Raw genomic sequence first — 144,179 nt, forward strand, 5'->3', positions numbered from 1 at the left:
AGTGATATGGGGCGATAACTGGACAAGGAAGATGGGTCAAGTGAAGCCTTATTGAGGATAGGTGTAATAGTAGCATGTTTAAAAGCAGAGGGGAAGACACCAGAGTTTAGTGATAGATTGAATAGATGAGTTAGGGCTGGGATAAACACTGTGGTGAGGTTAGGGATGAGGTGGGATGGGATTGGGTCAAGTGCACAGGTGGTCAGATTAGATTTGGAGAGTAGAGTGGAGAGTTTTTCTTCTGTAATGGTGGAGAAGCGGGTTTTGGGAGAAGAGAACTGAGCAGTTGTGTAGAGGGTCTGTGGGGACTGTGTAGTAAAGCTTTCTCTGATGTGGACTATCTTTTGTTTGAAATATTTGGCAAAGTCCTCAGCTGAGAAGAGAGGACAGGGTGGGGGCGCTGGGGGACGGAGAGGGGAGTTAAAAGTGCTAAAAAGTTGTTTAGGGCTGTGTGACAGGAAAGATATGAGGGATGAGAAGTAGGCCTGTTTTGCATCAGCGAGTGAGGATTTGAATATGAGAAGGGATTGCTTGTATGCAGTGAAATGATCTTTAGAATGGTCTATTTCCAGAAAAGTCAATAAACATTGATATATGGGGGTAAATGTATTGTATTGTATATATATCCAGCATGGCATTAATTAAACCCCTAAAAAATAATTTGTAATGGTATACGTTAAAATGATCCCTAAAGGATCCACTTGATCAAAGCTATTAGATATACAAACAAAAAAATTAATTAAATAAAGTGACCAAAAGACCACATCCAGAGAAGATTTTACACTGGGGTATGGGGGAAATACTGTCCCTAGATCTACCCCTATCCTAAAAACCCTTAGCCCAGGGAGGGCTCCTGATGGTGGAGACCCCCTGTCCGCGTACCTATACTGCTAGCCCTTCCTGCTCCCTAAAGGGGTGTAACTGTTATCCCAGGTAAAAGATTAGGATATTAAATGTATCAACTATATGAATAGGCTGGATGGGAATTGAAAGAATAAGAAACACAAACAGTGGTACAGACAAACACAGAAATACACGAACATACACTTAATCAGTGTTGATATTATAATCATACACCTAAGAGGTTGACATTGTAGTCAAACACCTCACTTGCCTCGACGCGTTTCACCCACGTGTAATTGTGGGATCATCAGGAGGTGTAATTATATATTAAATCTATGCAAGCCTTTGTATGTGACTAAAGAGGTGCCAATATAGGGCTGGGTCACATAAAGGGGGTGCTCAAAGATATGTGCCGGCTGAGAAGTCTAGACGCACAAGTGAAATAGACGCTCTACCAGGGGTTAAAACAGGAGGATATATTCATATCAATGATACTTATGCCTGTTTAGGACTCCATCCAGTATAGATACTGTTATCCACATCTACATCCACATCCTGTATAAGGCAGGAAACAATTATACACCAAAGTCAATTTCAATGTATAAGCATCTAGATACAGTCATGTGAAAAAATTAGGACACCCTTTGAAAGCATGTGGTTTTTTGTAACATTTTTAATAAAAGGTTATTTCATCTCCGTTTCAACAATACAGAGAGATTAAAGTAATCCAACTAAACAAAGAAAACTGAAGAAAAGTCTTTTCAAGATCTTCTGTAAATGTCATTCTACAAAAATGCCTATTCTAACTGAGGAAAAAGATAGGACACCCTTGCCCCTAATAGCGAGTGTTACCTCCTTTGGCTGAAATAACTGCAGTGAGACGGTTCTTGTAGCCATCTACCAGTCTTCGACATCGGTCTGAGGAAATTTTACCCCACTCCTCAATGCAGAACTTTTTCAGCTGTGAGATGTTTGAGGGGTTTCTTGCACGTACAGCCCTTTTCAAGTCACCCCACAGCATCTCAATGGGATTCAAATCTGGACTTTGACTTGGCCATTCCAGGACTCTCCATTTCTTCTTTTTCAGCCAATCTTTGGTTGATTTACTAGTATGTTTTGGGTCATTGTCATGTTGCATGGTCCAGTTCCGCTTCAGCTTTAATTTTCTAACTGATGGTCTCACATGTTCTTCAAGCACCTTCTGATACACAGTAGAATTCATCGTGGATTCTATGATGGTGAGCTGACCAGGTCCTGCTGCAGCAAAGCAGCCCCAAACCATGACACTTCCACCTCCATGCTTCACAGTTGGTATGAGGTTCTTTTCTTGGAATGCTGTGTTTGGTTTACGCCAAACATGTCCTCTGCTGTTGTGTCCAAATAATTCAATTTTGGACTCATCTGTCCAAAGAACATTATTCCAGAAGTCCTGGTCTTTGTCAACTTTATATCTGGCAAATGTCAGTCTGGCCTCGATGTTTCTCTTGGAAAGCAAAGGTTTCCTCCTTGCACACCTCCCATGCAAGTTAAACTTGTACAGTCTCTTTCTGATTGTAGAGGCATGTACTTCTACATCAACAGTAGCCAGAGCCTGCTGTAGTTCTCGAGATGACACTTTAGGGTTTTTGGAGACCTCTTTTAGCATCTTGCGGTCTGCTCTTGGGGTGAACTTGCTGGGGCGACCAGTCCTGGGCATGTTGGCAGTTGTTTTGAAAGCCCTCCACTTGTAGACTATCTTCCGGACAGTGGAATGGCTGATTTCAAAATCTTTTGAGATCTTTTTAAATCCCTTCCCAGACTCATAGGCTGCTACAATCTTTTTTCTGAAGTCCTCTGACAGCTCTTTTGCTCTCACCATGGTGCTCACTCTCACTTCAACAGTCAGGAGCACACCAAACTAAATGTCTGAGGTTTAAATAGGGCAAGCCTCATTCAACATGCAGAGTAACGATCTACTAATTATGTGCACCTGGTGTGATATACCTGTGTGAGATCTGAGCCAATTTAAGAGGGAATACATGTGAGGGTGTCCTATCTTTTTCCTCAGTTAGAATAGGCATTTTTGTAGAATGACATTTACAGAAGATCTTGAAAAGACTTTTCTTCAGTTTTCTTTGTTTAGTTGGATTACTTTAATCTCTCTGTATTGTTGAAACGGAGATGAAATAACCTTTTATTAAAAATGTTACAAAAAACCACATGCTTTCAAAGGGTGTCCTAATTTTTTCACATGACTGTATAAATGAAATCACTGGTAAGTGTAAACTCACGGTTTAGTAGATATAGTTGACCATAGTTAATTCTTTGTTAGTCCCCTGCCATGATAGCTGACAGAGCATACACTAAAAATAAGGTGCATCATTAGTTGTAAGCATTGATGCTGGTGCTCACTAAGCACATGGAATTCAAGAGACCTCTGACTACAGGGATGCCATACTTACATGGTGGAGTCTCCTCTAGAATCAATGTCCCCCAGGTAGGTGATTTGTTCACTGGTGCGCCGGCTGTATTTAAAAGAACCGCCGCATCACGTCACTGATGGTTAATTCGATACAAGCCCAGCTCCATTTCCTGCTATTGGAACGCATATGCGTTCCAACTGCTGGAAATGCTCATTCCTATGGGCTGGGTTGTACGATCTCAACCAGCGCCGCCTTTCTGAGTGTTGGAACGCACATGCGTTCCAAAGAGCGACTTCCGGTCTTCCGGTCTTGCGACCTCCCTCCCTACAGTTCCTGTATATGCGTTCATGCATGATGCGGTGCGCTCCGTATGCTAATTTCCTCCCTGATAGCTGTTACCAGGCCAGACCCAAATCCTGTTCAAACATATGAACCTTTAGTTTGACAGGGTTATGATAGAACTTGGCAGGCATGGGGTGCTGTTTTGTGCTGTAATTCACACAGTCATGGCCATAATTTACATATGATCATGGCCATAATATATGATCCCCCAGTGTATGGGTATTACCACCATGTGTCAGGGTAGGTGCATACATTGGGCACCGAAATCATACAATGCCCTACATTTACTGTAGCGAGGTATCTATATATATGATTATAGAGTTCGTGATGCAGAGGCTTAAAAGTACACATTCCGGCGTATAGCACGATTAATTTTGATGTATACATCCTTAGAAGGGTAACCAGAGTGCGTGGTTACCTATGGACAGTGATCCGATATTGCGTCACTAATGTCCAATTTGATATATATTTTTTTCATGCTTTACGCATGTGGTCTAATCTTCAGTACATTTCTTAAATCACATGATGCTTGGCTTATAAAAAGCGGAAATAGGGATATCACGGACACAGTCATACTTCATAGAAAACAGGTAAATGTCAGCCTTTCGTTGATACCAGTAGGTGCCTGAGATCGAAATCTGTGTATCCACACACATTCCTTCTGCAGGATTTTTTTTGTCCCAGTTCCCACCTCTAGGTGAAGGTGGTATAAGCTCCAGAACGGAGAATTTTAAACAGAGAGGGTCCCCTCCATGTACGTCATTAATATGGGAAGCTACTGGAGTAACTTTTTTGTTGATGACATCATTAACATGTTCGCAGACTCTCCTACGTAGCTCCCTTATCGTCTTCCCTATAAAATCTTTAGGGCAGGGGCATTGGCAGATATAAATAGCCCCTTTACTGCGACAGCTGCAGAAGTCCCTGATATCAAATGTCTGTCCGGTGGCACTACATGTTATGATTTTGGCTGTGGATATATATTGGCAGGCTTTACAGGTACCGCATTTAAACATCCGAGGGGTTTACGGTCCAACCAAGTGCCCTCCCTGATAGGGGGAGCGTAAGGGCTATGTACCAGACGGTCTTTAATGCTCTTGCCCCGTCTGTAACAGACACTTGGTCTTTCAGTTAGGATATCCGACAGATCCTGGTCCATCCGTAAAATGGGCCAGTATCTATCGAGTACCCTTATCACCTCTTGATTGGCAGAGTCGTAGGTAGAAACGATACGGGGTGGTTGTGCTGTATCTGCGTTTCTCGGTTTTGGGACCAGTAGTTTAGTGCGATCCTGTGATACTGCATGTTTAAATGCTAGGTTCAAGGGTTTCTGTGGATAACCTCTTTCTTTGAACCTGGATTGTAATTTCCTTGCTTCATTAAAGAAAGCTTGATTGTCCGAGCAATTCCTCCGTGCACGGAGATATTGTCCCCTTGGTATCCCTCGTTTGAGGGGAACCGGGTGGTGACTATCCCAGTGCAGGAGGGAATTGGTGGCGGTCGTCTTTCTAAACATATTTGCAGTTAACCTGTCACCTTCAATTGTGACACGCACATCCAGGAAGGCAATTGATTTTGGGTCAATCTCTGACGTAAAATGAAGGCCCACATTGTTCACATTGATATCAGTGATAAACCTACTGAAATCGTCCGATCCACCCCTCCAGACCAGAAACACGTCATCGATGTACCGTGTCCAGACCAGTATCTTGTCTGTCCACCACATGCTCTGGTCTGGAAAGATATGGGTGTCCTCCCACCAGCCCAGGAAGAGATTGGCATATGAGGGGGCACAGGGACTCCCCATTGCCGTCCCCCTGAGCTGGTGGAAGAACCGCCCATTAAATAGAAAATAGTTATGGGTCAAAACGAACTCAAGAAGCCTGAGTACAAAGGCATTATGTTCCCTGCAGAATGTCCCCCTAGTTGCTAAGAAGTATTCAACGGCGTGGAGCCCTCTATCATGAGGTATAGAACTGTAAAGGGACTCCACGTCGATACTGGCAAGGAGGCATCCCTGGTCCAAATTGATGGTGTCAATTTTATTAAGAAAGTCCATCGTGTCCCTAGTATATGCCGGTAGGGACACGACGAACTGACTTAGGACACGGTCAATATAAATTCCACTGTTTTGAGTAAGTGAATCGACCCCTGAAATAATTGGTCTACCTTTTAATGGATTCGTGCCTTTATGGACTTTGGGGAGCCCGTAAAAGGTCGCTGTACATGGGAACATTGGGAGGAGGAAGTCATATTCCGAAGGTGATATTACTTTTTTGCGGATACCTTCGTCCAGTATATTTTTTAATTCTGCCTTAAAATGGATGGTGGGGTTAGATGTTAAAGTTCCATATCCCCCTCTATCCTTGAGCAAATCCATACACATCTGCACGTACAGGGGCTGGTCCAGGATCACCAGATTTCCCCCTTTATCGGAGGGCTTTATGATGATGGATTTGTCCCATTCCAGCGACTGCAGTGCAGACATTTCCACCCGTGATAGATTGTATTTCCTGGGCCGCATGTTCTCGAGTTTCTCTAGATCCGATAATACCATCTGTAGGAGCGTCTATTTCACTTGTGCGTCTAGACTTCTCAGCCGGCACATATCTTTGAGCACCCCCTTTATGTGACCCAGCCCTATATTGGCACCTCTTTAGTCACATACAAAGGCTTGCATAGATTTAATATATAATTACACCTCCTGATGATCCCACAATTACACGTGGGTGAAACGCATCGAGGCAAGTGAGGTGTTTGACTACAATGTCAACCTCTTAGGTGTATGATTATAATATCAACACTGATTAAGTGTATGTTCGTGTATTTCTGTGTTTGTCTGTACCACTGTTTGTGTTTCTTATTCTTTCAATTCCCATCCAGCCTATTCATATAGTTGATACATTTAATATCCTAATCTTTTACCTGGGATAACAGTCCACGTACTCTGTTACACCCCTTTAGGGAGCAGGAAGGGCTAGCAGTATAGGTACGCGGACAGGGGGTCTCCACCATCAGGAGCCCTCCCTGGGCTAAGGGTTTTTAGGATAGGGGTAGATCTAGGGACAGTATTTCCCCCATACCCCAGTGTAAAATCTTCTCTGGATGTGGTCTTTTGGTCACTTTATTTAATTAATTTTTTTGTTTGTATATCTAATAGCTTTGATCAAGTGGATCCTTTAGGGATCATTTTAACGTATACCATTAAAATTATTTTTTAGGGGTTAGATCTTTAGAATGGGATTTCTTCCATCGCCGCTCAGCAGCCCTGGAAGCTTGTCTGAGTTTTTTGGTCAGGTTGGTGTGCTAGGGTTGTCTGTTGATTTTCCGGATTTTGTTGTGTGTGAGGGGGGGCAACAGTGTCCAGAGCTGTACTTATTGTATTGATACAGTCCTAACCTCAGTATCTGAGGAAAGGGATTTAGGGGTCATTATTTCAGAAGACTTAAAGCTAGGCAGACAATGCTAGCAGAATGCTTGGGTGTATAGGGAGAGACATTACCAGTAGAAAGAGGGAGGTGGTCATGCCGCTCTACAGAGCACTAGTGAGACCTAATTTGGAGTATTGTGCGCAGTACTGGAGACCATATCTCCAGAAGGATATTGATACTTTGGAGAGAGTTCAGAGAAGAGCTACTAAACTAGTACATGGATTGCAGGATAAAACTTACCAGGAAAGATTAAAGGACCTTAACATGTATAGCTTGGAAGAAAGACGAGACAGAGGGGATATGATAGAACCGTTTAAATACATAAAGGGAATCAACACGGTAAAAGAGGAGAGAATATTTAAAGGAAGAAAAACTGCTACAAGAGGACATAGTTTTAAATTAGAGGGTCAAAGGTTTAAAAGTAATATTAGGAAGTATTACTTTACTGAGAGAGTAGTGGATGCATGGAATAGCCTTCCTGCAGAAGTGGTAGCTGCAAATACAGTGAAGAAGTTTAAGCATGCATAGGACAGGCATAAGGCCATCCTTCATATAAGATAGGGCCAGGGGCTTTTCATAGTATTCAATATTTTGGGCAGACTAGATGGGCCAAATGGTTCTTATCTGCCGACACATTCTATGTTTCTATGGAATAGAATAGAATCTTTTTTAAAAATTCAGCGAACCGTCCAAATCAAATTTTTTCAAAGTTCGCTCATCTCTAGTTATTACTTATTCGAACGTTGTTACTTATGGGAGAATTAAGGTGGGCTCTGCTTCTACTGGGGGTAATATAGGGAGAATTATTACTACTGGTGGGCTTTATTACTACCAGGTGACATGGGGAGTATGAATAGTATAGGCACAATGGGGGACATTATTACTATTAAGGGCGTTCTAGAAAAGATTTATTACTGTTGGTGGAATTTTGGGAGCACTATTGCTGTGGGGCCACCCTGGCACAGTATTGGGGGTGGCAGGAGGAGGTGCTCAGAAAGTGGGAGGATGCTGTAAAAGTGGGAAACTAAGATGTCTGTGTGGTAAACTGCCGAGACAAGACATGGCTGTAAGAAGCCATAATGGCGGTCTTGTCTGAATAGAGAAGAGGAAAGAGAACCTCTACATCACAACGTCACTTAATGTAAGAAGTGTGTAGTGCTGTATTCTCCTGTATGTCTGCTAGCACTGAATATAATGTATAATGTAATGGTCATCCACCATGGGTCCTAATGTGAGTAGTCTAATTTTGACAGAAAGATTAGTGCTGCATGTTGCTCTGTTTGTAAAATCTGAAGGAACTGCTGACGGAGCCTATAATAGCAGTTTGAGAATGGGCTATCCTTGAGGGTACACAGTTCGAACTTCTTCTCACTAGGGGAAACTTGACATGAAAAGGTTGAAAACCACTGGTATAGGGGATCTGTCAGCTCTCTTGTGTGGCGTATTATAGAGGATCTGTCGCCTCTCCGGTGCGGTGTAGTATAGAGGATCTGTCAGTTCTTCTGTGTGGTGTAGTGTAGAGGATCAGCCCGAGGGCATTACTACAATGAACGGGCCACAGTGGGCATTATTACTGTGAAGAGGACACAATGGGGATTTCTACTATGGAGGGGGCACAGAGGAAAGCTACCCCCCTTCCCCAGGAAAGCTACGCGACAAAGCATCCGCCTTGATGTTCTTAATCCCAGGGCAATAGGTGACAACTAAAATAAATCTGGTAAAAAAAATGACCATCTGGCCTGCCTTGGGTTCAGACGTTTAGTTGACTCCAGGTAAGCCAGATTTCTGTGATCCGTAATCTGATGAATCGCTCCTTCCAACCAACGATGCAACTCTTCAAAAGAAAAAGCTAACTTAATGGCCAGCAAATCTCTATTACCCACGTCATGATTCCCCTCTGCAGCCGAGAGTTTCTTCGAGAAGAAAGCACATGGCCGCTATTTACTAGGTTAAGAACCCTGTGACAAAACTCTTCCTACCCCTACCTCGGATGCGTCAACTTCCACAATGAATTATTGTGACACATCAGGTTGCATCAGTATAGGAGTAGAAGCAAAACACTCCTTCACTGCAGAAAAGGCTTGTAATGCCAAATCAGACCAGACTAAGACATCAGAACCTTTCTTAGTCATGTCCGTCAAAGGTTTGACCACAGTCGGTTATTTCAAAATAAATTTACGGTAGTAGTTGGTGAATCACAAAAATCGTATAAACGCTTTCAGATTTTCGGGTTGATCCCAGTCCAACACAGCACGGAACTTTTCAGGATCTATACGAAAACCTGAAGATTAGAGTAGGTGACCCAGGAATTGCACTTCCATAACTGCAAATACACTTCTCCATCTTAGCGTACAATTTATTTTCTCTTAGGATCTTTAACACTTGTCTCACGTGATCCTGATGCATCTCCATGTCATGAGAATAAATTAGAATATCATCCAGATACACCACCACAAACCTGCCCACCAGATGATGAAAGATGTCATTGATGAAAAACCGCAGCGGCATTGGTTAACCCAAAAGGCATGACCGTATTCTCAAAATGACCTTAAGGGGTATTAAAGGCCGTCTTACATTCGTCCCCCTCCTTGATCCTTACCAGAGTATATGCCCCCCTTAAATCCAATTTAGAGAACACCTTGGCACCAGCAATCTGATCGAACAAATCCGGGATCAAAGGAAGGGGGTAAGGATCACAGACAGTAATGCGATTAAGCTCACGGAAGACCAACCATGGCCTAAGAGTTACGTCCTTTTTTTAACAAAGAAAAATCCTGCAGCCACTGGGGATTTGAATTGTCTAATAGGACCTTTTGCCAAACTCTCTGTGATATATTCTCGCATGGCAGCTCTTTTGGGTTTAGAAAAATTATACAACCGAGACTTGGACAACTTAGCTCCGGGAATAGGATTGATAGGGCAATCATACTCCTGATGTGGAGGTAACTCCTGGTCTCCACTCAGAGAATACATCAGAAAAATCACAAATAAATGAAGGTACAACTTTAGTGGTTGCAACAGAAAGTGTGCTAAGACAGTTGCCTATGCATTAATCTTTACAATTAAGAATCTGTCTCGCTTGCCAATCGATGGTAGGATTATGTTTGCTTAACCATGGTAGCCCTAGCATTAAGGGAGCAGGCAGACCCTCTAGCACAAAACACGAAATGGATTCTAGATGAAAATCACCCACTTTTAAACGGATGTCCTGCACCATTTGTGACAAACATTTGTGTGAGTGGAGCGGAATCAATTGCAAACACCAAAATATTTTGTCTAATGCACTTGTTGTCAACCCATGCATACCGATGAACTGACCATCAACTAGGTTAACCCTGGTCAATAAACACTTCAATTCCCACAGTTTTGGAACCTAGCGCCACCTTGGCAGACAGGAGAAATTGGGTACTAACGGTAAATGACAAAAGTAAATTCTCAGATTCCCCACCCACACCACCAAGAGTGAGATAAGAATTAAACATTTTTCTTTTGTTTTCACCTTGAAGTTGAACATAAGGGCATATGTTAACAAAATGTCCCCTTTTTCCACAGAAAAAGGAGAGTCCCTTCTTAAGCCTAAAGTTCTTATCACCAGGTCCAGGTGTAGCTCCCCCCAACTGCATTGGCTCTTCTCTGAACATGAACTCAAGTGTCTCTTTACCCAAAGTGTCAGAGGAGGCCGCCGCCTTATATGATAGCACATCCTGAGAGTGAGGAACCTTAGATCTCTCCCTCAGGCATCTATCAATACATAAAGCAAGGGACATAGCCGCTTCCAATGACTCAAGATATTTGTGAAACGCAAACGCGCCCTTCAGGCTTTCGGATAACCCTTGACAGAATCGACTACGGAGAGCTGGATCATTCCACTCTGTAGCCCATCTCCTAAATTCAGAGCAATAGCTCTACACAGAATGCTCTCCCTGCCGTAAGCCACGCAACTTGGTCTCCGCCAGGAAGATACGATCTGGGTCATCGTAAATGAGACCTAGAGTTCTGAAATTCCTCTACCGACTGGAGGGACTGTGATCCGGTCGTCAACGAAAAAGCCCAAGCGTCAAGTAACAAAATGATTATACCTACTCTTTGACTCTCGTCCCCAGAAGAGTTAGGATGTAGTTTAAAATATAATTTGCACAACTCTCTGAACCGAATAAAATTGTCACTTCCCCTGGAAAATCAATCTGGTAGAGCGGCCTTAGGTTCAGGACAGGCCTGGTTCCCGCTGCCAGAACCAGCTGCCTGTGGTCTCTGGAACTGTGAGACAGTCATGCTGAGGTCAGCTACCTCCAAAGACAGCCCCTGCAGTTGTTCGACCAGTGCAGACATAGTATCCATCAGTGCAATGACACAAAAAAATGGCGGTTTTTCGGCGGTTGATAAGGTCACAATATAGGTGGAGGGGAGGTACATAGAATGACAACAAAGGGAAAATGACCAGAAACTAGGCCCAACGGCTAGGGAAAAGGTCACCACCTAGGAAACCCTAAACCTAGCCCTGACTCCTGTCAGTATGAATAGATCCTGAAAGTGGGAATATTCATATACCGGAAACCTAGGCTCTAGTAACCTTGAATATCCCTAGGAGAAGTGACAGGGTCTGAGACCACTGGTTCCTTCCCAGATGAATGAACCAGTGTCTCCCTGAGGCCTAGTAAACAACGAGCAAATGGGAACAACAAAATACAAAGTGATGTACACTTATCTTCAATAGAAAATGGATGAGCAGCAACTCAGCAGAGGACAACACACCAGCTCTTCCAACTCCAGGCAGATATCAACCACATGGTATGAAGTGTGAGTTCAGACTAAATAGAGGAGCAGTAATGACCACAAGCTACACCTGACACAAGAGGTGTGGTCATTACTAACAACAACACTGCAACAAGTGAAAACAGATAGGCTGTCAGATAACCTAGCGTGCAGCCAGTCTCTCAGATCTTCTAACTTCTGTCACAGGAGGGACCGTGACAATTACTAGCACAGTGGACATTACTACTATTAAGGGGACACAATGGGCATTATTACTGTGAAGGGGGCACAGTGGGCATTATTACTATAAAAGGGGCACAATGAGGATTATTACTATGAAGGGGACACAATGGGGATTATTACTATGAATGAGGCACAATGGGGATTAATACTGTGAAGGGGGCACAAAGAGGGCTTTACAACTGTGAAAGGGGCACAGAGAGGGCATAACTACTGTGAGGGGCGCACATCTGTACAAAACTACTGTGAAGGTTGTACAATGAGGGCATTACTACTGTGAGTGGATACAATCTTTTTTAAGTATTAGGGGGGGTGCCAGAGAAAGGACCAGCCCCGGGTGCCAAACACCCTAGGCACGCCAGTGGAGAGATACTAGGTGCATGCGCGTGGGACGCGCACATCACACTCAACTTCAGGTGGCAGAGTAGGAAGGAAGGAGAGCGCTCCTTCCTTCCATCTGTGATGCTGGACAGCCATTGCCACCAATAAAAAGCCGTGTAGTATAGGGGATTTGTCAGCTCTCCTGTGTGGTGTAGTATAGGGGATCTGTTTCTCTCTCCTTTGCAGTGTACAGTTGTGGCCAAAAGTTTTGAGAATTACATAAATATTGAAAATTGCTGCTTACGTTTTTATAATAGCAATTTTCATATACTCCAGAATGTTATGAAGAGTGATCAGATGAATTGCATAGTCTGTCTTGCATGAAACTGGTCCTTGGTGCAAAAAAGGTTGGGGACCACTGTATAGAGGATCTGTCTACTCTGCTGTTTGATGTATTATAGAGGATCTGTTGGCTCTCCTGTGTGGTGTAGTATAAAGGATCTGCTGGCTCTCCTGTGTGGTGTAGTATAGAGGATGTTGGCTCTCCTGTGTCGTGTAGTATAGAGGATCTGTCGACTCTCATGTGTCGTGTAGGACCTGCTGAGATCATTTCAGTAATCGTCTTGTTAACTCAGGTGAGAATGTTGACGAGCACAAGGCTGGAGATCATTATGTCAAGCTGATTGGGTTAAAATGGCAGACTTGACCTGCTAAAAGGAGGGTGATGCTTGAAATCATTGTTCTTCCATTGTTAACCATGGTGACCTGCAAAGAAATGCGTGCAGCCACCATTGCGTTGCATAAAAATGGCTTCACGGGCAAGGATATTGTGGCTACTAAGATTGCACCTCAATCAACAATTTATAGGATCAACAAGAACTTCAAGGAAAGAGGTTCAATTCTTGTTAAGAAGGCTTCAGGGCGTCCAAGAAAGTCCAGCAAGCGCCAGGATCGTCTCCTAAAGAGGATTCAGCTGCGGGATCGGAGTGCCACCAGTGCAGAGCTTGCTCAGGAATGGCAGCAGGCAGATGTGAGCGCATCTGCACGCACAGTGAGGCGAAGACTTTTGGAAGATGGCCTGGTGTCAAGAAGGGCAGCAAAGAAGCCACTTCTCTCCAAAAAAGACATCAGGGACAGATTGATCTTCTGCAGAAAATATGGTGAATGGACTGCTGAGGACTGGGGCAAAGTCATATTCTCTGATGAAGCCTCTTTCCGATTGTTTGGGGCATCAGGAAAAAGGCTTGTCTGGAGAAGAAAAGGTGAGCGCTACCATCAGTCCTGTGTCATGCCAACAGTAAAGCATCCTGAGACCGATCATTGACATTTTGGGTCCATGGCCTGGAAACTCCCCAGATCTTAATCCCATTGGGATGGACAGACAAAAACCCCACTAATTCTGACAAACTCCAAGAAGTGATTATGAAAGAATGGGTTGCTATCAGTCAGGAATTGGCCCAGAAGTTGATTGGGAGCATGCCCAGTCAAATTGCAGAGGTCCTGAAAAAGAAGGGCCAACACTGCAAATACTGACTCTTTGCATAAATGTCATGTAATTGTCGATAAAAGCCTTTGAAACGTATGAAGTGCGTGTAATTATATTTCACTACATCACAGAAACAACTGAAACAAAGATCTAAAAGCAGTTTAGCAGCAAACTTTGTGAAAACTAATATTTGTGTCATTCTCAAAACTTTTGTCCATGACTGTACTATAGAGAACACTGTGGAGGGGGGCACTGCAGTAGCAATCACAGGCATGCTATGTTAAACCTGCCACAGCATGCTTTTATGTGATGCATGTATATATGATCGTGATTCTGCACCACGAGCCTTCAACAATTTATGCCGCAGCTTTCCCCTGACACCAGAGTTTGGTTGGGGCTGCAATGCAATCTTGGTCACAGGGTGAATTGCAAGTTGCCACAACCGTGACCCTAGAATAGGTAAAATTCCAACAGTGCAGTTTCTTTTCTTACAAACCTGGGGCCGCATTTGTGGCAACTTCTGAGCCGCAGTGTGACCCCATTTAGTTCAATGGCTGCAGTGTAGCCACTGTTGGTCATGCTTTGTATGCCCAGCCTTAGGTGGCCAATACAATACCTCAGTTGCTGGCTCGGTCTCCAGCACACTATCCCACTTATCTCCGTGGAGAACACTTTTGTCTGTATTTTGTGCTGAAAATACAAAATGCATTTAGATTTTATATATATATATATATATATATATATATATATATATATATATATATATGTATATATATATACACACATACATATATATGAGATATATATATATATTTTTTTTATCTACTGTATTTGATTTTAAATTATTATTGTTATCATTGTCTAGCTTAAAGATATTGTGCGACTGGAAAAATGTTTTAAAAAAATAATAATAAAGTGGCTGAGCGGTCACACTTCTGTGTTGAGGGAGTCTGAAGGATTGGTGACTATATAACTTTTTTTTAAGCTATTCTGACCCTTAAAAAAAAATGCCAGACAACCCGTTTAAGTCGTACCTTGTACGTGTAGCTCAACTTATGAAGCACGCTGTGTCTCTTGCCTGACATACACTACTCACAAAAAGTTAGGGATGTTTTGCTTGTGGGTGAAATTTCAGGATGAACGTAAAAAGCACTCTAACTGTTACAGGTGAACTTAATGTGACCTTCTCTAAACTTTTGAATGCACATGTCCAACCGTTTAATGTTTCAGTACTTTTTGCACAACTTGCTGTTCTCTAACAAGGAGCTTAACAGCAAAATACACTACAGGTGTTTGATCCATGAATTGCCCAATACATTTCCTGGTTCAATTAGAATTGGTATTTAAACAGTCCTCCTTATGATGCTGTTCACATTTTGACATCATAAGACCAATACGATACCTAACAATGAACAGTAACTCGCCATTGCGAGGCTTCAAGCAGGATGTTCTCAGACGGAAGTGGCCACTGGGCTTAGAGTGTCATCAGCAGGTTGTATCAGAGATAGAGAGAGACAGGAAGCGTCACAGAAAGGCAAAGAAGTGGACATTCTTTGGCCACATCCCACACTGATGACCGCTTCATTGTGAACAATGCCCTGGGAAACCAGATGATGAATGCTACACAACTCCAGGTATATTTAAGGAAGGTGAGAGGCACCCAAGTGTCGCGACAGACTATTTGAAACCATTTACATCAGCGTGGTCTGCGTGCTAGATGACCTGCAAGGCTACCTTACCACACAGGCACAGGCGTCATCTTGCATGGACCAGGGAACGTCTACGCTGGACGAGGGACCAGTGGGCCTCAGTGCTGTTCACTGATGAAAGTTGATTCACATGAGCAGAAATTATGGCCAATGAGACATCAAGGAGAGTGCTATGCATCAGCCACAGACGAGCCTTTGGTGGCGGTGTTACAGTGTGAGCAGGTGTCTAATCAATACAGAACTGCCCTACACTTTGTGAATGGTACAGTGACAGGCCCATACTACTTGAATAACATCATTAATCCAGTAATTGTGCCTCTACATGAACAACACAGGCCTAATTTCATCTTCATGGACGACAATGCGCCAGCTCATCGAGGTCGCATCATTAGGGAACGGCTGCTGGAGACTGGGGTAACCTCCAATGGAGTGGCCTGCACTTTCTCCAGATCTGAATCCCATTGAAAACCTATGGGATCAGCTGAGTCGCCGTGTATAGGCTCATAATTCTGTACCCCAGAACCTCAATGACCTGAGGGCCGCCCTTTAAGAAGAGAGGGATGCCATGCCTCAGATAATAAGTCGACTTGTGAACAGCATGAGACATCATTGTCAAGCTGTAATTAATGCTCAAGGCCACAGGACAAATTACTGAGACACTGACATTTTTTGTGGGGGTATACCCAGCACTGGTGTTGGCTTTTGTTTCAATAATTTGTTTGAAATAAGGAAATCTCCATTGTTGCTTCTATGTAAATGAACTACTTTCATGATAGAACATCACTGTAGTGTGTAGTTTTTTACGGTTTCCATAAACTTCATCCAAAAGCCAAATATCCCTAACTTTTTGTGAGTAGTGTATATTACTGTCTGCAGGAGATGCTTGCTAGCACAATCAGTGTACACCTAAGGCCTCATGCACATGACTGTATGTTTGTTACACAGCCAATCCTGTGGTTTGTATGCAGATCCATTCATTTCACCACGTGCAGTCTGCATCCATTTGTACGTGCTGCAGTCCCACAAAAAAATAAAATAAAAATAATGTGCAGACAAGGATAGGACATTCTTATCGAACGGAAAAAGAAAATGGTGGCATGCACATGGACAGGATCTGCGGTTTGTGGAGCACAAAACATACGTTGTGTGGATGAAGCCTAAGGCTCACCTGCAAATCTCTTATGCAGGTCAGTCTGTAGTCATCCACTAGCTGGCCCCCTGTAAGGCTACTTTCACATATGCGTTTTGGTTTCAAGTTTTGAGATCTGGCTGAGGATCTCAAAATCTGACCAAATTGATTACACATCAAGATGCATCTGTTCTATTAGAATGCGGTTGTGTGAAATTGAACCAGAACCAACCGTAACCGTCACTAAATAAATTTAAAGTCAATGGGTAACGGATGTTTTTTTTTTAGGATCCTAAAAAAAAAAAACTGATCCTGCACCATTGACTTGCATTGTTTTTAGTGATGGATGCGTTTTGTTCAGTTTCGATGACTGGACACAAAGTGGTGTCCGGTCACAAAGCCGAATGCTGACGGAACAGAAGAAGACATCCTGATGTACCTTGGCCCAGTTCTGCCGTATCTCAAAACCAGAATGCCAAAACGCATATGTGAAAGTAGCCCAAGGCTACATGCGGAAAAACTGCAGTGTAATACAGTACTGGAATAGATTACACAATTGTCACGTGCCCTTAGCTTTTTTTCCATGCAGAAATTGACCTGCTGTGCGTATGTAGAAAATCCTCAGCATGTCAATTCGTTGTGCAATTTTTAATTTTTTTTTGTGCGGATTTTAACGGAAGGCTGATATCTGCGGCAAAACTGCATAAAATCCGCACCACAAAAGGCAAGTAACACATATGGTATTTGGTGCAGAAACACACAGAAATGCAAAAAACAACAGATTTTTTTATTTTATTTTGAAATCAGCACTTGTGTGCAGGTACCTTTGGGGCGCCTTCACACGCTGCGGCTTTTGTTGCAGAAATTTCTGCTACTGAAAATCAGTTCCATTCACTTGAATGGGGTGGCGAGCATATGGATCTCCGCAAGCCCAAATCAGGGGAATTTCAGTCGCGGAAATTTCTGCAACAAAAGCCGCAGCGTGAGAGTGCACTCCATGGGTACCTGCGAGGAAAAACCCCCCAAAAAAACACAGCGTAATGCAGTACTAGCAAAATTTATGAAATTTCACAAATCTCTGGTACACTTAGATTTTTTTTCCTTCGTGTGGATTTATAAATCCACAGCATGACAATTGTTTGGGTGATTTTTGGTGCCAATTCCACCCTTTTTAATGAAAGGGCAAGATCTGTGTAAAATCCGCATGAAAAACCACAGACTTTCTGTTCTGAAATCTGCACTTGTGTGAACGGCCCCTAATACTCCTCTTCCTGCTAGACTGCAGGTGTTGAATGCATTATGTAACATCATCTATAAAAATAGTTAATTTTTCCATTAAAAGCTCCAAGTGCAAAATCATTCAGTAAAAGACAACCATAGACATCTCTGGTTTCGGCCATGAGTTGCTAGTGGTGCAGCCATGGAGACAGTAGTGTATTTTATCAATTATTCATAAATCTGTGATATGTTCATTATTGAGAGCACCAGGTCTTCTGCAGTATCCTGTTGCTTCTGCCAGTTCTCCGTTGTCAGGTCATAAATCAGATCTCCAGACTCCTGCTTCATGGAGCCTCATTTTCTTCATTATATGTACTTTTTTAAATCATCAGATCCCTGATGTAATGGAAATGGTCTCTCCATGCACTGCTGAGCTCCTGCTCAAACACAGCAGCCCGTCTTGCAAAGCTGAGCTGCACCGTAAGACACGGGGGAGGGAGCGAGCAGCACCTTGATCCTTTGCAGAGACCGAGGGTAGATTGCAGATTACTATACACTCTAAATGACACAGTGCAGTATTACTGATTGTAGCAGGTAACTTTCATCTGCGTCAAGTGTATACTGGCTGCCAGGATCATAAAAACTGTGACTTATAGAAAATTATGGGGATCACACACTTCTACGCCTATCCAGTTGTAAAACTTAAGACACCACAGTGCATAACCATCCAGAAAGTAGAAAAGTTCTAAAGAAATCCAGAACATATTTCAGTCAATATCTATTCGAAAATGAATAAATGTGTCCCACTGCACCTCTCACCATCTGTGATGTAATGATGTGTCCTCAATGTATGAGGTAGAGGCCCATGATTAAATACTGTGTCATCCATGTATGAGGTAGAGGTCTGCGCCTCCCACGACCTGTGATATCATCATGTGCTATCCGGGCAGTGCGCCTCTCACATCCTGTGATGTAATAATACTTTCTTCATGTATAAGGTACAGGCCGACGCCTCTCACGCCCTGTGATATAATGTGCTATCCATGTATGAGGAACAGAGTCGCGCCTCTTATGTCCTGAAATTTTATAATGTGTCATCCATGTATGAGGTACAGACTTGCAACTCTTGTGTCCTTTGATGGCAGGCAAGTTACTGTACAACACTGGTACTTGGGCATTTCTGCAAGTGTCACTTGGAGGCTTTAGAATGTGCTGGAGGTAGATCAAGGTTGGTGCCAGGAATGACAAATTCTCCTTTTCCATCAATGAGAGGGTCCCACTGGTTAAAATCTTTCTGGATCCCTAAGTGATAAAAAATAAAAATAAAAATCTGAACTTATCAGGGACCAGAGTATTAGATCTAAGGGGATTAAGGCTTCACATTTCACATTTGCCTTGAGGCTGTGTCACAAGTTGCATCATAATCTACAGGAATAATAGTGCCGCACTATTATGGAGCCTCAGTGACTCCCTCCCCTGTTGTTCTGGCACTCACCTAGATGCCGCTGTAGGAAGGCTAATGTAACGTTAATAATGATGTCCATCCCCACGTACGGATCAATCTCTCCTTTCAGCTTGAATATTTTCCCAATCAGGTAACCGGTCAGAAAGGTGAAGTCTGGGAAGCTCTGGTGGACGCTGCCCCTACACAGACAAGCAATTTTAGATAAAGCCAAAAAAGGAGCTCACCATTGACAAAAATAATTAGTAACATAGCTTTTAATGGGGTTATCCAATGAAAGGGTCACCAATGAGCTTTCCAAAAAGTTTTAATGTCATAGCAACATATGAAAGGTTTTGATCGGTGAGGATCTGCTGAGATTTCCCCCGATCGCTAGAACGAAGAGGCACTTAGGAACAGAGATGGGCCATAAACTCCTCTTGGGACCGGCTTCTGCAGCGAGGACAGCGCGCTATGTGAACACTACTCTCTCCTCATTTGGCATTCAGACCCCCATCAATCAAAACCTTTAATATATCACTATGACAGATCAAAAGGTTTTTGGAAAGCTCAGTAACACTAATAATTTTTGTCGAAAGTCTTGAAATATGTGGGCTAGGAATACCTTCAGAGCAAATTTTTTATGATTACATTTTAGTGATTTTGGGCTAAAAAATAAATAAATCACTTTTTAAAATTGGTCTTTATTAAAAATGTTCTCCAGTTTCTGAGTAACAGGGGTAAAAATCTGCCTATTTGCAAGCGGACACTGTGTTCTTTGAATCGTATCTTATGGCTCGTGTAGCTCTCATCTCTGATCTCAAACACTTATTTAAGCCATATTCTTATCAATTTGATAAGAATTCAGCTAAAATGAATGTTTTTGAGGTCAGGAGATCAAAGAAGTGCTATACGTGAGCAGTCAGATATGGGATAAAAAATAGAAAGTGTCAGCTTGCAAACAGACATTTTTAACCCCTGTATCTTAGAAATAGCAGAACATTTTTAATGAAGACCAAGTGAAAAAACAATTTTTTTGCCCAAAATGAGTAAAATGCAATACAAAATACTCCAAAGCTTTTAAGTAGTTTTCAGTTTTTGTAAAACTGAACCCCTTTCTTCTTTGTTTGCTTCTATCAATCTGTGCACCCAGGGGAGTCCTCTGGACTGAATCATTCTCTATTCCCTCTGGCAACTAACAATATATTTCCCCCTTATGTTCCCTGCTGAAGAAATCTTCTGTTAGGTCTCATGCAATTTGTGGTCCCCAGTGCGCGGGCAGCATCTGTGCGGTTGGCGCAGACGGATCCAGACCCATTCAACTATTATTTTGCAGTGCAGAGGCACGGAGAGAAGCCCCACGGAAGCACTCTGAAGTGCTTCTGTGGGGTTCCGTGCCTCTGTTACGCACCGGACCTTTTCAAGTGAATGGGTCCGCATCCTTGATGCGGGGTGCGCACGGCCTGTGCACGCATATTGTGGACCCGCTGTTTGTGGGCCGCAATATGGGCATGGCCGGGCAACGACCGTAAGCATGAGCTTTTATACTGCATTGCTACTGCACAGGGTCCACTCCTTCCTGCCAAGCAGCTCAGTCACAACTCCATCCAACTCACCATGAACATGCTTGCGAAAAGGAACTGGGATCCTTGTATTAGTGATTGGTGCAAGCCCCAGTGACAATATGATGCTTTAACTAATGGCCTTGATAATCTGCAATGTGTACATTAAACTAGTACCAGTATACACTTACTTGATGGTGATCATCTTCCTCTCCACGCTAGTGGAATTCATCTTCTTCATGAGTAGAATGTTATCCACCCACTGGAATTTCTCAGAGTTCACAAATATAACGGGCTGATGAACAGTAGAAAATAACTCCTCTCTCAGAGAGTACATCCAGGCATCCAGTGCAACACCACACCTAACACAAACACACACCACATTGTGATTTCACCTATGATGAGCTTTCAATATGGTTATACTACCCCCCCCCCTACTGAAAAATAATATAGCTACTGTAATTCTGCCTGCTATGTATAAGGATATACAGTAGCTACTTTAATACTACCTCCCATGTACAAGAATATAACTACTATAATACTGCTCCCATGTACAAGAATATAACTACTATAGGGGGCGGAGCCGAGCCACGCTGCTGAATGGCCGCACGAGCTTGAGCTCCTCCAGCAATCCGGCTCATTTGCCCTATATAAGCCTATAATTTGCTTGATTATGGGGAAACCTGGCAAGGAAAAGAACAGAGGAAGCTCAGAGTCTACCCCACAGCGCTCCAGACAGCCTGAGATGGAGAAGTTTCTTAGGAAAACGCCGAGGTTCACAGCGCAGAAAGGCCCTGACATGGCGGCGTCTGTTGCACATGACTCCGATGCAGGAGAATTATCAGATGCAGGCAGCGGCTCCGATACCTCGGTTAGAAGGCCTAGAGATCCACCTCTCTCAGAGCGGACCCTGCGACGGGTCCTTGAATCGGCCCTCTCGCCCCTGAAACAAGATCTGTCTGATATTAAGGACGACATGAAGCATTTGGGGCAGAGAGTGGTAGCGCTGGAGGCTACTCAGGAGGCCATTATGACCTATGAAGGTGAAGTGTCGGAGGTACTGGCGTCTCATAAGGCCTTAATAAACGATGCCTTCCTGAAGTTGGAAGATCAAGAAAACCGCAGCCGCCGGCGCAATGTCCGCATCCGCGGCCTACCTGAGTCGTTTGCAGCGGAGGCCTTACCGACAGTAGCGCGGGAATTGTTCTCCAAACTGCTCGGTCCTGACAGAGCGGCGGGAATCGTGGTGGAACGCATACACAGGGCACTGCGCCCCAGGCCTAAACCGCAAGAACCGCCACGAGATGTGATATGTGGCTTACTGAGTTATGTTGATACCGCTGCCATCCTTAAAAGTCAAAGAGAAGCAGAGGTACTGGAGCACGAAAATACCCCGATCCAGATGTTCCAGGACATTGCACCATCTACTTTGGCCAAGCGGCGTCTATTCAGGCCTCTCCTGGACATACTAAGGAAAACCTCGACCCCATTCCGCTGGCTGTACCCTTTTGGGCTGGCGATCTCCAGGAATGGTAAGCAACTTACCGTGCGCTCCCCTGCTGACCTGGAATCTGTCTGGCGATCCCTGGATGTTCCTCCGATGGAAATCCCCTCGTGGTTACCGGCGGATCAAGATGGCGCCCTTCCCACACCACCTCGTGTGACCGCTTGGCAAACAGCGTCTGCGGGCAAATCGGATCGTTCGGGCCGCAGCAGGATGGATAGAGCTCCTACCTGATCAGAGGTGTTTGTATGCATTTCATGCTATTGTTTTTTACCGCCCCAGGAAAGGAGATGACTGTCGCTTGCCTCCATGTATATGGGTTGTCTATGGCGGACTTGGCCTTTCCACGTTTTCTACGTTTTCTACATCTTAGACGTTTTTTATGTCTTAATGTTAAATTTTTTCGGCCTATCTCATGTTTGGGCTTAATGCTCTCTTAAGCTATATATGGGGGTCTGGGCCGCTTTATTGCTGTTACTGGACGCTTCCTTTAGGTCGACGTATTCTGTTCCTCATTGCAGGGTAATGTCCGGATAGATTAAGATGCTGGACGCATTTTTTGTTTTTGGTCTCTTTTGATTAGACCATAGGTACTTTTCTTGCCCCCTAACCAGTCCAACCCTGTCTTGGCTGGTGATAAGTAAAGTACCAACCCCTTCTCGGACAGGGGATTTGTCTGAGATAGTCACTTGTCAACTTGACATGTTTAATGTTCTTTTATTAATTTTTTGTTCTTTTCTGTTACTTCCACCCTCCTTCCCCCCTCCTGCTCATGTCATCTGTCTACCTTTCCGTATTTCCATGGTCGTATTGTGCCTTTATTCATCTGAATGTATGCAGTAATGTCCTCTATAGTGGTCGCTTCACTAAATGCACATGGGCTGAACGAGCCTTGCAAAAGGTCTCAAATACTATCTCTCCTTCTGAAAGATAAGGTCTCTGTGGCTTTTTTGCAAGAGACCCACTTTAGAACGGGAAAAGTTCCTGGTCTTCCCCCTAAGAAATTTGTTCAGTGGTTTCACAGCACTCATGATTCTGCCAGTAGGGGGGTTAGTATAGCTGTGCATAAAGGTCTCCCCTTTAAACACACGGCTATCTCAGCAGACTCTGAGGGCAGGTACATTTTTGTACGGGGTTTATTGGGTGAGTCCCCAGTAACCTTTGCCAATGTGTACGCTCCCAATAAAGGCCAAATACCATGGCTCGTTCAGACCCTTGCTGTGCTGTCCTCCTTCTCGGAGGGGTTACTGGTTTTGGGGGGTGACTTCAACGTCGCCCTGGAGCCTGCGGTGGACACCTCGGCGGGTAGACCCTCTGTATCTTACAGGCTCTTGAAAAGGCTGAAGATCTCTTTAAGGAAACTGAAAGTATTAGATGTATGGCGGGCCCTGAACCCCAGTGGCCGAGATTATACATTTTACTCACATGCTAAACTTTCTTTCCACAGATTGGATTATATTTTCCTGTCTAGTTCGCATATTCGTAATGTCTCTGGAGCCCGGATAGGTAATATAACATTATCTGATCATGCCCCGGTTATTGTTAGCTTCTCCCTGTCCGGACCACAGAGAAAGGAGCGCTTATGGCGTCTCAATGACACCCTGATCTCAGATCCAAGTCACGCCGGTAAACTTAAAGCATCTATATCTGAATTTTTCGCGCTTAATGACACCCCAGATTCACCACCGTCCCCTTCCATACTATGGGAATCCCATAAGGTAGTCCTGAGGGGGGAACTTATTGCTTTAGGCGCTTTTGTGAAAAAACAAAGGACACAAGCCCTGGATGCCTTATTGGCGACCATAGCTCGTCTAGAATCCTCTCATAAGGAGTCGCGAGCTATAAGCACCCTAGCGGAGCTAACTGAAGCCAGAACAAAATTAAAGAATTTACTGAATGTTACCTCTGCTAAGCTAGTCCTACGTTCCCGTTTCAAAGCTTATGCTCACGGGGATAGAGGAAACAGACTGATGTCGGCAATTGCCAAGAAGCAGCGTTCTGACTCCTTTGTTTCCTCTATTAAAGACTCTAAAGGCAAAATACATAAATCCACTCCAGAAGTTGCCAAGGCATTTAGCGCCTTTTATGAGGCCTTATATAATTTACCACCCCCTGATGGGACCACGCCTGGTGACTTATCTGTGGCCACCGACAAATTTTTGCACTCTCTGGACCTTCCCTCCATACCCTCATCTAAAGCTTCTCTCCTGACTAAGCCCATTTCTGATTCAGAGGTCCGCAAGGTGCTTATGTCTATTCCGTCAGGTAAAAGCCCTGGCCCTGATGGATTTTCCATTGTATATTACAAATCCTTTCATGATGTTTTAATCCCACGTTTCAGGAATTTGTGCAACTATCTTCTGACAGGGGGTGCTCTTGCTCCTCATTCCTTAATGGCGCACATTACTGTTCTCCATAAGGAAAACAAGGATCCAACTTGCTGCAGTAATTATAGACCGATATCGTTGCTTAATAATGATGTGAAGTGGTGGGCAAAGATTCTGGCTTCCAGGCTTCAAGATATTCTCCCTGACATTATACATGAGGAACAAGTGGGCTTTGTCCGTGGCAGACAGGGGTCGGAAAATACAGTGCGGCTTTTACATCTTGTGAATTGGGCCAAGAGATCCTCTAAACCTTTGGTCCTGGTAAGCACAGATGCAGAGAAGGCCTTCGACAGGGTCAGTTGGCTCTTTATGTCGCGGACCCTGGCGAAGTTTGGCCTCCCGGACCAGTTTATTAATGCTGTTAACACCTTATATTCGGCCCCCTCTGCCAGGGTCAAAGTCAATGGAGCATTATCACCACCATTTCACATCACCAACGGGACGAGACAGGGGTGCCCCCTTTCCCCAGCGCTTTTTGTGCTGGTGATGGAAACCCTGTTGTGTAAAATCAGATCAGACCCTGTCATTAAGGGCCTTCAGGTGGGCTCACAAACCCATGTTACTGCAGCATTTGCGGACGACTTACTGATTATGGCCTCTAACCCTGCAGAAGCCTTGCCCAAATTGTTGAATACCTTTGAGGATTTTGGGTTTGTATCCAATTTTAAAATAAATTATGGGAAGTCTATGGCACTAAACATCTCTTGTCCCCAATCTGTAGTCAATATTCTTAAACGCACCACCCCATTTGCCTGGGCCTCCAGAGACATTACGTTCTTGGGAACACATATTTCGGCCAACATTCAGGATCTGGCATCCCTTAACTATGCCCCACTCCTGCAAGGGGTTCGCACCCAGCTACAGAATCTGAAACTCCCTTTTGTTTCATGGATAGGGAGAAAGAATTATCTGAAAACTTTCATCCTCCCCAAATTCCTTTACTTGCTGCAAGCCATTCCTATATGGTTGCCAAACTCATACTTTTCAGAGGTCCGCCGAGTGTTCACGCGCTTTCTCTGGAATGGCAGGTCACCACGTATAGCCTACTCTGTCCTTACAAGGGATAGGAAGTTTGGAGGCTTTGGGATGCCTGATGTAAAGTCATACTATACTGCTGTTCAGTTGTGTAGATGTGTAGTTGCCTTGACCCGCAAATCTAGCTCCCTTTGCTCACGTCTCGAATCTGTACTACTCACCAACCAAGATCAGCTTACTCTATGGGGTGTTAGGCCCTTCTCAGCCAATCACTACGCCTCCTCCCCGGTGTGGAAGGGAATGCTAGTAGAATGGTCTAAAATGGTCCACTCCAAGCAGTTTACCTTCCCCAATCCGTATATGCCTCTCAAATTGCTGCAGAGCTATATTCACCCTTCTGTGCTAAACCCCTCTGGGATTTGGTCCAGGCTCGCTGGCTTGTCCCTGCGGGATGTCCTTCTCCCAGACGGCAGTTTACATTGGGATTTAATAATGGACCGTCCCGAAATTAAGACAGCTTCCTTTTTCCATTTGGCAGACTTTAAAAGGGATATCAAGTCATGCGCTAGACCCCTCGTTGGCAACAGCTCCCCTTCTTGGCTCGAGAAGAAGGTCTTAGCTCCTAAGCTTCCCTCTAGACCACTGTCCCTGATGTACAAGGAATTGCTTTCTTCCTTACCTCCGGAGTTGGCTTATGTGACTTCATGGGAACGAGAGCTTTCGGTGACTCTGACGGAGCCGGAGAGGGCCTTTGTTCTGGCTCACTCTCATGGTTTTAGTCGTTGTGTGAGAGTTCAGGAGAATTCATTTAAACTTCTAAGTAGATGGTATAAGACTCCTGAATTCTTACACAAACTTAACCCCGAGGTTTCTGAAGTGTGCTGGAGGTGTGGCATAGAAATTGGCTCATTATCACACATCTGGTGGCTATGCCATAAGATCCAGCCGTTCTGGAAATTGATGGAATCAGTGATTAATAGGGTTTGCAAGACCAGAGTCGTCTTAGACGCCAAACTTATCCTAATGTGGTGCCCAAATGACACGCTCACCCCCGCCAAGAATAACCTCCCTACAATGCTGATTACAGCAGCTAGGTTACTGGTCCCCTTTTTGTGGAAAAATGATTCTCCTCCAGATCTCAATATGTGGACGGAAAAGGTAGATCAAATCTACCGCTTTGAAGAACTGGCGCATTGGGAAACAAACTCACGCCACTGCTTCCTGAAACTATGGTCTCCGTGGAAATCACATAGGAATTTCGCATGATAGGGCAGGAATCCTCCCCTCCCCTGGTTCTCTTTCCTTTCCTATCCTTGTGTACCTCCCCCCCCCCCCCCTCTTTTCTTTTCTTTTCTTTAATTGTTTATTTCTGATGCAGATGATAATCGCTGGAAATGTTTACATATGACTTGTATGATGGATAACTATGGTGACTCTTATTGTTGTGATTCTGCTGTCATGTGTGGGCATGTAGCCTTGTTTTCTTACCACAATAAAAAGAAATATGGTTAAGAATATAACTACTATAATACTGCTCCTATGTACAAGAATATAACTACTATAATACTGCCTCCTATGTACAAGAATATAACTATTATAATACTGCCTCCTATGTACAAGAATATACCTACTATAATACTGCTCCTATATACAAGAATATATCTACTATAATACTGCCTCCTATGTACAATAATATAACTATTATAATACTGATCCTATGTACAAGAATATAACTACTATACTACTGCTCTTACGTACAATAATATAACTAACATAATACTGCTCCTAAGTAGAAGAAGTATAACTACTATAATACTGCCTCCTATGTACAAGAATATAACTACTATAATACTGCCTCCTATGTACAAGAATATAACTACTATAATACTGCCTCCTATGTACAAGAATATAACTACTATAATACTGCCTCCTATGTACAAGAATATAACTACTATAATACTGCCTCCTATGTACAAGAATATAACTGCTATAACACTGCCTCCTATGTACAAGAATATAACTACTATAATACTGCTCCTATGTACAGGAATATAACTACTATAATACTGTTCCTATGTACAAGAATATAACTGCTATAATACTGCTCCTATGTACAAGAATATAACTACTATAATACTGCCTCCTATGTAGAAGACTATAACTGATGTTATTAGTTTGACAGGAATAATTACTCCGCCACAGATGTAATTCATCCTCCTCTTTACATAAATACCTACCTAAACCGTGAGTCTCTACCAAGAGCTTTGATTGCTGTTGCTGCACCAAAAGAATGTCCCGCCACTGCTACTTTTTGAACATCAATAGAATCCTTAAAAGATAAATGTTAATAGAATATAAAATATCAATAATAGAAAAGCATTAATTGATACCTAGAGAAAAATATGTTCAGTGCAGGCAAAAGTTGTAAGAATGACACAAATTTTTTGTTTGCGGCTTTGGTCTGTCAGATGTTTCTATACTGAAGGACAATTGTAAGCATTTCATGAGTTAAACTTGATGAATGTCAATTATAGTTATGTAAAGACTCAATATTTCCAGTGTTAACCCTTCTTTTTCAGGACTTCTGTAGTTGGTCGAGCTGCTGGATATCATCTTCTGGACCAAGTTCTGACTGATTTAAACCCATTCATGCTTGGAGTTTATCACGATTTCTGTGTTATTGTTGTCCACCTTCTTTTTGAGGATTGACCACAGGATCTGCAGAGTTTCCTGGTTATGGACCCAAAAATTCAATGTTTTGTTCACAGAGCCACTTAATTATCACTTCTGCCTTGCCATCATAATGGAAAAAGCTTTGTTCATCACCAGATTGCTCCTGGATGGTTGGGAGAAGTTGCTCATCCAAGTGAGTACAGCAGCATTTGACCATTTCTGGGGGGACGGAGCCAGCAAGCCATGGTGTGTGTAGGTCGTCTCCACCAGAGCTCCTCACCGCTAGCCCAGCTTTATCAGCTTTATTCAGCAGACAGAGAACTCACGATGGGGAAAACTCTCAGAGACAGAGATGGGGCGACAGGGAACACCCTGAAGACGAAAAAGACACAGGGGGACATGAATAAATTCCTTAACAGAAGATCCTCCTCGCACCCTGAGAGCGGCAAGATTGCGCGCGAGGCGCGAACTAACTCTGAATGGGAAGGCGCCGATTCAGATGTCGACAGCTCAGACGCTGAAGCTTACAATAGAGGTGAGACAGACTCTCTCCCTCTCACCCGAAGCTTCCTGCAACAATCGCTAGCCCAGGCCCTTACCCTGGTTATTAAAGGACTTTCTGACATTAAAGCCGAGTTCCACCAACTTGGTCACCGGGTCGAACACCTGGAAGAAAGTCACGATCTCCTAGTCCAGCATGAAGCCAGAGTACAAAAATCACCTGGCCGCTATGTCTAAAATGATTAATGCAGGCTATGTGCACCTGGAAGACCAGGAGAATAGAGGGCGGAGGAAAAATGTTCGCCTGCGAGGAATACCTGAGACGGTGCCGGTGGAAGACCTGCAGGACACAGTGCGCCGCCTATTTGCCCTTCTGGTGGGAGAAGACCAGGCTGCCGCCATTGTCATCGATACAAGAATATAACTACTATAATACTGCTCCTATGTACAAGAATATAACTACTATAATACTTCTCCTATGTACAAGAATATAACTACTATAATACTGCTCCTATGTACAAGAATATAACTACTATAATACTGCCTCCATGTACAAGAATATAACTACTATAATACTGCTCCTATGTACAAGAATATAACTACTATAATACTGCCTCCATGTACAAGAATATAACTACTATAATACTGCTCCTATGTACAATAATATAACTATTATAATACTGATCCTATGTACAATAATATAACTATTATAATACTGATCCTATGCTTCCTGGAAGACCTGCAGGACACAGTGCGCCGCCTATTTGCCCTTCTGGTGGGAGAAGACCAGGCTGCCGCCATTGTCATCGAGAGGGCCCATGGAGCTCTTAGGCCTAAACCCGCTGCGGAAGATCCACCCAGAGACGTTGTGTGTGCCTTAATGAACTTTTTGGACACTGCTGCCATCCTGAAAGCGGCTAGAGAGAAGGGTGATGTCACTCTAGATGGGCACAAAGTGCTCCTGTTTCAAGATCTGGCAGCGAGTACGCTGGCCAAGCGCAGGAACCTACGTCCGTTAACCTCGATGCTGAGGGACAAGAAACTACCGGTCCGATGGCTGTTCCCTTTCGGCTTAAGCACCGTAATCAGGGGGAAGCAGTTCACTGTGAGACTCCCGGAGGACTTACCGCCTGTTTGGGAGGCCATGGGAACAGATGCTCTGTACATTCAGTCTTGGCTCCTCTGCAGCCCAATACTGGACCTCCCAAGCCTGCCACAGCCGGAGAGTTGGCGCAGAAAAAGAGATCCCCGAAGAAGAGGGTCCCTTGAATCGTTATCTTCAGAGGCCTTGGAAGTGAACTTTGATGTGGGACTCTGACGATCGCCGCCATTGAGACCGCTGCCGCATCTTCCTCTTGCAGGACTCGCGTTCTACATAGCCCCTGCCTGTTTCCTTCTTCACGGAACTCTCCCCTCTCTTCTCTCCTCTGCTGTTATCCTGCCCTCCACTCCTGTTCCTACCTATCCCCCCCCTTATCCCCTTCTGAAGGTAGCTCATAAAAACTGGCCAACCCGGGCTAAGTTGGAGCCTCGGGTGGTCGTCCAAAAGGTGGCGATGTTGAGCGCCTATCCCATGATTTGTGCCTTCACTCTGTATAGTTTAACTATGTCTGCTATCTGCATTCTTTGGGCTTAGTGTGTGAGACCTGGTATTCGGGCACTTCCACACTAACTTCCCCCTACCGAGGTCTGAGACCTCTTAGGTAAATCTTACAGTTTTAGTATTTACTTCAAGAATCCTATCTATTGCAATGTTTATACTCCGTTTTATATTTGTTGCCCTGTGTCACCCTCTGACTACTTTCCCAGCTCAACTGCTCAGACCCCCACACTATCGTCATGTCTGACTTAAAGATTGTGTCGGTCAATGTGAATGGCATGAATACCCCGCAAAAAAGAAGCCAAATTTACCACCTGCTCAGGAAGGAGATGTCACGGAAGGTGTACAGGAAACTAGAAGACACAAAATGAAGATCCGACTGACTGGATCCAAAACTAAGAAACAAAAAGGAGAGCCCTGCATGAGACCTGGCTCTCTCCCTAACTGCTCAGCCTATGCTAAAATCCCAATGGTAGATGATCGCATATCCACGTACCTCGACTGTATAACACCTGAACACCCTATAATAGTGAGGGGACACGACCACCGGCTCCCTACACTTGATACGGAGGGAGTCAGGGTCACCTGGGATCCAGCAAACAGGAAAACACAAATGAACGAACAAAACTTATCTGTAGAAGACTCAGAAGTAGGATCAGCATGCACACACTCCAGGAAGTAATATAAACCGCAAAGTGATGCAGTATGGGAAGGGATTTAAAGGGATGCAATCAGTGCAACTACATGACAGCTGAGAGAGGCTAACGAGATGAGAGAATGAAAGCAAAACAAAAGGAACCTCAAGAAGGAGGTTCTGAAGGACATCTGTCAGAGCTTCTCAGATGTCTGGTGGTGACAGGAGAGTGCCGATTTAGTGCTACTGCAGGAGAACCACTTTAGACACTTGCACATACCTAGGGTAGTGAGCAAACATTACCCTGTGTGGCATCACGCCTCGTACTCCTCAGCAGCCAGAGGGGTTTCCATAGGTCTGGGGCAGAATATACCCTTCACTATGACGTCTAAATTAGCTGATCCTGATGGACGTTATCTATTTCTGAAAGGCAGTGTGGCGAACTCAATGTTCACTCTGGTAAATTTGTACGCACCAAATAGTGGGCAGATCCCCTGGTTGCTCCGCATGCTGGGGATACTAAGAACCTTCAGAGAGGGACACCTCATCATAGGGGGAGACCTCAATCTCACACTAGATTCATCCAAGGACTCAACTGCTATAGGCCAACCTCCCTCTAAGAGACAACTGAGAAGACTTCTCACCTTCACAGACTTAGGGGTCTCAGATGTCTTGCGCCTTCTCCACCCTGAAGAAAAGGACTACACCTTCCACTCACGGGCGCACAATACATATCAATGCCTGGACTATTTACTCTTAACAAACCAATTGCTGTCTTCAGTAACGGAGGCCAGTATTGGGAACATAGTCATATCTGACCATGCACCAGTGAGTGTGAAGGTGAGGTTTCAGGCAATCCCACCGAAGTCCTGGGTATAGAGATTGAACGAGACACTTTTAGAGGACGAATCACACAGACGAGCTGTAGAGCAGTGCCTTAGAAACTATTTTAGAGAAAATGACAGATCTCGCCAGCAAGACAACTCTCTGGGAGGCCCATAAGGTAGTTGTTAGAGGGAAGCTTATAAGTTGGGGTACCAAGGTCAAGAGAAATAGGCAGAAACAGTTAGACTCCCTCCTCCAGCAGATCTCCACACTCGAGACTCTGCACAGGAGAGCGAGATCAGGTGAGGTTTTGGAGTCGCTAAAACGGCTGAGACAACAGGTTACAGACCTACTAAACGTACGGGCTGCTAGAGCCCTAAAGAACCTGCGTTTTAAACAATATCTACATGGGAATAGGGGATCCAAACTGGTCTCTAACCTTCTAAAGGGACAAAGGAACAAATCCTTTATCCAAGCCATTAAATCAACACCCCAGCGATAGCACAAGAGTTTTGCTCCTTCTATTCGACTTTGTATAACCTCCCGGCACCCTCCACTAGCCAGCAGCTTGACGATCGCATAACGGAGTTCCTAGGCTCCATTAACATTCCGAGCCTAACCACGGAAGATATAAGCAGGTTACTTCTGCCATTTACGGTAGAAGAAGTAGACCAAGTCCTCTCTTCTATTCCTTCCGGTAAGAGTCCAGGGCCTGATGGGTTCCCAATGTCCTATTACAAAAAATTCTGTGACATCCTAATACCTCACTTTGCTGATGTGTGTAATCACCTCCTCAAGCTTGGTTCTCTGTCCCCGCAAGCCCAGAAAGCACATATAACAATTATCCACAAAGATGGAAAAGATAAAGAGGTCTGTGGAAGTTACAGACCGATATCTGATTGGGAGAGAGAACTACACCTCACGCTGATGACAATAGCAAAAAATGGATCCAAAAGTGTTCACACGGTTTCTCCAAATGTATAAAAATACAAGAAAACTCTGTAAAGGTGGCGTTTAGATGGTATAGAACCCCCGAGTACCTTTATAAAATAAATCTGCTCCCCACAGACCTTTGTTGGAGATGTAATGCCGCCACTGGGTCCATCTCTCACATCTGGTGGTTCTGTTCGGCCATTCGCCAATTTTAGGAAGGGGTAGAGCACACTATAAACAAGATCTGTGCCATGACTCTGAGACTCACAGCCCAGTTAGTTCTACTCTGGCTGCCCACTCCAAATTTTCGTCCAGTGAAGAACAATCTAACCACCCACTTACTTATGGCTGCAAAACTCCTAATTCCCCTGAAATGGAGATCAGCTGATCCACTGACCATGGATATGTGGCATGACAGGGTTCACCAGATGTGTCAAATGGAGGAACGGATAGGATGGACATACCACAGTAGAGACCGCTGGAAAATATCTTTGATCTCCTAGACCTCCCTTCACCCCCCCCCATGTTCATACTTAGGGGTACATTGGCTATGGATCGTCCACTCAACGATCCAGAGGACGTGAATAGTTATGATCTAATTATTATTCTTGAACGGATTGTAGCTAACAATTTAGGATGACACAACACTAGGGCTGTTAGTTTTGGTTTATTGTTTATCCTTCTCCTTTTATTTTAATTTGTATTTTATTTCTGTACTTTATGCCTGTTCTGTAAGGTCATTCACCTGCTGGGCCCCTTGGTCCTAGATGAGTGATTTTCTCATCCTAGCCTGTATTGTTAGGCTGTGCCTTCGAAGATATTTGCCTTGATTTATTTACGATGTGACGCACTTAACATTGTAACTGTGCATTTAACTATGATCTCTGTCTGTCTAATAAAAAGAGATTTCAAACATTTGGCCATTTCTGGCAAACTTTAAAACTTCGTACAACCTCTTTAATGGTCTAAAAATCAACAACATAACATGGTTGCCACTCCCAAGAGACATAACATGCTCCTATTTGATACCCACCTTTAATAACAACCAGTTGAAGTTGGATGGCAATGCGTTATTGACTGGTTTTCCAGCATTGATGTCTAGCAGGAGGTCCAAGGCTTGTAAACATTCATGTGTTCGTTTCTGGACCTACAAGAGAAAACACAGGAGCATTTCTAAGGGTACTTTCACACTTGCATTAAACTTTTCTGGTATTGAGTTCCATCCTAGGGGCTCAATACCGGAAAAAAAGGATCATTTTTATCATAATGCATTCTGAATGGAAAGCAATACGTTCAGTATGCATCAGGATGTCTTCAGTTCAGTCATTGTACGTTTTTTGGACAGAGAAAATACCGCAGCATGCTGCAGTATTTTCTCAGTCCAAAATTCCAGAACACTTGCCGGAATGCCAGCATTATTTTCCATTGAAATGCATTAATGCTGGATCCGGCCCCAAGTGGTTTCGGAAAAACGGATCTGGTTTTGCGGTCTGCGCATGTGCAGACCTTTAAAAATGTGAAAATGATAAATACCGGATCCTTTTTTCCGGATGACAAGCGGAGAGACAGATCCGGTATTGCAATGCATTTGTGAGACGGATCCGGATCAGTCTACAAATGGTATCCGTTTGCATGCAGATTGCCTGATCCGGCAGGCAGTTCTGGCAACGGAGCTGCCTGCTGGAATCCAACAACGCAAGTGTGAAAGTACCCCAATTCCAGTCAACACAGTGATGAACAGAACACATGTACACGTGACTTACAAAGAACAGTTTTTTATACACTGGTCTTAGTCAAAACTGCCTTGGAGTAAGATGTGACAAATGAAGGGGAACAGGCCTCAAAATTAATGCCACATCCTTTGTTTGTGCGGCCAGAAATTCAAACCTAGCTTTGTGCTATAACGTGTGACAAATTTGTTGGCCCGTGGGAGGCCGAGCATGGTGGGAATTGTAGTTTTACAACAACTGGAGAGCCGCAGGTTGGCCATCCCTGGCATACATGGTGATCATGCTTTTTCCTGCCAGGGTCTTACTACCATATTTGAAGGGTCATGTCAGTGCCACACACACACACAACTTGTAAAAGGGGCATTCCCATCTTGGATATTGGGGGCATATCGCTAGGATATGCCCCTAATGTCTGATAGATGGGGGTCCCACCTATACTTAGAACGGAGCCCGCAAAGTGCAGGAGGACGCACCACGCATGTGTGTCCGCCCTCAATTAATTTCCATGGGACTGCCGAAAACAGCTGAGAGATATGCCAATGTCCAAGATGGGAATACCCCTTTAAAACCGTGTGGTTATAGGGGTTTTCTGCAATTCATATACGGATGACCTATCCTCAGGATGGTTCCTCAGTATCTGATTGGCAGGGGTGCTGGTAATCGGATGCCCACCATTCAGCTGTGGCAATCTGGTGATCGCTGCGCCCTTTTCTTGGCCAGTGATGTCACGTTCATTGGTCACAGGGCCAAGCACAGCCACTGCACAACGTATAAGCTCAAACAACTAATCAGCAGGGGTAACAGCCCCATGTAAAGGTGCTGCCAATCACCCGATAAACAAGCTCATTCACAGGTGATGGCATCTTACACAAGGCACCTAAAATCACTATGTCGTCCAGCACGTTGCGCTGTGTAAAGCTTTGCAAAAAACATGGAAAAGAAAAAAAAAGAAATAACACAAAAGGCATATAAACATGCCCAAAAGATAATGTGAATGATAATTGTGCTCCTGTACCTGCTCAAATCGGAGAGGAAACTCGTCTTCTCCCGCCGGTGGAGCCTTGTTGTAAATCCAGACCTCCTCCAAAGGTTCACGCGAGTCATCTTGCTCACTGCTGTCAGCGGAGGAGTGCTCCCGCAAGTAAAAGGTGGCAGACGCAGATTCATCTCTATCAAGACACCATGTAAGAGACGTCTTATACAGACACGTAAGTACTTTTCTACACTAGGCAAGAAGCACTTGGCAGTTTTACCTGTCGGCAGTGGGTACGCCTTAACCGGTGCAAACATACTAAGTGTCCATTCTAGTCTGTAGTTCTGGGTCCGCATTCATTCCGCAATTTTGCGTAATGGGTGCGGACCCATTCATTTCATTGGGGCCGCAAAAGATGCGGACAGCACACGGTAGTTCCTATGCTTGTCCGCAATCGTGGATAAGAATAGGCATTGGTAATCATAGGGCTGGCCATGTGCGGATCAAAACCCTTACGGATGTGTGAATGGACCCTTATACTAAGTGCTTTTTGCCAGGTTAAAGGGGTTATCCGACCCCCACCGCAAAATTAATTACCGCTAGGAATGTGTCTATAATAAAAAAACAAAACCTATAGAAAGTTGCTGTGTTCCAGTGCCAAAGAGCCTGTCCCTGCTGCATCCGATGCCCGGAGCACTAGAAATGTGGCATCCTGTCTGTGGTCACAAATACTATTGCAGAATACTATTGCAGACATTCTCTGGCCTCTGCAGTGCCGTGTCCCTGAGAGGCACATGACCTCGAATGGGACGTGACAATATTGGGGAATGGAAGCAGCAGGAAGGGGAACCTTTCTTCTGTAACAGAACGGCATTTCAAGAGGTGCGTGGCTTTTTCAGGACTTCACAGTACACTACACACATTACAGGCGGTAAGAAGTTTTTGGTTTAGGGGTCAGACAACTCCTTCAAACTAATATCTAAAAGATCAAAATGCTGTGTTAACTTGGGTGGATTTCCAGGAGAGGAGTCACTGGTCATATTAGTCATACATTAGGGAACCTATATAAACCGACCTACCATGGCCACATATATACAAATATTACTCCTACAATATGTCCAAACAATCATAAAATAACAATTCCTTTATTTCATCATCATATTAATATTAAAACCATAGAAACGCGTGCACATAAAGGTGGAATAAATACATAAGTGAGGGACCACTGGAAGAAGGCTAGCGATATTCCTATGCATATCAGAGCAGACAAAAATGTATATTGGCATATTAGCTCATCATTGTTCACAAAGAAGAAGTCATTCTAATGATGAAATGGTATAAATATATATCCAAAACTGTAAACTATGTGCAAACCTAAGATACCTCTGCCATACCAGTCTCCCTCAATTACCCAAATGGTTTTAATATTAACATGATGATAAAATAAATAAATTGTTATTTTATGATTGTTTGGACTCCGAGTGATCTGGGTACACGTGTAACAGTTATAGATTACAGTGCTCCAGACAAAAAAAAATACCTAGTAGCCATTGGCTCCTGAACTGAAAAATTTAGGAGCCAAATCAAATTTTTAGTCGCCAAATCGAAACCAAATCAAAATTTTGGTATCGTGACAACTCTACGCCGATCAGATCGGCGTAGGGTTGTTTTGATACCAAAATTTTGATTCGCTTTAGTCACCATAAAAAAGTATTGCGATACTCAATACCACGCAAAAAAAAACAAAAAACACTAACAATTTTTCCCCCCGCATTTTATGAAACATTCGGCCCATAATAGAACAGTCCTATCCTATTTTTTGCAATGACAAGGTGACTAAAAAATGGCAAATGCTCACCGCATAGGAGATATTTTTTAATAATTTAATAGTTTGGACAGCGCTATGTAATATGTTTATTTATTTATTGTTTATATATTTTATATATTTATAAAATTGGGAAAGGGGGGATTTAAACTTAATATTTTAGGGTACTTTCACACTAGCGTTTTTTCTATTCCGGCATAGAGTTCCGTCCTAGGGGCTCTATACCAGAAAAGAACTGATCAGGCATATCCCCATGCATTCTGAATGGAGAGCAATCTGTTCAGGATGCATCAGGATGTCTTCAGTTCAGTCATTTTGACTGATCAGGCAAAAGATAAAACCGCAGCATGCTACGGTTTTATCTCCGGCGAAAAAAAACGGAAGATTTGCCTGAATGCCGAATCCAGCATTTTTTCCCATAGGAATGTATTAGTGCCAGATCCGGCATTCAAAATACCGGAATGCACCCGCACTAAATCCGGACCCATTCACTTCTATGGGGCTGTGCACATGAGCAATGATTTTCACGCATCGCAGCATGCTCTATGTTGTGCGTTTTTCACGCAACGCAGGCCCCATAGAAGTTAATGGGGCTGCGTGAAAATCGCAAGCATCCGCAAGCAAGTGCGGATGCGGTGCGATTTTCACGCATGGTTGCTAGGATGAAAGTCTTTTCACTGTATTATTTTCCCTTATAACATGGTTATAAGTGAAAATAATAGCATTCTTTAAAACAGAATGCTTAGTAGAAGGTCAATATTATAAACATTGGTGGCGCAGTGCGCCCCCCCAACACCCCAGTATAATAAACATTGGTGGCGCAGTGCGCCCCACCCCCCAACACCCCAGTATAATAAACATTGGTGGCGCAGTGCGCCCCCCCAATATAATAAACATTGGTGGCGCAGTGCGCCCCCCCCCCAATATAATAAACATTGGTGGTGCAGTGGGCAGTGCCAATGAGGGTTAAAAAAAAATTAACTCACCTCCTCCAATTGATCGTCTCCTGTTCTTTCTTCAGGACCTGTCAAAGGACCTGTGGTGACATCACTGTGCTCATCACATGATACATCACATGATCCATCACCATGGTAATGGACCATGTGATGAGCTCAGTGACGTCACCACAGGTCCTGAAGAAAGAACAGGAGACCGGCAGCTACGCGATCAATTGGAGGAGGCGAGTTCATTTTTTAAAATTATTTTTTAACCCTCATTGGCACTTCCCACTGAGCCACCAATGTTTCTTATACTGGGGGGGGAAGGGGGGCAATGAAGAAAACTGACCTGTTAATACAAATACAGGAGGCGGGTGCCAGAATCAAATTGCCGGCACCCGACCTCTGTGACAGGGAGCTGCGATCAGCGGCAGTTAACCCCTCAGGTACCGCACCTGAAGGGTTAACTCAACTGCCGCTGATCGCAGCTCCCTGTCACAAAGGTCGGGTGCCGGCAATTTGATTCCGGCACCCGCCTCCTGTATTTGTATTAACAGGTCAGTTATCTTCATTGGTGGCGCAGTGGCCACAGCCCCTCCTCCCGTCTCTTCTTAATGGCGGAGGCGGCGGCAGCAGCACAGGGGGGAGGGAGAGCTCCTCCACTGCGCTGCTGAGAAGAACATCGGTGGTGGGGCAGAGAACTATCATCTCCTGTGCCCGCCGCTGTATTCAACGGCAGAGCTGCGGGTCTAGTCGCAAATGGCGACAAGACTAAAAAGTTTTGTCGCCATTTGTAAATTCGAAGTCGCATTGGCGACCATTTTGGTCGCCATCTGGAGCCCTGGATTAGGCCACATGCGCAGCCTGCTCTGACGATCCACTAATGTCATGTGGAAAATTGTTTTATAACCTGCAGCACATGTAGCTCTGAGGCCATGCAGCTATCACATATCTTAATTTTACCGCCATTTCATGCTGGCTCTGTTATGGGGGGAGTCGAGAAGGCTGGCTCTGTTATGGGGGGGAGTCGAGAAGGCTGGCTCTGTTATGGGGGGAGTAGAGAAGGCTTGTTACTGTTATTGCGGGGAGTGCAGAAAGCTTGCTCTGTTATGGGGGGAGTACAGAAGGCTGGCTCTGTTATGGGGGGAGTAGAGAAGGCTGGCTCTGTTATGGGGGGAGTCGAGAAGGCTTGCTCTGTTATGAGGAAGTACAGAAGGCTTGTTACTGTTATTGCGGGGAGTGCAGAAAGCTGGCTCTGCTATGAAAGACTGAAGATTTTTTGACATGTTGAAAAGTCTTCTGTTGTGGTTATTTCATTTTGCCATGGGAAGGATGCTGCGGTCGATGACGGCAGATACCATCTGACTGTGTCAGAGAAAGAGTAGCCTGTCAATGGCCTCCTTGGTATATGCGGAATATAACCCAGAAATATGATGGACTGCACACTGCATGGCGCAATATTTACCTGTGCTCCACTGCAGCAACTACAAATCCCTGAGAGGCCAACCCAATACAGAAGGCAGAATACAAGGTCCTGAAGATGAAGAAAAAAAAGTCACACAATGAAGAAGATAACACAATGCGAAGCCATGTACAACCAGATGAGACCTGCGATTTACCAACACACAGAGTATTACCATTAACTGTTCAGTGACATGACACTGATGGCCTAGGATATTGATATCATCAGAATCATGACCCCATGCTAGCCGGGAGGAGCAAACGTACTCATCTGAGGCCACCATCTACCATATATTACTAGCAGAAATGCTGGTGCAGGTATCAGATCTCAATCCAAATCGAGCAGCTTATGGGGTTTTGTAAAATGTGAATGGAAATCCATATTCACTGCATGATGCCGTCATGTCAGTCTCAGAGGAGAACCTCTGAGAGTCTTCATAAAGGTGGAGTGCATGATATGTTCCTTACCTGAAAGCTCCAAGGCCGTGGGAGAACACAACCAAAGGATACTTCTCTCCTGACTTGAAAGGTGCATTCAGCTTTGCAGGACACTTGACGGAACCTACATAAAAAATATAAGAAACAGGTCACCTGTAAGACGTTATTACAGATGTGTCAGCAAGATCAACCCTATCAAACAAAACAATACCTTTCTTGTGAAAATCAACTGCGGCGTTCCAAAGAGAAAAAAAAAAAAGACTTTCATTCTTTATGCAAATGAGGGATTTGGTGCACTAGGGGTGTGGTCTAGCTCCTCGGTGCACCACAGCTCCTCAGTTTTCCAGTGGCGGCCTTATTTACATTTTTTGGGGAACGCCACAACTGATTTTTACAAGACAGGTCTCATTTTAATCAGCAGGGTTGATCCCGCTAACACGCGCTCCTTCAAGTCCATACAATATCGTTACATATTAGCAAAACCCCTGACAGGCTGCAGTTCACATGTTAACTTCTGGGTGGTGAAAACCAGACATAAAGGATAGACAACTCAAGACAGAGTATCCCATGTTTTTTTGTGGTACCACTCATCTTGGGATTTGTTGAACCTAAAGCCAATTCTGTGGGAATTGTTTAAATATCTTTTAATACATTTTTAATAAAAAATTAAAAAGGAATAAAATTGTCTTTTTTGGCATGTGTAATACTTAGTTGGCTCCAGAATGGGAGATGCTCCTACAGAGTGGCTCTCCATTTTGGCTCACAGAGGGAGGTCCTGAATGGAGGAAACCCCAATCTATGTCATTCGTATACCTTCCTGGGGCACACAAACTGAGCTTATCCTCGTGAAACAACCTTTTTATAGTAAGCATGGCATAACACCAGAAAACCTCCTTAGAGTATAGCCCCACTTTGCAGCTATCCACACTGAAGTATTAGGAAACCCACCGTATAGCAATTTCCTCTTATGTTTGCATCAGTAAATGCCATAAGCTCTTCTTAAGCACTTGATGTTCTATTCAAATTGCTCAGAATGTAGGGTTAATGCAGAGGAACGACATCTGGAGGCTCCTGTTTTGTAACTGGCTGTCACGTAATACCACATGTCCAGCCGTCTGCAGCTTCCCTGGTGAGAGCAGTGGGCCAGAAGCCTGGACAGGGGCGATCCGGGGCAGCCTGTGTCAGAGAAGGGGCTGTCCATTTGGGTCAACTCCTTCAAATGAACCTTATAGAGAGGGTGCTCTGCCCAGCCAACCTGACCTCTATCTAACTCAAGCCTTCTATATACTGCATGGATGGTAATTTACCTGAACTTCCGCCATAGGCTGCATAAAAAGAATTGGCTGTTTGCACGGGGGTCTCTGGACCTGTCATAATCAGACTATAGGGGTCTACATGATGTGAGAGTGTTAGGACATTGCTATACAATGGATATCATAGTATTTAGTGAAGACCACAACTAGAAAGTGGGGCAATAAGACGTTCTGACCAGAAGCTGAAGAACCTTACCGAGATGATGACCGCCCTTTATTAAAACCTACCGAAATAATAACTGAGGATGAAATCCACTATAGTGCGGTTGAGCTTTAACGTGTCTGCCAGTCCCCGGTAGTACTCTCTCCTGGGGATCCAAGTGGCCTCTTCATACTCATCGCCGTCCACGCATGGGTAAAATAACCGGAGGAAGCTTCCCTGAAAACGAAGAGGCAGACGTTCAAAATAAGAATTGCCATTGCTACATCTGGTTATTACCTTTGTTGAAAAAGTGAATGGGCAGAACAGCTGTTCAGAGCGCTCTGCCCCTTCGGTTTTGCTCAGTTTTTGAGTGTGTGGACACAGGATGTTTTCATCCACGCACGGGGAGAAGCTGCAGCGGCATTGCGGGGACCAGGAGCGGCACAGGGAGCGGGATCCCGGGTAAGTATATTCAGTGTGAGGAGCCTGGCATACAGGGGTGCTTTTTTTAGGATTGGGTAACCCCTTTAAGGCTTCGCTCACATACAAACTTCCTCTAGCATTTTCCCCTAACCATAAAACTAAGGCCCCATTCACACATCCACAATTTTGTTCCGCGTTTTGCTTAACGGAATTGCGGACCCATTCATTTCTATATACAATGTGCTGCCCGGATACGGAATTGCGGACCCGCACTTCCGGGTCTGCAATTCCATTCCCGAAAAAAATTAAATAGAACATGTCCTATTTTTGACCGCAATTGCGGACAAGAATAGGCATATTCCAAAAGTGCCAGCGATGTGCGGTCCGCAAAACACGCCACGGACGTATGAAAGGAGCCTAATAGTGTTTCTTTGCATACAGCATGTGATTTTTACGTTGTTTCTTTAGTGACATTTTTATGATAATATGTTTGAATTGAATGGTGTTTTACTCTATAGAGAAAGAGATGAAATAAAAAAAGACTGAAAAACAAAACAAAACATTGCTTCAACATGCTGTTCGAAAAACATGCTTCTGTGCCCCTCATTACATGAACTTTCAGCCAACAGTGCTGAAAAGGTCTCAAAAACCTGTGTGTGAATGAATCCACCCTAAGGCCTCTTTCACACGACAGTATGTCCATTTCAGTGTTTTGCGGTCCGTTTTTCACGGATCCGTTGTTCCGTTTTTTGCTTCCGTTGTGGTTCCGTTTCCGTTCCGTTGTTCCGTTCCGTTTTTCCGTATGGCAAATACAGTATACAGTAATTTCATATAAAAAATTGGGCTGGGCATAACATTTTCAATAGATGGTTCCGCAAAAAACGGAACGGATACGGAAGACATACGGATGCATTTCCGTATGCATTCCGTTTTTTTGCGGACCCATAGACTTTAATGGAGCCACGGAACGTGATTTGCGGCCAAATATAGGACATGTTCTATCTTTAAACGGAACGGAAAAACGGAAATACGGAAACGGAATGCACACGGAGTACATTCCGTTTTTTTTGCGGAACCATTGAAATGAATGGTTCCGTATACGGACCGTATACGGACCGCAAAAAACGGCCCGCAAAACGGAAAAAAAAAACGGTCGTGTGAAAGAGGCCTAAGCGTTCCTTCACATATACTACTGTCCCTGGCGTTTTATTGGGTCCTAAAAACGCCCAGAAAAAAACATTGCTGACTTATTTAGCTTTGTTTGAAATGTTTTTTAGCTCTTTTTTTGCCCATATAGTGTATTGTGGTGCATGTGGTGTTTTTTTTTTGTATTCCTAGTGTTTTTCTTTTTTTAATAGGAAAGTATGTGCACACCTGTGATGTCACTTCCTCTGGAGAGTATGGGGGAAAAAAATATTGGAAAAATGTCATGCAAATAAAAACACACACTGCACATGCGTTTTTTTGAAGGTGTGAAATAACCCCTCCAATGATGGCAGGTCTGCATGGTCCAGACGGCTGGCACACCTGATCCAACCCCTGCCTGCCAGGTGAGTCACTGATGGGTGTGTAAAGATATGCAACATCACTAATATTTGTAGATGGAGCCCATGACCTGTTCTCATCTGCATCGCAGGCAGCGGCTGTAGTAATTCTTCACATCGCTCTCTTCCTCATCCCTCTCCTATCAGAAGTACATGATGTCACCTGATGATTCATCAGATTATGTAACTGAAACTGAAGGCCCCTATACGAATGCTCAATCCAGATACCTGTCCTCTGGAGAGGACACCCAATGGATGAGCAGTCACTCGTTCCTCATTGAAGCAGACACCTAAGTCATGGTTTTGGGCACCAGATCGTCCTGTGTAAACGGGCATCTACTGCCCTGAAACAATGATTCTCTATGGGGATGAGTACTGGTGATGGGACCATCACCATACAGAGGAGATGGCTGTTGCATGTCAATAAATGCAGCTTTCAACCTTGTTTGATGAGCGGGCAATTATCAGGAACGAATGGTTCGTTCCTTATAATAATCTGCAAAGTCGGCCCATGTAAATGGGCCTTTAGTTAACTACACCGACGGCTTGAACCAGTAAACCGTATGTGTAATAGCGTAGTGAAAATACAAAGATGCCCTTTAAATGAAGGTTTGCCTATAACACCCTTTAACCCTTTTGCTTGCTCCAGAGAAAAATACAGACTCTGCATCAAAAATTCAATTTTTTTTTAAATCTTCCCCATGGCCGCTTCTCTGTGTGCAGGTGGTAATAATTCATCCTAGGAAGAAAACAGGACACATCCACTGGAATAAAGAGGTTAGAACGAGTCCATTACCTGAATGGTGTGGTCGCTCATCAGGTCAGTACAGCCCACGGCATGGGGTCCTTTCCCTTGGGGCATCCCACAGAATTGGACACTGCTGTAACTCCCCATGGTCCGTGGTACCTTGTGCGTCAAAAAGTGGGTGGCTGGAGACTTTTGAGCCTGGAAAATAAATGATGGGATGCAATTTACCTACACCATGTCATTCCCATCGCACAGGTTTACAGCATGCTGGTGTACCTTCTATTCACTACAATGGGGTTTGCCTATGAATGCGCCACCGCGTCTCTGCTGGGCGCTAGAAATTGCCCCCCTCCTCATTCGAGGTCTCAGTTTTCACATTCCCCAATGATCTCACATTTATGACATATTCATTATGTCATGAGAATAAGATTTGTTTGAGATGGGCGTGACCCTTGTGTTAACTCTATTCCCTGTTATGGACACTGCTCACCTGGAGTGGAATAGGGGATAGGTTGCCTTAATGGGACAGCCCCTTTTAGTTTTTGGCTTACAGTTAGTTGTGGGGTGGAACTTAGCAGAGCATTCTGGCCTTCTGCTGCAGACGTGGGGAGGTTCCTGCTGCAGACGTGGGGAGGCTCCTGCTGCAGACGTGGGGAGGCTCCTGCTGCAGACGTGGGGAGGCTCCTGCTGCAGACGTGGGGAGGCTCCTTCTCCAGCCAGTTGTCTTACAGCCTCGCACACCATTATGAAAAAGAGGTGTAGTACGTCCAGCCTCATGAGGCACACAGAGATCTTCATATATTTATTTAAAGAGCACCTGTCAGCAGAATCAATCCCAATAAACAAAGTGTGCTGCCTGGTAGGGTTGATCTTGCTGATTAAATTGATACCAGTCTTGTGAAAACCAGTTTCAGAGAAAAAGACCATTATTTTATGAGGGATTCGTTGTTGAAGGATGTCACCAGCGCTGGAAAGCTGAGGTGCACCTAGGGGCTAGGCCCCACCCATTGGTGCACTGAAGCTCTTATTTGCATTAAGAATACAAGAAGACAGGTATCATTTAAATCTTTCCACCCTCTGGGACCCGCACCTACACCGAGAACGGAGCCCCAAAAGTTGTGGAGGGCGCACTGCGCATGCCATCTCTGGGACCCCCACCTATGCCGGGTCTGGCCACCATCAAGCGCTCTCACCATACAAGCGAATGGGAGCGCACCATGCATGACCGGCCACCGCTCCCATTCATTTTTATGGGGCCAACAGAAATACCCGAGCCAGCACTCTGCTGCCCTGTAGAAATGAATGGAGGGCGGCTGCGCATGGGCAGTGCTCCCTCCACTACCTTTCCTGCTCCATCCTCGGTGTAGTTGCTGCTCGGCTATTTCCGTCAGGTCCATAGAAAAGAATGTGAGAGGTGGCCAGTCATGCGCAGTGCGCTCCCATTCGCTTCTATGGGGAGAGCACTTGGTGGTGGCCAGACCGGAGTCCTTCGGGCCACCACTTCGCGGGGCTCCATTCCGGATATAGGTGCAGGACCCAGCGGTGATTAGACAACCCCTTTAAAGGTTATTAGTGGGGGTCCATGAGCCGAGACCCTCCACTGGTGTCTAGTATGAAGGGGTGCAATAGTTATAGTCCTACAGTTCCAGTGAACCTGACAGTGCTCCCATTTACATTAATGCTAGTGTGCCAATGCCCCCTCGTTTTGGCAACTGTACGGAACAGGGACTCACGGACCCCCCCCCAATAACGTCGACAGACTTGTCATAGGAGACATTAAAAGGTGCATATACCCGCCTAATAGTATAATCATCAGTAAGCGATGCTGCCTCTGTGACTACAGGCTAGGAGCCCTCCTTCCTGGGGTTGTCCCATCTGAAATCTCCTGTCTATACACGATATTAGATAGAGCAGAGAGACGCTGCCAATATGCCATGTAATACTACTGCATATATAGAGAGCAAACAGCTCACCATGGCAAAGTATACCGCCCTAAGGCTAACTGTACATACTGTCCTGACTGCATCCATACAAATACCACATAAGGGCAAATGCAATGCCATGTATATACATACACAGCAATGCTGCACTGTTTTCATTTTGCAGCCTGCATGTATTCCAATGCATAGAAGTCTGCAGAATGCCATTCACTGTGAAATCTGTCAGTTGGGCTGTCTGGTGGGCTTGCTTTTTAGAGGCTCCTGAACAGTGACCTATGCTGAATTATGATCAAATCAATGTTCAGAATTTGTTATAAAAAAATTAATTGCGCTAATAAGTTTTAGCCCAAAATACATTAAATAAAATAATACTGCCCCAATCGTGTCTATAGCCTTTGAAGGGGTTTCTAAGGTGTTTAATACTGATGGCCTATCCTCCAACACCCCCACCGATCGGTTATTTGAAAAGGCTGCAGCACTCGAGTGAGCGCTGCGGCCTCCTCACAGCTTACAGAGCACAGCGCCATACATTGTATAGTGGCTGTACATGGTATTGCAGCCCGGGCTCAATCACTTAAATGGGACTGAGCTGCACATAGGCCATACGACTAAGTAAGCGCTCACCAAAGTATCGTGGCTTCTTCAAACACCTGATCAGCGGGGTTCTGGGAGTTGTACCACTACCGATCAGACATTGATGACCTGTCCTTAGGACAGACCATCAATACTGAACTCCTGGAAAAGACCTTTCATCTCTGGACATGTCGCATGTCCCTGCACATAGGTGTTTACAAAGTACATATAGAAATCATGGAATATGAACGACTTCTCACCATTTGAAGGATTCGACAGGCACTGACCAAAGCTTGTGACCACCTTGTGACATGGGCCATTCCAAACACACTCTTCACAGAGTCGCCCTTATCAGAAATTGTAAAGTGCCAGGACCACGGACGCTCCTGAAATGCACCATGACATGTATTAGTGACAACTAGGAGCCCCTGTACGCCAGCATCACAAAGCAATCACATTTATTACATGTTCTCCCAGTCACTTAAATGGGCACCATGCAAATCCCCACTGCTGCGGGAAGGAGCGGCTGCCCATAGCTTCCCACAGCGAGAGCAGCAAAGAACTGCTGGAGGTTTCATCCGCCGGACGCCAAGACATGGGACACACCTTACATAGAAATGTGCTTCCCGATACTTATGTACAGTCTCTCTGGGAAGCTCAGCCATTTGTAATCCATATGTCTCCTGCCTTCTGAAGAAGCTACTGCCAATCAGCCATGTATTCCCATTATAGATATGTACCGCATATTCACTGGCTGCTTGGCTCTTTCTGCCAATCCCATGAAATCAATGGAGAATGGATGTGCACAGCGACCTGTCCACCACTGGTGGCCGCCTCACAAGGTGATCCCCATTTTGGAAATAAATGCAGGTCTCTGACCTGCGCCCATCAGCAGGGCCAGATCTACCACTATAGAGACTGCTATGGGGACTGTAGAGTGTACCAGCAGGCAAGGTTTGATAAATGCTCCCTTTATTTTCAATTTTTTTTTTACGTGGGTGGGAGGATGCATGGTGAGCATGGACAGCTTTGACTATGAGCCACGGGGGTGCAGTCATTGAGATTTCAGAAATTTTCTAGTTATTCCCCTGCCTATCAGGCATTTATGGCATATCCTGTGGATGCCATGTGTCTATATCTTTATAATGGGAATATCCTTTTAAGACCGTGTGCCTGTATTGCGTAATATGAGCGTTGGCCGTGTGCGCACCGTATCAAGGATGCAGAACCATTTAGTTAAATCGGTCTGCAATTTGGGAGATATGGTGTAGTGCGGAAGTGCACAGAAGTGCGTCTGTGGGTTTTCTGTCCATACCTCTGCACTGCAAAAAATAGTGCATGCAGCAGTGCTGACCATCAGATGCGAATTGCAGACCCCATTCAAGTAAATTGGTCCGTGCCTGCAGATGGTGGGCACATGGTCGGTGCCCGTGCATTGCGGACCACAATATGCAGTCCACTGCACGGGCATGGCTGGTACATGTGTGAATGAGGCCTATCCCTCAGGTTTCTCATTGAAAAGTCTGGGTCTGTATATTAGGCAAAGGTCACACTACATAAAGACTGCTAGGTGCAATGCAACAACGCATCTAAAGATGATCAATAAGGTCGCAAAAAACCCTAACTTGCTGGATTTGCGGTCGCCGGTCACAAGTTGCACGTGGTTTTGCTATCATAGTGCACAATGTAAATCATGTGCGACCTGACCTGTGATTTTATAATTATTTTACAGCCAAACTGCATCTCTAAAATAGACGCACGACAGCAAGTCATAGACCAGTCTCACAAATTTTTTGGCTATCAAACTTGTCTGAGACTTGCATAACCAAAGCCTTGACCCTACGCTGGTCATACACCTTCGATTTTGACGAGACCTGCTAACCATCTGATGCAGGCATCACCAACCTCCGCCACTCCAGCTGTGGTGAAACTACAACTCCCAGCATGAGCAATTGCTTGTCGGTTCTCAGTTCTCCCATAGAAGCAAATGGAGCATGCTGGGAGTTGTAGTTTCACAACAGCTAGAGTGCCGGACTGCCTAGTAATGTGTATTAGACAGATGTCAAGTTAAAAAAGGATGGCACATGTTGAATTTCGACATGTCTGATCCTTTTGTTCTCAGGGAATGTTACGTCCCAGCTACTACCCATGGAGACAACGTGCACGACCTTGCATGTGAACGAGGGAAGTCAGTGGGAATGGTTGTCAGCCAGCAGCTATTGAACAGCTAACATTAGACTTCTTCTCAAACCCCGCCATTAGGTCATGTTAGAGCCCCCACCGCCTGTCTGCTGCAAATAGGGGACACTGAATTATAGAAGTAATGTGTGGCCTTCATATGGAGTGATGGGTCACATATGAGGCCTCAGAATATGGCAGCTGGACCACCTAAGCAGATCTAGCTAGGTTCTTTTCTGTAGCACCAGTCACCTGCTGGTTCTGGAATGTCTCCATGGATGAGGGTTTAACTTACATGACTGAAATGATATAATATATGGGTTATAAAATCTAATGAACACAGCCGTGGGAGAGGAGCCATGCTGGGTAATACCGCTCAGCTTCTCTTATTACTCACACACATCCCTGCAGAACACAGAAGGCACGACCTAAGCCAACTGTACCTGGAAGGAATTTTTTGTTCACCTTTTCACTCTGTCATCTAGGTATACATTCTATACAACTCTATTCGTGTCATGCAATACGTCACACTTATGCTCCAACATGCATTTCTGGGATCTTTATGGGAGTGCCCAATTCTGAACATGTACTTAGTGTTATTATTTTTTACGGGCCGCAGCATGACCACGGAGCGCACACTTTGTTCGTGTGCAGGAGGCCTTAGGCTGCTTTCATACATAGGTTTTTTTCTAACGTTCTTCTGCAGTTTTGCTTTTTTTTGCAGTGCTTTTTAGGATTAAAACTCCAGCTCCAGATAATAGCTGAAGGTCTATGGGAAATATGAAACTGACGTTTTCTCATCATCTTCTCTCAACGGGAAAAGCACAATGAAGGAAATGCTAGTGAGCCATTCACACGGCAAAACCGCAGGTGCCAAACACGGTTATTCGGGGGGAAAAAATTGTGGTAAAAAATGCCAGTGTCACACTCCTGGGGTTTTTCTGCGCAGATTTTCAGGTGGAAAAAATGCTGCAAAATACAGTGCCAGCAAAGTGAATGAGATGTGACAGATCTCATGTACACTTTGGAGGTCATTTATCAATCTGAAATATGCCTAAATTAGGTGCATTTCAGGCGCAGATTGTGATGCAACAATTAGTAGTGCATGCACTACTTTTTTGCAGTGCAGACAATTGGATGCGGATCGTGGACCCTATTCAAGTGAATGGTCGGTGCTCATGCATTGCAGACCACAAACTGTGGTCCGCAGCGTAGGTCTGGCCGGCACATGTTCATATGCATGAGCCCTTAGGCGTAGAAAATTGTCTAATTGTAAGACGGCTAGGAAGCTGCCTCTTCATAACTTCAGCTGATCCTCTGCCAGCTATGAGACTTAATAAAGTGCCCCTTTGTTTTTTTTCCTTACATTGACCTGCCATGTGGATTTCAAAGTCTGCATGTCATTTGCTTGAGCCATTCTGCACCTTATATACAGTGGTATTCCCCGTAGACTTCAATGGGGTAGTAAACAAAAAATCTGTAAAAAAAAAAGAAAATACATAAAAAGTGCACAAAACTGTGATAAGTAGTGCAGATGTATGTGTAGTTTTCGTGCCGATTTTCCGCTTACAAACCTGTAGAGATGAGCGAATTTCAGATTTAGAAATTTGTTCACACTTCGTTTGTTGGTTGAAGGTGAATTGCGATATGGACTCCGTTACCACGGACCATAACAGAAGTCTATGGGCTGCAAAACGGATTTGTCCCGTTTCTGCTATGCAGGGGAGTCAGGATGCAGTTTATTTAGTGAGCTGAAATTAATTAACCACCTCCTGTCCGCACGTTGACTATAAACGTCCGGGAGGTGGTTCTATATCTCTGAATGGACATTCCTAAACATCCATTCAGAGATTGCAGCTGCATGCTAATTGTCCAGCTGCAGATCGGGTTGCCCGCTGTCAGGGCAGGGCAATCCAGAGGGAAGGCAGGGACAGTTCCCAGGTGTCCCTGCCTTCTAGATCGCTGTATACTCAGCCGCCGGAGCCAGGTGAGTGCAGGAGCTGTCGGGTCTTTCACAGACCTCGATCATCCCTGCACTGAGGCTGTACAGCGCTGTATTCTGCTGTACAGCCTCTCTGGGGAGTGTATTTCCCCTGTAACTGGGGCTACTATGTCAGCCCCAGTTACAAGAGAAACCAATAGTGAAAAAAAGTGAAGTTAAATGTCCCCCAGAGGGGTATGAACTTATGGGGGACGAAAAGTGTAAAATAAAAAAAAAATAAAAAAAAGGTTTTACATGTAAAAAAAAATATATTTTTTTAAATAAAATCGAAATATTTGGTATTGCCGCGTCTGTGACTGTTTGCTCTATAAATAGGTCACATGATCCACCCAGTCCGATAAACACCATAAAAAAATAAAAATAAAAACTGTAAAAAAAAGCCATTTTTTTTTCACCTTACATCACAAAAAGTGCAACACCAAGTGATCAAAAAGGCGTATGTCCCACAAAATGGTACCAAACTGTCATCTCATTCCTCAAAAAATGAGCCCCTAAATCGCTCAAAAAATAAAAAACTATAGCTCTTAGAACATAGACACATTAAAACATTTGTTTTTGTTTCAAAAATGCTATTATTGTGTAAAGCTTAAATAAATAAGAAAAAGTATACATATTAGGTATTGCCACGTCCGTAATGATCTGCTCTATATGTCCCATGCCCTAACCCCTCAGATGAACACTGTAAAAATAAATAAAAACTGTGCTAAAACACATTTTTTGGTCACCTTTCCCCATAAAGTGTTATAATGAATGATCAAAAAATCATATGTACCCAAAAATAGTACCAATAAAACTGGCACCTTATCCCCTAGTTTCCAAAATGGGGTCACTTTTGGGGAGTTTCTACTGTAGGGGGGCTTCAAATGGGACATGGCATCTAAATACCAGTTCAGCAAAATCTGCCTTCCAAAAACCATATGGCGCTCCTTTTCTTCTGCGCCTGCTATGTGCCCATACAGCAGTTTATGACCACATGTGGGATGTTTCTGCAAACCGCAGAATCAGGGTAATAAATATTGAGTTTTGTTTGGCTGTTAATCCTCGATGTGTTAAAGATTTTTTTTTTATTAAAATGGTAAATCTGCCAAAAAAGTGAAATTTAAAAATTTGATCTCTATTTTCTTTTAATTCTTGTGGAACGCCTAAAGGGTTAACAAAGTTTGTAAAATCAGTTTTAAGTAACTTGAGGGGTGTACTTTCTACAATGGGGTTATTTATGGGGGTATCCACTATGTAAGCCCCACAAAGTGACTTCAGACCTGAACTGGTCCTTAAAAAGTGAGTTTTGGCAATTTTCTTCAAAATTTTAAGAATTGCTTCTAAAATTCTAAGCCTTCTAACGTCCTAAAAAAATTAAATGACCTTTCCAAAATGATGCCAACATAAAGTAGACATATGGGAAATGTTAAGTAATAAATATTTTATGAGGTATCAGTTTCTGTTTTAAAAGCAGAGAAATAGAAATTTTGAAAATTGCTAATTTTTCCAAATTTTTGGTAAATTTGGGATTTTTTTCATAAATGAAGGCGGTATATATTGACTCAAATTTATGACTATCATGAAGTACAATGTGTCAAGAGAAAACAATCTCTGAATGGCTTGGATAAGTAAAAGTATGCCAAAGTTATTACCACATAAAAGTGACACGTCAGATTTGCTAAAATTAGGCCTGGTCAGGAAAGGGGCAAATGGCCCGGATGTGAAGTGGTTAAATCATTCCCACAATGCAGAACACCAGGGTTTAACGAGGCTGCTAAACTGGCTAAATTGAAAACTGCATCCTGAATGCATGTCAGAAGTGCACTGTGTGCCAGTACCCTAAGGCCTCATGCACACGACAGTTTTTTTTCACGGTCCGCAAAAACAGGGTCCGTGGGTCCGTGATCCGTGACCGTTTTTTCGTCCGTGGGTCTTCCTTGATTTTTGGAGGATCCACGGACATGAAAAAAAAGTCGTTTTGGCGTCCGCCTGGCCGTGCGGAGCCAAACGGATCCGTCCTGAATTACAATGCAAGTCAATGGGGACGGATCCGTTTGAAGTTGACACAATATGGTGCAATTGCAAACGGATCCGTCCCCATTGACTTTCAATGTAAAGTCAGGAGTCCCTTTACTTTCACACTTGTGTTCATAATGCAGACGGTGGCTCCGTTCAGAGCGGATCCGTCTGCATTATATTGTTAAAACATTTCTAAGTGTGAAAGTAGCCTCAGACGGATCCGTCCAGACTTTACATTGAAAGTCAATGGGGGACGGATCCGTTTGAAAATTGAGCCGATTCGAAAAATCGTTGGTGGCACAGTGTGTGCCCACCATCGCCCCCCCCCCCCCTTCCTCCCTCTATAGTTAAAAATCGTTGGTGGCACAGTGTGCGCCCACCATCGGCCCCCCCTCTCTCTATAGTAGTAACAACCATTGGTGGCAGTGTGCGGCCTCCCATTCCCCCCCCCCCCCCCCCATCATTGGTGGCAGCGGAGTTCCGATCGGAGTCCCAGTTTAATCGCTGGGGCTCCGATCGGTAACCATGGCAACCAGGAAGCTACTGCATCCCTGGTTGCCATGGTTACTTAGCAATAGTACAATTGTAGAAGATTCATACTTACCTGCTTGCTGCTGCGATGTCTGTGACCGGCCGGGAGCTCCACCTACTGGTAAGTGAAAGGTCTGTGCGGCGCATTGCTAAAGAACTGTCACTTACCAGTAGGAGGAGCTCCCGGCCGGTCACAGACATCGCAGCAGCAAGCAGGTAAGTATGAATCTTCTACAATTGTACTATTGCTAAGTAACCATGGCAACCAGGGATGCAGTAGCTTCCTGGTTGCCATGGTTACCGATCGGAGCCCCAGCGATTAAACTGGGACTCCGATCGGAACTCCGCTGCCACCAATGATCGGGGGGGGGGGGGGCAGATGGGAGGCCGCACACTGCCACCAATGGTTGTTACTACTATAGAGAGAGGGGGGGCCGATGGTGGGCGCACACTGTGCCACCAACGATTTTTAACTATAGAGGGAGGAAGGGGGGGGGGCGATGGTGGGCACACACTGTGCCACCAACGATTTTTAACTATAGAGGGAGGAAGGGGAGGGGCGATGGTGGGCACACACTGTGCCACCAACGATTTTTAACTATAGAGGGAGGCAGGGGGGGGGCGATGGTGGGCGCACACTGTGCCACCAACGATAGTCAAACTGGGGAGGGGGGGTCTGCCCCCTGCTGCCTGGCAGCCCTGATCTCTTACAGGAGAATATGATAGTACAATTAACCCCTTTAGGTGCCGCACCTGAAGAGGTTAATTGTGCTATCATATCCCCCTGTAAGAGATCGGGTGGTGCCAGGCAGCAGGGGGCAGTCTTGTACCAAGTTTGCAGTGTATTCTAACTAGAAGCGTCCCCATCACCATGGGAACGCTTCTGTGTTAGAATATACTGTCGGAAATGAGTTTTCACGAAGTGAAAACTTAGATCAGAAAAAGCTTTTATGCAGACGGATCTTCGGATCCGTCTGTATGAAAGCAACCTACGGCCACGGATACGGATGCCAATCTTGTGTGCATCCGTGTTCTTTCACGGACCCATTGACTTGAATGGGTCCGTGAACCGTTGTCCGTCAAAAAAATAGGACAGGTCATATTTTTTTGACGGACAGGATACACGGATCACGGCCTCGGCTGCAAAACGGTGCATTTTCCGATTTTTCCACGGACCCATTGAAAGTCAATGGGTCCGCGAAAAAAAAACGGAAAACGGCACAACGGCCACGGATGCACACAACGGTCGTGTGCATGAGGCCTAAGGCTAGGTCTACGCGACAACATTTGTCAGATGACAATATTTATAATGATAGCCTATGGTTTCGCATTGTGGCGACTGACATGAAAGTTGCAAAAAATCCATTAGAAATAGATTTTTCTGCGACTGTCGCGTCGCAGCGCAACACCATAGACTATCATTATAAATATTGTCGCGCGACACATGTCATCGTGTAGACCTAGCCTAAGGCCTGGGCTGCACTGCGACTTTTTGCATCCTGATTGATTTTAACTATTGAGCTGCAGTCCACAAGATTGCATTTATTTGGACTGCAGCTGTGGTTCGATAGTTAAAATCATTCAGGCTGCAAAAAGTCTCAATTTGCAAAAAAACAAAAAAAATAAAAATCAGGAAAAACACCATGACACCAACAGCACGGCGACTACTTTTCATCTTTAAATAGGCAGACTGACTGATTACAAGTTTGAGGTCACCTGTGATGCCAATTAGAGGAAACACCTTAGTTTGACATGTCCCTACGGTGAAATTATTTTCAATCTTTTCTAGGGTACCATCATTTTTGTCCAGGCCAGTTTCATTAGTTTGTTCTTTAAAAGTATTCTCTTGAACCACAATTCAAAAGCAATGTCTGATTTTCATTGGTTGATTTATTTCATTAGTTTTATTTATTATTACTTTTGCCAGTTTCGAGTTATTTCAGTGACCATTGTGGATTTTTCTTACTTTAACGGAAGGGTACCAACAATTTTGTCCACATGTGTATGTACGAGAGATTTAAAGGAATAATTTGTGTGTGTTTTAAGAGGTTATCTGTTGCTATTAGCGTCTATATGTTCAGTGATTAAGAAAGCAATCGTACAACGCTGGAATTTTCATGTGAGAATGAATATGTGTTTTTAGACCTCAATGGCCCGGTTTACCCACCTGACCGCTGAATGCCGCCATCAACGCAAATGTGCTTTGCAGGAAAAAAGAACATTATGGATGGCGAGAACAATCATGTAAAGTTTAAAGGGCCCCGTGCATTCACATAGAACAAAGCCCATTATACAGCTGAGCGGCACAAAAGCTTCATCTGAAGAGTGGAGACCGTGCCCATCAGCAGAGTCCCACACACCGAAATACCAGGCAGGGTACATGGGCCGGACGTCAGAATTTATAGGAAACTGGAATATCAGTCCTCTTCATTCACGTTACAAAAAAAATACTATTTCCACCATCTAGTACTTTTTAAGAACGCTGGGCACAACCGCACGTTGGCAGAACTTACACATGGCAGTATTTGGTTGCACCCGGAGAAGAAAAAAATAAAATAAGGCTGGGTTCACACGGGCGTTGCGGGAAAATGCACGATTTTTCCCCACGAGCGCAAAGCGTTTTGCATGCACGTTAGAAAAAATTGGCATGTTTAGTTCCCAAACCCGAACTTCTTCACAGAAGTTCGGGTTTGGGTTAGGTGTTGTGTAGATTTTATTATTTTCCATTAGAACATGGTTATAAGGGAAAAAAATAGCATTCTTAATGTTCGCGCAGCCCGGCTTCTCTTCTGACAGGAGGAAAAGGACCTGTGGTGACGTCACTGCGCTCATCACATGGTCCGTTACATGATCCATCACCATGGTGATGGATCATGTGAAGGACCATTTGATGAGCGCAGTGATGTCATCAAAGGTCATTTACCCAGGTCCTGAATAAAGAAGAAAGAAGAGAAGCCGGGCTGCGCAGACAAGTAGATGAGGTGAGTTAAATTTTTATTTATTTTTTCAACCCCTCCATCCCTATTTTACTAAGCATTCTGTAGTAAGAATGCTATTAGTTTCCCTTATAACCATGTTATAAGGGAAAATAATAATGATCGGGTCCCCATCCCGATCATCTCCTAGCAACCATGCGTGAAAATCGCACCGCATCCGCACTTGCTTGCGATTTTCACGCAGCCCCATTCACTTCGATGGGGCCTGCGTTGCACGAAAAACGCACAATATAGAGCATGCTGCGATTTTCATGCAACGCACAAGTGATGCGTGAAAATCACCGCTCATGTGCACAGCCCCATAGAAATGAATGGGTCCGGATTCAGTGCGGGTGCAATGCGTTCACCTCGCGCATTGCACCCGTGCGGAAATCTCACCCGTGTGAAAGAGGCCTAAAGCCACTTTGTACTAAAACACACAAGGTTTTGCTGTGTGGTATTTGCCCATGCATACAGGTTAGTACGTATGTGTCATGTTCTAGTAAGGGTTCAACTGACCTCTAGAACATCTCACCACGAAGAATACACAGAAAAATAACTGCGAGTTGGAAACACGATCAGCAGGTAAGGAACCAGTGGCAAGAGTTACCACTGGACCAAGTGCACCGGTTTTACTTGGGGCCAAACCCAGAGAGCATAAACCCAGAGAGCCCCGTTCTTCCCAGAGCCCCAGATGGTAGGGATGAACTTAGCCGAAGCTCACCGATTGCACCTTCAGGATGGTCCCGGTCCACTTGGCCCCTTACCTGCAGAGACTGCTGGAAAAGGCACCAGCAGGCCACATAAACAACAACAGAAACCCAGTCACCCGTACTGTAACCCGAACACCGCATAGGACTTAGTACACACACTGACTGGGTAGAAGGAAACCCAGAAAAGGTGCATAGCTCCAGCACCCAACAAGGGCTGGAGAAAAACTAACACCCTGGCCTACAGCAACAGGATAAAATAGCACCTAGAGACCACACCCAGACCAAGATCTTAAAGGGGTTGTCCGGGTTTAGAGCTGAACCTGGACATACCCATAATTTCCCCCAGCAGCCCCCTGATGTTAGAATCGATCCAGCGCAGGGCAAGGGCTCTTATTTACAATAACACACTGCCGGGCGGAGGTGTTCGTGGCATCACCGGCTCTGATGGGCGGGCTTCAGCGCTGCCCTAGCCGTATTACAGGCTAGGGCAGCGCTAAGGCCCACCCATCAGTGCGGCAACCAGCATACACGTCATTAACCGCACACTGTACGCCAGAGAACAACAGTGAGCCATATAGAACCCGTGTCACAGTAAGGCCTCATGCACATGACCGTTGTTTGGGTCCGCATCAGAGCCGCCGTTCCGCATTTTGCGGACCGCACATTGCCGGCATTCTCATAGAAAATGCCTTTTCTTGTCCGCAATTGCGGACAAGAATAGGACATGTTCTATTTTTTTTGTGATCAGAATTGCGGACCCGGAAGTGTGGATCCACAATTCCGGATCCGGGCAGCACATCGTGCTGCTCCATTAGAAATGAATGGGTCCGCAATTCCGTTCCGCAAAATGCGGAACGAAATTGCGGACGTGTGAGTGGACCCTAAAACAGACAAGGATATAGGGCATGTTCTATATTTCTGCGGATTCTACTGACATAAGGATGTGGACAGCACTCGGTGTGATGTCCACATCTTTTGCAGCCCCACTGAAGTGAATGGGTCCACATCCGATTTGCAAAAAATACGGATTGAATGCGGACCAAAAAAATATGTTTGTGTGCGTGAGCCCTTAGGCAGAGCGGTGATCAGTGTAGTATAAATGTGTAATAAACAGCAGGACATGCTACATATAATACACACTGTACACTACTTACAACATGCTTCATAACACAGAAAACACCACATGTTTTAATAAAACATGCTATATAATACATACCAGGCTGTATTTCAACACACAAAGCACACACTACATAATACATAGCAGGCTACATGACAAAACACTGCACAGCTCGCTATATCGCACTTGCCAGGCTATACAATACAATTCCCATTACACACTACATATGTAATATAAATAACTATATTACACATCATATAAAACATAAAGTACACATAAAACGCCCATGATAAACTATACACCGTACTTAACACTAATATATATATATATATATATATATATATATATAAAAATACAGACTATGGGGGGGGGGGATTTATAATCCCAGGTGCCTCTTTTTATGATAGCCTCACCAATACTAAAGATATACTACATAATATCCTATATAATACACACTATATACAGTACATACAAGTACCTTATAATATACACACTATAATACACATAATACCATATATAATATATAGTTCACACACTATATAATACACATAAAACACACATTATATTACACGCTCCCTCCCTGCTAACCACTGAGGGCAGCTCTGAGTCTGTTCAAACGCAGCCGTGACGTCACTACAACTTTCCCGCCCAATCCTGTCAAGAAGTTCACCATCGTAATTACCTTATTACCCCGGTGACATAGCGGAGTGAGCGTCAGCCGGGAGAGACCGAGCCCAGGGCGGGCTGTAGGAAGTGTGTGACGGCTTCCTGTGCCCCTGTGTATGCGCACTGTGTACCGGCCATTAGAGCTAACCACAGGAAACTGCAGCCTTTATCTGTGTGTGTGTGTATGGAGCACGGAACCTCCTGCGTTATGGCGGATATAAGGGAGCTGCCTGAGGTGGTAACATGGTGACATTATTATAAAAGCCATGTCATGTGGAGAGAAGGATGGCAGTGGTGTTGTCACCGTTTTATCCAACATATACCGTAGATTAGAAAAAGAAGGTTAGATGGATAATTCATAAAGGTCGTGAAATACCATTGTACGAATATGACGGGCATACCTCGTGTGATAAAGTATGGGCAGTCATCGCACCACATAGATGGTTGCGCCATTTTAATGAAAGCGCCATTTCTGAGGCAGATAAATGGCTCTGAAACTCCACGTACTGGATGCACGTCTCTCCCCGATGTCACGGCCGCCCAGGTCCGCCTACGAACCTGTTCACACTGTGCGGCTACCTCGGTAAAGACTTGCGTGATCACAAAATGGCTGCACAGCGTGTGAATAGCCTGAGGCTCAGTTTGTACCGGCGTGACGCGGTAACGGATCCACACGGCGATCATAAGGAGATCCTTCGAGGTTTCCGTCACTCCGGACCACTTGGAACCGAACCCGAGTTTGGTATCGTGTTTTTTTACAGTAGTAATTAATTTATTAACTTATTATACGAACGACTTTGCGAAGCAATAACTTCAGCTCATCTGAGCCAATACATTCTAATACTGTACTGAGCTCTCACTCTGTACAGTATTACAACAAAGTTTTATGCAAATCGAATTTGGATGAAGCATCCGACGTCGATTCGCTCATCCCTAGTCATCGGTATTAAAGTCTCGGAAAACCCCTTTAAGGGAATTTTCATGCCGGTTTTGTTCCATTAAATAATCCACATCTAATCCACGCCCTGTTGTTTCTGATGGGAATCTTGGTTGCTGCTCATACAATTATGGGTTTTAAATCAAAATCAAGAGGCGAGTCCCTTTTTGATGTGGTTTTGGTTTCCTTTTGGACACCATAGCGGGAAGGCCATGCGTGAATTAGCCGCGTTGAGTGGGGAAAATCAGTGGGCTGACCCACAGCCGCCCTTAATGCAGATCAGGGGCAGAGATCAGGCCGAGGGAGCTATATAAGGAGACGTCTCATCCAGGAGGCATCTGATGTAGGACAACACCTCAGATTTGTGGCCCCTTCATCATGTTTGGTGGAAGATGAACCTCACGACTGATCAAGGCTTTCAATGTTTAAATGTAACTCCCAGAGAACCCCTTTAAGACATGTTCTCGGTAACAGTGAGGGTCCTTGTGGTCACACCGCCAACTATAATGTAATTACCACCAGTCTAAGGCTACTTTCACACTAGCGGCACGGACCTCTGGCAGGCTGTTCCGTCGGGTGAATAGCTTGTCGGATCCGTCCTGCCGCTAGTGACAGTGTTCCCCCTTGGACTGCCAATCCGTCCCCACTGACTATAATGGGGGCGGTGTGGAGTTCCGGCCTAGGCACGGCGAGAGGCTGTCGGAATAAATGTCGGACATGTCGTAGTTTTATAACGGCAGCCTCTCGCCGTGCCTCCACCGGAACTCCGCCCCCATTATAATCAGGGGGGACGGAGCAGCAGTCCTTGGGCACACGGTCACTAGTGGGAGGACGGATCCGACAGGCTGTTCACCTGACGGAATAGCCTGCCGGAGGTCTGTGCCGCTAGTGTGAAACTAGCCTAATCGACAAGTAAAAAAAAAAGCGAACTAGTATTGTCGAAGGACAGAGACCCGTTATGTTTGCGGACTGCAAAAACTCCAACGGTCATGTGCGTGGGCCCTGAACCACCGCAGCAGTGCCAGAAATGTGACATGCCGACATCCCTTCACGATTAGGGATATTGTTATTTAGGAAAATGCTGGGAGTTGTAGTCCCACATCAGCTTTTTAGCCACAGGTTGAGAGCACAGTCATGATTACATGGTAGCTGGCGGCAGATCTCCTGAATTCCTAGAAACACATCAAAGTCCTCCCTCCCCCCAAAACAAAACTTGGACAGCAGAGTTGGCAGGGACTCACCTGCGAGCGGTGGCTGTGATCCTGTCGGCCTCCCTCACTGCTGCAGCAGCATTGTGCTGTGAGCCTCCAGCTGACTCCGGCAGGGCTAGTGCCCTTTGTTTCAGGGGAGGTCACATCTTCTTTCATCGGTGACGTGGGGAGGGACTAAAATGTTTTTCTTCCTTGAAGTTGGTTTTAGATCATGGTATGCATTACTGGTGCAGAAGTCACGTCAGTAGACTGTCAGAACAAGTTTTCACCATCAGGGCTGCATGTCATCTGTATGAAAGTTTTTGTCGTCGTCCCCCCTCCCTTTTTGCAGTACAATTACATAGTATTGTGGAACTGCTATAACTGGATTACAGAAGCTGCAAAGAACATGGTCCCTGTAATTGTGTACTTCTGCCCATACCAGCTGCGCCTCTCTGCGCCTGGTGTCAGATTGGTTAGAAGAACACAGTCGGAATAATGTCATAAAGACCCTACAGGTTTTTTTTCTAAAGGGAGTCTGTCATGAGCTGCATCGCTATACTGCCGAGCATAGTGCCCGATGGACAGTGTGTTCTCCTTCACTTCAGGTCTCCAGTTCTCTAGATAGACGTGAGACCCAGACCTATCTGACATTGATGGCATATTGCTAGGATATGTCATATCAATGTCCCATATAGGAATAACCCTTTAAGGCTATACCCACTTGTGGCAGATATGCTGTAGATTTCCCCTGTGGCATTGTATCTGCAGTGTATTATAGTAGCAACAAAGTGGGTGATATTTGACAAAATCTTATCCAAATGCTACGGAAGAAAATATGTTCCGTAAATTGCCATGAGATGAGGATTTTAAATCCGTAGAATGCCAGTTTAAAGGGGTTATTAAAACGCGAGCAGCCCCTGTAAATATTCAAACAAGGGAGAGTAAATAGTGGGGCGGCACTGCTTCTGTCCTACTTTTATTGTACATGTGTCTCATATAAACACCTTCCGTCCCAGACAAACAATCCAAATTTTCAGTTGTGCTCAGCCCAAAAAAGTCCTTAAAACTATGCAAATATAGAAGAAATAGGCGGCACTCACCCATTTGGGCTTAAAAACGTCTTCACCTTTATTTCAACAAACTTGCACTAAAAACAGATGGTTGTGGGGTGGACAGCGATTTCACACACATTATGTTGCGGCAACGGCCGTTCCGCGCAACCTGCGCTTCCTCTGGCCACTGACATAATGAAGTGGTCATGTCTCCTTTTTGTATACGTCATCATGTGGGTGTGCCGACGCCGTGCAGAATCACGGTATTAACCCTACATGATGCTAATACAAATAGCAAACACTGCTTTTTAATATTAACACATATCAATTATAAAAACACACTCCTATCATTAAGGCCCAGAGGGCCCATTGCTCCTGAGCGTATTATCCACCTGGCTTCTTTCCTCAAAAGCATACGGTGTCTGTCTCCTCCTTGCGGGCGGTGGGGATCTGTTTCTATTCCTGCAAATCTCAGACATCTCGGGTTACCTCGATTTACTTCATTTACATGCTCAATTAGACGGGGGCATCCCTTTCCAGAACTGATGGAGTTAACATGTTCCCTGAATCTTTCGTATAAGTGTCTTATTGTCTTGCCTACGTAGAAGCGGCCACAGTGACATATTACCAAATGCACTACATACATGCTTTTGCAGCTAATGAAATTCGTTACTTTGTGATTGGTGTTACCAAATTGCAAGGTCTTCCACTGAGGATTATAATTGCAAAAAGCGCAATTGCCGCATTTTTAATTCCCTATTGGGCGTATTTCCCTCAGCCAAGTGGTAGGTTCTTCTTCTATAAACCGTCTGCTCACTAAACGATCCCTAATTGTGTGGCTTCTCCTAAAAGCTATGATCGGTCTAGTCTGGGTGTATTCTTTTAGACTGTCATCTTTTTTCAAAATTCCTGAATATAGCCTTTTTAATGGCATCTGCCATCGGGCTATATTTGAAAGAGAAGGCAAATCTCTTGTTATCTTTCTCCTCCTTTTTCATTTTGCTTTTTCTTTTTAAAAGGTCCTGTTGGGTGACACTAGCTGCTCTGTCCATAGCTTCGTTCAACATGTCATTGGGGTAGCCTCTCTCTCTGAGGCATTTTTACAACTCAGCGGCTTGTGACTCAAAACCCTCCTCTGTGTTATTAATCCTTCTTAATCTTATGAACTGACCATAAGGGACGGATCTTTTAACACTCAAGGGATGAAATCTGTCGTAGTGCAGCAAGGAGTTGGTCGACGTGGGCTTACGACCCCCTGTGACCAACCCACCGTTAGTCACCACAACAGTCACATCCAGGAAATCCAACTTGTCGCCCCCAAATTTACTGGTAAACATCATGTTCATGTCATTCACCGTGTTCAAATATCTGACAAATTCCTTACATTTAGATTCAGATCCTGACCACACCATAAATATGTTGTCGATGTATTTATTATTATTATTTATTTTATGCACTTATATAGCGCTACTATATTCTGCTGCGTTTTACAGATATTAGCATCACACTGCCCCAATGGGGCTCACGTTCTTAGGTCCCTATCAGTATGTCTTTGTAGTGTGGGAGGAAACCGGAGAACCCGGAGGATACCCATGCAAACACGGGAAGAACATACAAACTCCATGCAGATGATGTATCTTAAAAATATAACACAAAAAGGGGTTACCAAGTGAAAAAACAAATCTATCTTCCAATCTAGCAAGGTATAGATTTGCAAAGGTGCATGATACAGGCGTCCCCATCGCCGTTCCCAAATCTGAACACATTATTGGAGAGAACAAAATTCAATCCTTCCCTAATAAAATCACCATACTGACTGCTCTTTTTAGATATGCTGAGTATATCCATCACTGCCCTCACCCCTTTCTCTAATGGTATACAGGTGTATAAGCTCTCTACATTTAATGACATCATATTCAAATCCTGCTGCCACTGGAAATCTTCCAGCGCCAGGAGGAAGTCATTGGTGTCCTGCAGATATACGGATGGAGTAGAGTTAACACTCCTGTGTTCTGAGATTTCTGAGTTGTGTTATCTAATCTAAGCAAACACCTTCAATACAAAAATTCTGGCTACCTGCATCCACCACTAGATGGAGCTTTTTTCATACTATATTATCATTGAGTTCAGTTGTAAGAGTATTAAATAAGCTCTTGGGCTCCCCCTAGTGGTGACTGAAGAAAGCAAGAAGATCGAAACAAAGCGAACTGCAATTGTTGGAGAATTTTTTAAGAAATTAATCAGCATAGATCTATTAGGTTAAAAATAAAATGGTGTTTCACGGAGGCATTCACTGTAAAGAAAAAAAAATTCTAATGAAATTCTCTATAATGATATCCTCTAGTGAACTTTGCCTTACTTTTTGTTAGACTATGACGCAATCATTCTTCATGGTTTTTGTATGATTCAGCTTCTCTCTATAGTGCATTGCTTGGAGACTGAAACTTCTTAGTCATAGCAAATATTACCAGAGAAGAAGATACACCCGGAGCTGTGATCAGTCATACGACCAGAGAACTAATATTGTCCTTGACAATTTCACCTTGTTATTGTGTAGAGTCGGATGTTTAGATGATAGATATAAAACACAGATCCTGTGGAAGGAAAAGGAGAGGCAGGCATTGCCTGGGGTCTCATAGACGCTCCATTCAAGCCCCACACCCGCCAAAAAAATGTACATGGCTGATAATGGCTCTAAAATAAAGCAAATATAATTGGATTACCTACAAATTATCTGAATTTCCATATGGCTGACTCACCCAGCCATTCAATGTATTGCCTCAGGTTGTGAAGAGAAGATCTGGCTTTGCATGAGATAACATGCCCAGGACTCTGATATAGTTTTGACACTGTTAGGCTCCATTCAAACGTCCGCAACGTGTTTTGCGGATACACCGAGCCGCAAAACACGGAAAGCGGCAATGTGCGTTCCGCATTTTGCGGACCGTACATTGCCAGCACTAATAGAATATGCCTGTTCTTGTCCGCAATTGCGGACAAGAATAGGACATGTTCTATTTTTTTGCAGAAACGGAAGCACGGATGCGGAGGTGCGGATCCGCAAATGTGGATGCGGACAGCAGATTCCGGCCCTATTGAAAATGAATGGGTCTGCACCCGTTCCACAAAATTGCGGAACGGATGCGGATCCATTTTGCGGACATGTGAATGAACCCTTAGGGGTATAGTGTATTCATCTGCCCTAGTAGATGAATAAATGGGCCCCCTCACAGTGCAGGGATAATAAACACAGTGTTATCACAGTACAGGGCTATTACACACAGTGATGTCACAGTACAGGGATAATACACACAGTGATGTCACAGTACAGGGATAATAAACACAGTGATGTCACAGTACAGTATAATACACACAGTGATGTCACAGTACATGATAATAAACACAGTGATGTCCAGTGGCGGATCCAGAGCCTGGTCTCGGGAGGGGCACTTTCAGTTTATTTTCTGTCCGCCGCCACAAAACAATGGTGCTTATAGAGCAGACTCCACAGTGTAGCGGTATACTGTATACTGTGTGGCACAGTGTATGCTATATGTGTATAACAAACATATTTCACATGAAAACTTACAGTTACTTGGCTTGGCCCTTGGGGATCTCGGACACCACTTCACCACTTGGCTGGGGGGCTCGGCGGAGCTAATGAGGTGTTTTATCCTAATGAGAAAGATTTCATAATAAGGATTTGGAGAAGGGGCAGAGGGAGAGCGGAGCAGGGAGAGGATGGTGCTGCTACTAGGGGGTCATACCATGGGGGAGTAATAAAGCCCACCATAATGTCCCCCCCCCCCCGTATAAATAATTCTCCTTATAATGTGACAGTGTTGCCCCCATTTGAGCTAATGTCCTCATAGTGCCCCCATAATGTGCCAGTATAAAATATAGTGCCCCTAGTAAATGACCCCATAGTGCTCCACACCCTACTTCCTCCTAGTGCCCCCCATAATGTACCAGTATAAAATGCTCCAGTAGATGCCCTCAGTGTGCTCCATAATTTGCTAGTATAAAATACCCCTTCTTAGTGCCCCCCGTAGATGACCTCATAGTAGTCCTCTCCCCCCCTTCCCCATAGTACCCACCATGTGTCCCAGTATAAAATTGTACTGTACAGAGAGCCCATATAAAATACCCCTTCTTTGTGGCCTCAGTAGATGCCCCTATAGTGCCCCCAATCATGTGCCAGTATTAACAGCCCCCCGTGCCAGTAATAATAGCCCCCTATGCCAGTAATAGCAGCCCTCAGTAATAACAGCCCCCCTGTGCCAGTAATAACAGCCCCCAGTAATAACAGCCCCCCTGTGCCAGTAATAACAGCCCCCAGTAATAAGAGCCCGTCTGTGCCAGTAATAACAGCCCCCAGTAATAAGAGCCCCTCTGTGCCAGTTATAATAGACCCCAGTAATAAGAGCCCCTCTGTGCCAGTAATAACAGCCCCCAGTAATAAGAGCCCCTCTGTGCCAGTAATAACAGCCCCCCCTTTGCCAGTAATAACAGCCCCCCTTTGCCAGTAATAACAGCCCCCGCCAGTAATAACAGCCCCCCCTTTGCCAGTAATAACAGCCCCCGCCAGTAATAACAGCCCCCCCTTTGCCAGTAATAACAGCCCCCCCTTTGCCAGTAATAACAGCCCCCCTTTGCCAGTAATAACAGCCCCCCCTTTGCCAGTAATAACAGCCCCCCCTTTGCCAGTAATAACAGCCCCCGCCAGTAATAACAGCCCCCCCTAGTAATAGCCCCCGCCAGTAATAACAGCCCCCCCTTTGCCAGTAATAACAGCACCCCCATTGCCAGTAATAACAGCCCCCCCTTTGCCAGTAATAACAGCCCCCCTTTGCCAGTAAAAGTATTGTATATAATAAAAAAAAAAAAACATACTTACCTCCATGTCAGTGATGCGATGCAGGCCTCTTCTGGCCTGCGTCCCACGCTGTATGGCTCAGGCGGCGCGATGACGATGGCCTAGTGCCTGCAGCCTATCAGAGGAAGGGAAAGGGACACGCCTCTCCCTTCCCTGCCGCAGCACAGGCAGGCATCTGTATCGCTGTCCTGAGGACGGCGATACAGATGACTGGAGATGAGCGCTTCCACAATGGAAGCGCTCATCTCCCTGTGCCCAGCCGCCTGCCGCCAGCTCGGGGTGGGGGCAATTGCCCCGTTGCCCCCCCCCCCCGGATCCGCCACTGGTGATGTCAGGATAATAAACACAGTGATGTCACAGTACAGGGATAATAATCACAGTGATGTCACAGTACAGGGATAATAATCACAGTGATGTCACAGTACAGGATAATACACACTGTGATGTCACAGTACAGGATAATAAACAGTGATGTCACAGTACAGGTGGTGTGTACTAGCGGCCCACTGCATAAAGGGTTAATGTGCGGTCATTGCGCATTTTTTATTTCAAAGGCTGTGTATGGGGAGTGGGGAGTTAACTGTCTAGCCAGCCTTTAGGAACAGTTGCTGGGTGTTTGCTGTCTCTGCCCCCTGCTGGTGAGAAGCAGTTCAGTCCTGTGTAGGCTGTGTGAGAGTAGAGCTGTAGTCCTGTGAGCCTAGAGCAGCCAGCAGAGGGATAGCATATAACAGAAAGTGTAGCGTTCATACCAGGAGAGTGCTGAGTATCTGTCAGAGAAGGTAATGCATATACTTTGGGGTTATACACTTCCCCGCTATGTTAAAGAGACAGACCAGTCTGTTGGAAGACTGTGGACATACAGAAATAGAGTGAGAGGCAGAGAAAGGGAAATTGCACCCCTTGGCCGAGTTGGGAAGACTGCACAAGTTGTCTGTAAAGAGGGGAATTTTATGCTGTTTGTACCCCCTATGCACACAGAAAGCCTCCTACGTGACACGTGTGTGATAAGAATTATGCCTACATCTACCAACGTGTATTTGTGAACTGCTGAGATTTCTAGTGAAAAGGTTCATCCGTTACCTCCTAAACCGGCCTCATCATTGCAGGCGCCAATACCTGCATTGCTGCCATATTGTCAGCAACCATGCCTTGCACAATAATAAAAAAAAAACACCTACATCAGGGGTACCCCTCCTAACAATAGGCAGGAGCCCCAAAACCAGGGTGTGCCCCAAGGGGGTAGGAGAGTACGCCCCTCTTATCACTGTATGGCCCAGGGAGTGTCAGAGCGAGGACTACCACTACCACTGTGAGTACTACTACTCCTATCACTACCACCACTCTCATCCTCCTCCTTTCCCGTCCTTGGCTCACTCCACGGAGATAATAAACACAATGATGTCGGCACAGGCATAATAAACATTCAAAAGGCAAAGTGACAGGAGCCATAAGCTGAAGATGCTGCTGGTAAGGTAGAAATATCTTCATCCTCACCTTCCTCTTTAGGTTTCATGCACACAAATGTATTTTTTTTCCGCATCCGAGACGCGTTTTTTGTGGGTCAGATGCGGACCCATTCACTTTAATAGGTCCTACAAAAGATGCGGACTCCGTGTGCTGTCCACATCTGTGTGTCCGTTCCGCGACCACCACAAAAAAATAGAACATGTCCTATTCTTGTCCGTATTACGGATAAGGATAGGAATGTTCTATTATGGGCCAGATGTTCTGTTCCACAAAATGCGGAACACACGGACGGTGTCCGGACCTCAAAAACGGCTATCCATGTGCAAGAGCCCTGTTGAATTACCTCTATATACAGAAGTCATTTGAGGTCATTGCTGATGAACAACAAGCTGGAAAAGCAGAAGTAGGGAGATGTCTCTATGTAAAGCAGTCCTCATGGCAACCACATGACCTTGGAATCCGTCACAGTTTTCTTTCCAATGGAAAACCACTTGGTCATTTGATATTTTTGCCGTGTAAAATGTTGCAAATGTGAATTTTTAGGAATTAGCAAAGAAAAAATGGGGACAACTCCTGCCCAAATGTCCTATTAGGGTGTATGGATAAGGACATCATGGAAGGGTACTCTCCGCTTGGAGCTACTCCCTGTGAGTCAGGGTGGGATTCCGCTTTAAGCAGCGACTCCTATTATTATGGTCATGTACATGGGGGCCATTCTAGATATCTCCTGAAGTAGATGCTGCAGGAAAAATATTTGGTTGTCCATGGCTTCCAGCAGGAAAATCAACTGGAGTCAGCTCCCATACTAAATGATGGTATGTCCGCCCCTGGGAAAATCTCTTTGATGACCCTCAGATATTTTTGCGATGGTAACAAAAATCTGTATTTTATTCTGCACAGACTGTCAAGTTATGCTGGCAGATGAAGTTGCATGACACATGGTGTACATTCTATGGAGACCCCCACCCTAGAGCTTTATAGGAAGTTTCTGATACTGGTAAACCCCTGTTAGTAGAGGAAGGAGACTGTAAAGAGCTGCTGCTTGTCTGGAGGACCAAGTGCCCCAATGAGACTGCCTGTGACCAATAGCAGCCCTTTAGGGCTAGGGGTACACCTAGACTTTATGTAGTGCTGCAAAACAGATTGTAAAGGGGTTGTCCAACCCCTCAAAAAAGTCACTTACCTATTCACCGCTGTCCTTGGTCCTTCCGCTCCCTGGCAGACTAGAAGCATGGTGTTTCATCCACGGTAACACAATCACTGGCCTCAATGGTGACATGTTCCCAAGCAAACAGGGGCGGTTTGACCATAGACTTTACAGGGAAATTTCCTGATGGTCCGATGCCCAGGGGGTCACTCAAGCCCTCTTGATGGCCGCGGGCCAGGTAAATAATGATCTGATGCTCAATAGCCACTGGTGCCCTTCTGAACTGTATTACCGTCCTCATGATGGTGATACAGTTAAATACTGTAGTTGTGATGGAAGTATTTTGTGCTGCCGTGTAGTATTTGGTTCTGCTGGGGCTGTATTTTGTGCTGCACTGTGGTATTTGGTTCTGCTGGGGCGGTATTCTGTGCTGTACTATAGTTTTGCAGGCCCCGCCTACTTCTCTTGTCCCTGCCTACTTGTTTTGTCCTGTCTTCTGTCAATTTGGACACGCCGACAAAATGGGGCCTGTGACACAGTGAGAGGTTTGGTCTGGGAAAACAGGTATTTTCCAACCAGCATGTGCTGGTGGGCTGATTTACAAAGCCGTGAGTTTAAATACCGGACCGATTTTAAGTGCCGATCCGGGTTTTGGCAGCACCTGGCTGTCCTGAAATAGGCAGCTGGGCTCAGAAGCCATGTCTCTGTGTTGGGATCTGGGAGCCTTGTGTCTGGATGAAGGCTTGCTACCTGTTTGGCATGAAAACAGGTTGGTGCTGCTATCAGCAAGGACTCTTTGAGGCAGAATTGCCACATGGTGTGAATTACCACCAACACCGCAAGGTGACTTTTTGCTTGATTATGACTGCTTGTTTTGTCACTTGCCTAAAGTGTGAATAAAACACTGAACTGTTTGATCCAAAGAACTTGTGGTTGCCTCTATAGTGCGTCCGCTAATCCTGTCTACCAGAGCGAAACCCCACAGCCACTTTTAGGTTTTTTCCAGGGCCTCTTTAAATTCACATTCTTCCCTCTGTTGGAACAGCGTATTCTTGTCCGCAAAATGGTCAAGAACTGGACATGTTCTATTTTATTTGCTGGGCCGTGGAACAGACATATAGAGTGCTGTCCACAACTTTCACAGTTCCATTGAAATGAATGGGTCCACAGCCAATCCCAAAAAATGCGTATTGTACGCAGACCAAAACCACGGTCGTGTGCATGAGCCCTAAACAGCTTGGAAATAGCTGCAGAGTAATCTGATTCAGATGGTAGATATGTGTGATATATATACAATTCTAGGACTGTCTGATAATCCAGAAATTTCTGGCTCCTATCACATCTACACGGCAGAAGTTTGCGACTGTCCTTTATAAAGAGTCCCAGAAGCCTGGAGAAGCTATAAGAGGCAGGTCTGTCACACAATAGGGAGGGGAGAGTTTCCATAGTGCCCTCCACCAACAAAAGAGTCCCTCTGCCAGCTCATGTAATGTTCTCCTCACGTCTGCCTGGAAATACCACAATGCTTCTCTACGACCACAGGATAAGGTAAGAAATTCTTTTATCTTCTGTCAGAGTCTAAGGCCCCTTTCACACAAGCGAGTTTTCTGCTCGAGTACAATGCGTGAAGTGAACACATAGCACTTGCACTGAATCCTGACCCATTCATTTCAATGGGTCTTTGCACATGAGCATTGTTTTTCATGGATTATTTCTGTGTTGCGTGAGAATCACAGCATGTTCTATATTCTGTTTTTCACACAGCCCTGGTCCCATAGAAGTGAATAGGACTTCAGCCAAAAACAGAATGCATCTGGATGTAATCCGGATGCAATGCGTTTTTCACTGATGGTTGCTAGGAGATGTAGTTTGTAAGTCTTCAGTTTTTTATGCGCGTGAAAAACGCATCAAAACTGATCGCACCCGCAAGGAAAAACTGAAGCACTGAATGCAGTTGCAGACAAAACTGACAGAACTTCACTGAACACATCCTGAGAGAATCCGTAATGCTCGTGTGAAAGGGGCCTACGCCTGGTAGGTGAGATACCATCTCAGTGACCCACATAGCCATACTATTGCATGAATCGTCCATAGGCCAACATTCTAAAAAAAGAATGCATGCTGTGATATCCTTTTTTCGTTTGTGGTGGCGAACTGTATAAGAGCGTGTAGCAGATTACGTAGGTTTACTATCATACTCCTGTGGAGAGCGTATACGTTCAGTACTTGGTACAAACCCTTTAAAGTGGTTTTCCAAGCCTCTGGTTTTGACGAGCAATGCTTACTATAGGCTATCAGTATCAGATGTGTGGAGGTCTGACACCTCACCGATTAGCTGAAGGAGAAGCAATGCTTCGGTGAGCACTGCTTACTCATTATTGTTTACCAGGCACTAAATGTTGGGGAGAGCCCCCTCCTCAGTATCAGTTAATTGCATGGATGAATTAGACCACAATTAATTATTACATTCCTCTGCTAGATCGCCAAAGCTATTTTTAAAAATAAGAATCATTTTTATAAATGCATAGATATTACTGTTATGGCGCCCCGCGGTCTTCTTTTGATTTCTTCTCAGATTGTTCACCTAATTTTTCCAGTGCTGGTGGTTACACATGCTCAGTAGCTCAGTCTCATTGCCCATATCCTCTTCCTGTTATGATACAGGCCAGACATTAATAATCAGTGGTAAAAGCAGCTTCTGCTCTCCAGCAGTGGTTTTGAGAAGGAATCAGAAGAACACTTGTCGGCGCCATAGCAAATACAGTTGCAAGAAAAAGTATGTGATCCCTTTGGAATTATATGGATTTCTGCACAAATTGGTCATAAAATGTGATCTGATCTTCATCTAAGTCACAACAATAGACAATCACAGTCTGCTTAACCTAATAACACACAAAGAATTAAATGTTACCATGTTTTTATTGAACACACCATGTAAACATTCACAGTGCAGGTGGAAAAACTATGTGAACCCTTGGATTTAATAACTGGTTGAACCTCCTTTGGCAGCAATAACTTCAACCAAACGTTTCCTGTAGTTGCAGATCAGACGTGCACAACGGTCAGGAGTAATTCTTGACCATTCCTCTTTACAGAACTGTTTCAGTTCAGCAATATTCTTGGGATGTCTGGTGTGAATCGCTTTCTTGAGGTCATGCCACAGCATCTCAATCGGGTTGAGGTCAGGACTCTGACTGGGCCACTCCAGAAGGCGTATTTTCTTCTGTTTAAGCCATTCTGTTGTTGATTTACTTCTATGCTTTGGGTCGTTGTCCTGTTGCAACACCCATCTTCTGTTGAGCTTCAGCTGGTGTACAGATGGCCTTAAGTTCTCCTGCAAAATGTCTTGATAAACTTGGGAATTTATTTTTCCTTAGATGATAGCAATCCGTCCAGGCCCTGACGCAGCAAAGCAGCCCCAAACCATGATGCCCCCACCACCATACTTCACAGTTGGGATGAGGTTTTGATGTTGGCGTGCTGTGCCTCTTTTTCTCCACACATAGCGTTGTGTGTTTCTTCCAAACAACTCAACTTTGGTTTCATCTGTCCACAGAATATTTTGCCAGTACTGCTGTGGAACATCCAGGTGCTCTTGTGCAAACTGTAAACGTGCAGCAATGTTTTTTTGGACAGCAGTGGCTTCCTCTGTGGTATCCTCCCATGAAATCCATTCTTGTTTAGTTTTTTACGTATTGTAGATTCGTTAACAGGGATGTTAGTATATACCAGAGACTTTTGTAAGTCTTTAGCTGACACTCTAGGATTCTTCTTCACCTCATTGAGCAGTCTGCGCTGTGCTCTTGCAGTCATCTTTACAGAATGTTTAGATCTGTATTCAGCGCACTCTATATGGAGGCTGACTGTAGGGTTCCACCCCAATAGATATAATAAAATCAACAGCAGCCTTAGTTATCAATGCATGGGTACATTTATTGATGGTATATTTTCATATGCGACAGTATTGATAACGTTTCGGCAAAAATGCCTTCGTCAGATACTACAGAGAAAGACAATTTGAAATCAAATTAAACATAAAGGACAAAAAATACAAAAAACATGACCAGTGATCATACCAAAAATTACATCACATGAAAGACACAAATCACTAATTGCGGTATAGGTGATCCGTAAATCGGGCCCTGCATAAGGCAGCCTTTAAAAAGGTACCGTCTACTCACCTCCTCAGACGCCATTCCTGGCTTAGCATGCACAGTTCATGCACACTTCACCTGCGTCCCTTTACTTTATTTCTTCTCTCTGACTGCGGCATAGGTAAGTTACAACAGTACTTGAGCAACATGTGTTTATTACTATGGCCTTAGTGACTCCGTACATTCCCTACATTCCTTATCTTGGTGAATAGATTAAATTCAGCTTGTCACACTGGTTCATCTGGAGAAATTTGAGATCACCTTATCCTACCATAGATACTTCTGCTCTGCGCATTATGCAGGACCCGATTTACGGATCACCTATACCGCAATTAGTGATTTGTGTCTTTGATATTTTCCGCTTCATGTGATGCATATGCTATTATGACCTTGATGTAATTTTTTGTATGATCACTGGTCATGTTTTTTGTATTTTTTGTCCTATGTTTAATTTGATTTCAAATTGTCTTTCTCTGTAGTATCTGACGAAGGCATTTTTGCCGAAACGTTATCAATACTGTTGCATATGAAAATATACCATCAATAAATGTACCCAAGCATCGATAAGCCTAGTTTCACACTAGCGTTCGTCGGTCCGCTCGTGAGCTCCGTTTGAAGGAGCTCACGAGCGGACCCGAATGCCTCCGTCCAGCCCTGATGCAGTCTGAATGGTCGCAGCGTTCAGCTGTCCGCCTGGCCGTGCGGAGGCGAGCGGATCCGTTCAGACTTACAATGTAAGTCAATGGGAACGGATCCGCTTGAAGAGGTCACCATATGGCTCAATCTTCAAGCGGATCCGTCCCCCATTGACTTTACATTGAAAGTCTGAACGGATCCGCTCAGGCATCTTGCGCACTTAGAAAATTTTCTAAGTTATTAATGCAGACGGATCCGTACTGAACGGAGCCTCCGTCTGCATTAATAATATGATCGGATCCGTTCAGAACGGATCCGATCAAGCACTAGTGTGAAAGTAGCCTAACTAAGGCTGCTGTTGATTTTATTATATCTTTACAGAATGGCCACTTCTAGGGAGAGTAGCAGCAGTGCTAAACTTTCTCCATTTATAGACAATTTGTCTTACCGTGGACTGATGAACAGCAAGGCTTTTGAAGATACTTTTATAACCCTTTCCAGCTTTATGTAAGTCAACAATTCTTAATTGTAGGTCTTCTGAGAGCTCTTTTGTGCGAGGCATCATTCACATCAGGCAATGCTTCTTGTGAAAAGCAAACCCAGAACTGGTGTGTGTTTTTTATAGGGCAGGGCAGCTGTAACCAACACCTCCAATCTCCTCTCATTGATTGGACTCCAGTTGGCTGACACCTCACTCCAACTAGCTCTTGGAGATGTCATTAGTCTAGGGGTTCACATACTTTTTCCACCTGCACTGTGAATGTTTACATGGTGTGTTCAATAAAAACATGGTAACATTTAATTCTTTGTATGTTATTAGTTTAAGCAGACGGTGATTGTCTATTGTTGTGACTTAGATGAAGATCAGATCACATTTTATGACCAATTTGTGCAGAAATCCATATAATTCCAAACGGTTCACATACTTTTTCTTGCAGCTGTATGTAACAGAAGAGGGTGGCATATCAAAATATGTATCAGAAGGGGGCACCATATTAAATATGTAAGGGCGGGGGGTGCCATAACAAGTATGTAACTTCAAGGAGCGCCATAACAAGCATGTAACTGCAAGGAGCGCCATAACAAGCATGTAACTTCAAGGAGCGCCATAACAAGTATGTAACTGCAAGAAGCGCCATAACAAGTATGCAACTGCAAGGAGCGCCATAACAAGTATGTAACTGCAAGGAGCGCCATACCAAGTATGTAAATGCAAGGAGCGCCATAACAAGTATGTAACTGCAAGGAGCGCCATAACAAGTATGTAACTGCAAGGAGCGCCATAACAAGTATGTAACTGCAAAGAGCGCCATAACATGTATGTAACTGCAAGGAGCGCCATAACAAGTATGTAACTGCAAGGAGCGCCATAACAAGTATGTAACTGCAAGGAGCGCCATAACAAGTATGTAACTGCAAGGAGCGCCATAACAAGTATGTAACTGCAAGGAGCGCCATAACAAGTATGTAACTGCAAGGAGCGCCATAACAAGTATGTAACTGCAAGGAGCGCCATAACAAGTATGTAACTGCAAGGAGCGCCATAACAAATATGTAACTGCAAGGAGCGCCATAACAAGTATGCAACTGCAAGGAGCGTCATAACAAATATGAAACTGCAAGGAGCGCCATAACAAGTATGAAACTGCAAGGAGCGCCATAACAAGTATGTAACTGCAAGGAGCGCCATAACAAGTATGTAACTGCAAGGAGCGCCATAACAAGTATGAAACTGCAAGGAGAGCCATAACAAGTATGTAACTGCAAGGAGCGCCATAACATGTATGTAACTGCAAGGAGCGCCATAACAAGTATGCAACTGCAAGGAGCGTCATAACAAATATGAAACTGCAAGGAGCGCCATAACAAGTATGAAACTGCAAGGAGCGCCATAACAAGTATGTAACTGCAAGGAGCGCCATAACAAGTATGTAACTGCAAGGAGCGCCATAACAAGTATGTAACTGCAAGGAGCGCCATAATAAGTATGTAACTGCAAGGAGCGCCATAACAAGTATGTAACTGCAAGAAGCGCCATAACAAGTATGCAACTGCAAGGGGCGCCATAACAAGTATGTAACTGCGAGGGGCGCCATAACAAGTATGTAACTGCAAGAAGCGCCATAACAAGTATGAAACTGCAAGGAGCGCCATAACAAGTATGTAACTGCGAGGGGCGCCATAACATGTATGTAACTGCAAGGAGCGCCATAACAAGTATGTAACTGCAAGGAGCGCCATAACAAGTATGTAACTGCAAGGAGCGCCATAACAAGTATGTAACAGCAGGGGGCGCCATAACAAGTATGTAACAGCAGGGGGCGCCATAACAAGTATGTAACTGCAAGGAGCGCCATAACAAATATGTAACTGCAAGGAGCGCCATAACAAGTATGCAACTGCAAGGAGCGTCATAACAAATATGAAACTGCAAGGAGCACCATAACAAGTATGAAACTGCAAGGAGCGCCATAACAAGTATGTAACTGCAAGGAGCGCCATAACAAGTATGAAACTGCAAGGAGAGCCATAACAAGTATGTAACTGCAAGGAGCGCCATAACATGTATGTAACTGCAAGGAGCGCCATAACAAGTATGCAACTGCAAGGAGCGTCATAACAAATATGAAACTGCAAGGAGCGCCATAACAAGTATGAAACTGCAAGGAGCGCCATAACAAGTATGTAACTGCAAGGAGCGCCATAACAAGTATGTAACTGCAAGGAGCGCCATAACAAGTATGTAACTGCAAGGAGCGCCATAACAAGTATGTAACTGCAAGGAGCGCCATAACAAGTATGTAACTGCAAGAAGCGCCATAACAAGTATGCAACTGCAAGGGGCGCCATAACAAGTATGTAACTGCGAGGGGCGCCATAACAAGTATGTAACTGCAAGAAGCGCCATAACAAGTATGCAACTGCAAGGAGCGCCATAACAAGTATGTAACTGCGAGGGGCGCCATAACAAGTATGTAACGGCAAGAAGCGCCATAACAAGTATGCAACTGCAAGGAGCGCCATAACAAATATGAAACTGCAAGGAGCGCCATAACAAGTATGCAACTGCAAGGAGCGCCATAACAAATATGAAACTGCAAGGAGCGCCATAACAAGTATGTAACTGCAAGGAGCGCCATAACAAGTATGTAACTGCAAGGAGTGCCATAACAAGTATGTAACTGCAAGGAGCGCCATAACAAATATGAAACTGAAAGGAGTGCCATAACAAGTATGTAACTGCAAGGCGTGCCATAACAAGTATGTAACTGCAAGGAGCGCCATAACAAGTATGTAACTGCAAGGAGCGCCATAACAAGTATGTAACTGCAAGGAGCGCCATAAGAAGTATGTAACTGCAAGGCGTGCCATAAGAAGTGTGTAACAGTAATAACTAAACACGAGCCTTTTTTAAAATGATTTCAATTGAGAAATTATGTTCTGAATAATCTAACATACAAACGTAATATTTAATCATTGGACAGGATTTAACAACAATCTATGGAGTAGCCTCACTGTTCCTCAATGTCTCTTTGTGGAGAAAGCATGGTATGGCATGCTTTATTATAACCAGTAAATCAGTTTGACCACCGGGTTTGTCTTCTAAATTGTAGGCACATAAAGCATTAGATCTACTGGAAAGAGAATAAAGCTCTGATCCTTAAAGGGAGCCTGTCACCAAGAAATTCACTCATAAAGCAGGCACAATGCCTTGTAGGGCTAGTTCAGCGGCGAGGATGGGAGGAGTGGTAGTGGCTGTGATGGTAGTGGTACTCACAATTCATGGTGGCAGTCCTCACCCTGGCTCTCCCTTGGCTTTAAAGTGAATAAAGGCCGCACTCTTTCTTCCCCCGGTACATACCCTGGACTTGAGACTCCTGCCTCGTTTTAGGTGGAGTTCCCTTGAGGGTGAACGGTTATCAGGGTGCAAGGCAGAAGGGTAGATGTAGTGGCTGGTGAATTACGGAGGCGATGACCAGGCCCAGTTTAGTGATAACAAAGAACAGTCCTTTAACTGCTGATGATGAGGATACCTCCCAACTGTTAAAAATTGCAAAGAGGGACAATATAATGCCGATACACATGGCGGCAATTTTTTTCATACTAGGCCACACCTCTGACTCCGCCCAAAGCATAATTACTGACTGTCACAACTGCAGCAGCTGGGGATCGGTTAGGCGAGTGTAATTTGCTTTATTTTTTTACAGCATGTGGAGCCACTGGGACAATGTTTTTTCTTGCACTTCAATATCTATTTGAATATTAGCACATAGATCATCAGATCATATATTTTAAGGTACAAATTGCTCCAAATAATGAAGTTATGGTCTAATATACAGTTAGAAACCATACAGACACTTTAGTAAGGAGCTATTTAGTAGATGTATTAATGCACATTTATGTATTAATTCCACAGGTCAAAAAGAGGGACATTTAAGGATCAAAGAGGGACAGGGTCAAAAAGAGGGACTGTCCCACCAAAAGAGGGACGGACACTTAGGAGGCATAGATGAGTGATGCAGTACAAGATCTGGCACATTTCTGAAGTATTTCACAGAGCTTCCTTTTCCCAATGGCCGTGTATAGGGTATTTTGAGGGTATTTACATCCAAATCAGGTGAACGGTGTAGGAATTACAACAGTTTGCATATGTGGGACAGAATAATAATCATAAATCAAACTTTCACTTTTTAATACTTGGTTGCAAATCCTTTGCAGTCAATTACAGCCTTAAGTCTGGAACACATAGACATCACCAGACGCTGGGTTTCATCCCTGGTGATGCTCTGCCAGGCCTCTACTGCAACTGTCTTCAGTTTCTGCTTGTTCTTGCGGCATTTTCCCTTCAGTTTTGTCTTCAGCAAGTGAAATACATGCTCAATCGGATTCAGGTCAGGTGATTGACTTGGCCATTGCATAACATTGCACTTCTTTCCCTTAAAAAACTCTTTGGTTGCTTTTGCAGTATGCTTTGGATCATTGTCCATCTGCACTGTGAAGCGCCGTCCAATGAGTTCTGAAGCATTTGGCTGAATATGAGCAGATAATATTGCCCGAAACACTTCAGAATTCATCCTGCTGCTTTTGTCAGCAGTCACATCATCAATAAATACAAGAGAACCAGTTCCATTGGCAGCCATACATGCCCACGCTATGACACTACCAAAACCATGATTCACTGATGAGGTGGTATGCTTAGGATCATGAGCAGTTCCTTGCCTTCTCCATACTCTTCTCTTCCCATCATTCTGGTACAAGTTGATCTTGGTCTCATCTCTCCATAGGATGTTGTTCCAGTACTAAGGCTTTTTTAGATGTCGTTTGGCAAACTCGAATCTGGCCTTCCTGTTTTTGAGGCTCACCAATGGTTTACATCTTGTGGTGAACCCTCTGTATTCACTCTGGTGAAGTCTTCTCTTGATTGTTGACTTTGACACACATACACCTATCTCCTGGAGAGTGTTCTTGATCTGGTCGACTGTTGTGAAGGGTGTTTTCTTCACCAGGGAAAAATTTATTCGATCATCCACCACAGTTGTTTTCCGTGGTCTTCCAGGTCTTTTGGTGTTGCTGAGCTCAGTGGTGCGTTCCTTCTTTTTAAGAATGTTCCAAACAGTTGTTTTGGCCACGCCTAATGTTTTTGCTATCTCTCTGATGGGTTTGTTGTGTTTCTTCAGCCTAATAATGGCTTGCTTTACTGATAGTGACATCTCTTTGGATCTCATCTTGAGAGATGACAGCAACAGATTCCAAATGCAAATAGCACACTGGAAATGAACTCTGGACCTTTTATCTGCTTATTGTAATTGGGATAATGAGGGAATAACACACACCTGGCCATGGAACAGCTGAGAAGCCAATTGTCCCATTACTTTTCATCCCTTAACAAGGGATGAAGGCACATATGCAAACTGTTGTAATTCCTACGCCGTTCACCTGATTTGGATTTAAATACCCTCAAATTAAAGTTGACAGTCTGCAGTTAAAGCACATCTTGTTCGATATATTTCAAATAAAATGTGGTGGTGTATAGAGCCAAAAATGTTAGAATTGTGTTGATGTCTTAATATTTATAGACCTGACTGTATTTGTAAAGCAGGACAAATCCCTGTTAACCTACATAACAGTTTCTCTACTGATACCTAGTAATGTACAGACTTATCTTTATAAAGTAATGTTTTTTCTTATTACAATTTTTTCTCTTTACAACCAGAAATTCACAAGATGACTGACATCACTGAACTCCACCAAGCAGCAGCTCTCGGGGATTATGATTTGGTCTCTGAGATAATGAAGAAAGGTCTCCATGACCCAAATCATAAAGATATTGACTGGAACGACAGGACCGCTCTGCACTGGGCAGCAGCCAAAGGTATACTCAGTGCTAAATTGTGCAGCAGCTCCCCCCACCACTTAAAGGGGTTGTCCGGCCATATATATTAATGACCTATCGTCAGGATAGGTCATCAGTATCAGATGGGCTGGGGTCCGAAACCCGGCCCCCCCTGCTGATCAGCTGTTTGACGAGGAGGTGGTACTCCATGTGAGCACTACTTTCTCATCATTAAACTACACGTTGTCGCCTGTGGAACGGTGACGTAGTGTAATTACAAGTACTTGCGCCATTCACTTGAATGGAGCAAGTACTTGTATTACACTGCACATCTTAGACAACATGAGGCATAATGAACAGGAAGCAGCGCTCGCATGGAGCTCAGCTCCTCTTTAACCACTTCAGCCCCGCTAGGTGAAACCCCCTTCATGACCAGGCCACTTTTTACACTTCGGCACTACACTACTTTCACCGTTTATCGCTCGGTCATGCAACTTACCACCCAAATGAATTTTACCTCCTTTTCTTCTCACTAATGGAGCTTTCATTTGGTGGTATTTTATTGCTGCTGACATTTTTACTTTTTTTGTTATTAATCAAAATGTAACGATTTTTTTGCAAAAAAATGACATTTTTCACTTTCAGCTGTGAAATTTTGCAAAAAAAACGACATCCATATATAAATTTTTCGCTAAATTTATAGTTCTACATGTCTTTGATAAAAAAAAAATGTTTGGGCAAAAAAAAAATGGTTTGGGTAAAAGTTATAGCATTTACAAACTATGGTACAAAAATGTGAATTTCCGCTTTTTGAAACGGCTCTGATTTTCTGAGCACCTGTCATGTTTCCTGAGGTTCTACAATGCCCAAACAGTAGAAAAACCCCACAAATGACCCCATTTCGGAAAGTAGACACCCTAAGGTATTCGCTGATGGGCATAGTGAGTTCATAGAACTTTTTATTTTTTGTCACAAGTTAGCGGAAAATGATGATGATTTTTTATTTTTATTTTTTTCTTACAAAGTCTCATATTCCACTAACTTGCGACAAAAAATAAAAAATTCTAGGAACTCACCATGCCCCTCACAGAATACCTTGGGGTGTCTTCTTTCCAAAATGGGGTCACTTGTGGCGTAGTTATACTGCCCTGGCAATTTAGGGGCCCAAATGTGTGAGAAGAACTTTGCAATCAAAATGTGTAAGAAATGACCGGTGAAATCCGAAAGGTGCACTTTGGAATATGCGCCCCTTTGCCCACCTTGGCAGCAAAAAAGTGTCACACATGTGGTATCGCCGTACTCAGGAGAAGTTGGGGAATGTGTTTTGGGGTGTCATTTTACATATACCCATGCTGGGTGAGAGAAATATCTTGGCAAAAGACAACTTTTCCCATTTTTTTATACAAAGTTGGCATTTGACCAAGATATTTTTCTCACCCAGCATGGGTATATGTAAAATGACACCCCAAAACACATTGCCCAACTTCTCCTGAGTACGGCGATACCAGATGTGTCACACTTTTTTGCTGCCAAGGTGGGCAAAGGGGCACATATTCCAAAGTGCACCTTTCGGATTTTGCAGGGCATTTTTTACACATTTTGATTGCAAAGTTCTTCTCACACATTTGGGCCCCTAAATTGCCAGGGCAGTATAACTACGCCACAAGTGACCCCATTTTGGAAAGAAGACACCCCAAGGTATTCCGTGAGGGGCACTGCGAGTTCCTCGAATTTTTTATTTTTTGTCACAAGTTAGCGGAAAATGATGATTTTTTTTTTTTCTCTTTTTTCCTTACAAAGTCTCATATTCCACTAACTTGCGACAAAAAATAAAAAATTCTAGGAACTCGCCATGCCCCTCACGGAATACCTTGGGGTGTCTTCTTTCCAAAATGGGGTCACTTGTGGCGTAGTTATACTGCCCTGGCAATTTAGGGGCCCAAATGTGTGAGAAGTACTTTGCAATCAAAATCTGTAAAAAATGACCGGTGAAATCCGAAAGGTGCACTTTGTTATATGTGCCCCTTTGCCCACCTTGGCATCAAAAAAGTGTCACACATCTGGTATCGCCGTACTCAGGAGAAGTTGGGGAATGTGTTTTGGGCTGTCATTTTACATATACCCATGCTGGGTGAGAGAAATATCTTGGCAAAAGACAACTTTTCCAATTTTTTTATACAAAGTTGGCATTTGACCAAGATATTTTTCTCACCCAGCATGGGTATATGTAAAATGACACCCCAAAACACATTGCCCAACTTCTCCTGAGTACGGCGATACCAGAGGTGTCACACTTTTTTGCTGCCAAGGTGGGCAAAGGGGCACATATTCCAAAGTGCACCTTTCGGATTTTGCAGGGCATTTTTTACACATTTTGATTGCAAAGTTCTTCTCACACATTTGGGCCCCTAAATTGCCAGGGCAGTATAACTACCCCACAAGTGACCCCATTTTGGAAAGAAGACACCCCAAGGTATTCCGTGAGGGGCATGGCGAGTTCCTAGAATTTTTTATTTTTTGTCGCAAGTTAGTGGAATATGAGACTTTGTAAGGAAAAAAGAAAAAAAAAGAAAAATCAGCATTTTCCGCTAAATTGTGACAAAAAATAAAAAATTCTAGGAACTCGCCGTGCCCCCCACGGAATACCTTGGGGTGTCTTCTTTCCAAAATGGGGTCACTTGTGGCATAGTTATACTGCCCTGGCAATTTAGGGGCCCAAATGTGTAAGAAGTACCTTGAAATCAAAATGTGTAAAAAATGGCCTGCGAAATCTGAAAGGTGCCCCTTTGCCCACCTTGGCTGCAAAAAAGTGTGACACATCTGGTATCGCCGTACTCAGGAGAAGTTGGGGAATGTGTTTTGGGGGGTCATTTTACATATAACCATGCTGGGTGAGAGAAATATCTTGGCAAAAGACAACTTTTCCCATTTTTTTATACAAAGTTGGCATTTGACCAAGATATTTTTCTCACCCAGCATGGGTATATGTAAAATGACACCCCAAAACACATTCCCCAACTTCTCCTGAGTACGGCGATACCAGATGTGTCACACTTTTTTGCAGCCTAGATGCGCAAAGGGGCCCAAATTCCTTTTAGGAGGGCATTTTTAGACATTTGGATCCCAGACTTCTTCTCATGCTTTAGGGCCCCTAAAAATCCAGGGCAGTATAAATACCCCACATGTGACCCCACTTTGGAAAGAAGACACCCCGAGGTATTCAATGAGGGGCATGGCGAGTTCCTAGAATTTTTTTTTTTTTTGCATAAGTTAGCGGATATTGATTTTTTTTTGTTTTTTTTCTCACAAAGTCTCACTTTCCGCTAACTTAGGACAAAAATTTCAATCTTTCATGGACTCAATATGCCCCTCACGGAATACCTTGGGGTGTCTTCTTTCCGAAATGGGGTCACATGTGGGGTACTTATACTGCCCTGGCTTTTTAGGGGCCCTAAAGCGTGAGAAGAAGTCTGGAATATAAATGTCTAAAAATGTTTACGCATTTGGATTCCGTGAGGGGTATGGTGCGTCCATGTGAGATTTTATTTTTTGACACAAGTTAGTGGAATATGAGACTTTGTAAGAAAAAACGAAAACAAAAACAGACAAAAAATTTCCACTGACTTGTGCCAAAAAAAATGGCTGAATGGAGCCTTACCAGGGGGGGGAGTGATCAATGACAGGGGGGTGATCAATGACAGGGGGGTGATCACCCATATAGACTCCCTGATCACCCCCCTGTCATTGATCACCCCCCCCTGTAAGGCTCCATTCAGACATCCGCATGATTTTTTACGGATCCATGGATACATGTATCGGATCCACAGAACGCATGCGGACGTCTGAATGGAGCCTTACAGGGGGGTTATCAATGACAGGGGGTGATCAGGGTAATCAGGGTGATCACCCCCCTGTCACTGATCACCCCCCCTGTAAGGCTCCATTCAGACATCCGCATGATTTTTTACGGATCCATGGATACATGTATCGGATCCACAGAACGCATGCGGACGTCTGAATGGAGCCTTACAGGGGGGTTATCAATGACAGGGGGTGATCAGGGTAATCAGGGTGATCACCCCCCTGTCACTGATCACCCCCCCTGTAAGGCTCCATTCAGACATCCGCATGATTTTTTACGGATCCATGGATACATGTATCGGATCCACAGAACGCATGCGGACGTCTGAATGGAGCCTTACAGGGGGGTTATCAATGACAGGGGGTGATCAGGGTAATCAGGGTGATCACCCCCCTGTCACTGATCACCCCCCCTGTAAGGCTCCATTCAGACATCCGCATGATTTTTTACGGATCCATGGATACATGTATCGGATCCACAGAACGCATGCGGACGTCTGAATGGAGCCTTACAGGGGGGTTATCAATGACAGGGGGTGATCAGGGTAATCAGGGTGATCACCCCCCTGTCACTGATCACCCCCCCTGTAAGGCTCCATTCAGACATCCGCATGATTTTTTACGGATCCATGGATACATGTATCGGATCCACAGAACGCATGCGGACGTCTGAATGGAGCCTTACAGGGGGGTTATCAATGACAGGGGGTGATCAGGGTAATCAGGGTGATCACCCCCCTGTCACTGATCACCCCCCCTGTAAGGCTCCATTCAGACATCCGCATGATTTTTTACGGATCCATGGATACATGTATCGGATCCACAGAACGCATGCGGACGTCTGAATGGAGCCTTACAGGGGGGTTATCAATGACAGGGGGTGATCAGGGTAATCAGGGTGATCACCCCCCTGTCACTGATCACCCCCCCTGTAAGGCTCCATTCAGACATCCGCATGATTTTTTACGGATCCATGGATACATGGATCGGATCCACAGAACGCATGCGGACGTCTGAATGGAGCCTTACAGGGGGGTTATCAATGACAGGGGGTGATCAGGGTAATCAGGGTGATCACCCCCCTGTCACTGATCACCCCCCCTGTAAGGCTCCATTCAGACATCCGCATGATTTTTTACAGATCCATGGATACATGGATCGGATCCACAGAACGCATGCGGACGTCTGAATGGAGCCTTACAGGGGGGTTATCAATGACAGGCGGGTGATCAGGGTAATCAGGGTGATCACCCCCCTGTCACTGATCACCCCCCCTGTAAGGCTCCATTCAGACATCCGCATGATTTTTTACGGATCCATGGATACATGTATCGGATCCACAGAACGCATGCGGACGTCTGAATGGAGCCTTACAGGGGGGTTATCAATGACAGGGGGTGATCAGGGTAATCAGGGTGATCACCCCCCTGTCACTGATCACCCCCCCTGTAAGGCTCCATTCAGACATCCGCATGATTTTTTACGGATCCATGGATACATGGATCGGATCCACAGAACGCATGCGGACGTCTGAATGGAGCCTTACAGGGGGGTTATCAATGACAGGGGGTGATCAGGGTAATCAGGGTGATCACCCCCCTGTCACTGATCACCCCCCCTGTAAGGCTCCATTCAGACATCCGCATGATTTTTTACAGATCCATGGATACATGGATCGGATCCACAGAACGCATGCGGACGTCTGAATGGAGCCTTACAGGGGGGTTATCAATGACAGGCGGGTGATCAGGGTAATCAGGGTGATCACCCCCCTGTCACTGATCACCCCCCCTGTAAGGCTCCATTCAGACATCCGCATGATTTTTTACGGATCCATGGATACATGGATCGGATCCACAGAACGCATGCGGACGTCTGAATGGAGCCTTACAGGGGGGTTATCAATGACAGGCGGGTGATCAGGGTAATCAGGGTGATCACCCCCCTGTCACTGATCACCCCCCCTGTAAGGCTCCATTCAGACATCCGCATGATTTTTTACGGATCCATGGATACATGGATCGGATCCACAGAACGCATGCGGACGTCTGAATGGAGCCTTACAGGGGGGTTATCAATGACAGGGGGTAATCAGGGTGATCACCCCCCTGTCACTGATCACCCCCCCTGTAAGGCTCCATTCAGACGTCCGCATGATTTTTACGGATCCATGGATACATGGATCGGATCCGTAAAAATCATGCGGACGTCTGAATGGAGCCTGACAGGGGGTTATCAATGACAGGGGGTGATCAGGGTAATCAGGGTGATCACCCCCCTGTCACTGATCACCCCCCCTGTAAGGCTCCATTCAGACGTCCGCATGATTTTTACGGATCCATGGATCGGATCCGTAAAAATCATGCGGACGTCTGAATGGAGCCTTACAGGGGGGGTGATCAGTGACAGGGGGGTGATCAATGACAGGGGGTGATCAGGGAGTGTATATGGGTGATCACCCGCCTGTCATTGATCACCCCCCTGTAAGGCTCCATTCAGACTTCCGCATGATTTTTACGGATCCATGGATACATGGATCGGATCCGTAAAAATCATGCGGACGTCTGAACGGAGCCTGACAGGGGGGTGATCAATGACAGGGCGGTGATCAATGACAGGGGGGTGATCAGGGAGTTTATATGGGGTGATCATGGGTGATCAGGGGTTTATAAGGGGTTAATAAGTGACGGGGGGGTGGGGTGTAGTGTAGTGTGGTGTTTGGTGCGACTGTACTGACCTACCTGAGTCCTCTGGTGGTCGATCCAAACAAAAGGGACCACCAGAGGACCAGGTAGGAGGTATATTAGACGCTGTTATGAAAACAGCGTCTAATATACCTGTTAGGGGTTAAAAAATTCGGATCTCCAGCCTGCCAGCGAGCGATCGCCGCTGGCAGGCTGGAGATCCACTCGCTTACCTTCAGTTCCTGTGAGCGCGCGCGCCTGTGTGCGCGCGTTCACAGGAAATCTCGCGTATCGCGAGATGACGCGTATATGCGTGACTGTGCGCAGCCCTGCCACCTCCGGAACGCACATGTGCGTTAGGCGGTCCGGAGGTGGTTAAACAACGTATTGCTGAGTGTGCCAGGTGTCGCACGCCTGCTGATTGGACATCGATGACCTATACTGGCAAAAGGTCATCAATATATATGGCTGGACAACCCTTTTAAGCCGCTTTTACCCAGACAGTGTTTGGTCAGTGATTTCCATCAGATGTGAAGAGACGGGTCGGCACCCCGGATAGGTTTGTCGGTGCTCAGTTGTAGGAATAATCCATCACTAGTTAAAGGGGTTCTCTAGGAATTAAGAAAATGAAAATACTTAAATATTACTTCATTATAAATATATTCTCAAATACCTTACATTAGTTATAATGGCTTGTTTTGTCTGGGGAGCAATCATTAGGAAAAGCAAAATGGCCGCTGTCCTATTAGTACACACAAAAGCTGTCCTAATCACACAGAAGGACAAGTTACTTCACAACACTGAGTTAAAGAGCTGCCTCATCCTCCTCTCTACTTGTCAGGGATTATGATCCTGAATACAGTTTAATATGGTCATCAGCTGAATCTCTGTAGAAATGGAGTTCATGAGCAGATGTGGCTAATGAGCAGCAGCACTTGTATGTAGTCTCCATTACCACAGTCTGTCCTGTCCGTCCTCTCTGTACTTCATGTCTCCTCATGGACTCCATTCCTACAGAGATTCAGCTAAAGATCTTTTTATCTGTATTCAGGATCATAATCCCTGACAAGTAGGAGAGGAGGATGAGGCAGCTAGTTATATCAATGTTGTGAAGAAACTTGTCCTGTCGTGTGATTAGGACAGGCTTTGTGTGCACTAATATAACAGCAGCCATTTTGTTTCTCCTAATCATTGCTCCCCAGACAAAACAAGTTATTATAACTAATGAAAGGTATTTGGGAATATATTTATAATAAAGTAATATTTACGTATTTTCATTTTCTTAATTCACGGAGAATCCCTTTAAATCAAAACACCACGGCACTTTCATCTATGCAAACAGTGTTTCTTGCCTTTATTAAAGGTGCTCCAAAATATACACGATAATAGCTGATACTAGGGTTTCGGTCCCATTTCATGGACCTTGTTCACGGCCTGTAATATATACAAATGAAACCAACGAATGCAAGCATCAATGAATATCTACACAAATATACAGAACAAAATCCATGAAATGGGACCGATACACTAATGTTGGCTATTATCGTATATATTTTGGAGCACCTTTAATAAAGACAAAAAAAACTACTGCATATATGAGAGTGCCGTGGCGTAGTGATTTCCATCAGTGATTGGGAGCCAAAAGCAGGAATAAGCATCTTGGTGATCCCACCTACCAACAAATAATTAAAACATAACTTTTAATAGTAATCTAAAAAAAAATATCTCAAAATGTGATATTCCCAGCACACAAACAAATACTGTCATCGAGGCGCACAAGATATATGAGGTCAGTCAGACCACAAAAAATAAAAATGGATGCACTCAAGGCAATGCTCGATCAATACGGGTGCCATCCATTCTCATTCGCCCAAAAGAACCTGTACATCAGCCACATATTGGGAAGATAAAAAAAAATTAAACCTTCTTGACGGCATTTTAGGGTGGGCACAGGGTTTCTCTGAGTACTTATGAGTACTAGTGGTGGATAACAATTCTGTGCAGTCTAGTTCGCTAACGGTGTTTGTTGGCGTCCACACTTGTGATATGGGTGGTGATTCGCCTCCCATCAGCGCCCACCCGGGTGATGTCAATATAGGCCCATCTCACTGCACGGAAGGGAGGCAGGCAGGAGAGTGGGAGCAGAGTCGTGGTTGGCAAGATACCAAAGGCACACCCCATGTGCGCCCTTATCGGCAGATAACCAATCCTTATTCTGAACTATAAACTATTAAAAAGTCTGTAAATCCGAGATGATTAGAAATGGTGCCTACACAGAGATGAGGTATAAGGGAAAGATTTGCTCCTGTTCTTTGTTTTTGACCCGCACCTGGTTTCGGCACAAAATCACTGACCAAAAACTGACTGTGTGAAGGCGGCCTTGATGTGCTGTTACCCTCTCAGAGATGGACTGGCAGGACATGCTGGGAATTGTAAACCATTGCCCTATACCTACACCGTTGGGAGTCATCATACCTGGGTGCAGTGAGTTTACTGTCCCTGTAATTGGATGTTGTAATTCTCTATATCTGCATGCTGATTTAATCTGTAATGGTGTGTGATAAATAAGGAGCGTCTGGAGTTACTTAATGTCAGGTAATTACATCAGATAGGAGGCTCTAAATAAAGAAGGAAGGAAAAAGATGTTGGGACATATAGGACTGTGTGGTGATCTGTCAGCTCTCATATGCATTGGATAACTGCCTAAAATATTGATCTTGGCTGGTGATGGTGACATAGACAATAGTCTGTGGTGCAATCTGCCAGAGATATTGCCACATTGATGGATGATTTGCTGGAGAGTCATGAGGGTGTCTGCTCTTGTAGGTCCCTCTGCTGTCCCCTCCCCTGATGTTCACTTGTACATTAGGAAATGAAAACCAGTATTCCTGTGTTCATCAATAAGGACCCCACTGTGACATCACAAAGGTAACCCCAGTGATGTCATCAGCTTTATAATCAAGTCTTCCATGGATATCAGTAAGTGGTCAGGGCAGGTATAACTGTTCGGAGCTAATTTCAGTCTACATAATGTATATTTTTATCGGTTACAGTATGTCTTCAAGTTCCCAAAAATTTTTTGAGGGAAGAAAAGGTGAAAAAATATATAAGTGAATACATAAAAAAAATCGGGCATTATGACTAATACTGTTGTGGGGGAGATTGTGTCAGGCACTGTTATGAGGGCACTATGACTGTAATTACTAGGGTCATTGTGGCTGACAACGTTATGGAGACACTATGGTTGTAATTACTAGGGGTGATCTTTGGCTGGCCATGTTAAGTCTAGTTTCATATCTCTGGCAGCAATTCCGGCAGACTGTTCTCCGGATCCGGCCCTTCATTAACTATTATGAGATCCGGCTGCTATCCGGCAAAAATGCTGAAAATTTGCCGGACACAAACCGCTGCAGCTACAGTTTCGGTCCAGTCGATTCCCGTATTCTCTGCCGGAACTGTAAAACTAGCCTAAGGGCCACTGTGGCTGACAATGTTATGGAGACGCTACGGTTGTAATTACTAGGGGTGTTCTTTTGCTGGTCATGTTAAGGGTAATTGTGGCTAACAATGTTATGGTGGCACTACTGTAGCCAGGGGTTCTGTTACTGTTATTGTTATGGGGCACTGTTGCTGGCACTATTATGGGGATACTGTTGCAATCATTGTTATAAAGGGGCTCTGTTATGGAACCACTGTGGCTGGCACTGTTTTTTGAGTACTTTGACCTATGAAGGAACTGTGGCTCCCGATATTATGGCAGGAAATGTTTTGGGGGCAATGTTATGGGGCTCTCTGGTCATTATATCTAAACTGAGTAGAAATGACAGGAGTGTTATCATAGAATTTGAAGCCCAGGTTTATACATGAAGCCTGCTGTATGCTCCCCTCTTCTACTTTCTCTGTAAGGTCATCTCCTAATCTGAGAATCAGACATTCACTAAAATCATCCTGTTCTTGTCCCCGGCAGGGCAATCAGACACAGTGAAACTGTTGGTAGATTATGGGGCCCGGCCCTGCCTGAGGACGGACACCGGCTGGACACCAGCACATTTTGCTGCAGAGTCAGGAAAGCTCAGCGTCCTGCGCACCCTCCACTCCTTACATGCTCCTATTGATGCTGCGGACATTCACGGAGACTCCCCCAGAAGAATCGCAGAGATTTACGGCCATAAAGACTGCGTCAAGTTTCTGGAGACGTAAGTTTCAACCTGATCTATGATCTACGCCGGCACCAGATCCATACCTGCTAGAGCAGACAGATAACGTATTAAATGATTTAAGAAATATACAAATCTATTAATATACAGGTAAGGCCCCATTCACACAGTCTGATTTTCGGTCCACATCCGATCTGCATTTCTTTACGGATCTATTAATTTCAATGGGGCCGCAAAAAATGCAGACAGCTAACCATGTGCTGTCTGCATCAATAACGCAGCCCTGCAAAAAAGATAGATTATGTCCTGTTTTTGTCTGTTTTGCGGACATGAATGGGCATTTTTACAATAATGCGGGACAGAAAAGAGCGGGAAACATCAGTATTTGATTTTTGCAAATCTGCGGTTTGCGGATATGGTCGTCTGTATGAGACCCTATCCTGCAGACTCATGATTAAAGGGGAGAACACATAGAGGAATAGGCATGTTTCCTGGAGGCCATAAATCTTGATTCCCCTTGTATCACCCAGATGCTGGGGCCTACAATAACCTTCTTGACGTCTGATCAGCCCTGGTATCAACATTTATTTTGGTCAGGGGGTAAAAAGGACCATTTCATCAGTGTTTGAAAGAAGCCAGACATAATTTTGGGGTTTGATGAAGAGGTCTGGTTGAAGGACATAAGTTTTGAAGACGTCCTTTAGATAATGACACAGGGTATATAAAAATTTTGTATGGTGAACTATATGTGCTGGTACCAAAATGCCCTTGATGTAAATACTCAAACATAGGGGGTAATGTAGTTACCAGCCTTGGTGTGTTATACGTCTCCCCCTCCTGGAGAAATTAAGATTTTGCAATTTTCAAGTTCCTCAAATAGGTTAACTTCCCCAATGTATTTGGTCGACTACAGAGTCTAGGAGAAGGCCAGATAATCTATAAATTAACCCTATATTTTGTATTTTATTGTATTTCCCAGGGCTGAAGTAGAATGCAGAGATTACCGTCTGGCCACAGCACTGGAGGGTAACCCCTTGGATGAGTTGGATGAAGACTGGGAGGCCAAAAAGTCAGAGTTTCTAAAATCCCAACTCAGTGTTAAAACTAAGCACGCCAGAACTAAGCTCCAAAAACTTTCTCCAAGGCCGAGGTTTATCCAGCAATGTTGTCAGGCACACACAAGAAAGTCATTGCATCCGTCATATATGTGCGAGCAAAATAAACCCTCAAAGCATTGAAAAAATTTACTATTTCTACTTCAGAGACGTAGGAACTAGAACACTGATATGTGCTATTCCACTCTTCTCCACCAGGTGGCGATATCAACACATATGTTGTGTCTCAGTACTAATTGCAGATCTTTAGATTGAACCTTTGGTATGAAGAGTGTAACTGAGAAGAAAATTACATTGTAGCCCATTTCAATCAGTAAATGAGGTGCCATATACACCAGATATATTGAGATACCAATAATAAAGTCCCTTTTCCTGTACTCTATTGGTATGAATTTTCACATACAGGGAGCCATTATACTGCATCGGTATTGGACTGGACTGGCTGCGAAATTGTCCTCTCTTTTAATAAGTTTGTGAGGTTCTTCCATTCGAAATGTATAGAAGTTGATCAAGCACCAACTATAAAAAAATGTTTTCTCGCCCAATTTCCTTGGGGGACACAGAAGACCTTGGGTATAGCTCATCTCCCTAGGAGGCGTGACACTAAGTGAAAACTGTTAAGCCCCTCCTCCATCAGCTATACCCTCAGCCTGGAGAGAGAGACTGCCAGTTTTTGCTTAGTGTCCAAGGAGGCAAGACACTCCCTGCTCTGCAGGGCTGTTTTCTCCTTGTTTAAATTTTGATTTTTACTTTTTTCTTTTCTTTTTGTTCCAGATCATCAGGGACAACAGAGACGCACTAGACCTCTCTGTTTCTCCCGGGGTTGAGCTGCGCCAGTGCCGGTCACCCGCACTGCTGCCTCCCCCACAGAAGACAAGGTGGATCAGGGCAGCCCAGCTCCCCTACATCCCGCCAGCGCAAGGGTCGCCCGCACGCCAAGTCCCTCTCCCAGCGTCCTGCCACTACGGTGCCAGTAGCTGAAGGGGCGACCCTGCTGGAATGGACCGAGGGTGAAGACGACTATGGTGAGAGAGTGGCTTCTCCAGCCCTACGTCCCCCACCCTGGTCTCCTGCGTGCCTGACCCCCCATACTGGGCCTCTGGACCCTTCGGTCACTGCTGGACCTAGGCTGGCCCCTGGGGTGCTGCGGGGCGACATTCTACTCCTGCTCCCTCTCCTCCCTTCTGGCCCTCATGGGACATTTTAGCAGCAGAATGCTGCGATTAGGCAGCCACATCGCCTCCCTTCACTTATCAGCGTCCCTCCTGGGAACGCTGTGCTTGCATCCTCACGGGCACCCAGTCTCAGGGTCCCCCCATCCCCTCACCGATGCGCTGCTCTGGACCGGGGGCCTTTTCCTGACGGCAGTGCTGCTTGGGTTTTTACTTCCCGGCCTGCTCGGCCGCACCTCCGGCGCTTCTTCCCGGCCTGCTGGGCCGCACTCCGAGCTGGGCCGCACTCCGGCACTCCTTCCCGGCCCCCGACTGTTCTGGCCTGCGGGGTAGACTCCCGCGGCCGGCATTTGGCTGAGCACGATGCTCCAACGATTCCGGCCGGCCGTCGGCGACTTCCGGTCGGGCGGGGGCGCCGCAAATTTTGGCCCAGGCTTCGGGCCTACTGGGCCGCATTCCGGCGCTCCACCCGGGCCCCTGACTTCCGGTCCGCGGGGTGGGCTTCCGCGGCCGGTTTGTCCGGGCAGTCCGCTCCGGTTTCCTGTGCGGCCCCGGTCAGCCGGGTGCCGCAGAAAATTTAGGCCCCGGCTTCACGGCCTGCTAGGCCGCAAACTTCCGGCCTCTGTTGGAGGGGGCGGGAACTTCTCCGGGCGCGAATCCTTCCCGCCTGGAGGTTCCCCGCCCCCAGGGGATCGCGGCGCCGCCTCCTCCTCCCTTCCAGGTTGGTTGGCTGTTAACCCTTCGGGTACCGGCGGCTCCCGATGGGCCTATATGGCTGGCGCGCCCCCCCCCCTCCCCCCTCTACTTCTATGCTGGGCACCTGTATGGTGGCACTTCTTTCTGCCTCAGTGAGGCTATTTTTTATTTAGAAATGCATAAAATGGTTAACTAATGGATTTCTTGTGCGCTGCGCAGGACGCTGCAGCCTTATCTCGGTAGCGCCGCCTGTATGCGTGCTCCTTCCATGAGCGGCATGGTGTCGCACTCCCCGGCTGGTGCATGTTTCCCTTCTAAGTGGTTCTTGCCCTCTCCGGGATACAGCGCTGGCCAAGTGCATGCGCTCTCTTTTTTTCTGTAGGCAGAGTTCGTCACCCTCCAGCTATGGTGCCTGCCATGTGCAGACAACCCCTTCCTAGGCGGGATACTGCACTCTCTCGGGTTGCAGGCTTGCCTGGTGCATGACCCCCCGCTTAGGTGGAATACTGCACTCTCACCGAATACGGTGTTGGCCATGTGCACGAGAACTCTGCACTCATTGGATTCGCTGCAGGCCATGTGCACAACCCCCTTCCATAGGCGGAATGCTGCACTCATTGGATTCGTTGCCGGTCTTGTGCATGTCCTCCTTCCATAGGTGGAATCTGCACTCTCACCAGATACGGTGTTAGTCTGGTGCACGACCCCCTTCCATAGGGGAACGCTGCACTTTCACTGGATTCACTGCCGGCCATGTGCGTGATTCCTTTCCATAGGCGAAACGCTGCACTCACTGGATTTGATACCGGCCATGTGCATGACCCCCTTCCGTAGGCGGAATGCTGCACTCACTGGATTCGCTGCCGGTCTTGTGCATGACCCCCTTCCATAGGCGGAATGCTGCACTCACTGGATTCGCTGCCGGTCTTGTGCATGACCCCCTTCCATAGGCGGAATGCTGCACTCACTGGATTCGCTGCCGGTCTTGTGCATGACCCCCTTCCTTAGGCGGAATACTGCACTTCATTGGTTATGGTGCTGGGCAGCCGGCCATGTGCATAACCCCCTTCCATAGGCGGTATGCTGCATTCTCATTGGATTCGCTGCCGGCCTTGGGCATGCCTTCTTCCCTCAAGCGCCATGCATACACCCTCACTGACTGGGGTCGTTCTCTCGCTGGTAAGTTGCTGGCCGCGTGCATGACCCCCTTCCATGGTGGGATGCTTGCAACTCACTAAATCCACTGCCGGCCATATACATGTTCCCCCTTCCGTGGGCGGTGTACGGCACTCTACTGGATTCGCTGCCGGCCATGGGCATGTCTCCTTTCCTCAGGCAACATACACACACTCTCACTGACTGTGTTTGTTCTCTCGCCAGTGTGCTGCTGGCCAGGTGCATGACCCCCATCCATGGCGGGGTGCTCGCATTCTCCCTGGTTGCAATACTGGCCATGGGCATGGCTCCCCCTTCTGGGCAGCATACTGCACTCTCACCAGATACGTTGCTGGCCTCTAAGATGGGTGGAATGCTTGCACTCCCATTGGATACGGTGCTGGCCTTGTGCGTGACCACCCCTCATTCCATGGGTGGACTTTTGTACGCTCACAGGACTCACAACTGTCCTTGTATATGCTGTGCTGGACTTGTACTTGTCCCCATTCATTGGCGGAGTAGTTGTACTCTCACAAAATTCGGTGTTTGGTGGATTATTGCACACTCACTTAATGCTAGGATAACCCTGTGCATGTCCCCTTTTCACTAGGTGGACGTCCTGCTGGATGCGGTGTGGCCATGTGCATGGCCCTCTTCTGGGCGGAATATGGTATGTCTTACTTCTCTGAAGTAGGTACTGGTCTTGGGCATCACCCCCTTGTGGGGCGGGCTTTGCACGCTTGCTGCCCGCAATGTTTGCCAAGTACATTGCCCTCTCTTCTGGGCGGACTGCTTGCGTTCCGTCGCATGCCATACTAGTCTTGTGTATGTCCCCCCTTCCGGTTGCACTTTGCACTTCCGTGGATTCTGTGGGACTCTGTGGCTGGCCCTCCTTGCTGTATGACTATTTCGCAGTGGGCGGACGCTCTTGTGCACTCTGTGCGTTGTTGGGCCGTGTATGCCTTCTCCTTCCGTAGGTGGGTTGGCTTTCTCACTGCTTATGGGGCTGCTTGTACGTATGCCTCCATTCTTCCTGCGACTTGACGTTTTTCTCTTGGGATACGGTGATTGCCGCCGGCCTGGCACTCTTCTCTGAAGAGATCTTTCTGTTCACCTGACCTGGACGGGCTCTATTGCTCTCTACTGCAGCGAGCTGGGTGGTATCCATTCTCTGTTCGGAGGGTATATTTTGTGTTTCCGTTGTGACGGTATCCACCATATTCGTTGGCCCTTCCGCCTGGGGAGTGTTTGTGGTTCCTAGATGCGTACCCATTAGTTACCCTGTGGCATTGCTTCCCAGCGCAAGCGGTCACATGGTCGAGAGTGCTGTCTCCAGCGTCCCTCGCAGTCTACGTTGGCTCTGGCGGGATTACGGTTCCCTCGCCTGTTGCCATTCCTCCTCTTGGATGCGTTTTGGTTTGAGTCCTTCCTGTTGGCACCCTCCGTGCTTCAGTTTGTTTTGCTACCAGGTTCTAGCCGCTCTTTTCGAGCAGGTCGCCCAACTTCTCTTGGTTGCTCGATTACCCAGGTCTCAGGGACCTCCACTTTCGATTCATTAGGGTATTCGCCTTCTGCGAATTGGTGAGCCGGACATCTCGGAGTAGCGGAGTTCTGCTTTTGAGCGGTCCTGTGGCTTCCCTGTTGCCCACTCCTCCTTGCGGTTGGAGGCTGTCATCCGTCTTCTCGGCTATTTTTCTCTCGACGGCTCTGTTTTGGCTTCTCCTGGGTCAGTTTTACTCCGATGTGGCTTCTGCCCCGGCCAGGCTTCAGGGGCTGTTCCTTCACTGCCCTCCCCCCTGGGGAGACCATGGTTGTTCATATGGATGGTCCCGGTGTTCCTTATGACCTCGTACTGTCTCCATTGTTCACACTGGCTGTACTAGCTGTGTGCCTATTACCGGGTTTGCCGCATTCTGTCCTCCCGCTGGGTGCAGATTACTTTTACCATTCTGGGCGATGGTCCTGCTTGGACTTTACCTTCTCGGTAACCTGGCGGGCCTACTTTCTTCTGTCAAGATTACCCTTCAAGCCCCCACACCGGGACTGTAGAACACCTTCCTGTGGTGGCTACAACGACAAGGACTTTAGCCTGACTTGTCCTGGAGTCTGTTGGATACTGGCCGGGTCCCTTTCGGTTCCTTCCGTTTGTCCATCTGCTCCCCCACTCCGCGTGGATTACGGGACGGCGTTGCTCGGGGGCCGACGGGACCAGTTTTACCAACCTTTTTGCCCGTGTCACTGATCTGCGCTTACTCGCATTGGGTTTCCTCCCGTCTGCCCAGACGAGTCCAGCGAGCACGCTAGTGTTCGCTCCCGGCCGTGCTTCGTCCAGGTTCTGTTGTCTGACTTAGGGTCTTCCCTGGGGTTCTTTAGGAAGCTGGGCATTCACCCAATTCTGCCTTTCTCTTCCCATGATTCGGTCTTCTCCAGTCTGGCCTGGACCTGCGACTGGGACTCTGTTACTTGAAGTGTCTGCAGTTTTTTGCTTGGACAGTCTCCGACTCTTGTCGACGCTCGGTCTCTTGTTTCCAGGAGGTCCGCGCCAAGGTTAACGGCTCCTGGGTGCTTTCCTCCGCTTTAACCAAATGGCTATTGCTGTGGTTACTGCTCAAGGGCAGGGTTCTGTTTTTTTGGTGTCACCGTTCATTTCACCAGAGCGGTTGGTGCCTCCGGGGCCGGAGGCATTGGGCTTCAGCCATGTCATTGTGCAGGGTGGCCACGGTCTTCCTTGCACTCTTTACCAGGTTCTCCTGAGTGCGTACTCTGGCTTCGGCGGCGGCTGCTGCCTTGGGCCGCCTGGTTTTTGCAGGTGGCATTTCCTTGCTGCCTTCGGGTGCTTCGCCTTGGTGCTGTGGTCCCTCCCCTCTTGGACTGCTTTTGAACGTCCCAAGGTCTTCTGTGTCCCCCAAGGAAATTGGGCGAGAAAACGAGATTTTTGTATAACTTACCAGTAAAATCTCTTTCTCGCTCTTTCCTTGGGGGACACAGCACCCACCCATTCATTGGTTTTTTTCTGCACGGTTTCCGAGTTTTGTTTACCCGTTGGGTAGTTGGCTTGTTGTTTCCACTTGTTGGACTTTGCCTTTTCTCACTACTTGGACACGCAACTGGCAGTCTCTCTCTCCAGGCTGAGGGTATAGCTGATGGAGGAGGGGCTTAACAGTTTTCACTTAGTGTCACGCCTCCTAGGGAGATGAGCTATACCCAAGGTCTTCTGTGTCCCCCAAGGTAAGAGCGAGAAAGAGATTTTACTGGTAAGTTATACAAAAATCTCGTTTTTAGCTGTCTTAAAGGGCTTCTACCAGCAGAAATACCGTTATGTAGCTGACTGACATTAGCGATGCGCTAATGTCAGCACTACATAACAGTATGTTTCTAACATTTGTCCCTGCAGCCGCTTTTGTAAAATAAGGACTTTTATAATATGCTAATGAGCCTCTAGGTGCTATGTGGGCGTAAAATCAGCACCTAGAGGCTCCTTCTACTCACGCTTTATCCCGCCTAGGTCACCTGTTCTGCCCGCCCCGCTCCTTTTGATTTATGCCACGGTCCACCGCATCGTTGACGCAATCCCGCACCTGCGCTGTTCACTTCTGTATTCGGCGCAGGCGCAGTGAGTGAATGATGCGCTCCTGGTGCCGGATTCCTCACTGTGCCTGCGCCGACTACGTCACAGTGAGGAAGCCGGCACCAGGAGAGCGGCCTTCACTCACTGCGCCGAAGACAGACGGACCCTCTAGGTGCTGATTTTACGTCCACATAGCACCTAGAGTCTCATTAGCATATTATAAAAGTCCTTATTTTACAAAACGGCTGCAGGGACAAATGTTAGAAAAATACTGTTATGTAGTGCTGACATTAGCGCATTACTAATGTCAGTCAGCTACATAACAGTATTTCTGCTGGTAGAAGCCCTTTAAGGGACTATATACAGGAGTATGTGACCATAATATCATAAGTGATAACCAGCACGGCTTTACCAAGGACAGAAGTTGTCAGACTAATCTGATTAGTTTTTATGAGGAGGTGAGTTGACGCCTGGAAAGAGGGACGACTGTGAATGTAGTGTTTCTGGATTTTGCAAAGGCATCTGATACTGTCCTTCATGGACGCTTAAGGTTCATGCATACAACCGCGATCGGTCTAGAAGACACGGTCTGTGTGTCTGCTGCTTCTCCTGGCCCAAACAGAATGTATTATAGTATGATATAGCCAGTCTCTGTCTGATTGCGGGACGTACTCACGGGATGTCCTCATGTGAGTACAATGCACTAACCCCAAGATCAGATACAAACTGACTGTATAATAAATTACTATGATGCAGTCAGTTTGGGACAGGGACGATGCAGTAGGCCTGGAACATGCGATAGACACATGGACCGTGTTTCCTGGGTCGATCACGGTTGTGTGCATTTGCCCTCAGGCCATATTTACACAACAAATTGTGGTCCCCAATGCACAGAACTGCCGGGCAACGGCCGTGTGCATGAGCTCTAAAAATCACTGGGCACTGTGTTATTAGGTATCAACAATGAGGTTCAATGTGGATCAATGTAAAGTTATGCTTCTTGGTAGTAATCTCTGTGCATCATATGTCCTAGGGGGAGTAACACTGGGGGAGTCACTTATAGAAAAGGATTTGGGTGTCCTTGTGGATAGTAGATTAAATAACAGCACACAATGTCAATCAGCTGCTTCTAACTCCACCAGGATATTGTCATGCATTAAAAGAGGCATGGACTTGCGGGGCAGGGATGTAAAACTACCACTTTACAAAGCATTGGGGCTGCCTCATCTGTAATATGCAGTTCTGATCTGGGCACCAGTCCATAGAAAAGATGTCCTGGAGCTGGAAAAAGTACAAAGGAGAGCGACTAAACTGATAAGGGGCATGGAGGATTTTAGTTATGAAGAAAGATTAAAATAATTAAACTTATTTAGTCTTGAGAAGAGACATCTAAAGGGGGACATGATTAACCTATACAAATATATAAATGGGCCATACAAAAATAAATAGTGGAAAACTGTTCCTCAAAGATTTGTGACTATGTGGAATAATCATTGTTCTTCGCCATAAGAACTGTGAATCTGTAGAATAGGCACCCCATTAGTTGGTTCTTTACTGTAAGGGCTATGAATCTGTGGAGTAATCACCTTAAGTGCCAGTTGCTGTACATATGTGGAGTAATTGCCTTAGCTGCTGGTTCTTTACTGTAAGAGCTGTGAATCACTGGAGTAGTCACTAGTGATGGACGAACAAGGGCCGGGTCATTTCGCAAACGCACGTTCGTGATCAAATGTTTGCGAACCGCGCATTCGCGTTGGGCCCCATTCACTTTAATGGCAGACAAACCTGAAAAACCTTCAGGTCATATTTCCAGCCACCAAATACTTACTAGAAGTGCACAATTAGTCCCACAACATGCACAGTGACATACCAGAGGGGGATCAATGGCAAAAATTCGCACAAAAAATATGTATTTTGATCAGGGGCCATTTTTATGCGTCTTAAAGGGAAACTCTCAAAAATAAAAAATAAATTATTTTAGGACACAGGAGTACAGGCCAAAAAATTAGGCATTCACCTGACAGAAAAGAACAAGTGATTATGTTGCTGAAAGTATATTAGACAGTCACTGGATAACTATTTTACTGTAGGCCAGTACAGGCCCCAAAAATTAGGCATTCACCTGACAAAAAAGAACAAGTGATTATGTGGCTGGAGGTACATTATGCGGTCACTGAATAACAATTTTACTGTAGGCCAGCAGAGTACATGCCCCAAAAATTAGTCATTCACCTGACAGAAAAGACCAAGTGATTATGTGGCTGGAGGTACATTAGGCGGTCACTGGATAACAATTTTACTGTAGGCCAGTGGAGTTCAGGCCCCATAAATTAGGCATTCACCTGACAGAAAAGAACAAGTGATTATGTTGCTGGAGGTACATTAGGCGGTCACTGAATAACAATTTTACTGTAGGACAGTACAGGCCGCAAAAATTAGGCATTCACCTGACAGAAAAGAACAAGTGATTATGTTGCTGAAAGTATATTAGACAGTCACTGGATAACAATTTTACTGTAGGCCAGTGGAGTTCAGGCCCCAAAAATTAGGCATTCACCTGACAGAAAAGAACAAGTGATTATGTTGCTGGAGGTACATTAGGCGGTCACTGAATAACAATTTTACTGTAGGACAGTACAGGCCGCAAAAATTAGGCATTCACCTGACAGAAAAGAACAAGTGATTATGTTGCTGGAGGTACATTATGCGGTCACTGAATAACAATTTTACTGTAGGACAGTACAGGCCGCAAAAATTAGGCATTCACCTGACAGAAAAGAACAAGTAATTATGTTGCTGAAAGTATATTAGACAGTCACTGGATAACTATTTTACTGTAGGCCAGTACAGGCCCCAAAAATTAGGCATTCACCTGACAAAAAAGAACAAGTGATTATGTGGCTGGAGGTACATTATGCGGTCACTGAATAACAATTTTACTGTAGGCCAGCAGAGTACATGCCCCAAAAATTAGGCATTCACCGGACAGAAAAGAACAAGTGATTATGTGGCTGGAGGTATATTAGACGGTCACTGGATAACAATTTTACTGTAGGCCAGTACAGGCCCCAAAATTAGGCATTCACCTGACAGAAAAGAACAAGTTATTATGTGGCTGGAGGTACATTAGGCGGTCACTGAATAACAATTTTACTGTAGGCCAGTGGAGTACAGGCCCCAAAAATTAGTCATTCACCTGACAGAAAAGAACAAGTGATTATGTGGCTGGAGGTACATTAGGCGGTCACTGGATAACAATTTTACTGTAGGACAGTACAGGCCGCAAAAATTAGGCATTCACCTGACAGAAAAGAACAAGTGATTATGTGGCTGGAGGTACATTAGGCGGTCACTGAATAACAATTTTACTGTAGGCCAGCAGAGTACATGCCCCAAAAATTAGGCATTCACCGGACAGAAAAGAACAAGTGATTATGTTGCTGGAGGTACATTAGGCGGTCACTGAATAACAATTTTACTGTAGGACAGTACAGGCCGCAAAAATTAGGCATTCACCTGACAGAAAAGAACAAGTGATTATGTGGCTGGAGGTACATTAGGTGGTCACTGGATAACAATTTTACTGTAGACCAGTGGAGTACAGGCCCCAAAAATTAGGCATTCACCTGACAGAAAAGAACAAGTTATTATGTGGCTGGAGGTACATTAGGCGGTCACTGAATAACAATTTTACTGTAGGCCAGCAGAGTACATGCCCCAAAAATTTGGCATTCACCTGACAGAAAAGAACAAGTTATTATGTGGCTGGAGGTACATTAGGCGGTCACTGAATAACAATTTTACTGTAGGCCAGTGGAGTACAGGCCCCAAAAATTAGGCATTCACCTGACAGAAAAGAACAAGTGATTATGTGGCTGGAGGTACATTAGGTGGTCACTAAATAACAATTTTACTGTAGGACAGTACAGGCCGCAAAAATTAGGCATTCACCTGACAGAAAAGAACAAGTGATTATGTTGCTGAAAGTATATTAGACAGTCACTGGATAACAATTTTACTGTAGGCCAGCAGAGTACATGCCCCAAAAATTAGGCATTCACCGGACAGAAAAGACCAAGTGATTATGTGGCTGGAGGTACATTAGGCGGTCACTGGATAACAATTTTACTGTAAGCTAGTGGAGTACAGGATGCAAAAATTAGGCATTCACCTGACAGAAAAGAACAAGTGATTATGTGGCTGGAGGTACATTAGGCGGTCACTGGATAACAATTTTACTGTAGGACAGTGGAGTTCAGGCCCCAAACATTAGGCATTCACCTGACAGAAAAGAACAAGTGATTATGTTGCTGGAGGTACATTAGGCGGTCACTGAATAACAATTTTACTGTAGGACAGTACAGGCCGCAAAAATTAGGCATTCACCTGACAGAAAAGAACAAGTGATTATGTGGCTGGAGGTACATTAGGTGGTCACTGGATAACAATTTTACTGTAGACCAGTGGAGTACAGGCCCCAAAAATTAGGCATTCACCTGACAGAAAAGAACAAGTGATTATGTGGCTGGAGGTACATTAGGCGGTCACTGGATAACAATTTTACTGTAGGACAGTACAGGCCGCAAAAATTAGGCATTCACCTGACAGAAAAGAACAAGTGATTATGTGGCTGGAGGTACATTAGGCGGTCACTGGATAACAATTTTAGTAGTCGGACACCTGCCTGTCAGTCTAGGCGTTCCCTGAGACTGGATCCGGAGGGCTGCTGTCGATGGGTTGGCTGCAAGAATGATCTCATATCCGAAGTGACCAACACATCTTCAAAACTGCCCTCTTCTTGCAGGTGCGGTAGGATTGGTACCCGCACCTGTTTCGCTGTGGGTGGAAATTCCTCTGCCAGCGCCCGCAACAGCAGAATGTGTAGTGATCAGATACGGGTACACTGACAACACTTATGCAGTGGGTCAGGATATGGGTAGATAATAGTCTGTATTGTTTGTGACGCCAATTGCAGCGTGCCCGGGGTACTATCCCAGGGCCCTCCCAAGGTGTTATAACGCACGTCCCAGGTTAGGAATGCCAGAGTGGTGTAATGGCTTATAATGTCTCTATAGGTGGTGATAATTGTGTCAACGGTGTCTCCTACCTGGGTAAGGCTGGACTCCTGGCTCACTTGCAATAAATTTGAGTGTAGTGATAGTAGGAGTAATAGAGGAATTTTGCAGCAGAAATGATGTCCAGACCTTTAGATGCAGTTCAAACTTTTCTTTACTGAAGATAACTTGTATCAAAACAGTATGCAGCTTTGGTCTTTGGTCCCAGCAGGTTTTGGCAATCATTGGCAGAAATAAATGCTTCTGCTTTAATGAGCTTGCAGGATAACTTGTCTGCTTGTTAGCTCTGTGGCAGGAACTAATCTTTTGCTTTGAACTGTACCTTCTGTTTTGTGGGGACAGACTAGCTGAGGAGGAATGGCTTCTCCTAGGTCTCTGGACTTGACTCACAGATATATTCTCAGAGGATGCTTTCTTCATGAAACTGGAGGTTGTCTGCTTTCTTTTCATCCAGTTGAGCTGCAGGGCTCTGACTGGGGATTTTATCAAGTCTCAGACCGAGACTTGGTCCTTGCTGTCTTCTTTATACAGGGGGTAAACTAGATCTGGTTCTAACAGTTTTTTTCCTCCCTTACTGCAGGAAGATGGAAACCTCTACTTCTCCTCAGCAGGAAGGGGGCAGAATAGAACAGGATCGTTCCACTCTGAACGGCCATAAGATTAAAACTATCTTTACCAATGCTGCTGCCACCTGCTGGTGGACCTGTAAAATTACAAGGAAAAAAATTACATTTAACATGGTCTTAAATGCACATTCATGGAGACATAATACAAATTATATCAGATGACAATATAAAAGCTCTTAAAGGGCAGTAGAGGAGTAGAGGAGTGTAGTAACACAACTCTGGGGTGTTACAAATGCAGCATCTGTCACAGCAAGGCTTGTAAATGCTGCATTCTGTGATGCTGGTAACATGTCCGCCGGGGGTCTAAGTACGTTGCCACCCAGTACTGGTCCTTGCCCTTTATGCTTTTTATACGGGGGTCCCTCTTCAAACACTGGAGCATGAAGGCCTCCATTTGCACTAAATTGGAAGCGGTGGAGCGCCCTTGCTCCTGCTCATCGCCCAGAGAATGTTGTCTTTGGTCTCCTCCCCCCGGCCAGACACCAGAGATCCCTGAAAAGTTAAAATCCCCCTCAAAGCCTGCTCTTCTTGCTCTTCCTCCCCCCAGCCACCATCCTCTTCTGACTCCTCTTCAGACTCCTTCTGACTTGTCTGAGATGGAGTAATATTAAGTAATAGAGAATAAAAGTTAAGTCTTAGTTAAATAGGTAGGTGCAGGAAAAATTGGTGGAATTGAGTCCAATAGGACATTAGTAGTAGCGAATCTGAGATGGAGTAGCCCCCCTGGGAATTCATTCAGCATTGGGACTTCCTCGTCTTCCAGCTCCTGCTCCTCGACGGCTTGATCAATGACACGACGTACTGCACGCTCCAGAAAGAAGGTATAAGGTACGATGTCACTGATGGCGCCCTGGCTGCGACTGACCAGTTTGGTGATCTCATCAAATGGACGCAGAAGTCTGCATGCATCATGCATGAGCTACAACTGGCGCAGTGAAAAGAAAGCAAGCTCCCGGAACCTGTCCTGCTCCACAGTTTGTACAAGTAATCATCAACGGCACGTTGCTGCTGGAGCAGGCTATCAAGCATATACGAGGTGGAGTTCCAGTGCGTCAGCAAGGTGAGCCATGGCCGTCTAAGATCTTATAAAATGGCCAGAGATTTTCCTGGCCTGCCGCAAAACGTCCTGGACCCCGGGGTATTTGGCAATGAATCGCTGCACGACTAAGTTCAGGACGTGTGCCATGCATGGCACGTGTGTCATTTTGCCTTGTTTCAGAGCGCTCAGCAGATTGGCACCATTGTCGCACACCACTTTACCAACTGTCAAATTGAGCGGGGTTAGCCACTGATCGGCCTGTGACCGCAGAGCTGAAAGCAGTGCAGGACCGGTGTGCAGGATCAGTGTGGCTCTTGGCTTCTAGGCACAACAGCCGCAGCACATCATGGCAACGTCTCACCTGGCATGTCAAATAGGTTTTGGGGATCTTGAGGGGTGCAGCGGAAGAGGTGGTAGCAGTGGAAAAGGAGGAGTCAGTCAAGGAGGATCGAGTAGAAGGAGGAGAAGAAGAGGCAGGCCTGATTGCAATTCGTGGCGGTAACACCAAATCCACATGGGTGCCACGGGTTACATGCTTGACGGCCGTCAGAAGGTTCACTCAGTGGGCAGTAAAAGTTATGTACCTTCCCTGCCCGTTTTTGCTAGACCACGTGTCTGGGGTCAGATGTATCTTGGCACCGACACTGTGTGCCAGAGATATATTCTTTTGCCGCTTAACGTAGCCATAAAGCTCTGGGATGCCCTTCTGGGAGAAATATTTCCTTCCAGGGACTTTCCATTGCGGTGTGCCAATGGCCATAAATTTTGTAAAGGCCTCCGAGTCACCAGTTTATGTGGCAGTAGTTGGCAGGCTAGCAGTTCCGACAAGCCAGCGGTCAGCCATTGGGCAAGAGGGTTTCCGGCGTCATCAACTTTTTACTCTCGAACATTTAGGCCACGGAAGCCGGCCTTCTGCAAGATGAACTTGACGACGGCACGGTGGAAAGTGGAGGACAAATGGGAGGAGAGAGGAGAAGAGGCAGGACGTGGAGCGCCGGGAGTGTGGCTTTGTGGGTTCTGACAGCGTTGCTTCCACTGGGCTCGGTGATGGGAGGCCAGGTACCTTCTTAAGGCGGTCTTCCCTAAGTGAGTGTTGGGCTTACCGTGACTTAAGCGTTGACAACACAGGCTGCAGATGGCAACAGTATTATCAGCAGCTGACACGCAAAAAAAAGACCACACTGCGGAGCCATGTGCCAGCATCCTGGGAGCGCAAGATGTGACCGTGCATGGTGGATGGCTCGCTCCAGATACATTTGCAGTCTGCGTTTTTTGCCTCCTGTGCACTGCGAGTTCTGCTTCTCCTTCCTATCTGCTGCTCCGTCTCTCCCTCTGAACTCCCCTTCTCTTCCTCTCTTGTGGGCACCCACGTGACGTCCATCGACATGTCATCATCGTCACCTTCACCACCACTGACATTAGAGATTTTGGAGTAGGCAGCAACAGCGGGGACCACCCTCCTTGAGCTGATCTGGGTACTGTCGTCAGACCGCTGGGTGGCGGCCATTGCTACCTCCTCTTCCTCATCCGATGCCAAGAATGGCATATACAGAGGATGAGGAGGGTGCTGAAGCGGAAGGCTGAGTGAGCCACTCAACCAACTCTGGTGCGTCCTTTGACATAATCGCACGCACCTTCTCCAAATTCCCACTGAGGCTTCGGACTGGTGCACCTGCCTGACCCCTACCACCCCTACTGAAGGGCCTGCCTTATCCTCTGCCTGTCATTTTCAAAATTACCCTGTGCCTAATTCCCTAGAGAAGAGCAATATTTGTGGAAGAAGGTGTATCGCAGGCCTCAATCAATATTTGGTGGAAGCAGGTATATCAGACCCCTTAATTAGTATTTTGTGGAAGCAGGTGTATCACAGGCCTCAATCAATATTTGGTGGCAGCAGTTATATCACACCCCTCAATCAGTATTTTGTGGAAGCAGGTGTATCGCAGGCCTCAATCAGTATTTGGTGGCAGCTGGTATATCGAACCCCTTAATCAGAATTTTGTGGAAATCAATATTTGGTGGAAGCAGGTATATCAGTCCCCTTAATCAGTATTTTGTGGAAGCAGGTGTATCGCAGGCCTCAATCAATATTTTGTGGAAGCAGGTATATCAATCCCCTTAATCAGTATTTTGTGGAAGCAGGTATAAAGAACCCCTTAATCAATATTTGGTGGAAGCAGGTATATCGCAACCCTCAATCTGTATTTTGTGGAAGCAGGTATATCAAACCCCTTATTCAGTATTTTGTGGAAGCAGGTATATCGCACCCCTCAATCTGTATTTTGTGGAAGCAGGAATATCAAACCACTTAATCAGTATTTGGTGGAAGCTCTTATATCAAACCCCTTAATCAGTATTTTGTAGAAGCAGGTATATAGAACCCCTTAATCAATATTTGGTGGAAGCAAGTATATCGCACACCTTAATCAGTATTTTGTGGAAGCAGGTATATCGCACCCCTCAATCAATATTTTGTGGAAGCATGTATATAGAACCCCTTAATCAATATTTGTTGGAAGCAGGTATATCACAGGCCTCAATCAATATTTGGTGGAAGCAGGAATATCAATCCCCTTAATCAGTATTTTGTGGAAGCAGGTATATAGAACCCCTTAATCAATATTTAGTGGAAGCAGGTATATTGCAACCCTCAATCTGTATTTTGTGGAAGCAGGTATATCAAACCCCTTATTCAGTATTTTGTGGAAGCAGGTATATCGCACCCCTCAATCTGTATTTTGTGGAAGCAGGAATAGCAAACCACTTAATCAGTATTTGGTGGAAGCTGTTATATCAAACCCCTTAATCAGTATTTTGTAGAAGCAGGTATATAGAACCCCTTAATCAATATTTGGTGGAAGCAAGTATATCGCACACCTTAATCAGTATTTTGTGGAAGCAGGTATATCGCACCCCTCAATCAGTATTTTGTGGAAGCAGGTATATAGAACCCCTTAATCAATATTTGTTGGAAGCAGGTATATCACAGGCCTCAATCAATATTTGGTGGAAGCAGGAATATCAATCCCCTTAATCAGTATTTTGTGGAAGCAGGTATATAGAACCCCTTAATCAATATTTAGTGGAAGCAGGTATATTGCAACCCTCAATCTGTATTTTGTGGAAGCAGGTATATCAAACCCCTTATTCAGTATTTTGTGGAAGCAGGTATATCGCACCCCTCAATCTGTATTTTGTGGAAGCAGGAATATCAAACCACTTAATCAGTATTTGGTGGAAGCTGTTATATCAAACCCCTTAATCAGTATTTTGTAGAAGCAGGTATATAGAACCCCTTAATCAATATTTGGTGGAAGCAAGTATATCGCACACCTTAATCAGTATTTTGTGGAAGCAGGTATATCGCACCCCTCAATCAGTATTTTGTGGAAGCAGGTATATAGAACCCCTTAATCAATATTTGTTGGAAGCAGGTATATCACAGGCCTCAATCAATATTTGGTGGAAGCAGGAATATCAATCCCCTTAATCAGTATTTTGTGGAAGCAGGTATATAGAACCCCTTAATCAATATTTAGTGGAAGCAGGTATATTGCAACCCTCAATCTGTATTTTGTGCAAGCAGGTATATCAAACCCCTTATTAAGTATTTTGTGGAAGCAGGTATATCACATGCCTCAATCAGTATTTTAAGGAAACAGGTATATAGAACCCCTTAATCAATATTTGGTGGAAGCAGGTATATTGCACCCCTCAATCAGTATTTTGTGGAAGCAGGTATATCAAACCGCTTAATCAGTATTTTGTGGAAGCAGGTATATTGCACCCCTCAATTATTATTTTTTGGGGCAACAGGTATATCACACCCATTGCAAATAGTTGTTCCAATAGTGCTTGTCCCTCTATATACTTGCGGTATCGCAGCAGAACCGCACAAAACTGCTGCACAATGAAAATGCACTATATACTTTCTATGTTAGAATGTATATTATTGGTATATCACACCCTGCAATCACTTTTTTGGGGGCAACAGGTATATCACACCAGTTGCAATTAGTTATTCCAATAGCGTTTGTCCCTTTATATAGCTGCGGTATCGCAGCAGAACCGCACACAACTGCTGCACAATACAAATGCACTATAGTATACTTTCTATGTTAGAAAGTATATTATAAGTATATCACACCCCTCAGTAAATAACACCTATCGATAGCATACCTATGCCAGTCCTTAACCGCCTCCGGACCGCCTAACGCAGATGTGCGGTCCGGAGGCGGCATCGCTGCGCAGAGTCACGCATATACGCGTCATCTCGCGAGACGCGAGATGACGCGCTATGCCGGCCCGCGCATGCGCAGTTCGGGCCGGCATTTCGTCAGGGAGTAAATCGTCATCAGCTTGCCAGCCAATGATCGTGGCTGGCAAGCTGATGATTTTTAAAAAATCCAATCAGAGAGCCAGATAACAGATCATATTTGTAAATATGATCTGTTATATGGCTGCCTGCTCCTCTGCTGGTTCTTTTCGTCGGTTGGATCCAGCAGAGGAGCAGACTACACAGTGAGTACCCACCAACACTACACATAGGTCCAGATCACCCCCTGAACCCCAATTAACCCTTTGATCACCCCTTTGATCGCCCCTGTCAATCACTAGTGAAAGGAAAAAAGTGATCAGTGCAAACTGTCACTTTTTTTTTTCACTGGTATTGACCGTTAGGTTTTAGGTATAGTTTAGGCCCCTTGGTTAGGTAGTTTAGGGATCGGTTAGCGCCCAGCCCACCGCACCGCAGTCTGTTATTTGCTGATTAGCGTATCGCTAATCAGCATTTGTACTTTTATAGTATCTGGAAGTGATCAAAACTGATCACGGTCAGATCTATAATTGTATTAGTGTCACTTTAGTTCTCCCTCCACCCAAAACGCAGTGTTTGCCCGATCAGGCCTGATCGGTCGGCCACACCCGCCCCACCGCAGTGACAAAAAAAAATTTTTTTTTGATCGCTGCACATTCACTTTTCACGCACTGCGGCGATAAAAAAATCAGTTTTGATATTTTTTATCAACCGCAGCGGCCTCCGGTACTTCGCTAGCCTCCCCTTTGTAAGACAGGCTTGCTTTTCTTTCTGGGTAGTCTCAGGGAATACCCCTAAATTTAGTTGCCCACATGTCAAACAGGGGGTATTCTTCTGAAGAGGCCTACAGGCTTCTGACCCAGTCGAATGAGGAATGGGAACCCTCATCTGATGAATCCAGCGGGTCAGAATACGAACCTGTAGAAAGCAGTGGCTCTCTGACCCAAAGTTCGGACGAGGAGGCTGAGGTCCCTGATAGCACCAGGCGTACCCAGCCCCGTGTCGCTAGACCGCAGGTTGCGCAGGATCCGCTTCAAGAGCAGCAGAGTGGGGCTGGTGCTGTCGGATTACGTGGTGAGGCATACACCAGCAGCCCAGCCCTTCCTGGACCTAGTACCAGCACTGCCGTACAACCTGGTGAAGTAGCGAGCACCAGAAGGGCAGTTGAAGCTGGTACGGTGGCACGTGCAGTAGTGACCCCGTCGCAGCCACCGCAAAGACGTGCCCGTAGAGCCCCTAGAATCCCAGAGGAGCTGGCAAACCCTGATTGGCAGTCCCCAACTTCAGCCGCACCTGTAGTTTTCCCTTTCACTGCCCAGTCTGGAGTTTGGGTTGAGACAGCTCAGATCGGTTCGGCCCTGGGATTTTTTGAGCTGTTCTTGACTGCGGAGCTCTTAGACATAGTTGTGGCCGAAACAAACAGGTATGCCACACAATTTATAACCGCTAATCCGGGAAGCTATTATGCCCAGCCTTTCCGGTGGAAACCAGTCCAAGTTTCCGAAATTAAAACTTTTCTGGGCCTCCTCCTTAACATGGGTCTAACTAAAAAGCATGAATTGCGGTCATATTGGTCCACGAACCTAATTCATCACATGCCCATGTTCTCTGCTGCTATGTCCAGGACACGATTTGAGACCATCCTGCGTTTCCTGCACTTTAATGATAACAGCACCTCCCTTCCCAGAGGCCACCCTGCTTTTGACCGGCTCCACAAAATTCGGCCCCTCATAGACCATTTCAACCTGAAATTTGCAGATTTGTATACCCCAGAGCAAAACATCTGCGTAGACGAGTCCCTGATACATTTTACCGGGCGCCTTGGCTTCAAACAATACATCCCAAGCAAGCGCGCCCAGTATGGGGTCAAATTGTATAAGCTCTGTGAAAGGGCCACAGGCTATACCCACAAATTTCGGATCTATGAGGGAAAAAATCAGACCCTGGAGCCGGTCGGTTGCCCTGACTACCTGGGGAGCAGTGGGAAGACAGTTTGGGACTTGGTGTCCCCCTTATTCGGCAAGGGGTACCATCTTTATGTGGACAATTTTTACACAAGTGTGGCCCTCTTTAGGCATTTGTTTCTAGAACGGATTGGCGCCTGTGGTACCGCGCGAACTAGTCGTGCGGGCTTCCCCCAACGGCTCGTTAGCACCCGTCTTGCAAGGGGGCAGAGGGCCGCACTGTGTAACGAAGAACTGCTCGCGGTGAAATGGAGAGACAAGCGTGACGTTTACATGCTCTCCTCCATTCACGCAGACACGACAATACAAATTGAGCGAGTAAGCCGTGTCATTGAAAAGCCCATCTCAGTCCACGACTATAACCTTCACATGGGAGGGGTGGACTTCAATGACCAGATGTTGTCTCCGTATTTAGTTTCCCGCAGAACCAGACGCTGGTATAAGAAGGTGTCTGTATATTTAATTCAATTGGCTCTGTATAATAGTTTTGTTCTCTACAGTAAGGCTGGGAGAACTGTATCCTTCCTCAAATTTCAGGAAGAGATCATCGAGAACCTCCTGTACCCAGGAGGTTCCGTGGCCCCATCCACCAGTGTAGTTAGCCGTCTACACGAGCGACATTTCCCCAATGTCGTTCCTGGTACCTCAACCCAACCGTCACCCCGAAAAAGATGTCGTGTCTGTAGCAGGAGTGGAATAAGGCGTGACACCCGCTATTTCTGTCCTGACTGTCCTGACCACCCTGCCCTATGCTTTGGAGAGTGTTTCCGGAAGTACCACTCACAGGTACACTATTAGCATAGGGATCATCTCACCAGGACAGGCACACAGGGCTATTAGGGCCCATTCACTCACACAGCTGCTGCAAACGTCTCCTTTCACATGGGACAAAGTGCATAACGCACTTCGCCATATCTTTGGGCGATTTGCGCTTTGCACATTGACCCATGGGGAAGGAGAGGTTTGTTCTATAAAGGTAAAAAAAAAACACCAGTAAGCAAAAAGGTTAATGTTCAGTTAAAAAAGTTAAAGTTTATATGTTCTGTTGCAAAGTTAATAAAATTATTGCGTTGCGGCCTGGTTTTTTCTTTTTTTTTTTTTACCTTCCAGGTGGACCAACCGATCGACCAGCTGCAGCACTGATGTGCATTCTGACAGAAGCATTGCGCTGCTGTCAGATTACACGCAAGTCGGTGTATGCGGCGCTGCAAGACGAGATTTCTACTCTGCAGTAACAGATACGTTTGCCAAGGCATACGAGCTGAGGAGGAGGCGGCGTTCCTATGCTTTGGCAAACACTTTGTATGTAAAAAAATAAAAATCCCGGCAATGATTTATTCATCCACATCGATTGATGTGAATGGAGAAATCTGGTTTGCCAGGGCATACGAGCTAAGTGGGTATGGATGTTGGGCGGAGCTCCTATGTCCTGGCAGACGCCTTTCCCCTCCTTTTTTTTTTTTGGTAGAGATTTTTTCATCCACATTGATCGATGCGAATGAAGAAATCTGTGCCGTTCATTTTTTTCTTTCAGCCCAGAGGCTGAACGGAAAAAAAAATCTCATTACCTGTATGCTCAATATAAGGCCTCATGCACACGACCGTTTTTTTTCACGGTCCGCAAAAACGGGGTCCGTGGGTCCGTGATCCGTGACCGTTTTTTCGTCCGTGGGTCTTCCTTGATTTTTGGAGGATCCACGGACATGAAAAAAAAGTCGTTTTGGTGTCCGCCTGGCCGTGCGGAGCCAAACGGATCCGTCCTGAATTACAATGCAAGTCAATGGGGACGTATCCGTTTGATGTTGACTCAATATGGTGCCATTTCAAACTGATCCGTCCCCATTGACTTTCAATGTAAAGTCTGGAGTTCTTTTATACCATCGGATTGGAGTTTTCTCCAATCCGATGGTATATTTTAACTTGAAGCGTCCCCATCACCATGGGAACGCCTCTATGTTAGAATATACTGTCGGATATGAGCTACTTCGTGAAACTCAGATCCGACAGTATATTCTAACACAGAGGCGTTCCCATGGTGATGGGGACGCTTCTAGTTAGAATACACTACAAACTTTGTACAAGACTGCCCCCTGCTGCCTGGCAGCACCCGATCTCTTACAGGGGGATATGATAGCACAATCAACCCCTTCAGGTGCGGCACCTAAAGGGGTTAATTGTACTATCATATTCCCCTGTAAGAGATCAGGGCTGCCAGGTAGCAGTTTAAATATCGTTGGTGGCACAGTGTGCGCCCCCCATCGGGCCCCCCCTTCCTCCCTCTAATGTTAGAAATCGTTGGTGGCACAGTGTGCGCCCACCATCGGGCCCCCCTCCCTCCCTCTATTGTAATAAATCGTTGGTGGCACAGTGTGCGCCCACCATCGGCCCCCCCTCCCTCTATAGCAGTAACAACATTGGTGGCAGTGTGCGGCCTCCCATTTCCCCCCCCCCCATCATTGGTGGCAGTGGAGTTCCGATCGGAGTCCCAGTTTAATCGCTGGGGCTCCGATCGGTAACCATGGCAACCAGGACGCTACTGCAGTCCTGGTTGCCATGGTTACTTAGCAATAGTACAATAGTAGAAGACTCATAGTTACCTGCTTGCTGCTGCGATGTCTGTGTCCGGCCGGGAGCTCCACCTACTGGTAAGTGAAAGGTCTGTGCGGCGCATTGCTAAAGAACTGTCACTTACCAGTAGGCGGAGCTCCCGGCCGTTCACAGACATCGCAGCAGCAAGCAGGTAAGTATGAATCTTCTACTGTTGTACTATTGCTAAGTAACCATGGCAACCAGGGCTGCAGTAGCTTCCTGGTTGCCATGGTTACCGATCAGAGCCCCAGCGATAAAACTGGGACTCCGATCGGAACTCCGCTGCCACCAATGATGGGGGGGGGGGAAATGGGAGGCCGCACACTGCCACCAATGTTGTTACTGCTATAGAGGGAGGGGGGGGCGATGGTGGGTGCTATCATATCCCCCTGTAAGAGATCGGGTGCTGCCAGGCAGCAGGGGGCAGTCTTGTACAAAGTTTGTAGTGTATTCTAACTAGAAGCGTCCCCATCACCATGGGAACGCTTCTGTGTTAGAATATACTGTCGGATATGAGTTTTCACGAAGTGAAAACTTAGATCAGAAAAAGCTTTTATGCAGACGGATCTTCGGATCCGTCTGTATGAAAGCAACCTACGGCCACGGATCACGGACACGGATGCCAATCTTGTGTGCATCCGTGTTCTTTCACGGAACCATTGACTTGAATGGGTCCGTGAACCGTTGTCCGTCAAAAAAATAGGACAGGATACACGGATCACGGCCTCGGCTGCAAAACGGTGCATTTTCCAATTTTTCCACGGACCCATTGAAAGTCAATGGGGCCGCGAAAAAAAAACGGAAAATGGCACAACGGCCACGGATGCACACAACGGTCGTGTGCATGAGGCCTAAGGAGAATAGCAGAAACTCCTAATGCTGACCATACATGTAATGATTGCGGAGACCCTCAAATGCCAGGGCAGTACATACACCCCACAACTGACCCCATTTTGGAAAGAAGACACCCCAAGGTATTCGCTGAGGGGCATATTGAGTCCATGAAAGATTTAAATTTTTGTCCTAAGTTAGCGGAAAGTGAGACTTTGTGAGAAAAAAAAAAATATATCAATTTCCGCTAACTTATGCCAAAAAATTTTTTTTCTAGAAACTCGCCAGGCCCCTCATTGAATACCTTGGGGTGTCTTATTTCCAAAGTGGGGTCACATGTGGGGTATTTATACTGCCCTGGCTTTTTAGGGGCCCTAAAGCATGAGAAGAAGTCTGGGATCCAAATGTCTAAAAATGCCCTCCTAAAAGGAATTTGGGCACCTTTGCGCATCTAGGCTGCAAAAAAGTGTGACACATCTGGTATCGCCGTACTCAGGAGAAGTTGGGGAATGTGTTTTGGGGTGTCATTTTACATATACCCATGCTGGGTGAGATAAATATCTTGGTCAAATGCCAACTTTGTATAAAAAAATGGGAAAAGTTGTCTTTTGCCAAGATATTTCTCTCACCCAGCATGGGTATATGTAAAATGACACCCCAAAACACATTCCCCAACTTCTCCTGAGTACGGCGCTACCAGATGTGTGACACTTTTTTGCAGCCTAGGTGGGCAAAGGGACCCACATTCCAAAGTGCACCTTTCGGATTTCACCGGTCATTTTTTACAGATTTTGATTGCAAAGTACTTCTCACACATATGGGCCCCTAAATTGCCAGGGCAGTATAACTACGCCACAAGTGACCCCATTTTGGAAAGAAGACACCCCAAGGTATTCCGTGAGGGGCATGGTGAGTTCCTAGAATTTTTTATTTTTTGTCGCAAGTTAGTGGAATATGAGACTTTGTAAGGAAAAAAGAGAAAAAAAAATAATCATCATTTTCCGCTAACTTGTGACTAAAAATAAAAAATTCTAGGAACTCGCCGTGCCCCTCACGGAATACCTTGGGGTGTCTTCTTTCCAAAATGGGGTCACTTGTGGCGTAGTTATACTGCCCTGGCAATTTAGGGGCCTAAATGTGTGAGAAGTACTTTGCAATCAAAATGTGTAAAAAATGGCCTGCGAAATCCGAAAGGTGCACTTTGGAATATGTGCCCCTTTGCCCACCTTGGCAGCAAAAAAGTGTCACACATCTGGTATCGCCGTACTCAGGAGAAGTTAGGGAATGTGTTTTGGGGTGTCATTTTACATATACCCATGCTGGGTGAGAAAAATATCTTGGTCAAATGCCAACTTTGTATAAAAAAATTGGAAAAGTTGTCTTTTGCCAAGATATTTCTCTCACCCAGCATTGGTATATGTAAAATGACACCCCAAAACACATTCCCCAACTTCTCCTGAGTACGGCGATACCAGATGTGTGACACTTTTCTGCAGCCAAGGTGGGCAAAGGGGCACACATTCCAAAGTGCACCTCTCGGATTTCACCGGTCATTTTTTACACATTTTGATTGCAAAGTACTTCTCACACATATGGGCCCCTAAATTGCCAGGGCAGTATAACTACGCCATAAGTGACCCCATTTTGGAAAGAAGACACCCTAAGGTATTCTGTGAGGGGCATGGCGAGTTCCTAGAATTTTTTATTTTTTGTCGCAAGTTAGTGGAATATGAGACTTTGTAAGAAAAAAATAAATAAAAAAAATCATCATCATTTTCCGCTAACTTGTGACAAAAAATAAAAAGTTCTATGAACTCACTATGCCCATCAGCGAATACCTTAGGGTGTCTACTTTCCGAAATAGGGTCATTTGTGGGGTTTTTCTACTGTTTGGGCATTGTAGAACCTCAGGAATCATGACAGGTGCTCAGAAAGTCAGAGCTGCTTCAAAAAGCGGAAATTCACATTTTTGTACCATAGTTTGTAAACGCTATAACTTTTACCCAAACCATTTTTTTTTTGCCCAAACATTTTTTTTTTATCAAAGACATGTAGAACTATAAATTTTGCGAAAAATGTAAATATGGATGTCGTTTTTTTTGCAAAATTTTACAGCTGAAAGTGAAAAATGACATTTTTTTGCAAAAAAATCGTTAAATTTCGATTAATAACAAAAAAAGTTAAAATGTCAGCAGCAATGAAATGCCACCAAATGAAAGCTCTATTAGTGAGAAGAAAAGGAGGTAAAATTCATTTGGGTGGTAAGTTGCATGACCGAGCGATAAACGGTGAAAGGAGTGTAGTGCAGAAGTGTAAAAAGTGCTCTGGTCATGAAGAGGGTTTCAGCTAGCGGGGCTGAAGTGGTTAAAAATACTTTTGTGGCCCTATTAGTTAACATTTGGTGTCCTTAACAGTCAGTCCCTGCTCCACAAAGCAACCTCTCCCTACACTGGCAAAACACAGAATGTAAAATGGCTTCCAGATCGGGTTCTGTTAGGGGGTGTGTCCATATGCTGAAACGTCTCAATTGGCTGTCCTGTCCCATCTGATGTGTGTGTAATGGGTCAAAGTTTGGCGCAATGCAAAAGAATGGTGCCGGCGGACATATGTTCGGCGAATCGCAAACGCGCAAAACAACTGCCGGGCGAACCGCAAGGCAATCTCTAGTAGTCACCTCTGGAGCTGCTTCTGTACTGTACAGTCTGTGAAGTAATCACTTCAGGAGTTGGTTCTTCACTGTAAAAGCTGCATATCTGTGGAGTAATCACTTCAGGGCCTGGTTCTTTACTGAAAGAGCTGTGAATCTGTGGCTTAATGTAGGATCTTTCTTACAACAGAATAACATTAATGATTTTACTGATTTACTTACCCGATATGGAGACTCATCAGGATAATTTAAGATAAGTATTATTGATCCTTCAGGAGAATAAATTGTATGCTAAGTTGGAAAAATGTGTGTTTGCTGTTCAGGAACAGCAGTTTCTGGGTTACTTACTTTCTGCCTCAGGTTTTCGCATGGATCCCGAAAAGGTCCGTGGGGTACTAGAATGAGACCGGCCGGAGAATCAGAAAGCTTTGATGCGCTTTTTAGGATTTACTAATTACTACAGGAAGTTCATCCTGAATTATTCCACTATTGTCAAACCTTTGACCGATAGGACTAGGAAGGGCGCTGACTTCTCTGTCTGGTCGGAAGAGGCATTACAGGCTTTTTCTGCTATTAAGGAATGTTTTGCTTCCGCTCCCATTCTGATGCAACCCGATGTGTCTCAACCCTTCATTGTGGAGGTTGACGCGTCAGAAGTGGGAGTCGGAGCAGTTTTGTCGCAGGGTCCTTCTCCTAGCAAATGGCGTCCATGTGCATTTTTCTCTAAGAAACTCTCTGCTGCCGAAAGAAATTATGATGTTGGGAATAGAGAGTTGTTGGCCATCAAATTGGCCTTTGAGAAATGGCGTGATTGGCTAGAATCAGAATCAGCTTTATTTGGCAAACACAACACAATTGATCGTGCCTGGAATTGGGTTAGGCATAGGTACAGGCATAGTACTAGTGGTTGACAAGAGGCGTGGGGAACACGAGGGGGGGGGTTAAGGTTCTGCCATGGGCACAGCAGGGGCAAGGGATTATGAGCGGGTGATGGGGCATGGTGAGTTCAGCAGTCTGACGGTTGTTGGGAAGAAAGTGTTCAGCCCCTCGATGTCCTTGCATGGATGGCCTGATACCTGCGGCTGGACTTTAGACGTCTGAAGAGATGATGGCCCGGATGGGAGTGGTCATTGGATATTTTCAGAACCCTGGAGCGCAGTCTGTCGGAGAAGATAGAGTCAAAGGGTGGTAGAATGAGCAATGGTAGAGTCAAGGGGTGGTAGAATGAGCAATTCATCCGATTACGGTAATTACTGACCATAAGAATCTGGCTTACCTGCAATCAGCTAAGCGTCTGAACCCTCGGCAGGCCAGATGGTCATTGTTCTTTACCAAGTTTAATTTTGTGGTCACTTATCGTCCTGGGATCAAAAACGTCAAAGCGGATGCTTTGTCACGTAGCTTTCCTGGGGGGAGGGGGGGGATTCGGAGGATACAGCTTTTGGCTGATGGGGTGGTGGTATCCGCTCTTTATCCCTAGCTGGAGGCGGAAGTGCTGGGGGCTCAAGGTGAGGCACCTGATTCCTGTCCTTCAGGGAAGTTGTTTGTTCCTTCAGAACTGCGACACAAGCTGTTCAAGGAACATCATGACGCTGTCCTTGCGGGACACCCTGGGAGTAGATCCATGGTGGATCTTATTTCCCGAAGATTCTGATGGCCAGGTTTGTGTAAATGTGTTGAGGGCTATGTAGCAGCTTGTGAGACCTGTGCATGCGCTAAGGTAGCTCACACTTGGCTATCAGGATCTCTTCTTCCGTTGTCCATTCCATCTCGTCCTTGGATGCATTTGTCCATGGACTTCATCACTGATTTACCAAGTTCCTCTGGGAAAACTGTGATTTTGGTGGTGGTGGACCGCTTCAGTAAGATGGCTCACTTTGTACCATTATCAGGTTTTCCCGATGCTAAAACTCTCGCTCAGGTGTTTATTGGCAACATCGTGAAATTACACGGCATCCCCTCTGATGTGGTGTCTGATAGGGGGATGCATTGTTTCCAGGTTTTGGAAGGCGTTTTGTACTCGTCTGGGTATTCAGTTGTCTTTCTCTTCGGCTTTCCATCCTCAGTCGAATAGGCAAACTGAGGGCACTAACCAGAACCTGGAGACTTATTTGAGGTGTTTTGTCGCTGAGAATCAGGAAGAATGGTCCTCGTTTTTGTCCTTGGCTGAGTTTGCCTTGAATAACCGTAGACAGGAGTCAACTGTCACAATTTTTTGGCGCATATGGTTTTCACCCTCAGTTTGGTGTTTTTTCTAGGACTGAATCTTCTGGTATACCTGAGATAAGAAATTCTCTTGTTCGTTGTCATTTATCTGGCGGAAGATATAAACGGATGGCTGACAAGAGACGTATGACTGGTCCGGACCTGTGTGTGGGTGATTTGGTGTGGTTGTCCACTAAGAACATTAAGTTGAAAGTGCCTTCTTGGAAGTTGGGCCCAAGATTTATTGGTCCTTACAAAATCTCGGCCAATAATAATCCGTTGGTGTTTTGTCTGAAATTTCCGCAGGCGTGGAAGATCCATAATGTGTTTCACAGGTCCTTGTTGAAGAAGTATGTTGAACCTTTTTGTGGTTAATCCAGGTTGTAGTCTATAGAAGAACATTGTGGGGGAACCTGCCACTTATGGAGGGACTGGACGACTATCTATTGTATAAGGGAGTGTCCTAAAGAAGAATCGAGCATACTAGATTTCAACTTGGATGATACTGTGTTCTCATGGTACATTCTGGCAGCGGCTTATTCCCTCTCCCCATAAAGAGGGTGCGAGTCCAGAGGACCATTTGTTTGCCGGATAAGCACTCGTGGTATCTCCAGGTGATAACATTAATATGACCGTGAAGAGTGGCTCTGCTATTTTCAAATGCAAATTTTGGGTGCTCTTATAAAGTCATAAATGTGCGGATCTATCTTCTATAACCTTACATGACACGGTTTATTTGCTCTTCTCTCTGTCATCAGCCTTCCTCCTGGAATAAAACCTGCTGAACTCATGGCTGCAAATCATAATGCAAACACATACAATAAACCTTAATTATTAAACCCTTATGGTTCTACATACAATTACCAGCGCTGTATTTTGCACACGACAACCTCTCTACTTACCTCAGGACATGCAAAAAGCTGGATGAATAACAGTAATTTATGGTATCTGTTTACAGCATATGACTGAAATACCCTATTTAATATCTGAAAAAGGACACCCTACAGTAATCGCATCCTATTGAAAATACTGGTGTCCCCTTATGTGTCAACAGGGCCTATCCGACGCTTCAGATACAAGACATAGTAGCCCCCATGTCATGGCAAGTCACATAATGCAATTCAATATCGTATATCAATATCACTGGAGCAATGTGAAAACCAAGAAAGAGGGTGCTGACCTATACGGACTATAAGCAGGGACAATATGTGTATTCAGGGTGACAGGACAAGTTAGTTCCAGAACCTGGTCAGTTTATTAAGTTGTCTGGTGTAGAAAACCTATTTAAGGCTGGGTTCACATCACGTTTTTCCCATCAATTTAACGTACACATAAAAATAACGAATGCTTCAGACTGATACAGTGACATCTTTCACCATTGGGTTCTACTGTAAAAAAAAAAGTGTACATTATCATATACATTTTTTTTACTGGACTTTGCAGGATTGAAAAGCGTGGTGTGCTACGCTTTTGTATCCCTTTCCCCCCCAATTTATACAAATACAAATGGATGGCAAAAACTTGATGTGAAGCCAACCTTAAGTACGTACTCTGGGTTTTCTGATTTAGAAGGGGTCCAACATTCACAACTCACGTCTATTAGCCTGAGTGGGAAATGGCTAAAGGGGTTATCCGGGAATTAAGAAAATGAAAATACTTAAATATTACTTTATTATAAATATATTCCCAAATATCTTTCATTATTTATAATTGTTCGTTTTGTCTCGGGAGCAATCATCAGGAGAAATAAAATGGCTGCCGTCCTATTAGTACACACCCCTGAAGATCTTATCATCTGTATTCAGGATCATAATCTCTGAAAAGCAGAGCAGAGAGGAGGCAGCTCTTTACCTTAGTATTGTGAAGAAACTTGTTCCACTGTGTGATTAGGACAGGTTTTGTGTGTATTAATAGGACAGCGGCCATTTTATTTCTCCTGATGATTGCTCCCCAGACAAAACGAGCCATTATAACTAATGAAAGGTATTTGGGAATATAGTAACATAGTAACATAGTTTATAAGGCCGAAAAAAGACATCTGTCTGTAGCGGTCAGGGGAGGAAGAGACCGCAGGGCAGGGTTCAAATACAGTACAGCAGACGAGGATGCTGAAGCAGATACCGGCTTTATTAATTAACAAAATTTAACGGCCGGAAAATCGGTTTAACAGTTTTGTGCCGATGTACCAGGGGCGCAATCGACAAATGACAGGAACAATGTTAACAAGTTTACACAAATTTACAGGAAGGGTAACTGATCAGTGATATACTAAATGCGCTCCAACCAGCAAACACATAAAAATACAGTCACAAAACAGAAGTCTATGATACGTTGCCTGGAATCTTGGCGCTGCTGATCCTAAAAAGTGACGTGGGTCAAAGTCACCATATAGTTAGTTCACTGTAAGTCTTGTATGGGACCGTGCTGCCGAACTTCTCTCATCCGATTCCTCTTTACACCATAAGGCTCCTTTCTGATAACTCGGACATGGGAACAAGGGCTTAAATCCACCAGAACTCACTCCCTCAATCCAGTCCTAGGGCAGCGTGGAGATCTTTTATCTTTTACCTTTGTGATATGCCTCTTACAAGTGGAGACTTATGAGTATAATAAACCATTTTATCTGAAACGGACAAGGCAGTGCTTCACTATCTTGCAAACCCCTTGGTATCCTATAGGTCAGCGGTTCTCAACCTAGGGATCGCGACCCCTTTGGGGGTCGATCGGCCCTTTCCGGGGGGTCGCCTGAGGCTTCCTATTAGGGCTGCGCGATTGTAGCGTTACATTACCCTACTTTGTGAGATTTCCCTACCTCCTGACTTCCCGTCGCACTGCTAATAACGTGAGGAGGCGTTCCTGAGTTTTGACGATCTGCGCATGCGCAAACCGACAGTTTATGGAAAATCTCAGCGGAGTTCAGCTTCACACCGGGACACTGCGCATGCGCTGGCCGGAGTTAGCCGCGCTTGCGCACTGGGCCGTAATATTTCCTTACTAAGGCTCTCCTGCGCATGCGCAGTGTCCCGGTGTAAAGCTGAACTCCGCTGAGATTTTCCATAAACTGTCGGTTTGCGCATGCGCAGATCGTCAAAACTCAGGAACGCCTTCTCACGTCATTAGCAGTGCGACAGGAAGTCAGGAGGTAGGGAAATCTCACGAGGTAGGGTAGTATAACGCTACAAATAGGAGAGAGATTGTTTCACACAGGAGTAACATACTTTACACGCAAAGACAGTTATGTGCGCAGTTTAGGACACATGAGGGGACACATAGGGCCATGAGGGGGACCAGCATAAGATGCTATATGTCTTATGCTGGCCCCCCTCATGGCCCTATGTGTCATAGCACACATCCCCTATAACAGCGTACTCCACAGATCCACCCCATAACAGTGCCATCCACAGGTCCCCCATAAGTGACCTCCACAGATCCCCCATAACACTGTCCTCCACAGATCCCCCATAACAGCGTCCTCCACAGATCCCCCATAACAGCGTCCTCCACAGATCCCCCATAACAGCGTCCTCCACAGATCCCCCATAACAGCGTCCTCCACAGATCCCCCATATAACAGCATCCTCCACAGATCCCCCATAACAGCGTCCTCCACAGATCCCCCATATAACAGCGTCCTCCACAGATCCCCCATATAACAGCGTCCTCCACAGATCCCCCACAACACAGCGCCCTCCACAGATCCCCCACAACACAGTGCCCTCCACAGATCCCCCACAACACAGCGCCATCCACAGATCCCCCACAACACAGCGCCAATTACAGAACTACATAACACCTTGTAATAGACTGGCATATATCCTGCATATCAGATATTTACATTACAATTCATAACAGTAGCAAAATTAGTTATGATGTAGCAAGGAAAAAAATGTAATGGTTGGGGGTCACCACTACATGAGGAACTGTATTAAGGGGTCACGGCTTTAGAAAGGTTGAGAACCACTGCTATAGGTTGTGTGGATTGAGGGAGTGAGTTCTGGTGGATTTAAGCCCTTGTTCCCATGTCCGGGTTATCAGAAAGGAGCCTTATGGTGTAAAGAGGAATCGGATGAGAGAAGTTCGGCAGTGCGGTCCCATACAAGACTTACAGTGACAGAAAAATACAGGCTACTCTCCTCTGATATTTTCCTGTCTGACCCCTTCTACTCAGGGCACGTTTCTACAACGCTCTGACTAAAGATTCCTGCTCTATGCCCTATCGCAGGTTAGCACCGGTGCACACTCAGTTCTGTAGGTAGCTGGGCAGAGATCAGTCATGTCACATTCTCCCACGAGGTAGCTGCTTGTCTTAGTCTGGTACGTGGGGGAAGGTGTCATCTGGCTCCTGATACAGTCGCTTGCTTGTCCTAGCGTGTTGTCTTTTTCCTCTCTCTCTCTCTCTAGATTGCAGGTACAGGAATCCACAGTTTAGCTCTGCCAGGAGTCCCCCGTCCTCTGCCACGGTCCCGCTAACCTATAGCATGTTAGCCAGGCCCTATGTCCTGACACAAGTCTCTCAATTGGACGATATCACTCTTCTCAGAATCACTTTTTAGTCTCTGTGACTCTGTCCAACTGCAGCCAGACTCTCAGCTCACACCAGCCAGAAAGACACACACCAGACAAAGCCCGGGAACTTGAAACTCCTCCTACATCCTCTGGAACAAACAACTTCATTTCTTTCTTACTCAAAGACACAGCGGCCTCTTGTGGCTGAAATAAGTCATCACAGTCTGTGTAAAACATTATCACTAGCAATTCAATGTAACTTGGTCATTCTAGGGGCCGACCCTTACATGTCCATCCAGTTCGGCCTGTTATTCTGCAAGTTGATCCAGAGGAAGGCAAAAAAAAAACTGTGAGGTAGAAGCCAATTTTCCCCACTTATAGGGAAAAAAATTCCTTCCCAACTCCAATCAGGCAATCAAAATAACTCCCTGGCTCAACGACCCCTCTCTAGTAGCTATAGCTTGTAATATTATTATACTCCAGAAATACATCCAGGCTCCTCTTAAACTCTTTTAGTGAACTCACCATCACCACCTCCTCAGGCAGAGAGTTTCATAGTCTCACTGCTCTTACTGTAAAGAATCCTCTTCTATGTTTCTGTACAAACCTTCTTTCCTCCAGACCCAGAGGATGTCCCCTTGTCACAGTCACAGTCCTGGGGATAAATAGATGATGGGAGAGATCTCTGTACTGACCCCTGATATATTTATACATAGTTATTAGATCTCCCCTCAGTTGTCTTTTTTCTAAAGTGAATAACCCTAATTTTGATAATCTTTCAGGGTACTGTAGTTGCCCCATTCCAGTTATTACTTTAGTTGCCCTCCTCTGAACCCTAGCCAGCTCTGACATATCTGCCTTGTTCACAGGAGCCCAGAACTGTATACAGTACTCCATGTGTGGTCTGACCAGTGATTTGTAAAGTGGCAGGACTATGTTCTGATCACGGGCATCTATGCCCCTTTTGATGCAACCCATTATCTTATTGCCCTTTGCAGAAGCTGCCTGACACTGGTTTCTACATCTTAGTTTGCTGTTCACTAAAGTTCCTAGGTCCTTTTCCATGTAAGTGTTAACCAGTGTTTTACCATTTAGTATGTACGGGTGACTTGCATCATTCCTTCCAATGTGCATACCCTTACATTTGTCTGTGTTAAACCTCATCTGACACTTCTCTGCCCAAGCCTCCAATCTATCCAGATCCATCTGTAGCTGTATACTGTCCTCTGTATATATATATATATATCAACAAAAAATGGCGGCACTGGCTAATAAGCAAGTCTGGGTGCACGTCCTTAAGGGAATAGGCTTCTTACCCCAATTATAGTCCAGAAAAATGAACGGCACTCTAATAGGTTATAAGAAAATAACTCCTTTGCACCGCACGGGTGATTAAAGGAGTTATTTTCTTATAACCTATTGGAGTGCCGTTCATTTTTCCAGACTATATATATATATATATATATATATCTATATAGTAGGTACGTGTTGTCACCGAGGTTCCTGGCCTCGGTGGAGTAAGAGCTGGTTTTTAGGTGTGTCAGCAGCAGGCAAGAGCAGTGAGACTGGCGTGAATGCCGAAATATTTTTTGGTTTGCATTATTGGGCACGGTGGTATGTCATACATCAAACCAGCGGTATTAGACCCCGTGTCCCATGACAAAATGGAGGCTGTTGTGAAGACCCTCATGGAGGCTAATCTGCAGCAGCGAGAGACAAACCTGCAACAACGGGAGGCTAATAAGCAGCAGCAAAAGACCAACCAGTTGCTACAACACGTAATGGCTTTAAAGACAGCAGGAGCAACACCGAGCGTCCACGATTCCTAAGATGACACCCGCAGACGACATCGAAACCTACCTGGCGATGTACGAGAAAGTGGCCACAAGGGAGAAGCTACTCCGAGACCAGTGGGCTGTAGTTGTCGCTCCGTTCCTGGCATCCAATTCCCAGGGGGTGCTTTTCAACTTGCCGGACTATTAAGCGTCCGACTACCAAAAAGTGAAGGGTGAGATTTTGGCATGACTGGGGGTGAATGTGTTGGTCCGGGCCCAGCGGTTACATCAGTGGGGGTTTAAGCCGGCTGAGCCTGCGAGACCCCAGTATTATGACTTACTCCACCTTTTGAAAAGTGGCTACAGCCTGAGGTGCTCAGTCCCATGGCTATGCTGGATAGACTATTGGCTGATATGTTCTGGAGGGCTTTGCCACCCCTCTCCAGAAATGGATCGGCCAGGTCTCTCCAGGTAATGCCTTTGAGATGGTCGACTTGGTGGAATGCTATGAGGATACCCAGGGTTCTTTTGGGAGGGGGCAGTCAAATCCCGTAAATCTCCACCCCAGACCCGGCGACTTGTGTCAACCAAACCCACCCGGGATGTACCCCCTATGGATCCGGCTCCGATAGTCTGCTAGCAGTGTCGGGAGCTTGGCCATGTACGAGCTGACTGTCCACATCAGGTGGAACCCATGAACACGAACTATGGCTTCCATCAGTCGTTAAATGCCAGGAAGCTGTGTGCAGCGGGTACCCCAGAAATTCTAAATCACTTGTGCCAGGTGGAAGTGGGAGACACTCCAGCACAGGCCCTGCTGGACTCAGGGAGTCTGGTGTCCCTAGTAAGGGCTCCCCTGGTACGGTCTGCTGAGTATACTGGCCGGAAAGTCGGGGTCATCTGCATTCATGGGGACTTAAAAGACTATCCCACCGCCCTGGTGTCTCTAACCACAGGGGCCAGCAGGTGGACTCACGAAGTGGCAGTAGCCACAAACTTACACTACGAACTTATAATAAGGAGAGACTTCCCTGGTTTCCCGGCACTCTGGCCTGCTACGAAAGTGACTAATACCCATGACACAGGGGTAGCCCCAGCAGAGTGGCCTTGCTCCGGGGGGAGGCCAGAAACCTGGGAACCCGAGGCCGACAGGCCAGCGGGAGGGGTGACCGCCACTTCGGTGGAAGAGGGGGAGACAACCCCACTGAATGTAATGGTGGGAGACGTGGAGGACTTGCCACCAGGGCCTGAGCTAGCAGACCTCAATGTCTCTGGGGATAATTTTGGTACTGCACAACACCGGGACCCAACCCTATCCCTAGCCTGGGAAAATGTATTAATAGTAGATGGTGAACCACAACAAGCTGGGGCAGAGTCAGGGTTCCCCCGTTTTGTGGTTCATCAGGATATGTTGTATCAGGTAAACCAGCTGTGGGTAAACCCATTGAACAGTGGGTGGTGCCCCAGGCTTATCGCAAACTTGTGTTAGAGTTAGCCCACCAACATGTTCTTGGGGGTCATCTGGGAATGCAGAAAACACAGGATCGGAGTCTACAACGGTTTTACTGGGCCAGTATGTTTAGGGAGGTGGACGAATTCTGTAAGTCTTGCCCGACCTGCCAAGCAACTAGCCCCAAGCACCTTTTCCGTAGTCCCTTGGTACCTCTCCCGATCATCGAGGTACCATTTGAGCGTATCGCTATGGACCTCGTAGGTCCAGTTCCCTTAGTCCGCTAGAGGACACCAACACATCTTGGTCGTCCTAGACTACTCCACTCGGTACCTGGAGGCGGTGCCATTGCGATATTCATTGGCTAAACTGACAGCTAAGGAGCTAATGGAATTGTTCTCCCGAGTGGGGCTACCTAAAGAGGTTCTGACTGACTAGGGGACCGCTTTTATGTCCAGGGTGATGAGGGAACCCTGTAAGTTGCTGCACATAAAACTGCCACCAAGGTGACTTTTGTTTTATAAACTTGCCATTGGGTGTGAAGTAACACCAACACTCCAAAAGTGACGTTTTGTTTTTGGCATCATGTGTGAATAAATACTGAAGTTTGAATTACGAACTTGTATTTTGGCTCTGTACTGCGCCCGCTTATCGTAACTACCAGAGCGAATCCCCACAATATATATATATATATATATATATATACACATACTGTCCTCTTCCATGTTAATTACTTCACACAGTTTAGTGTCATCTGCAAAAAAAAATATTTTACTGTGCAAGCCTTCTACAAGATCATTAATAAATATATTGAAGAGAATAGGGCCCAATACTGACCCCTGAGGTACTCCACTAGTGACAGTGACCCAATCTGAGTATGTACCGTTAATACCCATGCTCTGTTTTCTATCACTGAGCCAGAGCCTTACCCACATACAGACATTTCCCCCCAGTCCAAGCATTCTCATTTTATATACTAACCTTTTATGTGGTACAGTGTCAAATGCATTGGAGTTAAGTCCATATATACGACATCCATTGATTCTCAACTGTCAACTCTAGAACTTACCTCCTCATAGAAACTGATTAAATGAGTTTGACATGACTGGTCCCTAATGAAGCCATGTTGATATGGTATTATTTTCTTATTTTCATTGAGGTACTCCAAGATAGCATCAAACTGTTTACCCACGACAGATGTTAAACTTACCGGCCTATAGTTATCAGGCTCTGTTTTTGGACCCTTTTTGAATATTGGCACCACATTTGCTATGCGCCAATCCTGTGGAACACTTCCTGTCAGTATGGAGTCCTTAAATATCTGAAATAAGGGTCTGGCTATGACATTACTTAATTATCTTAGGATACGGGGTGTATGCCATCTGGTCCTGGTGATTTGTCTATTTTAATCTTTTTAAGATGCCGCTGTACTTCTTCCTGGGTCAGACAGGGCACTTTTAATGGGGAATTTACTTTTACATTCTGCATTTCACCTGACAGTTTATTTTCTTCAGTGAATACAGTGGAGAAAAAAATATTTAATAGCTTTGCTTTCTCCTCATCGCTCTCTCTAACTCCCCCCTCATTACTCTGTAAAGGGTCAACACCTTCAGATTTATACTTTTTACCATTTATATAATTGAAGAGCATTTTAGGGTTAGTTTTACTCTCTTTGGCAATTAATCTCTCGGTCTCTAGTTTGGATGCTTTTATTTGTTTTTTACATATTCTATTTTTTTCCTTATAGTTTTTCAGTGCATCCTCGCTACCCTCCTGTTTTAGTGATTTAAATGTTTTCTTTTTGTCATTTATTGCTTTCTTTACAGTTCTATTTATCCACATTGGTTTTTTCTTGTTCCTTAACATTTTATTCCCATAAGGTATGTAGCTCTCACAATTAGATTTTACAATGCTTTTAAAGATATCCCATTTTGTGGCTGTATTTTATTTTTGAGGACTTTGTCCCAGTTAGTTAAGCCTAAAGTTATTCACTTTAGAAAAAAGACGACTGATGGGAGATCTAATTACTATGTATAAATATATCAGGGGACAGTACAGAGATCTCTCCCATCATTTATTTATCCCCAGGACTGTGACTGTGACGGGGGGACACCCTCTGCATCTGGAGGAAAGAAGGTTTGTACACAAACATAGAAAAGGATTGTTTATGGTAAGAGCAGTGAGACTATGGAGCTCTCTGCCTGAGGAGGTGGTGATGGTGAGTACAATAAAGGAATTCAAGAGGGGCCTGGATGTATTTCTTGAGTGTAATAATATTACAGGCTATAGCTACTAGAGAGGGGTCGTTGATCCAGGGCTTCTACCTCACAGTTTTTTTTTGCCTTCCTCTGGATCAACTTGCAGGATAACAGGCCGAACTTGATCGACAAATGTCTTTTTTCGGCCTTATACTATGCTACTATGTTACTTTGGCCTCTATTAGTTGGCTAAATTTAGCTTTTTTGAAGTTTGGTATTTTTGTTCCTCCCTGAAGAAACACACATTTGAATGACAATTTGGAAGGTTATTACTTTATGGTCACTATTTCCCAAGGTGTCCACCAACCTGCAGATCTGTTGTTCTGTTAGGTCTATTGGTTAATACTAAGTCCAGTATGGCTGTCCCTCTAGTCGGGTACTGAACCACTTGGGAAAGGTAATTGTCTGTAGTTATTGTCAAGAACCTGTTCCCTTTATGGGATGTACAGGTTTTAGTTTTCCTGTCTATATCTGGGTTGTTGAAGATAATAAAGATAATAAATGCCTTTCTGTCATTTCCGTTGTCATTATTCTGATTAATGAATAGGAGAAAATGTGAATGGTCATATACCTTATTTTTCGCTTTATAAGACACACTTTTTCCCCCCCAAAAGTGGGAGGAAAAAGGCAGTGTGTCTTATAAAGAGAAGGTTGCAATTTTTACATTGCTGACACTGATACATCGCTGGCCGCTGTGCTGCACAGCGCGGCCTGTGATGTATCAGAGCTCTATCACTCTGGGTGGGAGGAGGGGCTGGAGGCCAGCAACTGCTGTTTCACTCGCAGCAGGGCCCTGTGCAGTCAATGTACTTGATAACACCGGGCCCCGCTCACAGCAGTCTTCATATGTAAAGATTAGTCATGTAATCCTCAACAATTGGAGCTGCTTTGTTAAACTACTGTAATCGTCTGTAGTAGTACTCACTATCAAGATAGCAGGCAGGCCGGCAGCGCAATGTCACTCAGTCAGTCATGCTCCTCCCACTTCATTAATGAAGGTGGCGGAGCAGGAGTGTGACCTACTGAGTAATGTTACGCTGCCGGCCTGCCTGCTAGTTTGATAGTGAGTACTACTACAGACGATTACAGTAGTTTAACAAAGCAGAGCTACTTGTTGAGGATTACATGACTAATCTTTACATATGAAGACTGCTCTGAGCAGGGCCCGGTGTAATGGGGGTCACTATTTACACAGGGACATAAGAAGACACAGAGGGGACCAGCATAAGATGCTATGATCCACCCAGAACAGTGTCATCCATAGCTACCCCCATATCAGTGTGTCATCCACAGATCCCCCATAACAGTGTCATCCACAGATCCCCCATAACAGTGTCATCCACAGATCCCCCACAACAGTGTCATCCACAGATCCCCCATAACAGTGTCATCCACAGATCCCCCATAACAGTGTCATCCACAGATCCCCATAACAGTGTCATCCACAGATCCCCCATAACAGTGTCATCCACAGATCCCCCATAACAGTGTCATCCACAGATCCCCCATAACAGTGTCATCCAAAGATCCCCCATAACAGTGTCATCCACAGATCCCCCTTAACAGTGAGTCATCCACAGATCCCCCATAACAGTCTCATCCACAGATCCCCCATAACAGTCTCATCCACAGCTCCTCCCATTTCAGTGTGTTACCCACAGATCCCCATAACAGTGTCATCCACAGATCCCCCATAACAGTGTCATCCACAGATCCCCCATAATAGTGTCATCCACAGACCACCATTAGTTCAAAACCCACAAAAAGCACACCCTTTGGTTCAATTTTTCCCCCCTTATTTTCCCCCTCAAAAACTGCATCTTATCATCAGGTATGTCTTATAAAGCGAAAAATATGGTACTTCCAGATGACCATGCATTTCCCTAGATGACCAGTAGAGGGAGCAGTACTAACAGGCTGAAATCTGTGGGAAAAATTCCTGTGTCCGGGACAAAGCCATTCTTTGTACAGTCATTAGGTTTACATTAAATTGCTTGTCTTAATTTTTTTAAGTTTTAATGTCATCACTGAGCTACATAGCCTTGAACAGATGAGAGTTCCTTTTTTGAGACTCTATGAATAAGCTTGACAACATCTTATAGAAACAGCCATTCTATCCCTGGGAGATGCAACTTTTTTATGCTACACAATAAGCCCACTGATTTCAATGAGTATCCCATTCCCATGAGGTGGCGCTGCAAAAAAAAAGTGAACAGTGAACTGTGCCGCAGATTACAGCTGATTGCTGGGGAACCAGTAACAAAACTAATTTTTATCAGCTTATTTTGAGACCTCTACTAATAAAATGAAATTACCAACTATAACATACCTTTTAAGTCTGACTCTAATGTAGGAATGAATCTTAAAAAGGGCTGTCCCCACTGGACAACCCTTGTCCATATAACCTATTAGGGCATACCTGTATGTGTAACAGGTGGGAGAAGCACCTCATTGAGAATTGCTCTGAATGATACCGTCGCTTGGAAAGATGTATATAAATTGAACGGGAGGCCTTTACTTTAAGGTACGCTGGATAAATTATACATAGGGACATAATTTGCTAAATGATCCTTAAACTGATTGATGATGATGTGTGTCTTACCAGACATCAAGTGGGAAGGGGTTAGGGAGAGGGTGGATGGAGTTCTTCAAATACTGGGGGTTTTCTTTTGAACCATTTTTGTATTTTCTTTTCTTTGTACTTCTTTTTGCATTTTGTTTAGAAAACGTAAAGGGATGTTGCAGCTATGCTACTATACTTATCTGTACTTGTCCAAATATTGGTGAATACAATAAGAATGTGTAAAAAAAAAATAATGAATTGCTCTGACACCTCGGCACCAGACCTCCTGCCGGTCCTAAGAGGGGAGGAAAGAGTCCAGCTCTCTGTACATCACCTCTAAAGACAAGAGGTGGAGCTCCTCATAAGACCAATTGGGCCCCATTTTGGCAGAAGGGCAACACATGCTACATGGTACACTCTTACCCCTCTTCTCTGCTGGGGGTGAGTGCTAGCTATGGCCTTCTGCTGCAGGAAAAGATGCAGCCAGAAGTTTACAGAGAGCTGCTGAGAGTAGTGTACAGTCTGAGGAACAGATTGCGGCAGGAGTGAGAGTCTAATTTCTGCAAGTGCATTTTAGAGTTTGTGTGGTAGTGCCAGAAGAATGACAACAGTCTCCAGCTGGGGTGAACGTGAAAAAATGGTCCAAGTCAGGAGTGGGGTATTGGGGCCTGAAGATGGCTGCATAACTCACCTGAACTGAAACGGCAATCACTGCAACAGCAGTGACCAGAAGATGGACACATAAAGTGGTAGTGGCCCTCAGAGCGTGGAAGGAGAGGGAGTCTCCCTCCTCGCATATCTGGATGAAGATAAGCTGAAGTAGCTGGGTAGCCGGTGACGTTTTGAGGGCTCCTTTAGTTCTGCATGTGGTAATGACGGTGGTAATGTGTGGCTGCCCCAGAGCTTCACCCAGCAATATCAAAGGGCAACTTAGTATACACGTGATTCTGTGCAACCTTCCAGTGGCCATTTGGTCATAGTCATCAAGATTAGCTTTGTTATCAATTACTAATAGAAAGCGAAAGTCAGGGAGGGCACAGACTGTGTCTTCCTAGTGCCTTCTTTGACATGCTAAAAATACAAAAACAACATACTGTATTCTATCCATACAGAGCTTTCTGCATGAATGTTTTTGCCAAATCATATCTTCACAGTGGCGTTGCAATCTCATTCATAGTTGTTGTGACCACGAATGGGCCAAGAGGGGAAGGGGGCCTGCTTCGGATCCCCAGGCCAGCGGCTTAGCTGAAGCAGCACTCTCATGACGTAATGAAGCCTGGATGCTCCCCCACTCATCCATGTGGCTATGTGCCTGCTGCAGCACTTACAATGTCCTCATGGTAAGCAGCGTCAGGATGTGGTGTGCTGCGTTAGACATGGTATGAAGCACAGACATGGCTACATGGATGAGCCATGGAGGGTCCAGGTATGGCAACATAAAGTGATGAGAGTTACACTTCACTTAGTGCTGCTCAGCTAGGCTTCTGAGGAGAGCATCATTGCCCAGGCCTGGTCACTTCCCTGTAGGCGAGTCTGTTTGGGGTGGGGTGAGATCGGCGGGGTCACTTAGAAGTTTGGCATTAGGGCCCTGTTTAAAATTATAGCATGAGGACCAGCATGCTCTAGTTACTGTAGGTCCCTGCTGGAATATATTTTCTTCTGACTCTGCATTGTTCCGTTTCTCTGATATTCCTCCTGAATATTTGACAACTGGGTGTTACTATTCATCTTGTCAAAGGGGTGTGTCTTTGCACAGTCTAGCACTGCCAGCACTGATTGGTCAGAATGTAGATATATCTCCAACTTGTAACACCCATTTGGCAATTCATTCTTACACTGACAGGAGAGTGGCACAAACACAGAAGATGCACTGTGCCACTCTCCCCACTCCCCCACTGATCAAAACGTCTCATGCTTCTCTATGACATATCAAAAATGTTATGAAAACTCAGTGACCCTTTAAAGGAACACTCCAGGCAAATCTATATCACTGTGTCATGCCCAGTGGAGGGCTGGAGGAAGAGGTGCTTTCCTGTGCCATGCTCTCCCCCCTAAGGCCATGCACTGAATATAACACAGTATGTCAGTATTTCCTGGAGTGTTCTTTTAAAGCAAGTTAGAAATTATTTTAATTGCTTGAAGACATTAAGGTGAAGAGTAGAAAGGTATGTGGACACTCATGACAGGAATAAAAGTTAATATTGTACTAATTTCAGAGGAGAGCTGGTGTTACTGAATAGGATTTATAGGCCAATTTACCAGATTGAGATAAAGACAACTTCATATGTTACTAGTATCTGTGATAATAGCATAACTGGTTAACCTGAATTGTACAAAGTTCAAACATCCCTTATAAGATGAGGGGATGGTGCCAGTGAGCATTCCCATCTCTGCCGCCATGGTGTTTCGAGCATCTCTGGGGCTCCTCTGCCTCGTAGCCATCACTGTCTACTCAAATGCCTACACGGTAAGTGAAATTATGATTAATCTCAAGTCAATATCTCTAGTATCGATATCCAGTTAACATCAGTACGGGTTAAATCACTTTGTGGCTCTTCATTGGTAGAAGTACTACAAGTTTCAGCCTGCAATGTGATCTGTAGATTGGGAAGGGCCTTCTGGTCCATCATAAGCTGATATCTATCAACAGTCTAATATTATGTTAAAGGGTTGCAAGATTTAGTAGGAGATTTACGGCTATGCCACAGGTGGAGAGCCTTTTAGTGTCCACTAGTGACATTTTTGTTAAACTTTATGTGATATGATTTATTTTTGCAGATTAACCATCGACAAGACACTGGTAAGAGAAAACCACACAATATTTCTGTTACTGGCAATCACGTATATATCTTCCATGGCTTTATCCAAAATCTAGTGATCTATCTCGATTTCAAGGGGTTGTCTGGTTTAGAGAACCCATTTCCAACGGTGATCTGGATGAATAGAGGAAGGTCCCTTGTTCAGGATCCTCATCTATAAAATGCAGCAGGGATTGACTGCAAAGAGTGTCTGTCACCCTGGAGGACCTTTGCATTGATTTCAAAGGGCTCTGTGTAATACCTAATTTCACCTGCGGTGGTGCTGCAGGAGAATGTAGTGTTTTCTGACTGGTTCTCTGCAGATTAAAGCTAATCACTGGGGTCTTAGAGGTGGGATGTTCTGTGATCATCATTGTTAATGAACAATGAAAAAGAGACAACCTCTTTAAATATTTCAATTATTCCTTGTCTGCAATGAATGAGAAACTATTGTTATCTGTCTGACTGGCCATACAGTTGGTATATCTGTAGTTAAGTGCCTCTATATCTGTAGTCAAGTGCAACTGTGTGTAGTAATGGAGGGAAGGTTGAGAAATCACTACATACTTACATAAACTATGAAGAAATTAACTTTTATAAATGTTGTGAAATGTTTTCTTTTTTTCTAGTAGAAGACAATGGAGAAGTTGGAGAATTCATAGACATCCTTGACATAAACAAAGGTAAGTAATGTATAATGTCTACTGCTCCTGAGCTCTATCTATCTATGAAAGTCTTTTTCACATTTTGTTATGTTGCGGCCTTGTAGTAAAATACCCCCATCAATCTGCACTCAGTACCACATAATGAGGAAATGAAAACAGAATGTTGCAAATCGTTGCTAATTTATTGAAAAGGAAAAACTAGAATCTTGCATTGCCATAAGTTATAGACCCTTTGGCAGCAGTTACAGACTCCACTATGATGACACAAGACCTGCATACCTGGATTTGGGGATTTTATGCTGTTCTGCTCTGAAGATCCTCTCAAGTTTTGTCAGGTTGGATGATGACTGTTGGTGGTCAGCCATTTTTAGGTCTCTCCAGAGATATTTGATTGGGTTGAAGTCAGGGCTCTGGCTGGGCCACTCAATGATATTCACAGAGTTGTCCCTAAGCCACTCCTGTGTTGCCTTGTTTTTGTGCTTATGGTCATTTAATTGTTGGAAAGTGAACCTTCAGCCTAGTCTGAGGTCCAGAGCACTCTGGATCAGGTTTGCATTAAAATGTCTCTGTACTTTGCTCCATCCAGCTTTTCCCCAACCCTGACCAGTCTTCCCTGTCCCAGCCACTGAAAAGCACCTCCAGAGCATTATGCTGCCACCACCATGTTTCACTGTAGGGATGGTATTAGGCAGGTGACGAGCAGTGCCTACTTTCCTCCAGACATGACGCTTAGAATTGAGGGCAAAAAGACTAATTTGATTTAATAACACCAGGGAATCTTGTTTCTCACAGTCTGAAAGTCCTTTTGGTGGAGTACTGCAGTGATGGTTGACCTTCTGGAAGTTTCTCTCATCTGCACACAGGAACTTTGGAGCTCAGCCAGAGTGACTATTTGGTTCCTGGTCACCTCTCTAGCCAAGGCCCTTTTCCCTTGATTACTTAGTTTGGTGGGGTGTCCAGCCCTAGGAAGAGTCCTGGTTGTTCCAAACATCTTCTGGATTATAAAGTCCACTGTGCTCTTGGGAACTTTTAGTGCATCTATCTATCTATCTATCTATCTATCTATCTATCTATCTTAACATAGTTTGTATGGCTAAAAAAAGGACATCTCTCCATCCGGTTCAGCCTGTTATCCTGAGTGTTAATCCAGAGGAAGGCAACATCCTTCATTAGGTAGAAGCCAGTTTTCCTTATTTTAGGGGAGAAAAATTCCTTCTTGTCTCCAATCAGGCAATCAGAATACCTCCCTGGATCAACAACCCTTCTCCAGAATTCTAGTAACTATAGCCTGTAATATTATTACACTTCAAAAATACATCCAGGCTCCTCCTGAACTCTTTTAGTGAGTTCATGATTACAAACTCCATAGTCTGTCTGCTCTTACAGTAAAGAACCCTCTTCTATGTTGATGTAGAAGATCACACAAGTTTACTATAACATTCCTTTTCTAGTTGCTTAAAACACTATGTCACATTTCCAGTACCATTGTGCTCTCACTAGTTAGGCTTTGTTCACATTTCGGTTGTGGTATTTGTTTATAACGCTATTCCACTTTGTATGATGGGTACCAAATGTGCCCAAGGGACTTCACTAATTTACAGTGGAGGGGTTCCCAGCTTCTGTTGTGGTGTTAAATGGGAAGAATAGCAGCAAATGAGATTTAACACTGATAAGTTTAAGGTTATGTATTTTGGATGGGAAAATCCATGCCAAGGTGACATTCTACAGTGAATGGTAAACACTGGGTAACACTGACATGGTAAAGGAAAATTGGCTTTAGGGTTTTATTTTTGCCTTCCTCTGGATCATCTTTGCATAATAACAGGCTGAACCAGATGGACGGATGTCTTTATTCAGCCTTGCAAGCTATGTTGCTATGTTACCCCCCTTTATTTTGCACCCATTTCCAGTTTAATGCAGGCTTTTGCCCCCTACCCAATACCAGTGTCTCATACAACTTGATCTGTTGCTTGGAACTTTATTATGGACTAAAATAAGTCTCCAAACAGAAAAAAAATGTTTCTGTGTTCTTTATGTTCTGTCATTGTTTTACATGCATTTTACCTGATGTTTTTATCATTTATAGAACTAGGCAAGGACCTGTTCCAGGGAGACATTAAGCTTTCGGTGAGCCCCACAATTTTTGTAAATAGACAGTGTGATTATGATGATCGGAAGGGATTAAAGGACCTTCTTGGGTCTGATTGGGGGAAAGTGTATATTTGCTTAGAAATCAAACTGTAGCTGTGTTGTTTTTCTTCATGTCCTGTTTTGCTCCATCTTCCTCTTTGACCTCAGCCCAGGAAACAGCAAGTTTACAGCAGCCATTTGTAGTAGCTGTTACCTAGTCACAGAGTCATTCGAGCTCCATACAAATGCATATTCCCTGTTGTAACCTTCTTACTTTTTTAATTTTTACACTTGGTGTTTAATGCCAGTTTCTTGGGGACCATAACTATTGCTTTGCCACCTTTTTCTCAGGCTTAGGCCTCATCCACACGACCGTTGTTTGGATCCGCATCTGAGCCGCCGTTTTGTCGACTCGGATGCGGACCCATTCACTTAAATCAGGCCGCAAAAGATGTGGACAGCACTCCGTGTGCTGTCCGCATCTGTGGCTCCGTTCCGAGGCCCCGCTAAAAAAAAATAACATGTATTATTCTTGTCCGCGCTTTGCGGACAAGAATAGGCATTTATATTGCTGGCAATATAACGGGCGGCAACACGGACGGCTTCCATTTTTTGCGGATCTGCGGTTTGCGGACCGCAAAAAAACGGCACGGTCATGTGCATGAGGCCTAAGTGTAACGGACAATGGTTGTGGAGTCATTGTTGCAATATAAATAGCAGGACGATACTCTTGACTATATATTTGAGTGTGTCAGAAGTACTTACAAAAAATGTCTCGCAGTCCTATATCTCATACGAGAATATAATTCGTATACAAAAAATGTCTTGCAGGCCTGTATCTCGTGCGAGAACACTGAGCTTCTGCTATCCCATTGCGCACAATGTTTTTGGGGTTACGCCCCCTTACTCATGCGTATCAATGGGATGTAGCAATCTTCTTTAAATATACTACTCTTTTGACATAATTAGTTCAACATCCTAATATCAGTATACAAAAAACATTAGCAATCTGTAAGAAATATACATAAAAATATATAGGGTCATTCATTTAAGACCAGCGTTTTAGACATCGGTCTTAATACCCCTTTAGCTAGGCACCTCTACATAACTTTTGCATATCCACCGCCTGTCTAAATCTGCGCCCGCTCCCCCTCTTCCCCACCCACAAAGCACTGATGCCACACACCTTTTTTTTTAGACTTGAAGTTACAGATTGCGGCTCAAATAACCTTTGCGCTGCAGTCTGCAACAGATATATGCCAAAAAGTGGTGGTGGCACTCCATTAGCCCGTGGTGTTATTGAATATCAAACCAATGACTTGATTATGACGGTTGGGTCAATTCATTCAGAAAATTTTTTGCTGATGTTATTTTGGGTTCACCCTGTTTGAGGAAATATTGTCCAGTCTTTGATTGGAGTTCTGGGGAATTAACTAAATGGGCTCCTCAATGCTCTAATCATTGTTTATCAGTTCTATTCTTTGGTCTAGAATTGGAGGAGGGTCCCATCCCTGGGTTCATCAAGGACTTTCAGGATGCATTCTCCAAGGAGGCTTCTGAAGCTTTACCTCCTCTTCGGGAATATGATTGCGCCACTGAATTGTTCCTGGTGCTAAACTTCCCAAGGGACGGATTTTAAACCTTTCTAGGCCTGAAAGGCACGCCATGAAAGACTATATTATGGATAGTCTAAATAAAGGGCACATTCGACCGTCTGTATCTCCTGTTGGGGCTGGATTCTTTTTTTGTTAGTAAAAAAGATGGTGGACTGCGCACATCTATTGATTACAGGGATCTCAATAAAATTATTATCCAGTAATCCAATAACCAGTACCCCCTTCCACTCATTCCTGATTAATTTAATCAAATAGTCGGGGCTCAGTGGTTCTCCAAGATTGACCTTAGAGGAGCCCACAATTTGATTAGAATCAGGAAGGGGGGTGAATAGAAAACTGCATTTAATACCTCCGAATGGCATTTTGTATATCTGATGATGCCCTTTGGGCTGTGTAATGCCCCAGCTGTGTTTCAGAACCTGGTAAATTATATTTTTCAAAGGTTCCTGGGTCAGTTCCTAAAGGTATAACTTGATGAAATTAAGCAAATACACATTTGGTGTTAGAGAGGTCTCTTTCCTGGGTTACATCCTGTCTCCCCAAAGATTTTGTATGGATTCCGCTAAGGTGTTGTCGAGACCTACCTCTCTCAAGGCTCCTCAAAGATTTCTTGGCTTTGCAAATTATTATAGGAAATTCATTAAAAGTTTTTCTGTCATTGCCAAACCTTTGACAAACTTAACCAGGAAGGGGGCGAATCTTCTCCATTGGTCTCTTGAGGCCTTGTCCGCATGTGAAACTCTGAAAGGAAGTTTCGTTAAGGCACCTGTTCTTACTCAGTCAAAACTTTTGTCATTCAATGGATGCCTCTGAAGTAGGAGTGGGGGCTATACTATCTTAGGGGTCATCTTTCTTAACTAATTTGAAACCATGTGCATTTTTCTCCAGAAAACTCTCCTCCGCCGAGAGGAATTATGACATCAGCAACTGTGAACTATTGGCAATCAAGTGGGCATTTGAGGAGTGGTGCAACTTCTTAGAGGGGCTCAACACCAGATTACAGTGCTTATCAGGAAAATCTGATTTGTTTAGATACTGCTAAACATTTAAATCCTCAGCAAGCACGATGGTCCTTGTTCTTTACTTGGTTTAACTTTGTTGTCCCTTATCCTGGATCTTGTAATGTGAAGGCGGATGCCTTATCAGATAGTTTTGGTACTGAGGAGTTCATAAATACTGATCCTGGTAACATTCTGTCCCCTGGTGTCGTTGCCACCGTTGGTCCTGATCTTGTTGCCGAAATACAGTGCTGTCAGGACTTGACTCCTAGTAATCTTCCCTCTGGTAAATTGTTTCTTCCTCCAAACATTGCTCTGTACTGGCTGGTCACCTAGGTATTGCAGGCACTAAACATCTGGTTTCCTGAGCCTACTGGGGGCCTATGTCGTTACGTGATGTTGTTGCCTTTGTCTCAGCGTCCGATGTGTGTGCTAAGGCCAAGATACCCAGGAGACAACCTGCGGGTTTACTTTGTCCCTTGCCCATTCCACAAAAACCTTGGACCCACATCTCTATTTTGAACTCTTGGACTTCATTACGGACCTTTCATCCTTCCGGGGTAGTTCGGTCTTCTGGGTGGTCATAGATAGGTTCTCTAAGATATGTCATCTGGTGCCATTAAAGAAACTTAAAGAATTGGCTCCTTTGTTTGTGGACAACATCTTGAGATTACATGGCTCACCTGAGTCCATTATCTTGGACAGAGGTGTCCAATTTTTCTTGAGATTCTGGAAAGAGTTTAGCAAGAAACTAGAGATTTAACTCTCCTTCCATCCTGAGACAAACTGAAAGGATCAGCCAGGTCTTGGAACAGTTTTTAACGTGTATCGTTTCTGACTGCCAAAATGAGTTTGCAATTAATAACCATGTCAGCTCCTCTAATGGTATCCCACTTTTTTTTGTAATAATGGCTTTAATCCTTGTTTTTTTCTGTCTCTGGGTCCAGCTCTGTGAATCCTGTGGTGGAGGCTATCATTGACCATTTGTGCACAGTTTAGACTTAGGCTCGCAATAACAAAGCATCCAATGTAAACAAGCTAAGGAAACTGACTTTTGGTCCAAGGATGAGCTCGTCTAGCTTTCCACAAAACATTTGTCTCATGTACCATCTGGTAAACTTGCACCTAAGTTTATTGGACCATATAGAATCATGTCTGTGATTAATCCGGTATCTTTTTGTCTTCAGTTGCTTTCCTCACTCAGATACATGATGTCTTTCATAAGTCATTGCTAAAATAATACATTCCTCCTGTGATTTCTGCACCTAAACCTCCTGATCCAATGGTAGTTCTAGACGAGATGGAGTATGAGGTGAAGAAAATTCTCGACCCCCAGAAGGTTCAAGGTTCGTTGCAATACTCCATTGGAAGGAGTATTATCCTGAGTAGAAAACATGAGTGCTGGCTCAGAATGTTTATACTCCTCGTGAAATTAGGAAATTCCATTTAGAATTTCCATCAAAGCCTGCTCCCCATGTTGAGGGTCCAGTGGCCACTCTTAAAAAAGGTGGTAATGTCACAAACTTACCTGTTTGGGCTCCAGCAGCAAGGTCTCCAGCTTCAGCACAACTGTGCCAGGAGAGACACGCTGCAACAGAGCCCTTGTCAACAGGATGCAATGCTCTTTCTCCCACAGTGGGCAAGTGCTGGAGGAGACTAGCAGTGGGTTGATTGCTCAGCTGCTCTATTACTGTGTGCTAGTGTTTTGAGTAATGGAGCGCTGAGTCATGACCTATCAGGTTCTGATCCTGGGACTCAGTGATCTATTTAAACCCCTTCCTGGCCATATACCAGTGCCAGTTATAGTCTGTGACTTTCTAGCTGTGTTCCTGGTTGTATATTTTGGGTTACTAGTGCATTGGTCTCCGCTTGTCCTTTTTACCACTCTTTGTCTAACGTATTGGTACTGAGTTTCCCATCATGTTCTGATCTCGGCTTGGCTATTTCACTACTCTCTGTCTCTCTTTTTGGTATGTTGTTGTTCTCCTGGTTCTGACCCTTTTCAGTGTGTCTTGTTTTTCTCCCCTGGTGCTGTTTGTCTCGCACCTAAGCAGAGTAGGAAACTTCAACCAGTTGCGGACTTGCTACTTAGAGCTTGCACTGCAAGTAGGCAGGGAAAGAAAGGAAATAGCCAGGTATTTACAGTTAGGTCACTGACACAAATTTTGTTTTTATTACCTATTTACTAAACATATTCAAGTCATAGTTATATAATCAACATGGACATAAAGTCCAGACTTTTAGATTTCATTTGAGGGTATCCACATTCAAATTGGATGAAGGGTTTAGCAGTTTCAGCTCCTTTACATGTGCACCCTGTTTTTGAAGGGACCAAAAGTCATTGAACAATTGACTCAAAGGCTGTTTCATGGGCAGGTGGGGGCAATTCCTTCATTATTTCATTCTCAATTAAACATATAAAAGTCCTGGAGTTGATTTGAGGTGTGGTTCTTGCATTTTGAACATTTTGCTGAGAAGTAGACATGCGGCCAAAGGAGCTCTCCATGCAGGTGAAACTAACCATCCTTCATCTGCAAAAAGAGAAAGAAAAAAAAACATCCGAGAAGTTTCTACACTATTAGGAGTGGCAAAATCTACAGTTTGGTACATCCTCAACAATGCAAAAAGACCTGGACACTCACGGAAGACAACAGTCGTGGATGATCGCAGAATAATTACCATGGTGAAGGGAAACCCCTTCACAACAGCCAACCAAGTGAACACCACTCTCGAGGATACAGGCGTATCAATATCCAAATCTACCATAAAGAGAAGACTGAATGAAAGAA

General features: G+C 45.0%; 3 protein-coding genes across 8 annotated transcripts in view; 2 read left to right on the top strand and 1 right to left on the bottom strand.

Moving 5' to 3' along the window:
* Positions 1 to 17,421: 17,421 nt before the first annotated feature.
* On the bottom strand, positions 17,422 to 64,698 carry PLA2G7 (phospholipase A2 group VII). Of its 5 annotated transcripts, none has more exons than XM_044289023.1 (12): positions 64,678 to 64,698; positions 47,217 to 47,342; positions 44,492 to 44,641; positions 41,815 to 41,965; positions 40,304 to 40,397; positions 39,840 to 39,908; positions 35,654 to 35,807; positions 33,942 to 34,055; positions 27,980 to 28,071; positions 21,068 to 21,238; positions 19,369 to 19,517; positions 17,422 to 19,175 (listed from the first exon to the last, which is right to left on the bottom strand). In XM_044289023.1, exons 2-12 carry the CDS (start codon positions 47,274 to 47,276, stop codon positions 19,063 to 19,065), a joined length of 1,317 nt encoding a protein of 438 aa, XP_044144958.1. In that variant the 5' UTR covers positions 47,277 to 47,342; positions 64,678 to 64,698; the 3' UTR covers positions 17,422 to 19,062. The 5 variants fall into 5 exon arrangements, with proteins under 5 accessions (XP_044144958.1, XP_044144956.1, XP_044144957.1 ...); XM_044289021.1 differs by lacking the exon at positions 64,678 to 64,698 and adding an exon at positions 61,315 to 61,414; XM_044289022.1 differs by lacking the exon at positions 64,678 to 64,698 and adding an exon at positions 59,153 to 59,231.
* Positions 43,619 to 93,104, top strand: ANKRD66 (ankyrin repeat domain 66). Of its 2 annotated transcripts, none has more exons than XM_044289026.1 (4): positions 43,619 to 43,701; positions 80,813 to 80,971; positions 91,445 to 91,673; positions 92,614 to 93,104. In XM_044289026.1, the coding sequence occupies exons 2-4, from the start codon at positions 80,824 to 80,826 to the stop codon at positions 92,870 to 92,872; spliced, it is 636 nt and encodes a 211-aa protein (XP_044144961.1). In that variant the 5' UTR covers positions 43,619 to 43,701; positions 80,813 to 80,823; the 3' UTR covers positions 92,873 to 93,104. The 2 variants fall into 2 exon arrangements, with proteins under 2 accessions (XP_044144961.1, XP_044144960.1); XM_044289025.1 differs by lacking the exon at positions 43,619 to 43,701 and adding an exon at positions 71,285 to 71,356.
* Positions 93,105 to 135,546: 42,442 nt separating this feature from the next.
* MEP1A (meprin A subunit alpha) overlaps positions 135,547 to 144,179 on the top strand; it is a 43,630-nt gene continuing 34,997 nt past the window's right edge. The window contains exons 1-4 of the mRNA XM_044291633.1: positions 135,547 to 135,650; positions 135,962 to 135,983; positions 136,611 to 136,664; positions 138,733 to 138,773. Of these exons, the coding sequence (XP_044147568.1) occupies positions 135,549 to 135,650; positions 135,962 to 135,983; positions 136,611 to 136,664; positions 138,733 to 138,773 (219 nt within the window). The 5' untranslated portion in view covers positions 135,547 to 135,548. The remainder of the gene's footprint in view (positions 135,651 to 135,961; positions 135,984 to 136,610; positions 136,665 to 138,732; positions 138,774 to 144,179) is intronic.

Source organism: Bufo gargarizans, chromosome 4, assembly GCF_014858855.1.
Source record: "Bufo gargarizans isolate SCDJY-AF-19 chromosome 4, ASM1485885v1, whole genome shotgun sequence".
NCBI classification, from domain to species: Eukaryota; Metazoa; Chordata; class Amphibia; order Anura; family Bufonidae; genus Bufo; species Bufo gargarizans.

Coding starts and splice junctions, on each gene's coding strand:
- PLA2G7 (XM_044289020.1), bottom strand. CDS start 61,440: ATGAAAGAAGATGTGACCTCCCCTGAAACAAAGGGCACTAGCCCTGCC. Junction 41,966..44,491: donor TGAGCGACCACACCATTCAG/GTAATGGACTCG, acceptor CTTCGTTTTCAG/GGAAGCTTCCTCCGGTTATT. Junction 28,072..33,941: donor TCAACTGGTTGTTATTAAAG/GTGGGTATCAAA, acceptor TTATCTTTTAAG/GATTCTATTGATGTTCAAAA.
- ANKRD66 (XM_044289026.1), top strand. CDS start 80,824: ATGACTGACATCACTGAACTCCACCAAGCAGCAGCTCTCGGGGATTAT. Junction 80,972..91,444: donor GCACTGGGCAGCAGCCAAAG/GTATACTCAGTG, acceptor TGTCCCCGGCAG/GGCAATCAGACACAGTGAAA. Junction 91,674..92,613: donor TGCGTCAAGTTTCTGGAGAC/GTAAGTTTCAAC, acceptor TGTATTTCCCAG/GGCTGAAGTAGAATGCAGAG.